Genomic DNA, 144179 nt, shown 5'->3' with positions numbered 1-144179 from the left:
GGAGTGATGGAGCGTGGGGTTGCATGTGTGTGTGTGCGGCGGCGGGGGGAGTGGGGTTGTGTGTGTGCATGCGGCAGTGGGGGAAGTGATGGAATGTGGGGTTGCGTGTGTGTTTGCGGCTGCGGGGGGAGTGGGGTTGCGTGTGTGTGTGCGGCAGGGGTGTGTGTGTGTGCGGGAAGCAACGCGGCGGGGCTTGGAGTGGGCATGGTTTCCGCAGAGGGAACGTTGGCCGGAAGGGCATGTGCGCGCGCCAGGGAACTTGCGGTTGGGCGCCAATGAGCATGCTCAGTTGTTTTGCCGTTTTGTGAGTGTGTTGTTGTGTTGTTTTTCATTTTGAGTAGATACGTTTGTACCTTGTGGGTTGTGTTATGGGCATGGGAATTTTGGTTAAGTTTCGTTGGGGGATTGTTGAGTTTTGTTGTTTTGCCGTTTTGTGAGTGTGTTGTGTTGTTTTTCATTTTGAGTAGATATGTTTGTACCTTGTGGGTTGTGTTATGGGCATGGGAATTTTGGTTAAGTTTCATTGGGGGATTGTTGAGTTTTGTTGTTTTGCCGTTTTGTGAGTGTGTTGTTGTGTTGTTTTTCATTTTGAGTAGATATGTTTGTACCTTGTGGGTTGTGTTATGGGCATGGGAATTTTGGTTAAGTTTCGTTGGGGGGGTTTTGAGTTTTGTTGTTTTGCCGTTTTGTGAGTGTGTTGTTGTGTTGTTTTTCATTTTGAGTAGATATGTTTGTACCTTGTGGGTTGTGTTATGGGCATGGGAATTTTGGTTAAGTTTCGTTGGGGTTTTTTTGAGTTTTGTTTCCTCGTTGGATGCCCCTAACAAATTTATATATATAGATTTACCATATTTATACACCTCCTTTCTCAGCCTGAAGGCAACTCACATACTCAATACATGTGGGGGAAGGAAGGGATTCCCTAAGTATCTGACTACCTCCTTGAAGACTGGAAACTTGACAGGTACAAAGGCTTAAACAGTGCAGGGTGAACCCAAAAAGAATTCCATCCTCGCGTTTGGCAGGATATGCTTGGACTGGATGTTTTTTGGGGTCCCTTCCAGCAGTATAAGTCGAAGAAGAAGAAGAAGGAGGAGGAGGAGGAGGAGGAGGAGGAGGAGGAGGAGGAGGAGGAGGAGGAGGAAGAGAAACAGAAGAGGAAGATTGACAAGAAACAACTGGAAAAGCTGACACGATATGAGAATTTAAAGATTGAACTGCAAAGACTCTGGCATAAGCCAGTCACGGTGGTCCCAGTGATGATCGGCACACTGGGTGCAGTGCCTAAAGAGCTTGGCCTGCACGTAAACACAATCAGCACTGACAAAATTACCCTATTGGAATCTGTACGCATTATTCGCCGATACATCATATAGTGTTAGACACTTGGAAAGTGTCCGATGTGTGATCCAATACAACAACAAGCATAGTGATCTTGTTTGCTGTGTACTAATCTTGTTGTAATAATAATAATAATAATAATAATAATAATAATAATAATAATAATACTTTTACTTAAGTTGCCACACAGGGTATTTATTATTTTAAACTGTTGTTGTTTGATAATTTACTGCATCAGTAACTGAGGGTAAAAGTATATACAGTTGAGTATCCCTTATCCGAAATGTTCGGAGTTTTTCAAATTTTTACGATTTTAGAAAACCTGTATTTCCTCCCTTTTCAATTTTACTATCTATCCATTACACATAATGGATATTGGCACTGTGGCAATATTTACAACTGTAGCACCTTTTGCTGGTCCATAAATGGATCATTAGCTCTGACTCTTGGCCATTGCTGTTGTGTTGGAAACATTAATCAGAAAGCTGAAGCCAATCAGTCCATTTTATAAATGTTTGCTGAAAAACCTAAATTAGACATTAATGAGTGGACCAAAGACTTTACATTGCCCAGTGCAAATTAATCAATGTAAAACTTTCCAAGTTTGAGTGGAATCAATTAACCATTGGGACTGGTTGGTGCAATTAATCATTTGGAAACCTGAGTGGGAAACTGCCCCAGCTAAAGCTTGTTTAGATCAGCAAAAATCAAAATTCTGGGTATTTCTAATGTTACTGTGTGTGAGCAGACGCGGCCCTAGGTAATTTTCAATGGTAAGCAAACAGTATCCCCCCCCCCCCCCAACCAATCACTGATAAATATTTTCTGTTCATCGTGGGAGTTCTGTGTGCCATATTTGGTTCAATTCCATCATTGGTGGAGTTCAGAATGCTCTTTGATTGTAGGTGAACTATACATCCCAGTAACTACAACTTGCATATGTCAAGGTCTATTTTCCCCCAAGAGCGCCTCAAGATCGCCCCCTGGGCAAAATCAACTATACTGCAAATGCTTACTTTGCGTAATGGGTTGAGCCGCCCTTGTGTGTGTGAGAGAGAGAGAGGGATCAGCTTCACCTTTTTGGGTGATTTAATGGCACATGGAATAAGCAATGCTCAGTTATTACTCTGCTTTGATTGTACAACATATTTATTTGGGATTGGAAAAAAATGTTGGGCATTTGTTAATGCATTTGTTCTTTCAAATTACATTCTTGTGTGTTGTGCTATGCAATTTAATTAAACTTTTACTGTAGAAAAAATATAAGTTTGAAAAGAAAAGCACTCACCATCTATCGTTCAGTACTTGAAAGATTTTGCCCTTTGAGTTTTGTTGTTTATTCATTCAGTCGCTTCTAACTCTTCGTGACCTCATGGACCAGCCCACGCCAGAGCTCTCTGTTGGCCGTGGCCACCCCCAGTTCCTTTAAAGTCAAGCCAGTCACTTCAAGGATAACATCCATCCATCTTGCAGTTAGTCGGCCACTCTTCCCTTTCCCTTCCATTTTCCCTAGCATCATGGTCTTCTCCAAGCTTTCCTGTGTTCTCATGATGGGGCCAAAGGACTTCATCTTGGCTTCTAATATGCATCCCTCCAATGAGCAGCCGGGCATTATTTCCTGGAGTATGGACTGGTTTGATCTTGCGGTCCAAGGCACTCTCAGAATTTTCCTCCAACACCACAGTTCAAAAGCGTCTATCTTCCTTCGCTCAACCTTCCTTATGGCCTAGCTCTCGCATCCATAGGTTACTACAGGGAATACCATTGCTTTAACTATGCCCCTTGAGTTACACAGAAAAATATATTTTATAGATGCCAATTTCAAGAAAATTGACTTTTTAGAAATATGGTCACTTAGTGAGAGGGTTTCAATTTTGTATTTAGTTTATTTATTTATTTTTTGCTGCTTTGGGTTCTGTTCTAGTAGAAAAATGGAATGAAATAAACAAATATCAATGTGCTCTTGCTCATATCTTATGTACTTTCCTTCTCCATTTCTCCTCGTTTATTCTTTTATGGTCCTTTTTATTTTGAAATCTTGAGATAACTCAACTAAAGATCTCTCTGCAATGCAAAGTGCCTTCTGAAATTAAAATGGCCGCTGCTGTTTAAGTGAAGCCTTTTTTCTTTCAAAATGGCTTCCTTCTAGAATTCTAAATTAATAAATCCAAGATGGCCAACACTGTTCTTGTGAAGCTCCTTCCTCACAAGATGGCTCCCGGCCTTCCTTCTGCCCAGCTAGTGGAGTGAGCTGACGTTCTGCCTCACAGGCTGTTTGCATGGAGGTGTTGTCCTGATCTTATTGGGAACAGAGTTGTTATGCTCAGAGGAACAGTTGGTAAAGACTTTGATAAAACAATAGCAAGGTTCGAATCTCAACTCCTCCTGATCTAACTGGTAAATGTGTCTTAAAAAGTTGGGGATTTGCTCTAACAGTGATCTTTGCCTGCTTGCCTGTTGTCTTTTCTTCTTTGTGTCTTCAGCAAAGCCACTTTGCTCACAGAACCAACTGTTCAATTGTTTAACTTCTATTGATCAACCATTGCCTATCAACCTTGACATGGAATATCTCTTCAGCACCCTCACTCCTCTGACACCTCCTGGGCTAATAGCTGACTTCCAGAGATGCAGTTGAGTCTAGTTGAGAGGCTCCGCCCCCGGGAAGGTTCTGGAAGGGGAAAGGGATCTCTTCAAGCAGTGTTTCTCAACCTTCTTTATGCAGCAACCCCTTAATCCAGTTCCTCATGTTGTGGTGACCCCCAAACATAAAATTATTTTCATTGCTACTTCATAACTGTATTTCTGCTACTGTTACGAATCATAAATATCTGATAAGCAGGATATATTTTCATTATCTGGACCAAATTTGGCACAAATACCCAATATGCCCAAATTTTAATACTGGTGGGGTTGGGGGGGGGGGGTCGATTTTGTCATTTGGGAGTTGTAGTTGCTGGGATTTGTAGTTAACCTATAATCAAAGAGCATTCTGAACTCCACCAACAATGGAATCGAACCAAGCTTGGCACACAGAACTCCCATGACCAACAGAAAATGCTGGAAGGATTTGGTGGGTATTGGCCTTGATTTTTGGAGTTGTAGTTCACCTACATCCAAATGATGATAGATCTGGACCAAACTTGGCACAAATACTCAATATGCCCAAATGTGAACACTGGTGGAGTCCAGCATGGGGCTCCATCCAGGCTTTATAGCTGTAACATGGGGAGTGCTGTTATTCAGAGAAATAAAAGTAAGGTACAATTCACAATTCAAAGTGCTGGTCTTGACCTATAAAACCCTATACGGCTCTGGCCCAGTGTACCTGTCTGAACGTATCTCCTTCTACGTCCCACCTAGGAGTTTAAGATCTTCAGAAGGGGCCCTGCTCTCGGCCCCGCCCTTGTCACAAACTCTACTCTAGCGCTCTAGGAACCTCTGCTGGCAAGACCGAAAGTAAGAGAGAGAGATTCCACTCCAAGAAAAGAGGCTTCCAAACGATCTGTATCCAAATTGGTTCCTGGGTACAAGCCAAAGGACTTTCCAAATACTATATGTGGGATTTGTCTGAAGGGTAAAGAGTCCAACAAAAAAGGGAAGGCGGAAGCCCTTATACACTGCTCCCAGTGTGAAAACAGTGGCCACCCTTCCTGTCTGGACATGTCTGCGGAGCTTGTGGCAATCATTAAGACCTATCCCTGGCAATGCATGGAGTGCAAGACATGCATCATATGTGTCCAGCCTCACCACGAGGAAGAGATGATATTCTGCGACGCATCCACCAAGGCTATCGCTGCGGTTGCATACGCCAGACAGAGAGGCATTAGTACCTGCTCTCCAGGATTTGTGATGTCAAAGACTAAAGTAGCACCCATGGACTTTTCAGTGGTCAGAAGAAAACTCTGTGCCGCTGTCTTAGCTACTTAGTTAAGGCAAACTGTCAGAGAAGAAATAACTTAAAAGAAAAGGACAATCCCAGACACCAATGGACTAAGGGTTTTTGTTTCTAAGTTATATCCTAGCTTGGACAATAGAGTATGCAAGGCCCAAGTTAAGGTTGTTTCCAACAAAAAGGTTGCCTTGCCTAAAAATAGTTGTTAAAGGACTTGAACCTCTTCCTAGACTACAAGGGTCTCCTTAGGGTTGGAGGTAGACTAAAGAGAGCAAAGCTCCTGTGTTAAAAAAAAACTGTGTTATTTTTGCAAGACATACAGTCTTAACGTTATAATAGTTAAAAGTGTTTAACTTTATTTTGTTTAGATTTCCGAAAGTCCGGAAATCTAGGCCGGGAGTGTGACGGCGCGTGTGGTGCCTCATATATTTAGAACTGTTAGTTGCAGGATTTTAAACTGCCATTTTATTTCTGTTTACCTTGTACGTGTATAGTTAAATGTCATTGGTTACTATAGCTGTCAATTTATTGTTGTTGTTCACCAATTGGTTTGTTTCCCCAGTTCAGTTGTTTAGGCTCCGCCCCTTCCAAGGGAGAAAGGGAAGGTTTCTCCCTCACCCTTTTTACCTCAGTTAAAGACTCATTGGATGGACGTGTCGAAAAGCTTGGCCCAAAGCCTCTGGTCAAGGCATTTTTTACTACCAGTTCTTAAGTTTTACCCCTGAGTCTTATTCTTTATGTTCAAACCCCCTGAACGAACATGTGAAGACTTCAGGCGCCCTCACACCAGTTCTTTGACACCATAGGGAGGTCTTGTCCTTCAATTTAGGCCACTGAACTGGGGTTGTGGTTTGCTCCGGCATCCATAGCCATTGAGAGAGAGGGAACCGGAAAAGCTTCTCAGCTTATTACTCCTGGGACCCTGGACTTAGAGTTTACAAAGTATCTTTTCTCAGTTGAAACATAAAGTTTGTGTCAAAGAAAGAGAACTGTTAACAATAAACATCATTTCGAGTTAACTGTTGTGTTCTGGTCCTTGGGAGTTCCAGTTTCCCTAAAGGAGGGCAAGAAAGCAATCCCCTGGGGAAAGCAGTCACGTCCATGCCTCTTTCTCTATAGCCCCAGGCGCGACGGCACAACAGGGCCTTCTCGGTGATGGCCCTCCACCTGTGGAATTCACTCCCCGGGGAAATTAGATCATCGTCATCCCTCCTCTCTTTCAGAAGGAAATTAAAAACATAGATATGGGACCAGGCCTTTGGGTAATCTGGCAAACTGACAATGGGCAATGTCCATTTAGAAATGGACTATGATAAGTGGAATGAATTTATTAATTACGGACTTGGCAAAACGATGGCCACCAGGCTGGCTTTTTATTGTATTTCTATTGTATTAATATAATGTTTTGATTGTTATAATTATTGTTACTATGTATTTTATTGTGTGAATTGTAGGCATCAATGTATGCCGGTTGGAAGCCGCCCTGAGTCCCCCTTAGGGGGTTGAGAAGGGCGGGGTAGAAGTACCCGAAATAAATAAATAAATAAATAAATAAGGTATGTGACATCCTGAACGTACACCTGTCATTACAGCCATATCTACATTTGAGGAACAGTGTTAAGATTGAGAGGGAGAAATCATTGGGGAACTGAGTTGCACACTTTCCTCATGCTACAGTTTAAGTATTAGATGCTATGCCTATGTATCTTCCACCCTGCAAGATGTACGAGTTCAGATTTTAATGTTCCAAACTAGTCAAGAGAAAGAAAGCACAACCTCTTGTACCTTCTTTTTTCCCACATGTTTTGACTTTCCAAACCATTAAATGGAAGTTGTTTTCAAAACTCACTTAGCCGCATGTTACCAAACATCAAGGGAAAGTCTGAGTGATGCGTGGAGATTCTGGCGACCCATATGATGAGGTCATTATAAAGCATGTACTGATAAACCAACACTGGTATGCGTCTGCTGATGTATAATGAGATGCAGATAATGTCATGTTGTATTTCTTGAATCTCTTGTGTTTTTCTTCCTTGCCTTTCCCCTTCCGACACATTCTATATTTCTAAAGGGAGTGAAAAACTATGTGTTGCTCACAGACGGATTTTGTTTCATTTTGGCTGGGTCACTCTCAATAGTTTTTTCTAATGCCAGCAGATGGCACCGTCAGCTAATAATAATAACAAGACCTTCAAGAACCTGGAAACTATGCAATAGTTTTAAACTACATATTTTGCTACATATTTTTCAAATTTGTAAAAGGAAGTAGAAAGCTTTTCACAAATTAAATTTATTATTATTATTATTATTATGGACATTAATTGATGTCATATAGTTATAAACCGTGCAATCACGTAAAGTTTTTGAGTTGTAGTTGTTGCTAATTGGAAACTGAAAAATAAAAATAAAAGTTCAATACTATGTACTTGTCAGGTTAAGTTATTTTATTTTAGTGTTGGGCAATGCATCTTTTATTTTTTGGTAGTTTGATACCAGGGGTGGCAGGACCAAGCCTACCATAAGCCAGAGACCTTTTCTGAAGCAGCTTTTGAGTATCACAACTTACTTTAGGATGTAAAGAGGTTCTGAAAGGATATTCTATTTCATCTGCCAAAATAACTTGCCTGGCTTTGGGGATAGGATGTACTTGGAGAAGGTAAAATTTGCTACCGCACCTCAAGCAAATAGTTTGGGACCAGTACCCACAATTTCTGAGAATGTGTACTAGAGGAACAAAGATTTCTTATTCCTTATTGTCTAACAATTTGATAATTTTTAAGACCTTGCTTCATAATAAATTTTATGAGATAAAACACTGTTTGGGGAGGCAGATTTTTGTGTGAACTGGGTTCTGTTGAGGATCATAAAACTTTTGGCTGAGTAAGTACTCTGAAAAATCTTATTCCATAATTCGCAGCATATCTTCACTCCCTTGGGCCACTCATTTGCACCTAACTCCCACTGGCATGTCTTCTGCTGAAATACTATTTTATGTACATGGACTAGATTTGCAGTTTGTTCTGCATTATATGTTCAATGTAAATCAACATGATGCAGTTCAGTGCAGTTCAAACTGCATTATATGGCAGTGTAGGTTAGGCATGGGCAAACTTTGACCCTCCAGGTGTTTTGGACTTCAACTCCCACAATTTTTAATAGTCTACCGGCCAAAACCTCAAAGGTGAAGCCTAAATAGAGACCAATGGGGAAAGGCTGCCTTGAAGCCTCTTCCTTTCCCCTGTCGTGTGACAAAGGGCAGCAGAACTCGTATAATTATGGCTGCCCCATTTTAAAAATATTACAATCAGTATAAAACCATGCTATCCGCAATCATAATCCAGTAGTCATTGCACATAATTCCAATCCATCTATTGCACTATGGTTCTTCTCTGAAGGCTTGATCCCAGAGCCATGTTTTCACTCTCTGAAGGTCAGGAGGGAGGGGGCTGATCTAATATCACTGGAGAGGGAGTTCCACAGTCAGGGGACACCACTGAAAAAGCCCTGTCTCTCATTCCCTCCAGACACACCTGCGAAGGAGGCAGGTACCGAGAGCAGGGCCTCCCCAGAAGATTTTAATCTCCGAGATGGTTCATAGGGGAAGGATAGTTTTGACAGGTAAGCTGAGCAGGAACTGTTTGGAGCACCTGTCACTTTCTGAGACATATTAGTAATCTGGAAGTAGATTCAGTAAGCACTGTCAGGTGGATTTAACCCCTCTTTTTCTGCAGGTTGTAGCAGTTAAATAAATTGGTCAAAACACTGGCCCTTTAAACCATACTTTGTTTGATCTCTTTATTTCATGTTGGGGGACAAGGAACTGCTGAAGCACAAGTGTTGGCAAAATGGCAAAGTTCCCAAAGCAGAATGGGGATGTACTGACATCGTTTTGAGTGATCTACAATAACTATTCAATGCCCTGCCTTATTCCTAAACTATACAACTGATTATTGCGAAGCTGACCACAGCAGTGAGGCAATGATTTGCAGTGAACCAGCAGCACCTCGCGATTGCCCATAGCACACCAGAAACAAAACCTGACAACCAATTAAAAATAAAAGCAATATATTCAGTCTTCATGGGACCTGAAAAATTTGGATTTTTATTTAGGGTCCTGTCAACAAGCAAGCTATACTCTCTTCTACAACATACCATTTCATTTCCCTTCCCTATTTTTGTCATAGGGTTGGACTGATTACATCTTAATAATACTCTTCCTCTTTCCCAAATATAGAGAAGCTATCTGCAATATAGCAATTTTATCTAAAAACTCTACTATTTATCTGAGCCAATTGCTATACCTCTCTAGTGAGCCCCAGTCTTAGCCCTGTGTGGCGCTTGTGTTGGGCACCAATTTGATGTCAGCTGCAGATTTGAAAAGCATGGCTTCTATTCCATTTATGGTTGGGAAAATGGAAGGAAAAAGGAAGAGTGGCCGACCAAGGGCAAGATGGATGGATGGCATTCTTGAAGTGACTGGCTTGACCTTGAACGATCTGGGGATGGTGACGGCCGACAGGGATCTCTGGCGTGGGCTGGTTCATAAGGTCACGGAAGTGACTGAATGAATGAACAACAATTCCATTGAACAGATAATTGATAAAGAAGTTGAATGGCACTGGACCCAAGACCCTATGGTACTCAATGGCACCTCTCTCCAGGATGAAAAGGATCCATTGGTAAGAATGCTCTGGCTAGTTAACCAATTCATTCTTAATCCATCAACAGTATTATTATCTAGGCCATCTTTCACAAGCTCCTTTGTAGGAATCTTATGGGGCACCCTGTCTAATGCCTTACTGAAATCAAGATATGCTATATTCACAGCTTTTCCATCTACCAACATTGTAACTAAAAAAAAAATGTGTATGTGTGTGTGTGTGTGGGGGGGGGGTGTATCTGGCATGACTTGATTTTGAGAAACTCATGTGAGTATATCAAAATGAGTTTCTCAAAAATAAGGCATGCCAGATTGCAACATTGTAGGTTGTAGCTGAATTAGTATCTACAAGTAGCAGGGAAGTATAAAATTGTCCTGAACGGCCTGGGTGCTTGTATATCAGAGGGAAGATAAGCCTGGCATGGATATCTCTATAGAACGGGCACTGGAGGAGTACATTTTCTATTGTTTCTATATGACCAGAGTCACTGGGGCAGAATCTGGGAAAGGGATCTTCTGGTAGTGGCCTTCAAGTACAGCTGACGGGAGAGCATGGCATCAAGCCAGGGTGAAAGCCCTTTGATGAATAGGAACCTCTAAATTTGTTAAATATGCCACAGGGAGGCAAGATATCTGCTGTCTTTGTTGATAAGATGAAGTTAGTTGCGCTTGCTTGGGCTTGAAGTGTACAAAATACCAACCTTCAATTGAAGATTTAGTCAATGAAATTCAGCAACAAAAAAGGATCTAATAGGCAGGTTAGTTAAATAACTCCTCCCCATCCCTTATCTTAGTTCACAGCACCCCACACAAGTTAAATAATATAAAGACCAACAAAGGAAACCGACTGATGAATGAACAAAGAAGTCAGTAAGCAGGAAAGTTAAATAATTAGTTTTTGGTTTATTAAATACAGTTATATATTACAATTATACATTTTTTTAAAAATTAAACTATAAATATCATGAAATTATGGGTATTTTTCTCAAAGTGACACCCCACCTGAGTAATGCTCAGTTTGTTGGTGAATTTTGACCCACCAAGCTCAAAAGGTTGCCCATCACTGATCTAGGCCATCTTTCACAAGCTCCTTTGTGAGAATATTATGGGGCACCCTGTCTAATGCCATACTGAAATCAAGATATGCTACAATCACAATTTTTGTAACTTAAAAAAAAGGAGGGGAGAGGTTCATCTGGCATGACTTGATTTTGAGAAATTCTTGTCAGGCATGCCAGACAAACCTTTCTCCCTTACCAATGACACTTGGTAAGGTAGAAAGCAGTAGCAAACAAAGGGCTGCATTCAAGTGCATAGACGCAACCAAGGAAACCACAGCCTGTGTGACCTAAGCAGGGATGCTGACACTAGAATGACTTGAAGGTCTCTCATTCCTAGGCTGAGATAGAGGCAGATAAGTGTAATAAAATTGTATGGTTAGTGAGCTTCTTTCTCAGGATGCATCTCCAGCATCAGGGAGAAAAGGTGAACATGGTTCCTTAATAACCTCCTGGGAGCAAGACTACGTCAAAGGTAAGAAATGCTTCTTCTCCTTTCCCTTGTCACCATGTCCAAGAACTCTGTTGCAACATCTCCACTGGCTGTCAGTTTGTTTCCAGGCACAATTCAAACTGCTGACTATGAACTTTAAAGCCCTTATACAGATCAGGTTCAGGCTACCTGACTGACCACATCTCCTTGTATAAACCTGCCCAGGCTCTGAGATCCACAAGAGAGAGGCCCTGCTCTTGGTCTCACATGCATCACGAGCTTGTTTGGTGGGAACAAGAGAGCGGGCCTTCTTTCTCAGTGGCTGCCCCTCCACTGATACTGCTGATGTTTAATTCTGTTTTATTTTTTCTCTTTTTTTAGGTTTTAAAATATATATTGTGAGTCATCTTGAGTCTCATTTTAGAGAGAGAAAAACAGGATACAAATCATAATCAGAGCCACAAGACACTGATGGTACTTAAGAGACAACACAAATGTTGAATCAGGGTTTGTGGGCATGGTGCCGCACAGATCTGTAGCCGGGGGGTGGGGTGGTGGTGGTGGTTTAAGATTTCAACCCCCCCCCCCAAATGTACTTCAATACTTCTTGTACAGTAACTGATGTTAGAAATATTAGGCTAATAGATGTTGTATGCCACTAGATGCTTCCATGTTTGCTTGTTCATTCAAGTCAATTCCTATACTTCCTACTTAGAAAAAGACATGAATATACTTTTCTTTAAACAGGTTTTCTAAAATGTTTGATGTTTACTGATTATTGTGGTGAAATTAAGAGTTTGGTTTTAGATTCAGTTATGTCTACTAGCCGCTTTGAATCATTTCCTCGTTTTTAGTGGAAAGATTGGATCAAAGAGTATGAATTAATAAAATATTTTATTTCTCTATTTCCACTACTTGTAGGTGAAATAGACTGAAGTGACTTTTTAAAGGAGTCACTCAAGTCTCACAGAACGGTGATGGATGAGCCACAAAGAAGTACTGGCTCTGCTGGCAGCAACCATAGATATCCATCCGGCATTGCTCTTGCTACTTCAATAGCAGCTATCCTCTTATTCGGAACATCTTTTGTACCGGTGAAGCAATTGGGCGTTGGGGATGGTAATTATTTTGATTTCAACCAAAGTTCTGTTGCGATACCTTGTATAGATCTAGATCTCATTGTGTAATTTTTACATACTTCCAATACACTGAGTAGCTCAAAAAAGGAAAATGGGGAAGAGAAATGAATCAATCCAACAATATTTTATTTATCTATTCAAAACAAATGAATTTATATTTTAGCATAAGTTTTCATAGAGATTGTGGTCCCTGTGAAATTCGCAGGCAGCTTTGAAATCTTCTAGAAAGCTCTTTCAGTACAAAATGATGGTAGCCCTGCCCACTCTCCCCATAGAGTATATAAAGCCAGTGGGAGAGGCTACTGCCTCAGTTCCTTTGATCCACCGCTCGTAGAGCAGATGAGGAATCTCTCTCTTGACTTGTCTTGTTATTACTGATTTTGACTCAAACTGCTTTTCAGATTCCTAACTTCTCCACCCTTGACCCAGACTGTTTTTGACTATCTGATTACTCCTGTCCTGACTTGGATAGATCTTCATTCTGTGACTCTCCGATCCCTGACCCAATCTGTTTAACTGTTCTGTCAGGATGTCTGCCTGTTTTAAGAGGAGTACCTCATGTGGGAGCAAACTGCCCAACTCAGATGGGCACATTATGTGCCTTCTCTGTCTGGGAGAGGGCTATGCTGCCCAGTCCTGTAAGATTTGCCTCTCTTTCATTCCCCAATCCTGGAAAAATTGAGAGGAGTGCCTCAAGGTTCTTCTATACAAATAGGCTCTCTTGCCCCTTTAAGATCTAGAACACCAGATCATTACTAGGACTGACGCAGATGTGCCCTTACCTGTTGTCACTCCCCTGCCCCAGCTTCACTTCCTGCAGGTGGCAAACGCAAGCCCAAGATGACCAAGCCTTCCTCCACAGCAGCGGACCTTCAGAAAGACTTGGAGAGGCCTAGACCTTCAGAAAAGGTGGGAGGAAATGCAGCCTCTATTGCCTTGGAGTATCTTGCCCCAGCATCACCCCAGTGGTCACTGCTGAGAGGACACCTACCAGCCAACCCTCCCTTACCACTTAAAGGGATAGCCAATAACCCAAAAGACAGGAGCAGAATTCAAAATGATCTGAACAGATTAGAGAGATGGGCCAAAACTGACACAATGAAGTTAAACAGGGACAAATGCAATTCCACTTGGGCAGAAAAAATGTAATGCAAAGATACAGAATGGGGGATGCCTGGCTCCACAGCAGTATGTGTGAAAAAGATCTTGGAGTCCTTGTGGACAACAAGTTAAACATGAGCCAACAATATCATGCGGTGGCAAAAAAAAAAAAGCCAATGGAATTGTGTCCTGCATTAATAGGAGTATAATGTCTAGGTCCAGGGAAGTCATGCTACCCCTCTATTCTGCCTTGGCTAGGCCACACCTGGAATACTGTATCCAATTCTGTGCACCGTAATTGAAGGGAGATGTTGACAAGCTGAAATGTGTCCAGAGGAGGACGACTAAAATGATTGAGGGTCTGGAGAACAAGCCCAATGAGGAGCAGCTTAAAGAGCTGGGCATGTTTAACATTCAGAAGAGAAGGCTGAAAGGAAATATGATGGCCATGTATAAATATGTGAGAGGATGTCTTAGGGAGGAGGGAACAAGCTTGTTTTCTGCTGCCCTGGAGACTAGGATGATGGCTTCAAACTAAAGGACTGCCTGGCCCATGAGGTCTCTTCCAACTGAATGATTATATGATTCTTTGGTGACATGACACCCACCAGCCAAGGTTAGTAGCTTGGTAGCCTACCATTTGTGAAATTTCACAGGGCCCATGATGGAGAAGTAGTAATTGCTTACCTGTAACCATGTTTCTCCGAGTGGTTCCCTGTGAAATTTGCATATCCCCGCCCATCCTCCCCACTGTTGTCATGCCTTGGCTCTTCAAGCTGCTACTCGCAGCGGAGGAACTGAGACAGTAGCCCCTCCAACTGGGGGGAGAGTGGGCTACCACCATTTTTTACTGAAAGAGCTTTTTAGAAGATTCTGATGTTGCCTGCACAAGCGCAGGAAATACCAAATGTGCGAATTTCTAAGGTGACCACTTGGAGAAACACGGTTACAGGCAGGAAACCTATATTCCACATATGCATTGATGAAATGATAATAAAAGCACGGGTTTTTTAGCATGACTAATCCGTTGTGAGAAAATGCAATAGGATACAATAAGATGCAAATCTTTAGCTAGCTCAAAAATCTTTAAAGAGCTATGTGAGCTGCGACAGCTCTTATAAACCCTTAAAGTTGTAAAAGCAACTTTAAGGGTTTATAAAATGTGTAAAAACAAATCATCTGCTTATCAAATGTCAGTTCCCTTGAAGTCAAATACTTCCTCTTAGGAGACTTCTTTGTTATATATATAGTTGTAAGGACTCCTGTATAATTAATATATCTAGCTACCATAAAACCATTATCTTTGTTTATACCTCCAACAATGTACTAGAATGTGTATATATAACTCTAGTCACCTGTTTTTCTTTCTAGTCTTTATATTTGAAGCCAGAATTATCTAAAATGACTTTACATAACAAAAATAATTTAAGTGTCCCCATTTTCATTTTAAAAGGCATACCTAAATGTCATTGAACCTATTTTTAAGTAATTCAAACCTAAATATTATATTTTAAAAGACCAAATATTACATTCCAGAATCCAAAATTGTCCACATAGGTGGTTGTGATTGTGACATCTTTTCTCTCTGATGGTTCAATATACACAAACTGTTTCATGCACAAAATGTTAAAATATTGTATACAATTGCCTATGTTTATAAGGTATATATTAATCATAATTGAATGTTTGATTAGACTTGGCTCCTATTGCCAAGTTAGCACATAATGTATACATATGGAAACACAGTTATTCTAAAATATGAAAATAATCCAAAATTCAAAACACTGGTCCTAACCTGTACTGTGTGGAAAAAAATCTGGCTTCATCTTCACAAAGTCTAAGCACTCTATAACATATTAAAAATAAATAAGAATTTGTAGCAGCTGGTTAAGAATTATCTATCATGCTAAACTCATCTTGCATTTATTTGGTTTTAGGAATGTTCTTCCAGTGGGTTCTGTGTTTTGCCATCGGGACAGCAGGCACACTTGTTCAGTTCATTTGCAACTTCCCTACATTTTGGCACCTTGCTATGGTTGGGGGCTTTTTATGGGCTACAGGTAATGTTGAACAACTCCTATTTCTTTCAAATAATGCACATGTTGTAGCATGGCAAACATTGGTTAAGCTTTTGAGTGCTCAGAGGATGAGGAAGGAGATGATGAGTTGCAGCCTGTAATTTCCAAGAAGTCTGTGGAAGATAGCAAGGGCCTGGAGAGAGATGCTTTAGAATCTCCAGGCTGTTTCCAGATAATGGGAGAAAGTGATATTAGTTCTTATGAGAATAGCCCAGAGTGGCCTTCAGAGGAAAATGTGGGAGACAAACGTTTTTCCAGATTGAGTTGCCTTGAAATTAGGAGGCAGAATGTAAAACAAAGACAAACTAGAGATAAGCAGAGAAAAAGCAGGTGTGCGCAAAGTGATATCATGGGAGGGAAGGAGGCCTTTTCAGTGGTTTCTGGGCTCTGAGGCCCAGAAGACAGAAGATGGAGACAGAGAGGACTAAAGAATTTGGGATTTATCAAGTTCCAGGGAAGTCAGAATATATACTTCTTTTAGTGCTTGGAGATAAGGAGAAGAAGGACCTGAAATGGCTTTGCAGTAATTTAAACTGGAAAAGGATAATAATAAAGTATTATGGAGAAGAGGGTCCCTTTCAAATGACATCAGTCTGAGAGACATAATGCGAGAAATACAAAAAGTATCAGAAAACCAGAAACTAATAAAAGACCAAGTGTTAAACATGAAAAAAGAAATAACTGAGGAATCAGGAGACATGAAAAAAATCAGTGAGTTACAACAAGATATTAAGGAGATCAAAGAAGACTAACAGAAATTAGAGAAAAGAAAAGACAAATTCTAACCAAAATTACATAAATTAGAAGCAATGAAATTAAAATTAGAATCCAGACAAGCAAAAATAGAACAAAAGAAGATGGAATTCCAACTTAGAATCAGATAAGTACAGGAATATCCAGGAGGAAATATCTGACAATTAATTGTTCAGTTAATGTCAGATCTGACTCTGACCTCAGAAGAGGTCATGGAAGAAAATACAGACAGAACTCACAGAATTTCAACAAACTATTCAAGAAAAAAATAAAGTGACCAGAGATGTGATTGTCCATTTCACAAAGGAGAGAATTAGAGATGAGATCCTCAAATGTAACCGAAAAAGTTCTATTTACTATAAATGAAAGAAGATACCCATCCTAAGGAAATACACAATGAACACATTGATGAAAAGAAGAAAATACATGTTTCTGACAAATGAGTTAAAAAAACAACAGATTGGTTTCAGATGGGAACGTATAGAAGGGGTTATGGTTCCGTATAAGGAAGAGAGATTTTGGATAATCTCAAAGGAAAAGCGAAGGAATTTTACAAGAAGATCAAGATGGGGAAAGAGCAGAACCATAAGATCAAAAGTGTAACAGAGAAAAGAAAAGACTGAGAACTGACTCCCCTGATGAGACTGACCTTCCCACTGCATCAATACCTACGGATTTACATACCCTGGATGAAGAAGACGATAAAAAAAGATTGAAAACATGGAGTTGAAATGCTATTCAAACAATATTAATACAATATTCAAACAATATTAATTAATAAATGGAAAAGAATATTTAATCAAATTAATCAAATTAAAAAGGGTAAATTTGATATTGTGGTGCTCCAGGAGACTCATATCACTCAAAAACATGTGGCATACCTGACCCATAAAACTATAGGGAAAGAATTGTATTAATCTTTGATTGAAAAAAAGAGAGACTTAGTAATTTATATTAACCCTAAAATAGCAGTAGAACCGGCCTTTAAAGATGAATTTGGAAGAATGGTTGGTGTAAAAATAACAAGGGGGCATAAAAAACCCTTATTTGTAATATATATGCACCCAACAGGCCTAACACAAACTTTATAAGCTGTCTAAAGGAAAACATTTCAGCCCAAGATTTCGAAGATTTAATTATTGTGGAGGACTTCAATGGGGTAATCGACCCCTGAATAGATAAAAATAATAACCAAAAGAAAAGCATGAATAGCCAAATGGGCAAACTACTGAATAACTTTCTTAAATTACTACAGGAATTTGACCTAAAAGATGCACGGAGAACCCATCATATAAAAGAAAAAGACTATACTTTTTACTCTAACAGATACCAGGCATGGTCGAGGATTGATATGGCATGGATTCCAAACTCACTAATTACAAAAATTGGGAAAATTAATATATTACCAAGAAATAATTCAGACCACTGCCCTTTAGAATTTATGATTAACAAGACACAAAAGTTGTTTAAATGGAGATTTAAAAAAACCCTTTCCACAGAAGGAGATATTAGGAAGAAAAAGGAATTTTTGAAAGAATATTTTTAAATAAATGACACCCCGATATTTTAATTTAGATGATATGGGATGCTAGCAAGACAGTTATGTGTGGATACTTTATACAACAAAATGCCCGAAGAAATACATTTAGGAATAAAGGAATATATAAAGTAAAAAAAGAAATTAAGAGGTTGGAAAAGAACATGAAAGACAGTCCAAAGGATTAACAAACTAAACACAATTTAAAGGTACTAGGAAAACAAAAAAAATTACTTGGAAATGGTAGAGATTGCAAAGCAATTAAAATATGTAAAACAACAACATTCTCAAAATACCAATAAACCTGGAAAATTGTTAGCTCGTAAAATTAGGAAAAAGTCAGTACATAACTGAAATTTATATTGAGGGAAAATGCTACACAACAGATCAATAAATAGCTAATCAATTTAATAAATTTTATAATAAATTATATTCTAAAGATAAAATAAAAAGGAAGATATTGTTAAATTTCTAAGCAATCAAAAATTACACCAGCAAAGAGAATTGTTAAATAAAGAAATAAGTGAAGAAGAAATTCAAAAAGCAATGAGAAATAAGCGATCAGAAATGGAAATAAGGCCCCAGGACCGGATGGGTTGACAGCGACATATTATAAGGTTTTTGAAGAAGAAGTAACTCCATATTTTAAAAAGTAATGAATTTGATTTTAAATCAACAAAAGATTCCTGAATCCTGGAAATTTGCCACAATCACAATGCTGCATAAAGAAGGTCAGGACCCCTCAGATGTCAGAAACTATAGATCTATCTCAGTGTTAAATACGGACTATAAAATATTTACAAATATTTTGGAAGATAGGCTAAAATTCTTTTTAAATAGTTGGATTCAAGTGAAACAAACAGGCTTTTTGCCAAAATGGAAATTGAAAGATAAAGAAATATTATGGCTGTAATTGAATACTATGAATCAAACAACCAGAAAGAAATGGCGCTACTAGCCTTAGATGTGGAAAAAACCTTTGACAGTTTGAATTGAGACTTTTTAAAAACTTGAATGAAAGAAATAGATCTGGTGTACCAATTTATGAATGTGATAAATATGATATACGACAAACAAAAATCAAAATACGCTTGAATGTAGACATTTCAAAATATGCCACTTTTATTTTTATACAAGTGGACTGACAATAACAGAAAGAAATCTCCTTTCCTGTAATTTGGACCCATTGCTCTGAATCCAAGTATCTAGGGCCACAGAAAACAAGCTTGCTTCTTCTTCTTCCTTATGGCATCCTTTCAAATGTTTTATTTATACACACTTACACAGCTATCATGTCTCCTGTCATCCTTCTCTTCTGCACACTAAACATACCTAGCTCTTTAAGCCCATCCTCATTGTTGCCGTTATTTTATTCCATTAGAATTATCATAATGGGTATTGTTGTTGCAATATTATAGCCATGAATATTGCATTAAGACTCAAAGGATTTTGTTGTTCTTTTCACCCTGTGCAGGTAACATAATGGTTGTTCCTATTGTAAAAACCATTGGGTTAGCCCTCGGTCTCTTAATCTGGGGTTCTTTTAACCTGCTCACTGGCTGGGCCATCTCAAGGTAAAGACATGCATAGAATCATAGAATTGTGGAGTTGGAAGAGACTGCATGATCCATCAAGTCCAACCCCCCTGCTAAAGACAGGCTTAAAGTTTCTTGTTGTGTGTATTTGGGATTTTTCTGCAAAGACTGTCACGTCTAGAGAAACTACATTCTCTTGCTCATATATGTTTGCAGCAGCTTGTGGTACAGCGATAATAGGATCCTACCCCAAAACATTAGCCAGAATCTGAATGTCAAATTGCTCCTGCAGAAGCAATGTCTATGCACTCAAAAAGACAACTCTACCCTTTCCCATGTCCCCTATGCACCCTGTGAAGCTGAGACGGGAGTAGCTACATAACTATCTGAGCAATGTTTCAGCATGGAAGGGAATGCTATGGAAAGGGACTCAAAATCCCAACATTATAATGGACAGGACATTGCTTTTGCACCATTACTCAGGGCCCAGCTACACCGCCATGCCATGCGATTGCAAACTGAATTCTATAACTACTGTAGACTTAAATAACACAGTTTAAGACAGTGTAGATGGGTCCCCAAACGCTTCTGATCTGCTGACATCTTAATTTCAGAACGCTATGGATTCTTTTTCTACAGAATTCTGAAATTAAAGAAAAAGACACGAGTGAGCCTACTTTCAATTGAAAATATGTAAGATTGATTAATTTGCTGAATTAACTGCCACGCTTCATTATTTTACTCTTTATTATTGTTGCATATTAATCCTTTTGTAAACAAACACAGAATGAAAAGAATAAGAAGGTAAACAATTGCACATATAGTAGATCAGATCCAGATATCTGTGATTTCGTATATATATATATATTATATATATATATTCTATGTAACAGATTTAATCAAACAGAAAATTCTGTACATAGGCAGTCCCTGAGCCGCAGACATCTGACTTACATCTTATTCATAGTTAAGAATGTGGGTGAGACAACAAGAAGTGAAAGGAAATGAAAGGAAGGGAAACTCACTCCTGGAAGAGTTATCAAGGGGAAATTGTGTCTTCACTGAAGCTTTATTACCAATCCTTGTTTCTGTGACAACCCAAAAGTGAGGTGAAATCTTCTGAACAGGGGCATCATAGACAGCAAAATAATTGCCTCAGATGTTTTAACCCTTATTTATGTTATCCAGCTATATATATAGAGAGAGGGGGGTGGAGTTAAAAATGTAGATGTTTATATTTAAATACAAATCCAGCTTAAGAAGAAACCTACAAAACCTATCTTGTCTACAACCCAGGAACTGCCTGTACTGTCTCAGTGGTCCCCTGGATATTGTCTGGCTGTGGACTTCTTTCTTAGTTTCACTTAATTTTGAAAATGTAAAAAACCAACAAAATTCTACTTTTGGTTCACAGATTTGGTTGGTTTGGAATTGACACAGAACCACTTGAAGAACCTATCTTTAGCTATTTTGGAGCTGGACTTTCAGTGCTCAGGTATCTGTTGTTTAAAATAGGCTTTGTTCTTAATAACTGTACTATTCTAGTTTTTTATATATAAAAAAACATAATTGAGTGAAACAATGAGCTTTGTGTTTCATGTGGGTTTTTCCCCAGCATCATCGTGTTCCTTTTCGAGAAAACTGATGTCGAGAGTTCACCACCTATATCAGAATATGATGTAAGTTCCATTTTCATATTTTAAATATATGCTTCAGCACTGGAAGAAAGGCTTTAGCTTTATTCAGATCATTTGTTTTCTAAAGCTTTGTGGGGGATCAATCCGACCCCGGCATTCTTTTATTCCTGTTTCATGTGAGATTGTCTTCAATAATGCATGTTAAGCTCTTCCATGCTACACAATAATAGCGTGAGAGGTGCAGTGACCATTTCACACTTCACGATTATAGCACTATGATTCCACTTTATCTGCCATAGTTCCAGCCTATGGAATCCTGGGATGGCAATTTAGGCCTCATCTACACTGCTATAAAATCCAGTATTTGAATGCAGATTGACTACTTCAAACAGAATTATATGGCAGTGTAAATTTGTTTAGCCAAAGAATCCAGGTTGGAATATTTCTAGAAATTTTAGACTCAGTAGATTTCATTTTTTTATCAACAGCAAATCATCGTTTGTGAACATGGGCTTGACCCACAGCCAGTCAATGCTGCTGAAACAGGAACTAATAACAACAATGATGTGTCATGGGTGGACAGTCTTTCTCCACTGAAAAAGAGAGTAATGTATGTTGACCATATGCTTCTGATAAATTTCTCTATCCTGTTTTTTTTTTTTTTTTGGTGACATCCATTTTCTGGTTAATTTTCTAAGACAGTAGAAATAAAACACTTGTAACTATCCTATTACAGTAGTGAGAACTTTTGACATCTCTTCCTGGGAACCCATCAACATTTTTCCATGTTGCTTTGTTTTCTGTGACAGCATTGCTCAAAACATACTGAATTTACCTTCTCTTTTTCTTCTCCTATAAGAGGCTGCTTTCTGGCTGCGATCGCTGGGATATTGTATGGTTCTAGTTTTGTGCCAATACTTTACATCAAGGATCATGCCAAAAAGAATGCAGTGGGCTATGAAGGAGCCAGTCAGAATGGTAAAGACCAATTAATTATTGTAATAATAGTCTCAAGAGAGAAACCCGTAACAGTCCATTGCAATTTTTCTTAAAGCAACCTTATTGTAGCAGTCTTAACCAATTTGTTTAATCATAAACTTTCAGGGAGTACATTCCACTTTGTAATGAAACGCAAGGCCTTGTATTAAGGCACAATAGTTTAATTCCAAAAAGTTGTGTGTGTATATGTGTGACTTCAAGTCATCTTTTGACTTGCATAGGGAAGACTAATATTAATAATAATGATAATAATGATGATGATGATTATTATTTATATCCCGCCCCCTCTCCCCAGGGGACTTGGGGCGGCTTAAAACATAATACATTTCGCACAACTGGTCTGGATTTCAGATCATGCGCCTATTATAATGGAGTTAAAGATAGAGGAGCCAGAAGAAACAGGTAATAAAAATTTGGAGATATGAAAGTTTGATAATTAAGACAGAAAAAAGTAAGAAATAACTATTTAGAAGAGATAAAAAACTACTTTAAAGAGAATAAGGACTTAGCAAGAATAGAATTTATTTAACAGTATATTGAAAGGAGGGAAATCCCCAGATACATGGAGAGAATCAGAGATAATAACAGTGCGAAAGAGTGGAAAAGAAGTTCCAGCAGACTCTAATTCATACAGACCCATTAGCCCCCTAAATCAAGATTATAAAATATTCATTAAAATATTAGTAAATAGAATATTTTATTACTAAAATAGTAAAAGATGCTCAATACATCTCTATAAGAAATATATTAAACATTCTTAATCATAACAAAAAAGCACTCTTAAAGGTAGGCATCTATGAAGCTTTTGATTCACTATACCATGATTATCTGTTGCAACTAATGGGTAACTATGGATTTTTAAAATAATAAAAGAATTATATAGTAACACAAGAGCAAGAATATGAATAAATGTAGGATTAAAAAAGACATTAAAATAGAAAGAGTAAAACAAGGTTGTTTTCTATCTCTGCTACTATTTGCATTAGCAATGGAACCTCTGGCAGAAAGAATAAGAAACAATGGCAGGATAAAGGGATATCAGATTAGGAATAAAGAAGTGAAGATAAATCTTTATGCTGATGACATTTTACTAATAATGGAAACTCAAGCAGAAGCAATAAGAGAAATACAAATAATTTGGAAAGATTTCGAAAAATATTTAGGATTGAAAGTAAAGTTTGCAAAAACTAAACATACTGTCTACCAGTTCATTATCTTGCAACTCATTATTTTCTGCACCTGGGATTTTAGCCTCTGAACTCTTTCCCCTAGAGCACAGCTCCTCTGCATCATGTAGAATGTGACCTTCATTGACTGTTGGAAGCACAGACTGCTCATTTTCAGGACTTAAAATCTCACGATGGCTTGCAGGCCTAGAATCCTCATGATCTACATCCACATTAACATGAGTACCAGGTGCAATCATTTACATCCATTGTGAACGGTGTTTATGCTCACATGCAAGTGGAGTGAAGCATCCAATTCAGAAAAAAATGGCAAAGCAGAAAACATTTTCTCCAACCTGATGCCCTCCTCTGATGGGGGAGGATTACTCCTGACACCCACAGCTATCATACTAGCTGGCATGATGTCCAGTGTAACCCACCACAGATGGAGGACTTCAGGTTGAAGAAGAACACTTTATATCAATGCATTTGTGGTTAGAATACTATTGCAATGTTTGATGAAATAGTTGTGTCTGATGAAATAGTTATGTAATTCCTGAATACGTTTCCTAAATGACTTTACACACACTTTGATCTTTTCTTTCAGATATAGATTATGTCCCTGCACAATTCATTGGTATCTTTGTTATTAGCACTATCTACTTTTTTATTTACGTCGGAGTAAGAAATTATCATCCTAAAGTTTATCCTGAAACCATAATTCCAGGTATAATTGTGAAACATGCACACTTTCATTTTAATTACAAGTTCATCTCAAATATATTTTAATCATGTTTCTCTAAAAAGAATGCATAATGTAACTGGCGTATGTTGCTGTAATTTTTCGGGGGGGGGGGGGGGGGTTGCCCTCCCAGCAAGGCCTATGTTGGGAGAAAAGCATCCAGTGACACTTTCACTCCGGCTGGAGGTAGAACCTTTGCTGAAAGTAACATGACACATGACGTCATGTCTTGTCCAGCATGGGACTCCACTCAATAGACAGGGTGAAAGCATTCTAGGATGCTAAATTCATCCCATTTCATGAGTTCATATTTCAGTGTGGGATTCAGATCCTTGGCTCCAGAGTTGTAGCCTAGTAGCCAAAGTACTTTGCCACACTGAAGTATACCATTCTTAAAATCACTAGCTAACTTTTCAATGGAAATGAAAAGTCTGCTACCCTGCATATGAAACAGAAAGAGTTATGATAGAAGGCATATCCTCTATAAGTAATTCTAATTCTAGCATATGAAACAGAAATAGTTATGATAGAAGGCATATCCTCTATAAGTATGCTACCAGTGGTAGCATTTTGCAAGTAAAATTGTTTTTAAGGTAACAATCTCATATCTTGGTTCTATAAATGTCTTTTGCAACATAGGATGTTGCCTAATACAAATCACACAGTTGGTCCATCTAGTCCAGTAATACCATTTCTGACTAGTAGTAGCTTTTGAAGGTTTCAGCACTGAGCTGGTCTGGTGGATGGAAGGAGTCTGGTTCGGCACTACTAGACACCTCCAGTTCCATCCTCCCATGGGCCCCTTGCTCATCTGGAGACATGAAATCCCGGTTGTCATTCCTCGCCACATGTAACGACACTGGCCACAGGAATCACCTCCTCCATCCCTCTCTGTCTTCTCCAGCCAGTGTTGGTAAATGTGATGAGCAAAGACCACCAACATTTTTTCTCCCTAAGATGAGGATACAAGAAGAATGGTAAGTGCCATCCCCTGTACACTGGCTGCCCAAGCCTAGAAAATGTGGGATGGCCATATGAACAGCCACAGCCTGTTACAATTCAGAACTAGCCCCACTGTTTACACTTCCACAAATTGCAGGGAACCTCCAACTGTTAACACAACAGAAGACCACATTAATTAACCTTGGTGGTCATTAGGTTAAATGGGCCTCATTAATACTTGATGTAATGTTTTAAATGTTTTATTGTAGTATTAATTTTAATTTTAATGTTTATTTTAATTGTATGTTGTTTCTATAGCATTGAATAGTTGCCTATCTGTAAAGCCGCCTAGAGCCCCCTTCGGAGTGGAGGAGGGCGGGCTATAAATATGGTAAATAATAAATAAATTTGTCATGTGGATGCCATGAGTCCATTCACTGTCATATCCCACCTCATTTGGTCGCTGTGCATGAGCTCTTAGAGAAGCTGCCTTTTTTGAGCTGTCCATTTAGTCCCATATTGCTGGATTGCACAATTGCAATTGTGCATGGAACAGTTCTCTTTAAAATAAACTCTACAACAGTGGTTCTCAAATTTTATTTTTACAAATATTTTAGATTTCAACACAAAGTGGTCAAGTATTCTGGGATTTGAAATCCCAAACACCTATAGAAGGTCTGATTTTTTAAAAAAATCCCTGTTTCATGTAACATGATGGACTCTGTGGTCAATGGCTTCTCTGTTTTTGGGAAAGGGGAAAGGTATAATTAAGATATAATCAGGCGAACCCTGTGACAGAAATAGGGAGGGGAAATAAAATGGTATGTTATAGAATAGAGTGTTGTAGAAGAGAGTGCAGAAGATTGAATATATTGATTTTATTTTAATTGCTTGTTAGGTTTACTTTCTGGTATATTGTTGGCGATCTCGAGTTGCAGTTGGTCAATTGTAAATAGTTACTTCACTGCTGTGGTCAGCTTTCCAATAATCACCGCCGTAAGTTGCAATAAAATCATAAATCTGTCTGTAAAGGAGGAGTGGGGAGCATGGGTTGTATAGTTTAGAAATAAGGCAGGATATTGAATACTTACTTGAGGGGCTTCAATTTTTGTCCATGCCAAGTAGGGCATGCAAGTTTTCTTTCTGTGTTACAGCTACTTTTTGCATGTTGGCTGAGGAATTATGGATTTTTGTCTTTCAACAAATAGCTTCTCTGAACCAAGACATGCATATTTCTTACTCTTACCTCTTAATGAGGGACTTCATCCCACCGAATAGGTGAAGTGTTTGGGAGAGTGGGTTTTCCCTAAAGCTTTGCCATACCCTGTTTGGGATGAAGCTTTAGCTCTCTTACATCTCTCTCTGCTATCCTTTTGATAGGCCAAAGCAGCACAGTAAAAGTTTCAGAGTGACAAGAGTTCAAAAGGATTTTGACCCAACACAGGAAAGGTGGGGGGTGTTGAAAGAGGGGTTACTTGCTAAAGTTACAGAGATACTAAGTGAAGGATTTTCATGCTTGCTGTTTTCTCCTGAATGTTTTGAATATCTTGTTTGCTATACCTCCTCAGTCCCAAAACGGAAATGGTGGCAGAAAGGAATTGATTCTGCCCATTTTGGCTCCTCCTTTCATGATGATGTCATCATTTTATCTACAAACAGTCAGTGAGGCATTTCCATCACATGGCAAATTGGGTGTATTTCCACACCTCTATGCAGGGAATTGAGGAATAAATCACTTGCCAATCAACTCAGGAATGATAGGAAAAACCCAAACTTTAGAAATGGCAAGATACTTCTACCCTACATTTGAAGCATATGTCATCTGAAGGGCACCACAGCAGCAATTACTTAAGTGTATAGAAACACTTATTTGTGTGTCATAAAGTCAGATGTTTTACATACAGTCTTGAGAAGTTGATTATAAGGAAGTATATATTAGGTTCTATTCTGCTCTGTAGATTCTGTTTTCCTCATTTCCTTATTTTATTATGATGATATGTGATTGCATTTTCAAAATGCAATCATGACCATGCTGGAATTTGCAGAGCTAGAAGCCATGGCTGATCCAAGACATTTTTGCCTGAGGCAAAGCTACTCACATCCATCAGTATAAATATACAATTCAATTTAAAGAAACAGCTGTGTTTATGTAGGCATGAAAGCACATTAGAAGCCTACATAAGAAATAAGTCAACTTTATCCAGAGAACTTCCCCTCCAAATTAATTGCAGAGTGGAGTGCAACAAAAAATTAATCCCTTCTGAAAGTTAGTTTGTTGTCTATACCACTGGAAGTTCCCATGGTATTACATGGGTTGTGCAAAAGAGTCACTATGGGAAGGAGAGTGGGGCTTCCCATGGACATCTCTTTTTTCTAACTTTTTCATTTGTTAAAACACTTAATCACACATTTTCATCATACAGCCTTTTCAATGGACAACAACATTGAAAAAGATGTTGTCATAATAGGAAAATGGCCTTCGTATTCTCCTGAGCTCACTTCCTTTTACATGGTGCTCACCACTTTATTATTACTCACCATCAAAATACAATCATGGGAGAATTATAAATAACAAACTCTGAGTTATTGCTAGAGCCATTGGGATGTAGTGATTTGAGCTCTGGACTACAATTCTGGAGACCAGGACTCAAATTCCCACTTAGTCATGGAAATTCACTGACTTTGGCCATAAACAAATCTTGTCAAGAAAATCCTGTGGAAGGTTTGCCTTACAGTCAGTATATATATTTAAGTCAATCAAGATAACTTAAAGTTATACAACAAAAATTAGTTGCTGCAGCCATGAGTTGGTGTGTGGTATCTCTACATAGGCAGGAGCAGAGGTGTGCTTCAAAATGGACAGTGACAAACTTTTACCTAGTTTTGAAGCATGTTTGTGCAGAAGCATTTGAATTCGACACACATTACTATGAGAGCTAAGCCTATCTACCCTTTCTGTCAGCTGCTTAGACAAAAGCCAAAGTTTCCTCATTCTTGTCGGGAGCCTTTTGCAGGTTTGATTCATGCTTTTGTTTGTGTGATTAGCTAATAATTCACTGCACAATTAGATTTTATTGAATGCATTATTACATTTAAATGAGATTGTTAAACATGAACAAATTTCTCACAAACAAATTATCTATTATTCACTATGTGTTAAACATGTTCTTATAGGGGCCCGGCTTTATAGCTGCAGTGTGGGGAGTGCTGGTGTTCAAAGAATTAAAGGTAAGGGATATGACATTCTGAACATACACGTACCATTACAGCCATATCTTCATTTGAGGAGCAATGCTAAGACTGGGAGGGAAAAAGCATTGGGGAACTGAGTTGTATACTTTCCCCATGCTACAGTTAAAGTATTAGATGTTATGCCATTGTATTTCCCCCCTGTGTAATTCAGACTTGGATGTTCCAGACTAGTCAAGAGAAAGGAAGCAAAAATCTCTTGTACCTTCTTTCTCCCCACCCATTCTGACTTTTCAAACCATTAGATGGAAGTTGTTATTAAAACTCACCTTGCTCCACATTACCAAAAGTCAGGGGAAAGTCTGAATTCTGGCTCAGAATTTGGGTTTCTCCTTGACTTACGGTAGTAGCCTACACGGAACCAGCTGCAACTGTCTCCACTGCCTTCCCATGTTTCCAGTGCTCAGACAGACTCGGGAAATTGAATAATATTCCCCCTGCTCCTTGTCGAGTCAGCAAGCCCGGAGAAGGGAAGAGGAAGAGAAGGAGAGATTTCATCCACTCCTGCTCCCCTTGCCTTCACTGATTTCAAGGAAAGTAAAGGAAAAAATGTAGGCCCTGTGTTGTGCCGCTGCTGTGGAAATATGAGAGGATTCATGTGTTCAATTGGAATCAACGGGGGGAAGCCAGGCAATGGGCGCTTTCCCCAGTGGGACGAGGTGAGGGGGAAGCCGGGTGATGCAAGGTAATGCAAGGCAATGGAGTCCCCACATCCCACCGTTAGATTGTCCATGATGTATGGCCATTCTGGTGGCTCATTTGATGAGGTCATTATAAAGCATGTACTGATAAAGCAACACTGGTATGAGTCTGCTGATCTGCAATGCGATATAGAAAATGTTATATTTCTTGAATCTCTTGTATTTCATTTCCTTGCTTTCCCCTTTCCAATCCATTCTATATTTCTGCAGGGACTGAAACACTATGTGTTGCTCATAGTAGGATTTTGCTTGATTTTGGCTGGGTCACTTTCAACACCTTTTTGGAAAGCCTGAAGATAACATCGCTTGAACCAGCAGATGGCACCATCAACTAATAAACTTTGTGTATGTGTGCAAATTATATACGAAGCCTGAATTAATTTTGTGTTCAGACTTGCATCTTATCTCCAAGCTATCTCATTATATGTGTGTGTGTAAAAAACAGATATTCCAAAATCCAAAAACTTTTAAATTTTACATTAAACCTCACAGAATTGGAGACTACAGTATGACCTTTCTATTCATATAACATGTTCCTGAATTTACCATGGAAACAGGAGAATGCATTTAATAGTCCACCCTATTGACATTAATGACTTCTGCCGGATCAAACATTGCTTTCTGAATTTTTGAATATTTTTAAAGTTGCACATAGTTGAATCTGTGGATGCAGACTGCATGGAGGTCCAACTGTATCTTAGCTATCAGAATTAAGAGACTATGACTGATAGAATTAAGATACATGTATATCTTATTTATTTATTTATTTACTATTTGTATACCACCTTTCTCAGCCTGCAGGTGACTCAAGGCAGTTTACAGAGGCAACTATTCAATGCCCAACAACATCATAGAATTTTAAAAAACATTTTAAAACATTAACATATAAAATTAATCCATAACAAGTTCAGTAAAACATAAATCATTTGTCTCTCCTAATTAAAATGTAATCCAGTCTCATCATCCAACCATTCCATATTCCTATGTCTGTTACACTGCCTTTTCAAACACTTGCTCAAACAGCCAAGTCTTGACTTTTTTCCCTTAATGTTATTGTTGTCGAGCACTTTACAATGGCTGTGGATTAGGCCCAAGCCATTGTGGGTTGCCTGGTGAGAAAAGAGAAGCCAATATTCCAGAATAAATCTCACCAAGTTGAAGCAGAAGTCACCAAGATGTTTATTTTGTTCCAGCTGGAGTGGATGTCAAACTGCAACCATTTGCCAAAGCCAACATGAATTGCATGGCAAAATAGCATGGTTATTATAGAAAATACAGAGCTGTCAAATTCAAATTTCCCACTCCTCTTGCCGTCTTCACGTTGATTGGATGGAGTCATCAGCTGGCTGGGGGGGTGTGGCCAACGGGAAGGAAGGAGGCGGGCCAGGCGGAAACAATGAACTGGGGAAGGAAAGATGACAGGATTAAGTGACCAATGTTTGTACAATTGCCAGTGATAGCTTTTGTCTAGCCCTTGAGCTGGCTTGGCTATTGTTTGGGTTCCTGGAAAATACATCTTCGCTTGACACGAAAGTCGGCCCTTTTGTTATCTTTAGGTCCTGAGTATGGGATTTGTAGATGATATCTTGAGTCAGTATTGGCCATCCGGGTTGATATAATGGAAGGAGGCTGAGGTGACCAAACACCTTTTGTGAGGAATGATTAAATTGTCCATGTGACTCATTTCTCAGATAGACTAGCCTTTGGCCCTCCGAAGTCTGAGGTAATAGTGCCATTTGTTTTATCAGTCATTCAAAGAGTTTTGGTGAGTTCTTTTGTCTAGGGATTAACTGGCCCAGGAAGTGAGAGAAAGTTTCCCAAAGCCATGAGGTGCTGGGTTCATGAAAAGTGGCATTTTTTCATATTTCATATAGGGATATGGGGAAGGGGGAACATATAAGGGGTTCATAAGGGTAAAATCATGCAACCTGCAAAGGGAATCATGCCAGCCCTCCCTCCCTCCAGAGTCCATCAAAAGTTCATATAGATCAGTGAAATATCATAAAAGTTCATAAGGGTTTGGTATAGGGTCCATAAGAGCTCCAAAGTCCACGAAAGGTTGATTAAAGGTTTCTAAAAGTTCATAGAAAGTCCATAAAGTGTGGGTTACAGGGGCATTGCCATGTGGGGCCATGGGGCCATGAAAGAGCCTTAGGTTCCCACATGGGGAGAGATAGGGGATTATGGGATCATTCCAGCCTGGTGTCTTTGGTAAAACTATGAATTCCTTGGTTTGAATCATCTTTTACAGAGTCCTGGCTGGGGGGGACGGGGACGACACCTCCGATATCATTATCTTAGATCTTTCCGGTTTTTAATTCTAGTCCATCTTCTGGCTTTAATTATGTTTCATGCAATGTCAAGGCAACAAAAATACCAACGGTGATGACTGTCATGCCAATGACTATATCTCAGTAATTTGACTAACACATTCATTTTGACTTAGCAAGATCTTGTATTACACTAGTGTGTATCCAATATTCCCTTTGTGAAACATGTAGCATGTAACAAAGTCCAGCTACTCCTGGAGAAAGCCTCATCTCAAGACTATTATTGTACATTCCAAAATCCTTATGAAACAGGTTGTCTTTATAACTCTAACTTTATAACTCTTTCTAAATTATCTAGGCTCAGGTCCAAGTTTAATTTAAACTTTAATTTAATTATATTCATAATTTGGGGATTTGAGGCCATTCCTATCTTTCTTTTACATGAGGCTGGACTAGGTTCCTGTACAAGAGGCAGGGCTTGGTTCCTTGCAGTGCGGCAGGACTTAGTTCCTTAACATGAGACAGGACTTGGTTCCTTTTATTGAGGCAGGACTTGGTTCCTTTCCATGAGACAGGACTTTGTTCCTTTTGTTGAGGCAGGACTTGGTTCCTTTCCATGAGTCAGGACTTTGTTCCTTTTGGTGGAGCAGGACTTGGATCCTAAACATGAGGAAGGACTGGGTATCTTTACATGAGGCGGGACTTGGTTCCTTCCGTTGGGGCAGGACTTGGTTCCTTGCAGTGGGGCTGAACGTGGTTCCTTTCAATGAGACAGAACTTGGTTCCTTTACATGAGGCAGGACTTGGTCCCTTTCGGTGGGGAAGGACTTGGTCCCTAAACATGAGGCAGGACTTCGTACCTTTACATGAGGCTGGGCTTGGTTCCTTTCTATGAGGCTGGCCTTGGTTCCTTTATAGGAGGCAGGACTTGGTTCCTTGCGGTGGGGTAGAACTTGGTTCCTTTTAATGAGGCAGAACAAGGTTCCTTCTGGTGGGGCAGGGGTTGGTTACTGGAGGGGTAAGATGGAACGCTGGCATCTACTGGGCAGGCAAGGAATCACTCTTCTGGGGATTCGTCCCTCCTCCTGTTGTTGGAGAGGTGGGTCGGGAGGCAACAATGGCATCCACGGGGCAGACAAGCAGTCAGTCCTTGGGGGATTTGTTCCTCCTCCTGGTGTTGGAGGGGGTGGGTCAGGGTGGAACACTGGCATCCATAAGGCAGGCAAGCAGTCAGTCCTCCGGGGATTCATCCCTCCTCCTGGTGTTGGAGGGGGTGGGTCAGGGTGGAACGGTGGCATCCACAAGGCAGGCAAGCAGTCAGTCCTCCGGGGATTCGTCCCTCCTCCTGGTGTTGGAGCAGTCGGGAAGGAACGCTAGCGTCCACAGGGCAAGCAAGCTGTCAGTCCTCTGAGGATCCCTCCAGGTCTTGGAAGGATGGGGTGGGGTGTTACGGTGGTCAACACTGGCCAGCTAAAACTTAGAGTGGGGGGGGGGGGTGGGATGCTGCTGTCCACAGGGCAGTCAAGCAATCACTTCTCTGGGGATTCCTCCCTAATGATCTAGGAGGGTGGTGCAGGATAATGTAATTTTATTTTATTAGATAAATTCCATTTTTTCATTTATAATGGTTATAAGAGGTCTGCTCTATTAAAATGTACCAAGCATAGAGATAAGTTACGGTTTCATTGTTTTGCTCAGAAGTGGTGTAATGTGGAATATCAATGTCAGAAAGTTGGGGATAGGGTTCCCCTATAATCTTTTGACATTTCCATGAAGAATCATGGAGGCAACTCTTTTATTTTTACTGTAATATAACTTATTACTGAAATTATTTAAAAAATTGTCAAAAGACAAAAACTCCTTCCAAACAAATCTTGCTACGGAAACCTCAGAATGATCACCGTAAGTCAGAAACAACATCAAGGCATACAATATCAAAATGTAATAAAAAGTTGGTTGTGAAGCATACATTGTTTCTGAAGTACTGCATAGCTATAACAGTTTTTATGATAATAAAAGAGAAGCTAGGAGCTTAATAAGAATAATTTGTACTGCAAACAATAGAATCCTGATTTCTGTTGGAATTAAGGTCACACCCAAAGGTTGCTAATAATAGAAAGATCATTCTAATTTATCATACTCAGTCCAAAGTTGTCAGAGGAAAGTTAAAAGACAAGCAAGGCTGCTGCTGACTCAAAGTTTGAATCAGCAAAACTGCCAAACTCATGAATATCTGACAGTGTGCTTTTAAGTGACCTGAAGCTAGCAAACTGCATACCAAATAGTAGCTTCCTTTTCTTAATGATCGTGAGAATTTGAACAAGTAAGTCTACATATGCTTGCTTAGAAAACAGTCCAGATGAAAGCCTCAAGTTGCCAACAACCTCTCCTGAAAGATGTCCTGTTGAATAGATGTCAAACTTCTATGTAGACAATTGGAAGCGTGTGCTGTTAGGACTGCAAAAACTGAACACAATGGAAAATGCCAATCCAAATGCATCAAAAATGACTGCCCCTTCTTTTCTGTTCACTATACTAGCCTTGTTGTCTGGGGACAACTGGAATTGTAATTCAATATGCTCAATATATCTGAAAGATGCTAGGTTGGAGGAAGATTATATCACACTTTCTCTGTAGCCTTGACAGAACTCTGGTGTAAGACTTATTCTGTGAAAACTTGCTATTAAATGTGTTCCTCTCCAAGATTCATAAAATAATACCACAGTAGAATCTTAAGTTTCAAATGGACTATGAGGATCATTTTGTCCAACCTCCTTCCATGCACGAATACATTGAGAAGACATTCATGAGAGATGGATATATCAATTCCTTGGCCATCTATTTGACTCACAATCAGCTATTACTGTGAGGGTGTTCTTCCTAATGTTTAGGTCAAATGTTTTATTCTGGTACTTTGAATTCATTGTTTTCAGCCATTAGCCTCTGGAGCAACAGGAAGACTCTTGCTCCATCTTGTAAAGAACATCCCTTCAAATAATTCAAGATAGCTCTCATATCACCCTTTTTCTGTTCTCCTGGCTGTTCCTGATAGACTTAGTGTCTGGAAGGTTTAGCATCTTAACTTCCTTCATCCAGACAAATTCCAATTGGTCAACATCCTACTTGAATTATAGCCTCCATACAGATTTCCAATGAATTCTTGCCAAAACTGCAATGTAGGTGTAGGCACTTGATATGAGATTTCATACCAGGTGGGACTTCATGTTTCTGTGGGGCAAGAGGTTATGCTAATTGTAGCAGTGCTACTGATAGGATCTTCTATGGACCTCTTCACACGGTCATCTGCAACACTCCTCTTGGGCTCACTTTGCCTCGCCTTGCCCGTCTGATTGGCCGGCAAGGTGATCACATGGAGGGAAGCTAGGAGTGTGTGTAGTGCAAACAGCTTCCCCCTATGGATCTGCCAATACAGGAGGCTTTCCATGTTGCCAGGTCCATGGGGAGGAGCTGCACTCACTATCCTTACTTTTCTCCATGGGATTGGCCTGTCGGCTGGCGAAATAAAAAACACATACCTCTCTCTGAAGAGGAGAGCCATTGCCACCAGCTGTGTGATGAGGTCGTTTATCAGACAGGCTTTTCCTGAGGGGGTCAGACTAGGGGTAAATCTATACTATAAAAATTAATGCAGTTTGACACTCCTTTAACTGCCCTGGCTCAATGCTATGGAATCCTAGCTTTGTGAGGCACCAGCATTCTTTGTCAGAGAAGGTGCAATACCTTGTAAAACTACAACTCACATAATTCCACAGCGTTGAACTAAGGCAATTAAACTGCAATATTCTAGAGTGCAGATGTATCCTAAATAAACTACACTTTCCTCCCCATAGTGGTGGGTTGTCTGATGATGCTCAACAGTTCCCATCCAGTCCTGGCCAAAAGTGGCGAAACGTGGTTATTTTAGGCCCATGTGGGAGCCCCTTGTTGTGCAGTTGATTAAACCCTGTGACGGCACGACTGAAAACCAACAGATCGCAGATTCAAATCTGGGGAGAGCATGGATGAGCTCCCTCTATCAGCTCCGGCTCCACAAGTGAGGACATGAGAGAAGCCTCCCACAAGGATGGTAAAACATTAAAAAAAAACCAACATCCGGGTGTCCCTTGGGCAACATTCTTACAGACGACCAATTATGTCACACCAGACGCGACTTGCAGTTTCTCAAGTTGCTGCTGACACGGAAAAAAAGCCCCATGTGAAGAGGTCCCTAGAGGAGGAAGAGCAGGCTCCAGCAAACTCCAAGGCAGCATATTCCTCTCCTAAACAGCTTTTACTGTCAGGAAATTCTTCCTAATTTTTAGGTGGAATCTCTTCCCTGCAATTTAAATCACTGCTCCATGTGTAGTCTTCAGAGCAGCAAAAAACAAGCACCCCCGTCTTCACTGTGACATCCCTTCAAATATTTAAACATGGCTCTCATGTCCCAAAGCAGAATAGAGTGGAACTGTGACATTTCTCAATCTAGACACTATACCCCTTGATTAATGCAGTTAGAAAGGCATTGGTTTTTATAGCTGCTGATTCATCTTCAGCTTGTGATTTACTAACACTCCTAGATCCTTTCCCCAGGGCTCACCCATCCTGTATCCACATTTTATTTTTTCTGCCTGAGTGTAGCACCTTATATTTCTCCCTGTTGAAATGTATTTTAAAATGAATCCCCTTCGGGGTGAGAAGGGTGGGGTATAAATGTGGTAAATCAATCAATAAATATTTTGTTAGTTTTGTCCCAGCTCTGTAATCTGTTAATGTCATTTTGGATTATGATCTTTTCCTCTGGTGTATTAACTATATCTCCCAATTTGGTATAAGATGCAAATTTGAAAAACATAATGTGTATTGTATCGACCAAGTCATTGATTAAGATGTTGGATGGCACTGGACCCAAGAGAGAACCCAATGGCACCTCTCTCCAGGATGAGGAGGATCCATTGGTAAGAATCCTCTGGCTAGTTGACCAATTTATTCCTAACCCATGAACAGTATTATTATCTAGGCCATCATTCACAAGTTTCTATATGAACATATTACGGGGGACCCTGTCAAATGCCTTGCTGAAATCAAGATGTGCTGCATTCACAGCTTTTTCATCTACCAAACTTGTAACTAGAGAGAGAGACAGAGAGAGAAAAAGGTTCATCTGGTATGACTTGATTTTGAGAAACTCATGTAAGGCATGCCAGACAAACCTTTCCCCCTTACCTATGATGCTTGGTGAGGTATAAAGCAGTAGCAAATAAGGGGTTGCATTCAAGTGCATAGATGCAACCAAGGAAACCAGAGCCTGTGTGACCTAAGCAGGGTTGCTGACACTAGGATGCCTTGAAGGTCTCTCATTCATTGCTTGAGGTAGAGGCAGATAAGTACAATCAAATTGTACTGTTGGTGAGCTTCTTTCTCGGGACTTATCTCCAGCATCAGGGAGAAAGGTGAGCATGGTTGCTCAATAACCATCTGGGAGTAAGACTACATTAAAGGAAAGAGATGCTCCTCTTCCATTCCCTTGTCACTATGTCCTTTGCAATGAACTTTAAAGCCCTATAGAGCTCAGGTCCAAGCTACTTGGCTGGCCATATCTTCTTGTATAAACATGCCCAGTCTCGGAGATCCACAAGAGAGAGACCCTGCTCTCCGTTTCACCTGCTCTGCAAGCTTGTTTGGTGGGAACAAGAGAGTGGGCCTTCTTTCTCAGTGGCTGCCCCTCCACTCTGGAACTAGAACTTCCATTCTGGAAGACAGAATGACCTCTTCCTTTTCGTCCTTCTGGAGACAGGCTGAAACCCTTTTGTTCAGGCAGTTTTTTTAGAGAAGAAAAATTTTAAGATCAAGTCAGGTGTGCTGTGGTTTTAGCTATAAATAGATTTTTACTTGGTTTTGTGGGTTTAAACTATTTATTTTTAAATACTGCTAATGTTTAATTCTGTTTTAATGCCTCTCTTTTTAGGTTTTAAATTTTATGTTGTGAGCCACCTTGAGTCTCTTTTTAGAGAGAAAAAACAGGATACAACCCATAATACAAACCGAACATATCTCTCCTTATGAATCAGCTAGGAATTTAAGATCGTCTGGGGAGGCCCTGCTCTCGATCCCACCTTCCTCCCTGGGGATATTAGATCAGCCCCCCTCCCTCCTGACCTTCAGAAAGAGAGTTAAAACTCTTTGAACAAGTGCTTGGAAATGCAGAAGAATAAATAATTATGAAATTGGAAGAATAAATTCGAAATGATTAGACGATGCTGCTGAACAATGATTTTAACAGGATGACTGGCTGCCGATAAGTTTCCGGTCCCAATTCAAGGTGCAGGTTATCACCTATAAAGCTCTAAATGGGGGATTCCAGAGTATGCCAGTGAAGGAGAAGCTGCAGAAGTGAGCTGCTCCAAGGCATTTTAAGGCATTTTAAGGAAGCTTACCACTTCCAGTTTTTATCTCTTTTATCTCTTTTATTTTTATTTTTTATACTCCATCCCTGCAACTCATCTCTGCTTCTACAAATGGGAAACAAAAGAGACAAAAACAAAAACAAACGGGCAAGGTCCAGCCCTGAGCCACTCAAACAGCATAAACCTTCCAAACAACTAAAGATAGACGACCTTGTGGGAAACGTGAGTACACCAGAACTGTATCCATTAATTACCGATAACAGTTGCTTACCTTCGGATAAAGAAAACTTAAACTCCAGCAACAATTCACTAGTATTCCAGGAAGAAGCATCCTTGGGGCTGTGTGGAGGAGATACTCCTGGAACAAGCCCACAAACTGTTGAGCTCAAACAATCTGAGCTAGTAAAACAAACTAACCCCACCAGTGCTTGTTTGCTGACTGCGAAAACAGTGGCATATATCTTTGAAAGATTTAAAAGTATAACAAGCCAAATTGAGCAGTTAAGGCTCTCTTTTGACTCTTTTACCCAGAAGAATGAGGCCCCAAAGGGAAGCTCAGTTCAACCAGCTCAAACGGTCGGTATGGGGCCCAGAAGGGAGGCAAATACAATGGGTGAAAAGCCCTACTCAAAGGTAGTTAGAGGTGACTCATTTACTTCTACCAAGTGTAATAGAATCCTGCAAGCAAACCAGATAAGGCTGCGAATTGCTAACAACAACATAAACAAGGGTAGATGGAGATCATACAGAACCATCAGAACATCGCTGGGCCAGCTACTACGTATACCCCCTCCAAGTGTGGACCTATTTAAAGTGAAATGGTTACCCCAAGTCTCTGCAGACAAGACCATTGAAATTACTTTTGAGCAATCAATACTACCATCTATGCTGATGAAGATGAAGCTCTTCTTGCTCAAATTCCAAATAGTTCCACTGAGGGTTTTCCGTGATCTGGACATTAGCCTACCGATAACTCCCATGCACGGCGACGACATGCCTGCATCAGTGGGCAAACCCAGCCTACTAACCTCCAGGGAGGCTTCCGGAAAAAATAAGCCACAGCCCAGTCCAGCTAAGGCTGTTAGCAAACCATCACAGAAGCACCCCATGAGCCTGAGCAATGCAGTCTGCGGCGATCAGTGAGACACTGATCTTGGATTGGGTCACCTCGAGACTGCAGCGACCACTATAGAGATCCCGGCTGAGCCATGGGCGGGCTTAATGTCCACTGTAGAGTCCCCACAGGATGAAATGGACTTAGAAGTGGCCCCTATAAATGACCTTCTGGAGCTGGAGCCGAACGAGAAGGACGCGACCCGCACCCTGTCTCCAATTCAGGTCCTGGTCCACAGGAAGGATGGCAGCAGCCCCCCTAATCATGATCTATTTCCCAGGGAAGGAAAGAGTGCACCCCCTACACCACTGCTGATTAACACTACTGCCAAAGAAATGCAACAACAACAACAGCAACATCTGTGGCAAGGCAGAGAGCTCTAAATGGTTCAGGACCTGGCTGTCTTCATGACCGTATCTTCCCCTATGAGCTGATAGCTACAGAACGGAACATGTAAAACCACAAAAAGGATGGTATTTGCATATTTTCATACACTTTTATTTCTGTTAAAAGACAAACATATCCCTCTCTATTACGTTAACATAAATAATATAAACATATAACTAGTTGTACACTAATGGATGTTGGAAATATCAGGCTGATAGATGTTGTATTCTACTACATTTTTCCATGTTTGCTTGTTCATTCAGATCAATTCCCATTCTTCCTACTTAGAAAAAGATTAGTATACATCTCTTTAAACAGATTTTCGAAAATGTTTGATTGTATACTGATTATTATGGTGAAATTAAGGGTTTGATTTTAGATTCAATAATGTCTACTAGCTATTTTGAATATTTCCTCATTTTGAGTGGAAAGACAGGATCAAAAAGTATTAATTAATAAAATATTGTATTTCTCTATTTCCACTACTTGTAGGTGAAAGAACTTGAGTGACTGTTTGAGTCACTACTTGAGTGACTCCTTAAAGGAGTCACTTAAAACTCAAAGAATGCCGGCGGAAGGGTCGCTGAAAAGTTCTGGCTCTGCCAGCAGCCAGCGAACACAACCGCCCATCATTGATTTTACTGCTTCAGCAGTAGCCGTCTTCTTTTTTGGGTCCACTTTTGTGCCAGTGAAGAAATTCGACGTCGGGGATGGTAATTATCTGGACTTTGACCAAATTGCTGTTGCCATACCTTGTACAGATCTAGATTTCATTGTTCAATTTGTATATTCTTAGAAGAAAGCTGGTGGCACTAATAGCTACTATAACAAACTTAGTCAAATAATATTATTGCAGAAGAGATTATTAAGCATTCAACATACCCTTTCAATACACTGAGTAGCTCAAAATGGAAATGGAGAAGGAAAATGACTCAATTTAATAACATTTTATTTATCTACTCAAAACAAATTAATTTACGTTTTAGCATGAGCTTTCCTACTTTTCCTACTTTCGCATATGCATTGATGAAGCAGCATTGAAACTACAGGCTTTTAAGCATGACTAAAACATTGTGAGAAAATGCAATAGGATACAATAAGATGCAAATCTTTAGCCAGCTCATTAATCTTTAAAGAGCTATGTGAGCTGCTACAGGTCTTCTAAACCTTTAAAGTTGTCTGATGTGTAAAAACAAAACATCTGCTTATCAAATGCTAGTTCTCTTGAAGTCAAAGTCTTCCTCTTAGGAGACTCCTTTGTTATATATACAGTTGTAAGGACTTCTGTATAATTAATATATCTAGCTACAACGAAACCATTATCTTTGTTCATACCTCTGACAATATACTAGAATGTGTATATAGAACTCTAGTCACCTGTTTTTCTTTCTAGTCTTTATATTTGAAGCCAGAATTTCCTAAAATGACTTTACATGACACAGTGGGTCAATAACAAACAACACAATTGTCCCTGTTTCCATTAAAAAAAACATGCCTAACTGTAATTGAAACTAATTTTTAGTAATTCAAGAACAAATATTACATTCCAGAATCTAAAACTGTCCACATAGGTGGTTGTGATTGTGACATCTTTTCTTTCTGATGGTTCGATATACACAAACTGTTCCATGCACAAAATTTTAAAATATTGTATACAGTTGCCTATGTTTATAAGGTATATATGAATCATAAGTGATTTTTATTAGACTTGACTCTTATTGCCAAGATAGCACATAATGTATACATATGGAAACACAGTTATACTAACATATGAAAAGAATCCAAAATCCAAAACACTGGTCCTAAAATGTACTTTTGAAAAAAATCTGGCTTCATCATCACAAAGTCTAAGCATTCCATAACATATTAAAAGTAAATGAGAATATGTAGCAGTTAGTTAAGAATTTTCTATCATGCTTAACTCATTTATTTGTGTTTTAGGAATGTTCTTCCAGTGGGTTCTGTGTTTTGCCATCTGGACAGTAGGTGCAATTGTTCACTTCATCCAGAGATTCCCTCCATTTTGGCACCTTGCTATGATTGGTGGCTTTTTATGGACTACAGGTAATGTAGAACAACTCCAAATTCTTCCAAATAATGCACATGTTGTAGCCTGGCAAGCATCATATGAGCAGAGGCAGCCCTAGGTAATTTTCAACGGTAAGCAAACAGTATATTGGCGCCCCCCCTCCCCCAACCAATCACTGATATATATTTTCTGTTCGTCATGGGAGTTCTGTGTGCCATATTTAGTTTGATTCCATCATTGGTGGAGTTCAGAATGCTCTTTGATTGTAGGTGAACTATACATCCCAGTAACTACAACTCACATATGTCAAGGTCTATTTTCCCCCAAGAGTGCCTCAAGAGCGCCCCTGGCCAAAATCAACTATGCTGCAAATGCTTACTTTGCGTAATGGGTTGAGCCGGCCCTGCATATGAGCTTTCTGAGTGCTCAGAGTATGAGGAAAGGAATGATGGGTCGCAACCTGTAATTTCTGGGGCATCTGTGGAAGATAGCAGAGGCCTGGAGAGAGATGTTTTGAAATCTCCAGGCTGTTCACAGGCAACAGGAGAAAGCGACATCAGAATAGCCCAGAGTGGCCTTAGGAGGAGAATATGGGAGCCAAAGGTTTTTCTATATCGTGTTGCCTTGAAATTAGGAGGCAGAATGTAAAAGACAAACTCATTTTTCTCAGAGGATAAAAGATAAGGAGAGAAAAAGCAGGTGTGTGTGAAGTGATGTCATGGGAGGGAAAGAGGTCTTTTAAGTGGTTTCTGGGCTCTCAGGCCTTTAGTGGGAACAACATTGTAAAAAGGGGAAACAGCTCCCAGTTTTTAGTCCTATGTTGCTGGTTCTTGTATTTCAAGATTCTTGGTTTGATTCCTGTTTATGACTTCATGTTTTGCCTTTCTTGTGTTCCTGTTATCACATTTATGAATATACCTTTTCAACAATAACCTGCGTAAGGATTTTTTGCTTTGTGTTAACACAAGTCTCTGTGGATTGCTTTTTGATGCTTGGTTCAAAAGCTGATGACCTCTTGATCTCGGTGGGAATTACTTTTTGTACTTCTGCTTTTTCTATTTTTTGTTTTTGTTTTAAAGTTATTCCTTAATAAACTTTCACTTATTAGATTATCTGAACATTGGTGTTGGGTGAAAAGGTGTTCCAGAGCTACAGTGCAACTGCACATTTAAAAATTACAGGAGAACACTTTAAAAATTACAGGGATACTGAGTCAGTTGTGTACGAACTGGGAGCAAAAAATAAAATGGAAGGTTGTTCTTGCATCCCTTCATCTTTCCCTGCAAAATTTTCCCAGTAATTGCTGTGGTTGTTCACATTACTAACTGTAATGCATTCATTTCAGACATTCTGTCCTATTCCTATATCTAGCATCTGTGTAATTCAGCTTGACAAAGGATTTAATGCAGTTGGCCATCCAGCCTGTTTCAAAGTCTCCAAGAACGAGCTTCCACCACAACCCAAAGCAAAGAGTTCCACTGTTGAACAGCTCTTATGGTCAGGAAATTCTTCCTAATGTTCAGGTGGAATCTCCTTTCCTGTAATTTGGACCCATTGGTCTGAGTCCATCTTTAGGTCCGCAGAAAACAAGCTTGCTCCTTCTTCCTTAAGGCATCCTTTCAAATATTTTATTTATACATGGCTATCGTGTCGCCTGTCACCCTTCTCTTCTGTAGACTACACATATCTAGCTCTTTAAGCCCATCCTAATGGTGGTCGTTATTTTAGCCCATTAGTATTATCATAATGAGTATTGTTGTTGCAATAATATAGCTATGAATATTGCATTAAAACTCAATGGATTTTGTTGTTCTTTTCACCCTGTACAGGTAACATCATGGTTGTCCCAATTGTAAAAACCATTGGGCTAGCCCTTGGTCTCTTACTCTGGGCTTCTTTCAACATGCTTACTGGCTGGGCCATCTCAAGGTAAATGCATTCATAGAATCATACAATTGGAGAGTTGGAAGAGAACACATGGTCCATAAAACCCAACCCCCTGCTTATTTCAGGGAACTATGGGTTCTCTCTCTGCAGACTTCTGAAATGAAAAAAGGCATTAGTAAGCCTACTTTCAAATGAAAATATATAAGATTGATTAATTTGCTGAATCAACTGACACTCTTTATTATTTTACTCTTTATTATTGTTGTATAGTAACCCTTTTGTAACAAACACAAATCAATACGGGCAACACAGAATGAAAAAAATATGGAGGTAAACAATTGCACATATAGTAGATCAGATCCATACGTTGCTTTCAGAAATGTATGTGTAATATATTTTATATTCTAGATACCAGGTTTACTCAAACAGAGATACTGTCTCACTAGAAAATTCTGTACACAGGCAGTCCCTGAGCCACAGACATCTGACATACCCTATTCATTGTTAAGAATAGGAGTGAGAGAACAAGAAGTGAAAGGAAATGAAAGGAAGGGAAGCTCACTCCTGAAATATATATATTTGGTTGAAGTTACACATAAAAAATATAGATGTTTAGACTTACATACAAATCCAGTTTAAGAAGAAACCTACAGAACCTATCTCGCCTGCAACCCAGGAACTGCCTGTACTGTCTCAGAGGTCCCCTCAGTATTGTTTGCCTGTGGACCTCTTTTTTAGTTTCACTTAATTTTGATTTTTTTAAAAAAACCAATAGAATTCTACTTTTGGTTCACAGGTTTGGTTGGTTTGGACTTGACCCAGAACCAGTTCAAAACCCTATCTTAAGCTATGTTGGAGCTGCACTTTCAGTGATCAGGTAGTAGTAGTTGTTTAAAATAGGTTTTGTTCTTAATAACTGTACTATTCTACATTTTAAAAAAACCCATAATTGAGTAAAACGATGAGTTTTATGTTTCATGTGATTTTCTTTGCAGCATCATCATGTTCCTTTTCATAACTACTGATGACCAGAATTCACAACCTACAGAAGAATGTGATGTAAGTTCCATTTTTATATTTTAAATACCATATATACTCGAACATAAGCCAACCCGAATACAAGCCAAGGCATCTAATTTTAGCACAAAAATACTGGAAAAATGTATTGACTCGAGTTTAAGCCGAGGGTGGGAAATGCAGCAGCTACTGGTAAATTTCAAAATAAAAACAGATACCAATAAAATTACATTAATTGAGGCATCAGTAGGTTAAATATTTTTGAATGTTTACATAAAACTGTAATTTAAGATAAGACTGTCCAACTCTGATTAAACCATTATTCCAACCTTCTTCAGTGTAAATGTGCTTATGTATCCTTCTAATAATGATAACGAGAGTAAAATAATAAATGGAATAAAATAATAATAGAGTAAAATAATAGATGTAATAATAACAACAAAAATAAAGTAAGGTAATAAATGTAATAATAATAATCAATAGAGTAAAATAATAAATGTAATAATAATATTAATAATAATAATAACAACAACAACAACAAAGTAAAATAATAAATAGCCTTGACTACAGTATAAGCTGAGTGGGGGAGGGGAGTACAGCCTCAAAAAAGGGCTGAAAAGCTAGGCTTATACTCAAGTATATACAGCATAGCTTCAGCATTGGAAGAAAGGCTTTAGCTTTATTCAGATCATATACTTTCTAAAGCTTTGTGGGGGAGCTATAAGACCCCAGCATTCTTTTTTCCTGCTTCATGTGAGATTGTCTTCAATAATGCATGTTAAGCTCTTCCGTGCTACACAATTGTAGCGTGAGAGGTGCAGTGACCATTTCATACTTCATGATTATAACACTATGATTCCACTTTATATGCCATAGTTAAATCCTTTGGAATCCTTGGTTGGCAATTTAGGCCCTATCTTATAAAACATCTAGGACCTTAAGATTATCTGGGGAGGCCCTGCTCTCATTACCACCTTCGCCACAAGTTTGTTTGGCGGAAACGAGAGACAGAGCCTTCTCGGCGGTGGCCCCTCAGCTGTGGAACGCCCTCCTTATAAATATTAGATCAGCCACCTCCCTTTTAACATTCTGGAAAAAAGTCAAGATGTGGCTTTTTGAACAAGTGTTTCCAAGTGCAGAGTAACTGACATAGGAAAATGGAACAATGACAATGAGACCGGACAACGTTTTTAGCAAAGTGACACTATGAATTTATATTTTATTGATATGTTTAATTTTTATTATATGTCGTGTTTTTAATTGTATTTATGATATTGTAAGCATTGAATTTTACCCTGTTAACCGCATTGAGTTGCCTATAGGCTGAGAAATGCAGTATACAAATACAGTAAATAAATGAATAAATGAATAAATTGACATTTCTATAAAATTCAGTTTTTGAATGCAGATTGTCTGCTTTGAACAGAATTTTATATCAGTGTAAACTCATGTCATCCATTTTAATGCAGATATTTTGCATTCAGAAACCAGATTATGGGGAAATGAAGGCGGGGACTTAGGGAACAGCATTTGGCATTCTGAACCAGGCTGAGCTAGTGCCTAATGAAATGATAAATCCAGATTCCATAAGAAGTTGCCATGGCAGTTTAACTGGACTTATAGTGCTATAGTTGTGTATTGTGAAATGGCCTTGGAACTGATCTTCAGTATCACATCAAGTACTGGAGGAGACACATCTCTCATGACTAGCAAATGTCGACAGCCAAAAAATCCAATTTGGAATATTTTCACAAATTTTATACTGAGTAGATTTCATTTTTTTATCAACAGCAAATCAACGCCTCTGAACGTGGTCTTTGTCGACAGCCAGTCAAAGCAGATAAAAAAGGAACTGATAACAAGAATGACGAGTCATGGGTGCAGAGTCTTTCTCCTCTGCAAAAGAAAGTTCTGTATGTTGACCATGTGCTTCTGTTAAATTTCTCTACCCTGTTATTTTTAGTGACATTCATTTTCTGGTTAATATTCTAAGGCAGCAGAAATAAAACACTTGTAACTATCCTATTACAGTAATGAGAACCTTTCACATCTCTTTCTGGGAACCCATCAACATCTATATAAAATCAAATGTAATGTTCGTCTGTGGGATTAACATAATTCAAAAACCACTGGACGAATTGACACCCAATTTGGACACAATACACGTATCACTCATAAAAACACTGAAAAGAACAAGGGAATGGACTTGAAAAGCAAAAAATAAACAATACATTGCAACACATGGGCTAACCCACATATATACACAAATACACACACACATACACACAAGAAACACATATGCACAGAATGGGCCACAGCAACGGGTGGCAGGGAACAGCTAGTTTTCTATATATATTGCTATGTTTCTATGACAGCATCGCTCAAAACATACTGAATTTGGTGACATCCATTTTCTGTTTAATTTTATAAGGCAACAGAAGAAAACATTTGTAGCAATCCTATTACAGTAATAAGAACCTTTGACATCTCTTTCTGAGAACCCATCAACATTTTTTATATATTGCAATGTTTTCTATGACATACTGAATTTACCTTCTCTTTCTTTTCCTATAAGTGGCTGCTCTCTGGCTATCGTCGCAGGGATATTGTACGGCGCTAGTTTTGTGCCCGTCCTTTACATCCAGAATCAGGGCAAAAAGAATGCATCGGGCTATGAAGGAGCCAGTCAGAATGGTAAAGACCAATTAATACTTGTAGTAATAGTCTTCAGAGAGAAACACATAACAGTCCATTGCAAAAATGTAAAAAGCAGTCTTTATAACACCTTAAAGATTAAACTTCAGGGCCTACATTCCACCAATTAAGGCACAATACTTTATTTCTAAAAGTTGTTTTTGTGTCTGTGTGTGTGTGTATGTGTGCCTTCAAGTCCCCTGTTCACTTGCATAGGTAATGATAATAATAATAATAATAATAATAATAATAATAATAATAATTTCCCACTCCCTCTCCCTAAGGGACATGAGGGCATGGTTTGGGGCCTTCCTAGACTCCTGGGTGCATTTTGGAACATTTTGATTGGGGGAAATTTCATTTTGACCCATGGGATTAGAAGATTCACGGCAACTTCAAACGTGTGGAAATGCACTCTGCATCCCCTAGATATAATTGTTGGACTTTGAGAAGTAAAATCATAATGGAGGCCACAAAAGATTGTACCAGGGCCACATGCCTCCATATTTTGCCCATGGCTGAAGTATAGTATTTATAGCCATTGTGAATAGTGTTTATGCTCACATGAAAGCTGAGTGAAGCATCTAATTCAGAAAAAAAAACAGAGCAAAGCAGAAGACACTTTATATTGTCTTCTCCAACCTGATGCCCTCCTCCAATGGGGGAGGATGACTCCTGATACGTACAACCAGCATACTAGCTGGCATGATGTCCAGTGCAGTCCACCATAGCTGGAGGACTTCAAGTTGAAGAATTATTCATATCAATGCATTTGTGATTAGGATATTCTTGCAATGCTTAATTAAATAGTTGTGTTTGTGACACCCTTATGTAATTCCTGAATACGTTTCCTAAATGACTTTACACACATTTTGATCTTTTCTTTCAGATTTAGATTATGTCCCTGCACAATGTGCTGGTATCTTTGTTACTAGTACTATCTACTTTTTAATGTACTGTGTAGCAATGTCTGGTCATGCTAAACTTCATCCTGAAACCATAATTCCAGGTATTCTCAAATATATTTTATCATGTTTCTCTTAAAAGAATGCATAATGTAACTGGTGTATGTTGCTGCAGTTTTTTTTGGGGGGGGGGGGGGGGGAGCAGGGCTGGTGCCAGCCTAACATGGGAAACATCCTGTGTTGGGGGAAAAGCATCCAGTGACAGTTTCTTCCCGTTTGGAGGCGGGTCCTTGGCTGGAAGTCACATGACATCATGTGTTGTCCAGCATGGGACTTCGTCCAGTAGACAGGGTGAAAGCATCCTAGGACGCTAAATTCACCCCATCTGATGAGGTCATGTTGCAGTGAGGGATTCAGATCCTTGCCACACTGAAGTATACCATTCTTAAAATCACCAGCTATCTTTTCAATGAAATGAAAAGTTTGCTATCCTGCAGATAAGCCTTAAAAGCTACTGAAAATCAAGAGAATTTTAAATATTATTTAATTCTAGCATATAAAACAGAAAAATGTTAAAATAGAAGGCATATCCTCTATAAGTATGCTACCAGTTATGTCATTTGGCAAGTAAAATTGTTTTTAAGGTAGCAACCTCATATCTTGGTCCTATAAATGGCTTTTGGAACATAGGAAGTTGCCTAATACAAATCACACAGTTGCTCCATCTAGTCCAGTATTACAATTTCTGAGTAGTAGTAGATTTTTGAGGTTTCAGCTCCAAGCTGGCATGGTAGCTAGAAGAAGACTGGTTTAGCACCAGGAGACACCACCCTTTCCATTCCGCATTGTGTTCTTGGCTCAACAGGAGACATAAAATCCTGGTTTTCATTTCTCGCCACATGTAATGACACTGGCCACAGCAACACAGGAGGAGGGAGGGCTAAAGAAGGAATAATCTCCTCCACCCCCTTCTCCCTTCTCCAGCCAGTGTTCGTTGGTAAATATGATGCAAAATGACCACCAACAAATTTTCTCCCTAAGATGAACACAAGAAGGATGGTAAGTGCCATCTCCTGTCCCCGGGCTGCCCAAGCCTAGGAAATGTGGGATGGCCATGTGAATGGCCACAGTCTGTTACAACTCTGAACTAGCCCCACTGTTTACACTTCCACAAATTGCAGGGAACTTCCAACACTGTGCTTTTAACACAGCAGAAGATCACATTAATTAACATTGGTGGTTATTAGGGCAAATGGGCCTCATTCATCATGTAGATACCATGAGTCCATTCACTCTCATCCCACCTCATTTGGTCTCTGCCCTTAGAGAAGCAGACTGCCTTTTTTGAGCTGTTAATTTAGTTTCGTAGTGTTGGATTGCACAATTGCAATTGTGAATGGAACAGTTCTCTTCAAAATAAATTCTGTGACGATGGTTCTCAAATTTTGTTCAAAAATATATTTTGGATTTCATTCCAAAGTGGTCAGGTATTGAAATCCAAAACACCTATAGAAGGTTTGAAGTTTTGAAAATCCCTGTTTCATGTAACATGCTGGATGCTGTGGTTAAACATATGGCATCCCAGGATTGATTAAAATAATACCAATATTCTGTTAGCTCCTGCTTGAATGGAATATTTACTTTTTTGTTTACTATGCCTATGAAATGCAAATCCTATAAATTCATTTTCCAATTGTCAATCTTCATTTAGTTAAAATGGCACTATCTCTCACTGGAGGGGGATAGCAGCTGGCTCAGGGAAACTAAAGTCGAGTTTTCAGTGAAAAATGCAAGAGGGCAGATAGTTTCTCTGTAACTGGGAAAGGGGAAGGGTATTATTAAGATGTAATCATGCCAAACCTATGACAGAAATAGGAAGGGAAAATAAAGTGGTATGTTGTAGAAGAGAATATCACATGCTGCTTGACTGGACCCTAAATAGAAATAACCCAAACTGTTATTGTTCAGATATCATGAAGACTGAATATAGTGATATTATTTTTGATTGATTGTCAGGTTTGCTTTCTGGTGCATTGTTGGCGTCAGCAAGTTGTGGCTGGTCAGTTGCAAATCATTACCTCTCTTCTGTGGTCAGCTTTCCAATAATCACCGCCGTAAGTCGTAATAAAATCATAAATCTGTCTATAAATGAGGTGTGGGGAACATGGGTTGTATTGTTTAGAAATAAGGCAGGGCACTGAATAGTTAGTTACTTGAGGGGCTTCAATTTTTTTCCATGCCAGGAAGGGCATGCAAGTTTTTTTCCCTGTGCTACAACTACTTTTTGTGTGTTGGCTGAGGAATGATGGATGTTTGTCCTCCAACAAATAGTTTGATAAATTGCATGTCGCTTCTGGCAACATGTATAGAAGGATTATTCTTACGTTCTTACAGGAGGGCGTGGGGGAAATGAAGTTTTAGTTCTCTTAAATCTCCCTCTGCTATCTTTTTGTTAGCTAAAAGCAGCACAGAAGGAGTTTCAGAGAGACAAGAGTTTGAAAGGACTTTTATGACCTGGCACCGGGTGTTGAAAGAGGGAGCTTGCTAAGGTTGCAGATACTAAGTCCAGGATTTGCATGCTTGCTATTTTCTCCTTAATGTTTTGATTTTTTTGTTTGCTAAACATCCTCAGTCCCAAAATGATAATGGCAGCAGAAAGGAATCGATTGTGCCCATCTCGGCTCCTCCCTCCATGATGACATCATCGTTTTATTTACAAACGGTCAATGAGGCATTCCCATCACATGTTAAACTGAGCATTTTTCCACATCTCTATGCAGGGAATTGAGGAATAACTAACTTGCCAATCAACCCAGGAATCGTGGGAAAACCCACACTTTAGAAACAGCAAGATACCGCCACCCCACATTTGAAGCTTGCATTGTGTGAAGGGCACCATCGATGGCAATTTCCTACATGTATAAAATGTTTATTTGTGTTTAATGATGTCGGCGGTTTTACATACAATCTTGAAAAGTTGGTTATAAGGAAGCATATATATTAGGTTCTGTTCTGCTCTGTAGATTCCGTTTTCCTCGTTATTTTATTACAATAATCCTTATTTTATTATAATAATATGTGGTTGCATTTTAAAAATGTAATTCTAGCCTGAACATACTGGAATTTACAGAGCTAGAAGCCATGGCTGATCCGAGACACTTTTGCCTGAGGCAAAGGCCCTCACATCCATCAGTATAAATATACAATTTAATGTAAAGAAACTGTGTTTATGATGGAGCAATGCCACTTGTAATACATAGGAGCCACTTAGGGATGTCAGAGAGGCCATATGACACACACAGTTTTGTTATCCAGTAACATCTGGTATAATAACAATGCAACAGTTGAGATTCTGTAAAGAGACTTTCTGCTACTCTCTAGTATCTGTTGCTTGAGGCGTGAAAGCACATTAGAAGCCTACATAAGAAAGAAGTCAACTTTATCCAGAGAGCTTCCTCTCCAAATTAATTGCAGAGTAGGATGCAACAACAAATTAATCCCAGAGAAGCCTAAATATCTTTGAACAATGTGGAGAGGGTGTTCTTTAAAGAAAACTGATTAAAGAAATGTGATGCTGAGGAAATGACTGGATTATTCTGCATGAAAAAGGCATCAGTTGTAGAGCTTGTATGTCTTATCTTCCCCAAATAGATGCCCTCACATAATTCACAGTGGGGGTTAACATTGTGCCTATTCCATCTACATAGGTTGTACAGTTAATGTAAATTGACTTTAGAAATGTAGAAATAGACATCATTCATCCTATATATTTTGTCTACTGACAAAGGAAACTGGGAGTACTTTAAGTCATTTTGAGATCAAGTGGGCAAGTTTTGTTGAAATCAAAGCTCGTGATTGCAAAGACATCCTCAGGAATGTTCTGGCTGTTGGACAATAGGATACTAAAAGACACCCTATTGTCCATCAGCCAGAATTGGACAATTGGGATTTTTCTACATCACTTATGACCATGGCTGAGACCTGAAGTAAAGAACAGTTTACGCTAAATTTGGATGCATATTGGATTCAATGGGATAGAAAATTATTATGGGAAACTGATGACAACAAAATATGGACTTTACTCATCCTTCTGAAAGTTACTTTGTTGTCTATACCATTGGAAGTTCTCATGGTATTACATGGGTTGTGCAAAAGAGTCACTATGGGAAGGAGAGCCGGGCTTCCCATGGACATCTCTCTTTTTTAATGTTTTCATTTGTTAAAATGCTTAATCACACCTTTTCATCATACAGCCTTTTCAATGGACAACAACATCAAAAAAGAAGTTGTCATAATAGGAAAATGGCCTTCGTATTCTCCTGAGCTCACTTCCTTTTACATGGTGCTCACCACTTTATTATTACTCACCATCAAAATACAATCATGGGAGAATTATAAATAACAAACTCTGAGTTATTCCTAGAGCCATTGGGATGTAGTGATTTGAGCTCTGGACTACAATTCTGGAGACCAGGACTCAAATTCCCACTTAGTCATGGAAATTCACTGACTTTGGCCATAAACAAATCTTGTCAAGAAAATCCTGTGGCAGATTTGCCTTACAGTTACAATCAATCAAAATGGCTTAAAGATATACAACAAAAATTAGTTGCCACAGCCGTGAGTTGGTGTGTGGTATCTCTACATAGGCAGGAGCTGAGGTGTCCTTCAAAATGGACAGTGATAAACTTTTTCCTAGTTTTGTGCAGAATCATTTGAATTCAACACACATTACTGTGAGAGCTAAGCCTATCTACCTTTTCTGTCAGCTGCTTAGACAAAAGCCAAAGTTTTCCTCATTCTTGTCGAGAGCCTTTTGCAGGATTGATTCATGCTTTTGTTTGTGTGATTAGTTAATAATTCACTGCACAATTAGATTTTATTGAATGCATTGTTAAATTTAAATGAAATTGTTAAACATGAACAAATTATCTATTATTTACTGTGTGTTAAACATGCCCTTACAGGGTCCTGGCTTTATTGCTGCAGTGTGGGGAGTGCTGATGTTCAGAGAAGTGAAGGTAAGGGATATGACATCCTGAACATACACCTGTCATCACAGCCATATCTACATTTGAGGAACAGTGCTAAGATTGGAAGGGAGAAAGCATTAGGGAACTGAGTTGCACACTCCCCCCATGCTACAGTATCCTCCATGCTGGCAAGATGTGTGAGTTCAGACTTGAATGTTCCAGACTAGTCAAGAGAAAGGACACACAAATGTCATTCATTTTGACTTTCATTTTGAGTTTTGTTACCAAAACTCACCTTGCCCAACATTACCAAAAGTCAGGGGAAAGTCTGAAATCTTGCTCAGAATTTGGGTTTCCCCTTGACTTAGGGTAGTAACATACATGGAACCAGCTTCAACTGTCCCCATTGCCTTCTCATGTTTCCAATGCCCAGACACCCTGGGGAAATTGGATGATATCGCCCCCTGCCCCATCTTGAGTCAGCAAGCACGGAGAAGGGAGGAAGAAGAGGAGAAGGGATTCCATCCCCTCCCTCTCCCCTTGGTTCACTGACTTCAAGGGAAGTAAAGGGAAACATGTAGGTCCTGTGTTGCGACTGGACACTGGGACATGGGGGAAAAGGGGGTCAGTTAGGGTAGTTGTCCAGTGGCACAAAACTGAATTTGGACTGCTGAGCTATGGGAACTCCCTCCCACATCCATGACACCTGGAGAAGTCCTGTGGGGAAACCTTTTGAGCCAATCAGGTGTCTATCAGCCTTGGATCAGCCTTGAATTAAGTCTCAGTGTAGAAGTACCCTTGGACCTAAGTTCTTTAGGCCTTTAAATGACAGCACCAGTGCTGATCTGCAACATAGTGAACCATTCTTACCTTCACTAGCATCCAGATGGACACACTATGCACCAACACACATTTATAAACCTTCTTTAAAGGCAGAGAATACAGCATGATTGTTCAGGGCACCTTTCACACTATAGTTATATTTTAACTGCCATGGCAGCATCCTATGGAATTCAGAAAGAGATTTTTAGAATTCTGTGCCAGATAGTTCTAGTGTGTCACCAAGCTACAAAGTCCAGAATTCCATAAGTTGTTGCAATGGCAATGACAGTGCTAACATAATGTTATAACTGTAAAGGTGTGAAAATGCCCTAAATAAAGATATCATATGGGCAACTGAGTCAAGGTAGCAATTGCTATCTAACATATCTTCAGCAGTATATTTGTGTAACGCCACTTTATCCATACAATGATTCGGTTAGTTAGGAAAGGCAATGAAATAGAGATTGATTCAAGATCAACAACTTCATAGCTCACCCAGAGTCCAACTACAGGCTAATTTAATAAGCTCGTGTAATGTGGTTCATTTGGCTAACTGGATGTATGTTGTACAGCTACTGTATACCTATACTACGTATAGGGTAGATGGACTTTAATTTTCTTATGATCTCATCAGACGGAGTAACTTGGTGGCAAACACCAAATCCTCTATAGTTTTGAGATGGAGCTCACCAACTCCCATCCCACAATGTAGAACTACTTCCATCGGGGCTCTGTCAAAATCTATAGTGGATCCAGCATATGCCACTACTGTGGAAATATGAGAGGCTTTCCAAGTTCAATTGGAATCAACAAGGGGAAGCCAGGCAGTGGGTGCTTCTACCTGTGGGATGAGGTGAAGCGGAAGCAGGATGATCTAGGATGATGGATTCTGTATGACCCACTGCCGGATTCGCCATGATGTGTGGCCATTCCGGCAGCCAATATGATCAGGTCATTATAAAGCATGTACTAATAAACCATTATTGATATGAGTCTGCCAATTTACAAGGCAATGAAGATAATGTCAAATTATATTTCTTGAATCTCTTGTATTTTTCTTCCTTGCTTTCCCCTTTCCAATCCATTCTATATTTCTGCAGGGACTGAAAAACTATGTTTTGCTCATAGTAGGATTTTGTTTCATTTTGGCTGGATCGCTTGCAACCGTATTTTCTAAAGCCTGAAGATAACATCACTTGAACCAGCAGATGGCACCATCAATTAATAACTTTGTTTGTGTGTGTGTGTGTGTGTGTAAGTTATATATGAAGCATTAATGTTGTGTTCAGACTTGTATACTATCTCCAAGCTATCTTATTATATGTGTGTGTATAAATAAATAATGTTATTCCAAAATCCAAAGCCTTTCTGATCTCAAACATTCTGGCTAAAGAATACTTAACCTGTAGCTATTAACCTGTAGTTATTAATGCAAGGCTGGGGTTAAAATTGCTCAAAGAAACCGTAACAACCCTAGATACACAAATGGAGGAGCTGAAGAGCCTTATAACCAAGGTGAAAGAAGAAAGTGCAAAAGCTGGATTGCAGTTAAACATTAAAAAAACCCCAAGATTCTGGCAACCGGACTGAGTGATAACTGGTAAATAGAGGGAGAAAACGTGAAGGCAGTGACAGACTTTGTATTTCTAGGTGCAAAGATTACTGCAGACGCAGACTGCAGCCAGAAAATCAGAAAATGTTTACTTCTTGGGAGGAGAGCAATGACCAAAGTAGAGACATCACACTGGCAACGAAGAGGTGCATAGTATTGCAATGGTATTCCCCATAGTAACCTATAGATTGGGAGTACACTAAGTTCAGGACATCAAAAATGGAATGGGTTTAACACCCCTATTTATGACTGTTAACCCCCCACCCCAACACACGTTTCAGAACATTTCACACATCCAAAGATCTAATAATATACCTATTTCATAGGGCTACAGTAACTGTTGCTGAGAATTTGTTGTTATTTTTTCGTTCAGTCGCTTCCAACTCTTCGAGACCTTATGGACCAGCCCACGCCAGAGCTCACTGTCGGCTGTCACCACCCCCAGTTCCTTCAGATTCAAGCCAGTCACATCAAGGATACCATACATCCATCTTGCCCTTGGTCGGCCCCTCTTCCTTTTTCCTTCCATTTTCCTCAGCATCAATGTCTTCTCTAAGCTTTCCTGTCTTATCGTGATGTGGACAAAGTACTTCATCTTTTCCTCTAATATCCTTCCCTCCAATGAGCACTTGGGCTTTATTTCCTGACTGGTTGGATCTTCTCATGGTCCAAGGCTATGTGGGGCCTTGCTGGCTGTTTTAATAGACCAAAATATAAAACACAAAGATAGCACACAGCTACAGAATAAACAAAAACTGATAGCAAAAATAAATTTGTAGTCAAAAGGGTCCAGTCCAGTGGACAAATGCCAAGAGTTCAATAACAGAGTCCAGGGTTCAAGATTCTATACCGTAGTCAAAAGCCAGTCCAAAGGTTCAAGGTTCCAGGATTCCAAGATTACAGGAGACAGGTCAGGATACCAAAAAAATCCAACAGACCTGGGGGAAAAACCAGCAGCATCCACCACCAAAATACAACAAATACCTTTTCTCCCAAAAATCAGTCTCTATGTTAGCTCCTTAAATCCAGTAACACCCAGCTGCAACCCATCTCCAGCACACCTCCATCCTTAATTGCTTTTACCTGTAAACTGTTACTTACAAACTACTCAGCCCTTTAGAACCAAGACTTACATTAACCCTTCCATCACCAACTGCGAGGTCTACCACCACCAACCACCATCAACTGTGGAACATAAGGCTACCCTTAAAAACGGCCTGGGAACTTCAATTGGTCCAACGTGTGGCAGCTAGATTAATAATGGGGGTGAATTACAGGAAGTGGTGAACCCCCCTGATTAAGGAGCTCCATTTGCTGCCGTTTATTTTCTGGTCCCAATTCAAGGTGCAGGTCATCACCTATAAAGCCCTAAATGGTTTGGGACCCACCTACCTTCGTGACCGTATCTCCTCCCACAAACCTGCCCGATCCCTTCGTTCCTTTCACCCCTTCCATTACCACAGACCTGATTTATGGGAATGAGGGAGAGAGCCTTCTCCTCTGTGGCCCCCTGACTCTGGAACGCATTGCCCAGTGAGATTAGGCAACCCCCACCTTAGAAACTTTTAAGAACCTCAGAACTTGGCTTTTCCGTTGTGCTTTTGGAGAGTGATCCTACATCTCCCTTGTCATTCTCCCTATAATGGGTGTCCTCATATTGCATTGCCTCCTGCTCGCATTAAGGACTGTCTCCATCACTCCGTTCATGAATTTCCCTTACAAATACATGTTTTATTTCTATATCATCCTGAGTTTTTATCAGTGTATCTTGCACATGTGGCCTGCTCATTGTGATTGTGTTTGATTTTTTGCTGTATTATGTTGCACTGTTTATTGTATTTTATGCTGGATTTATTTTATTGTGATGTTTGTTTTATGCTTTTTATGTTACTGTACTATAATGCTCTTCGAGGCTAGGCCTCATGTAAGCTGCCCCGAGTCCCCCTTGGGGTGATGGTGGTGGGGTAAAAATAAAGATGATGATGATTATTTTTATAAGGCACTCTCAGAATTTTCCTCCAGCACCACAGTTCAAAAGCATCTATCTTCCTTCACTCAGCCTTCCTTATAGTCCAGCTCTCACATCCATAGGTTACTACAGGGAATACCATTGCTTTGACTATGTGGATCTTCGATGCCAGTGTGATGTCTCCTCTCTTCACTATTTTATCGAGATTGGTCATTGCTCTTCTTCCAAGAAGTAAGTGTCTTCTGATTTCCTGGCTGCAATCTGCGTCTCCAGTAATCTCAATCCATGCCTGATACCAAATGAGAAACTCTCCCCTGGGCACACTGAAGACTGGCACCACGAGATGCAGAGCCAATTTTAAGAAATGGGGTCACAAAGAGGAGTCCACAACAGGCGAGTGTGGAAAAGAGCAAACCACAGACCACTTACTACAATGCAGTCTGATAAACATGGGGCTATCCCAATTGGTTTCTGGACCAACGCATTTGACAGGTCATACCCTTGATGCGATTTTCAGCTTGGAACATGCAGATTTGTGGAGGGATGTGATCAATACCTCCAAGTTGTCATAGACAGATCCCTATCTAGTTAGGGCTAGTATCACAGCTACAACCTACCCCTGCAGAGGTGGAGGACCTATTAAAATGATCTGCCCGCAAAGGCTAATGGATCCTCTGAGATTCCAGGAGGCCTTAGAGGATTCTCTGACTGGCATCACTGATGACTCCCAAACATCCTCTCCGACCCATGACGAAACAGGCTCCCTGGTATACAGATACCCTCATGAAGGATGACAACTAGAATGAAGATGGCAAAAAAGGTAACTTTTATGCAACAAGATATGGTATAGAGGGCACCTTTGCTCCTATAAGGTGACAATACTTTCAGCGAAGAAAGCTTTCTTTTCTGCAAGCATTGCACCTACAGATTCACTGTTTCACTATTACAAGACCATGGCTAAGCATCTTGGAATACATCTTGCAATGAATCCCTATCATAAAGTTGCCATAAGTTAGGGTCAATATGGAGTTACCCAACAACTTTCTGCTTAAGCCTTTCTAACAGATCTCTATCAGAGATTTAGAGATTGACAGTCCTCCAAATCAGAACCTCAATCCATGGCTGATACCAAATGAGAGACTCCTTCCTGGGTACACAGAAGACTGGGCAACTTGGAAGGCACTGAACAGGTTGTGCTCTGGCACCATGAGATGCAGAGCCAACCTTAAGAAATGGAGCTACAAAGTGGAATCCACAACATGTGAATGTGAAAAAGAGCAAACGACAGGCCACCTATTGCAATGCAGTCTGAGCCCTGCCACATGCACAATGGAGGACCTTCTTATGGCAACACCAGAGCCACCCCAAGTGACCAGCTACTGATCAAAGAACATTTAATAGAATACCAAGTTTGCAAACTTCTGGTAAAAGGACATTGTGCACAATGCCAAGTTTTAAACTTTGTGGTTATTTTTAATGCATTCTCACTTTTTGGATTTATTTTTTAAAAACATTACAACTGTACGCGTTTGCTCCTGATACGATAAATCAGGGGTCCTCACACTTTTTAAACAGAGGGCCAGGCCACAGTCCCTCAAACTGTTGGAGGGCCGGATTATAATTTGAAGGGGGGAAAAAAACCCATGAATGAATTCTTATGCACACTGCACATATCTTTTTGGCAGTACAAAAAAAGGCTTAAAAACAATGCAACAATTAAAATGAAGAACAATTTTAACAAATTGGGCGACTAAAATGATCAAGGGTCTGGAGAACAAGCCCTATGAGGAGCGGCTTAAGGAGCTGGACATGTTTAGCCTGAAGAAGAGAAGGCTGAGAGGAGATATGATAGCCATGTATAAATATGTGAGAGGAAGCCACAGGGAGGAGGGAGCAAGCTTGTTTTCTGCTTCCCTGGAGACTAGGACGCGGAATAATGGCTTCAAACTACAAGAGAGGAGATTCCATCTGAACACGAGGAAGAACTTCCTGACTGTGAGAGCCGTTCAGCAGTGGAACTCTCTGCCCCGGAGTGTGGTGGAGGCTCCTTCTTTGGAAGCTTTTAAACAGAGGCTGGGTGGCCATCTGTCAGGGGTGATTTGAATGCAATATTCCTGCTTCTTGGCAGGGGGTTGGACTGGATGGCCCACGTGGTCTCTTCCAACTCTTTGATTCTGATTCTATGAAATATAAACTTATTAGTATTTCAATGGAAAGTGTGGGCTTTTTGCTTATGAGATAGGATTGTTGTTGTGTGGTTTCAAGTGGCTTCAGAGTTAGGTTGACCCTGAGCGAGGGCCGGGTAAATGACTTTGGACCTTAGTTTGAGGACTCCTGCGATAAATAAACATGGGAACCTCGAATACACAGCCTTTTCCGGGCCCTCTCGCGGCGTTTCCCGTCCTTTGGTTCGCCAAGCCTTTGGACTCCAACTCCCATGCTCCCTGGTCATTGGCCACGGCAGCGGGGGCTTCTGGGAGTTGGAGTACGGCACCCTAAAGGGCACGAGCAGCTGAGGCCCGGGAGGCGGGGCCTATTCCTCTGCGGAAGGACGGAAAGAAGGGCGGAAGGAAGGAAGGAAGGCGGGCCGAGCTGAGAAGGGAAAGGAAGCCCGAGGAGCCTGGCAGCATGTCTCACGCCTCGCCACTCGCCAAGCCCTCGTCGCCCAGCAACCCTCGGGTCTTTCTGGACGTGGACGTGGGAGGAGGGCGAGGTGAGGGATGGGGAGGCGGGGCGGGCTCTCAGGCGAGCGGCCGGCTTTACCAGGCAGAGGCCTCCTCCTCCTCGGGAATGCCCTGCCGGCTCTGCTGCCCTTCGGGACTTCATCTCCCAGAAGCCCCGGCGTGTCTTGCCAATGCTCTGGCATTCTGGGAAATGGAGTCTAAAGCGCCTCGACGACCACAGACTGGCCTGGAGGGGGAGAGAAAGATACTCATTGAATTAGTACTATTGCTACTTATTATAGTATTATATATTATATAGTATTATATATTATATAGTATTATATATTATTATGTTATATTATAGGTAAGGTAAAGGTTGTCCCCTGACATTAAGTCCAGTCATGTTTAACTCTTGGGTGTGGTGCTCATCTCCATTTCTAAGCCGAAGAGCCGGCGTTGTCCACAGACACCTCCAAGGTCATGTGGCCGACATGACTGCATGGAGCGCCCTTACCTTCCTGCTGGAGCGGTACCTATTGATCTACTCACATTTGCATGTTTTCGAACTGCTAGGTTGGCAGAAGCTAGGGCTGACAGCAGAAGCTCACGCCGCTCCCCGGAATCGAACCTCCAACCTTTCAGTCAACAAGCTCAGCAGCTCAGTGCTTTAACCCACTGTGCCATTGGGGGTTATAATATAATATGATATAATATGATATATTAATATAATATAAATATAATATAAATATAATATTAATACAAACTATATTATAATAATATATAATTATATTATATATATAATATATAATGCTATAATACGTAGCAATATATATTATAATATAATATTTAATGTTAACGGAAAACCTTTACCTTTATCTTAATATAATATATATAATCCGGGGAGCGGCGTAACCCTCCACTATCAGCTTCAGCTTCTGCCAACCTAGCAGTTCGAAAACATGCAAATATGAGTAAATCAATAGGTTCCATTCTGGCGGGGAGGTAAGGGCACTCCATGCAATCATGCTGGCTACATGACCTTGGAGGTGTCTACGGATAAAGTAACCCCCCTTCACTCCTTCTCTTTCTCTCTCTCTTTTCTAGCTGGCCGAATTGTATTAGAATTATTTGCTGATATTGTACCTAAAACTGCTGAAAACTTCCGTGCATTGTGTACTGGAGAAAAAGGGATTGGACCGACAACTGGAAAGCCTCTTCATTTCAAAGGATGCCCCTTCCACAGAAGTAAGTGTGTATTTGTATTGCTTCTTTGGCTTCTTGAAGTGAAGTAAAAGTGAAGAATATACTTGCTTTCATTTATTTCTATTTAAAAATTGTCAACACGCAAGGTGTATAATTCGTAAATGAAGCAATAAATGAATGACAAAGACAAGCTGACAGCTTAAAATATCATTATCCCAAAAGTTCTCTAAAGTCTGGCTTGTGTCCTATTGTGTTTGCTTCCAGAAAAAAAGCATTTCTGGCTGCAAACCTATAGTGGAAGAGACAGCGCAGTGCAATGGTTTGATCCTATTTGCTCACCATAAAGCACAGAATGGCTGCATGGGACATGTTTGTATACTTTTCAGTGAAGGCTCACCTTTTGGGGGGTAATCTTAATGCTGTGTCAAATCAAAAAGGGAAGCTGCTTCAGGAGCACCTGGAGCTTTTATCTGAAGGATGAAATCTCTTGATTTAATTGCCAGGGCTCAATGCTATACAATCCTATACAATCCTGGGTTTTGTAGTTTGGTGATGCATCAGTATCCTTTGGCAGAGAAGGCTCAAGACCTTGTAAAACGACAGCCCTCATTGACTCCAAACATTGAGCCAGGGCAATTAAAGTGGATTCATTCTACAGCATCCCAGGGTTTTTGTTTCCATTGCTGAAAGCTTTGGTGGTCTGACGTTTTTAAAGAAGGAATGCTCAGCATGCAGCAACTGTAATGTTTTTTCCATGTCAGGAGTGACTTGAAAAATTGCAAGTTGCTTCTGTTGTGAGAGAATTGGCTGTCTGCGAGGACGTTGCCCAGGGGACGCCCTGATGTTTTGATGTTTTACCATCCTTTTGGGAGGCTTTGCTCATGTCCCCATATGAGGAGCTGGAGCTGACAGAGGGAGCTCATCCATACTCTCCAACCTGTCAGTCTTCAGTCCTGCTGGCACAGGGTTTAACCCATTGCGCCACCGGGGGCTCCCGAGCAACTGTAATGACCAAATTACAAAACAAAAATGCACTTTTTCCACTATGCATTACATCTGGCAGCATTGTTTTGAAAATTGAGGTGTGTAATAGATTTGATAGTGCATTAGATTCAAGTAAATACAGTAGCTTAGCCCATAGTAGGTCTGCTGCTGCACAAGGCCATACCGGATTTCAGACTCCCATGTTCCTTCTAGAGTTGTAGCACTAGGTTTCAATCCAAATATGTCTCTTCAACAGTGTGTTGAATTAGTCTGAGGAATGAGAAATGAGTATTTCTTTCTGGTGCGCCTCTTGGTGAACGTGTGTAAGGGCCTTTCTGGCATGCTGCTTCTGTATGCAAAAAGGGTAGACAACTGCAAAAAGGACACCCTTAAGTCCAGAAGATCCCCCCAAACACCATTTCCTAAAGTAGCTGAAATAATCTGAAATGCATCTATCTTTCCGATGTAACATCAGCCGTTTAGTTGAGAATGTGCTGACCATTTCTAGGTAGGAGAAAATGCCTGTATGGAGCTTTCAGCCACTAAAGAATCCATAGCTCTTTTATTATGGGCCAGATTGATGGGGTGGCATCCTGGAATCTTTTCTATCCTTAATGTCCTTTTGTGTGTTGAATTTGTAGTTATCAAGAAATTTATGATCCAGGGTGGAGACTTCTCACATCAAAATGGAACAGGTGGAGAAAGTATATATGGAGAGAAATTTGAAGATGAAAACTTTCATTACAAGGTAATGTGCTTGAGAATTAAAATTGTCATTTGCTATCATAACACAATACAGCCTTTCCATTTATGAATGCATCTGTATAAAATAGTTATAACTGAAGTATGATTGTATAAATGTCCAATTTAGCTATTTTTAACTGCAGTAAACATTTCAATTCTGTTTAAATGCAATTCTAGTTTAAGTTCTTACGAGGAAAGTTATTAAACACTAATGAGATGTGTTTTTAAAAAAATTAAATTCTTCACATTTTAAATATCTCAAGATTAATTTTAATGGAATGGGGCATATTAGCATAGTCAGTGATGGCAGGAGGAAAAGGCCATGAAGAAACTGCTAGCATTGGAGGAACAGGTTACTTGAAGCCAGATTTTGCCTGCCTTGGTTTGCAATCACAATGATTAGCAGGAGACCTGTCTGAATACTTACTGCCATTACCAAAAAGATTGGTTTACTCTGCTTAAAAAGACCCTTTGAATAAAAAAAAAGGTAAAGGTTTCCCCTGACATTAAGTCTAGTAATATCCGACTCTGGAGGATGGTGCTCATCTCCATTTCTAAGCTGAAGAGCCGGCGTTGTCCGTAGACATCTCCAAGGTCATGTGGCCTGCATGGAGCGCCATTACCTTCCCACAGAAGTGGTACCTATTGATCTACTCACATTTGCATGTTTTTGAACTGCTAGGTTGGCAGAAGCTGGAACTAACAGCATGAGCTCACCCTGCTCCCCTGATTTGAACCACCAACTTTTAGGTCAGCAAGTTCAGCAGCTCAGTGGTTTAATCCTTGGTTAGGTATACCCTTGGATATAGATTTTTCCTCGTGAGGTATATACTGTAAAAGGATCCTGTAAACAACATCCTCAGTAGAGTACAGATTTCACTGACAAGTTTGTAATACAAAATGCAGTGTAATATTGCCTTGAATTTCTTGACTGATCATCTATGATTTTACTTCCTAGGAATGAGAAATTTTAGTGAGACTAACATTGGCATTTTCTTTCACAGCATGATCAGCCAGGTTTGCTCAGTATGGCGAATGCAGGACCAAACACCAATGGTTCCCAGTTTTTCATCACAACTGTGCCAACTCCCCACCTTGATGGGAAACACGTGGTCTTTGGTCAGGTGATCAAAGGCATGGGTGTTGTAAAGTTACTAGAAGATGTTGAAGTGAAGGAAGAAGAACCTGCTAAGGTAAAGTAAGACACCATTATTATGAAACTTGACATCATTTCTGCAAATATTCCTTGTAAGTGCTGTAAAATGTTGTCCTGCAAAAAGAAGCCATTCTGTTCCATTTAGTTACTAAATTGAAAAATTTTCACAACCCACTCTATTTCAAGAAAACTTTAGAGAAAGTTATTTTAGTGTGCTGCTTCTGTATATGTAAAAGAGACAGGACATTTTTTGAGTTATGAATTGGACTCAAGCAAATTCCATGCTAGTAAGTGTAAAACTGCTGAATTGAAAAACATTTGTGTGTTTTCTGATGTATTTGATGACACAACTATATTACTAACCCTTTTTTTGCAGTTGTGTATCATTGCAGAATGTGGAGAGCTAAAAGAAGGTGACAACTGGGGAATCTCCCCTATGGATGGTTCTGGAGACACCCATGCAGACTTTCCTGAAGATGCTGACGTTGATTTAAAGGACGTACGTATCCTACTTTGTTTTCATATGTTAATGTTACTACGCATGTGTTAAAACCATATTTTCTAGCATACAGTGTACATCCCTGCCATTGTTTTGGAAAGAGGCCTGACTGGAGGATAAGCTTTTACTTCTATTGCTTGTGGCAGCAGATTCAGAAGAAATAAAAATAGTGTTTATTCACACAACCTCAAAATATTCACCCTGGTCCTATAAGAGGTTATGGTGGCCAATTCCTTCAATATCTTTACTCCTGCCCTTTTATATAACTTTCATTAGCTCTAATCATGGGTACCTATAACAGATTCAGTGTTCAATGTGTTGTTGAAGGCTTTCATGGCCGGAATCTGTGGGATGCTGCGAGTTTTCCGGACTGTATGGCCATGTTCCAGAAGCATTCTCTCCTGATGTTTTGCCCACATCTATGGCAGGCATTCCTAGAGGTTGTGAGGTGTGTTGGAAACTAGATTCCCCCAACAAAGGATTCCCCCCACGCTGGAATTAGCCAGGCCTTGAAGCTGCAAGGCTTTGCAATGCTAATCAAGGTGCTTAATTGTAACGTTCACACATGCCTCCAACAGACAAGAGTTTTTTCTCCCACCCCGTACCTTCAACAGATATATAAACCTCCTTTGTCTAGTTTCCAATATACCTCACAACTCTGAGGATGCCTGCCATAGATGTGAGCAAAACGTCAGGAGAGATTGCTTCTGGAGCATGGCCATGTAACCCGGGGAACTCACAACAACCCAGATTCAATGTTCTTGCCTATACTTACTCTAAATTCCATGCTGTGGCATATCAACCATCAATATGTGAGTCAATTTTTAAGTTGACTCATTGGAAATTTATTTTGCAAGTTTTCTCAGAACCCCTCCCCCCCCCCCCCCCCCCCGAATACAAAATGGTATAACCTTAAGAAATCATTAAAATTCCCTTGTTATCGTTGCAGGTTGACACGATTGTGACTATAGCGGATGACGTCAAAAATATAGGCAATACTTTCTTCAAATCTCAAAATTGGGCAATGGCAGTTAACAAATATAGCAAGTCTTTAAGGTAATGTTGTTCTATCAAAATTTTATTATGCTTCCTTCACTATAATTAATTATATACAACCAGTTCTAGAGGCTTAAATGAGATATGGATAAGACAGGAATCCCTCTGAAGCATTGCAGCACACCCAAATACCTGGGAGTCAACCTGGACTGTGCTCTGACTTACAAGGACCACTGCTTGATTATCAAGCAAAAAGTGGGTGGTAGAAATAATATCATACGAAAGCTGACTGGCACAACCTGGGGATCACAGCCAGATACAGTGAAGACATCTGCCCTTGTGCTTTGCTACTTGGCTGCTGAGTAAGCATGCCCAATATGGAATACATCTCACCACACTGAAATAGTGGATGTGGTTCCTAATGAGACAGGATGTCTACGCTTAACACCACTGGAGAAATTATATTGTTTAGCCGGTATTGCACCACCTTATATCAGCCGGGAAGTAGCAGCCAGCAATGAAAGGACGAAGGCATTGACATCTCCAGCCCATCCTCAGTTCAGTTATCAGCCAGCATACCAACACCTTCAATCAAGAAACAGCTTCCTAGGATCTAGGATTGCAGGACCACCTCAGCAAGAAAGAGTCCAAAAGTGGCAGGTAAAAACCTGGAACCTCAATCAATGGCTAATTCCGGATGAGAAACTCCCTCTGGGGACACAAAAAACTGGGTGACTTGGAAGGCTGAACAGACTGCACTCTGGGTCCACAAGATACAGAGCCAATCTTAAGAAATGGGGCTACAAAGTGGAGTCTAAGACATGCAAGTGTGGAGAAGAGCAAACCACAGACCACTTAACTACAATGCAGTCCGAGTCCTGCCAGTGGAAGACCTCCTCACAGCGACACCAGAGGTACTCCAAGTGGCCAGCTTCTAGTCAAAGGAAATTTAGCATAATGCCAAGTTGTTAACTTTGTGTTTTTTTATACATTATAAGTATTCTCAATTTGCTTCTGACACAATAAATAAATAAGCACAGACTTTCCTGGTTTCAGTTTGTCTTAACATACGAGAGACCATTTATTTAATAGAAATCAGTTCTAGAAGCACTAGTTTGAATCCCAAATAAGTGGGTTGCACTTGGGTCCTATTGAACTCAGTATGTTTTAGGGTCCCCTACCTCAGGCAGAATCCAACCAATATTGTTTTAACATGTAAGAATATTAACCTGCTCCAGTTCACCAATTAGCTGCATAACAATACCAACGTATTCAATAAATTGTTTTTATACAGGTACGTTGAAGCTTCCAAAGCAGTAGCAGATGAGGCAGATTCAGCAAAATTGGACACTGCAGCATTGACCTGTTTCCTTAACATTGCTGCCTGCAAACTGAAATTATCAGAATGGCAAGATGCAATTGAAAACTGTACTGAGGTAAACATTCAATTTCTCCATGTTGAATCAATTGATTTCAAAGACTGTTAGTCGTTCATGATGTGCTTCATATTCATGATTACATAATTAGCCAACCTTTTCCCCCTCTGCACTCTTCTTGAGTCTGGGAGCATTTGAAGACACTTAAGATTTTAGGGAGGGCCAACAAGATTGACAGTAGCTTTAAAATACTCAGCTGAGTGATCATATGCAGCTCTCTTTCTTAACACGATCCTGGCATTGTTACTGTTTTAAGACTGCTTTACTTAATATCTCATATCATACTCCACATTTCCTCATTTTTATAGGCTAGTAAAGGTAAAGGTTTCCCCTTGAAATTAAGTCTAGTTGTGTCCGACTCTGGGGGGTGGTGCCCATCTCCATTTCTAAGTCAAAGAGCTAGCGTTATCCATAGACACCTCCAAGGTCATGTGACTGGCATGACTGCATGGAGTGCCATTACCTTCCCGCTGGAGTGATACCTATTAATCTACTCACATTTGCATGTTTTCAAACTGATAGGTTGGCAGAAACTGGGGCTAACAGGGAGCTCAACCCACTCCCCAGATTCAAACCACCGACCTTTCAATCAGCAAGTTCAGCAGCTCAGTAGTTTGAGCCGCTGCGCCACCGGGGGCTCCCATTTATATGCTCTTACCATGTTTATTCATAGTGTAGTATAGGGTACATGTTCCTGGGCTACAAATCACTTAAGTTTTAATGTGCCACAAGTGAGCTAATACATATAGTTTTAAGTATTTAAACTTTAATAGATGAGTGCAGATATGTAATTCCTCAATAATACCATTAATGTCAAAACCAAGCCTCAATAGCAGGAAACAGATTATGTGGCTATAACAGGTCAGTAATCTGCCAAGCCTCTTTTCAGGCTTATTACAATTTCACTGATTATAATAAAGTTGCTAGCGAAATTACAAGGTGCCAGAATATTTATAATGGTCCATAGGTACAAAATGGCAGCCAGTTGTGTTCGTGTGCTACTTGAACATGCAGGAGAATTTTGCTGATATAACCAACTCCATTATTTGGACTATGCTGATAAAAGAAAAATGGCCCTGTTTGAAAGAAAACCTCACAGATTTGTATAAGTTACTTGTTTACAAAGAACATCTCAGTAGATTGGTTCTAAAGAAGTGCTGCTGCTGCTGCTGCTACAAAAGTTAATTCTGTTGCACTGAAGTTTGAGTAAATGTATGGCTGTTGTAATTATTTTTCAGGCTCTGGCCATAGATCCTGCAAATACCAAAGCACTTTACAGAAGGGCTCAAGCCTGGGAAGCGACAAAAGAATACAATCAGGCATTGGTAAATATTTATATTAGCTTTGTCTAATAAATTAGTTCCCAATCCGTGGGTCGTGAGACCTAAAATAAGGTCCACAAGACATGCGGGGAAAATTGCAACTGCGCATGCACCAGGAGTGTTGGAGGAGAGAGAGAGAGAGAAGGAAGGAAGGCCTCACCCTCACCAGTACTTTCTCAGCCTTGGGAAGCTTGGGCGAAGACTCACCCAGCGGCATGTGTGAGGGAGCAAGAGAGGAGAGTCATCCAAAGTTGTTGTTAGCTTCGACTGCCAAACACAAGAGTTGTAATGGGAAAGTATCCCTTTGGAAGACCCTGTTTAGTCCCCCAAAGTTGTTGTTGTTGTTGTTATTATTTTACTGACACAAAAACACAGCATGACACAACAAACGAGATATATATGATGGATTTTGTATCACAGAATCACAGAATTAGGCTGAAAAATGCGGTATAGAAATAAAGCAAATAAATAAATAAATAAGTTGAACACTTCCCAAGCATTTAGGACCGTGTGATGTATTTTCGAATGATGCGCACAGATCCAAGTAAGGTGGCCTTTTGCAGTTGACAGATCGTGATTTTGTCAATGTTTATTGTTTCCAAATGCCGGCTGAGGTCTTTTGGCACGGCACCCAGTGCGCCAGTGATCACTGGGACTACCTGTACCGATTTATGCCAGAGACTTTGCAGTTCAATTTTGAGGTCTTGATAGTGGGTGAGTTTTTCCTGTTGTTTTTCATCAATTCGGCTGTCACCTTGGTACAGTGACATCAATAACCCAAACTTTTTTCTTTTCCACAATCGTGATGTCTGGTGTATTGAGTCGCCGAATTAGGCTGAAAAATGCGGTATAAAAATAAAGCAAATAAATAAATAAATAAATATTGTGCTCCAAAACTGTCAGTCTGGATTCGAAAGTCTCACAGTATTTTTGCTTGACAATAACAACAACAACAACAGTGTTTAGGACTGTGTGATATTATTATTATTATTATTATTATTATTATTATTATTATTGCCATTAAGGACAATTCCTTGGTTCTCACGCTCCGCTTTTTGTATTGTTTTCAACGTCAGCCCCCCCCCCCACCCCCTCTTTTTTTTTTAATAACACAGCTCAACCAAAAAAAACCCAAACATTTCTTGGTGTCTTCATTTTTTGGCCTGTTCCTAGGGTTATTCTGTATGTCAATTCAGAAAATTGCATTGGACAGACCACATCAGCTCTAGATTATGAAATATGGTTTTCTGTGGGCAAGCGGATGGAAACTACTGGAAGGCATATGTTCTGTATCAGAAACTAGAGCTGATGTTGTCTATTCAATGCAGTTTTCTGAATCAGCACCCCAAATCTAAACCAAATCTAAAGTTGACCAAAAAACTATTTGTAGCCCTTTTAGTACTAATGTTGGAAAGTGGTCCCTGGTTAAAAAAAAAAAAACAACAGGATGGGAGCCACTGGTCTAATACAATATATCCATTACATGTCTACTGTTTTGCTCATGTCTTTTTTCTCTCTCTGAAGGCTGACCTTCACAAGGCTCAAGGCATAGCACCTCAAGATAAAGGCAAGTATTGAGTTAACCCCTAGCAACACATACTCATGAATTAGGCTAGTTTCAGTGAAAACTAAACAGAATTTCTTGAAAGTTTCAAGCCGTGTTTCTATCTAAATAGTTTTTTTAAAAAAGAAAGCAGAATGTACAGTAGGATGGGTGCATGGTGGCAGAGCAATAGATTAGTTATTTTGCAACATATGTTACACAAGGCCATAGTTAGAACTTTGGGTCCAGCTTATTGATAAGTTGGACCTAAGTGAGGCCTTGGTAAAAGAATGGTGTGTGTAATTTATGGCAAGGGACTTTGCATTCCAGTTATGTGTCGAAGTTCTGTATACAAGTGAAAAGGACAGTGTCTAACCATATGCACTTTTTTTCTTCACCTGCAGCTATTCAAATGGAAGTACAGAAAGTTAAACAGAAGATAAAGAACGAAAAGGAAAAAGAGAGGGCAGCTTATGCAAAGATGTTTGCTTAGGACAAGAGAGATCTCCTTCCTTACCTTGTGCACTGATAAAAAGGCAGAATTAGTATGAGTTGCAGTGACACCATGCTGTCATTTATACTGAGACTGTTTTATATGTTTACATCTTGTTTTTTTTTAAAGATTAACATATTATTCCAAGTACAGTAACTTTCACCACTAAGTTCAGTGCTAAGGTACTAACGGTTATTGTACATTTAACAAAAAAGTGTAGAGAAAAACTGTTAAGTGAAATTTCTGAATGATCAAATGGAAAGAATTTGGACTACATTCAGTAACATACTTAGATGTAAATTCAGCAGGTTCATTTGCTCCACCTGTAACTTTCATTACTGTATATTCAAATACTGTTAAAATTGGTGCTGAAGAAATAAAGTCAGTTTCTAAGCTTCGTATTGCGAAAGTATTTATTACTTAACAAAATGTAGTTACGCCAGATGGTTCGTTGTTTTCCCTTTCACAGCATTGAAATCTATTGTAGTGTTCTCCAAGCTGTTGAGATCAAAGTCAATAAAACTTACCAAAAAAAAAGACACCAAACAGTTTAAGAGAATTTGATACCTGTTTCATATTCTTCATTATGTCCATTATTTGTACTGAAGTTTTGGCAAACCACACTGCAATGTATTCAGACGAGTCTCACCTCACATTTTCATATGTATTCGTGCACACAAATAAGGCTAGTGCATCTGGACATACTTCCCTTGGACGTACTGCTTAAGGCACCAAGTTCATTTATGAACAGGATATTAATCTGAGGACACTGATTCTGCAGCAATGGCAAGGATATCCTTTCCATATTGATCAAGATTACATTCCATTATAAGCCGGTCCTCCTCCACCTTCAGGCACAACCCAGTTAATATTTTGGCTGGGATCTTTAATGTCACATGTCTTGCAGTGAACACAGTTCTGAGCATTTATTTGCAACCGTAAACCTTCTCCACTTTCCACAGGAACATATTCATAAACTCCTGCAAAAAGGAAAACAGACTTTAGTGCAAGGGGAAGCATAATGTTGAAACAAGTTCCTTATCAAGTAAGAGAAAGGGTTTTAAAAGATAAAGGAAGTCATGGGGATTACAATATTAAAATACTATAATGACATACTCTTCCCCCCAAAAGGTACCTGCAGGACAGAATCGTTGCTCAGGACCATCATATATAGCCAAGTTATGGTTGACGGGAACACGGTCATCCTTCAGAGTCAAATGAGGTGGCTGATCATGCTCATGATTTGTACCACTCAAAGCCACTGATGAAAGCAAGTCAAAACTGATTTTTCCATCAGGTTTGGGATATTCAATAGGCGTGCAATCTTTGGCTGGCTTTAGCTGCTTTGCATCTGTTCCTAAAGCAATATGAAAAAATACTACATTAAAAAACAGCAACAACAAAGATTACACTGCTATCGGTAAGATTATTATAATTGTGTATCAAAAGCTTTGCAAAAATTAGCATAAAACTGATAAAAATGGAAGGAGCACAAGTGGCTAAATATCTTTTGACCAAACAGGCAACAGCAATGGCATTATATGTAGCCTCCAACAATTCTTCCTCTGTACATGAGGCAGGGCATAGTGGACAAGCATACAGATGCGGAATTGTCTGTTTTGCTCCACAGTCACACAAGGCGGGGGATTCTTTTAGGTAGTGCCATTTTGCCAGGTTGTCTTTTGATCTGCTCACTCCGCTTCTGAGTCTGTTCAGGGACTTCCAAGTTGCCCATTCCTAGTTTGCCCCTGGAGGAAGACCCTCGTGGGGGGCCATCCAGTTGGGATTTCCTGGTTTAGCTGCCCAGAGGGATACTCTTAATGTTGCTGGGATCAGTAAGGTCTAATAAAAGTAGAGATACAGTACTTTATCTTCTATCAGTAAGATAAAGAACTGTATCTCTACCTTTATTGTATTTGTACAACCTGAATGGAACATCTCCTAAAAGCCTAGCTTCTCTCAATGTTTTTGTTAGGCGAAAGGGCTTATTAACAAAAGATCCTCCCCATGAATGTATAACAGAGTAACTTATTAGCAGCAGCGTGACCCTGCACCACTAGGCAAAAGTGATAAATATACCACACACAGACCAACGTTATTCTTCCAACCCTGTATATGCCTACGAAATGTGGACTGTCTACAGACATTTCCTAGAAACGATTCCATCAGTGTTGCCTCCGAAAAATCCTGCAAATCTCTTGGGAAAACAGACAGACAAATGTCATCATGCTGGAAGAAGCAATGATCACTAGCACTGAAACACTGCTCCTATACCATAAACTCCTTTGGACTGGCCACATTGTCTGAATGCCCGATCACTGCCAAAGCAGTTACTCTACTCCGAACTCAAGAACAGAAAACGGAGTGTTGATGGTCAGGAAAAGAGATTTAAAGATGGGTTTAAAGCCAACCTTAAAAACTGTGGCATAGACACCGAGAACTGGGAAGCTTTGGTCCTTGAGTGCTCTAACTGGAGGTCAGCTGTGACCAGCAGTGATGCAGAATTCAAATGCACGAATGGAGGGAGAATTGTGCCAAGAGGAAGGCATGTCAAGCTTCTGATAGGGACTGCCTTCCACCTGGAAATGTATGAGTAACTAGCAGTCATACTACAGGCATAGCATTGATATAAAAGGAGCAGGACCCTGGATTCTTCAATGCTCTGCCTATGAATAGGGAAACTGGATGACACTTGGGCTTTAAAGTGCTCGAAAACTGGGAGGTTCTAACAAAGTAGTTATGCTCTAATGTCATTTCCCTGGTATCGTGCATTAACAACCCTAAAATAAGAAATCTCAGGAAATAATTGATATGTTACAGATAGACATGTCAAGTTTAAAGCATAACCTGGATGTTTTAGGGTCCAAGGCTCCTTTCCTCTTAGTATCCAGTAAAACATGCCAGTGTAAATCATTCCTCCATACAAACCCAAGACACTATGACAGGAAGGACGAATATTCCTAACTGAATAGAGCTCTTTCCATACCCATGATTTCTTTAGATTGTCTTCATATTCTGGCACATAAAGACCTAGAAACAAGAGTTCAAAATCAGTATTGTACAATTTAATGCTTGGTGAAGAAGAATGGCTTCTAGGAGCTAAGCTTTTCTCATCATAAAAAAAGTTCAGAGTGTTTACATGAAAGACTGGGGGAAAAATTATACTGAAAGAGATGACTGTAACAAAGTGAGATGTGTGTTGGACACACATCTGAAAGTGTTTAATCAGAGCTGAATGGCTATCTGTCAGGGGTGCTTTGATTGTACTTTTCCTGCATGGCAGGAGTTGAACTGGATGGACCATGTGATCTCTTGCAACTTTATGGTTCTAGATTCCATGAGTCTGCTTCTCATAACTAGAAAAATGTTATGTCATATCTCAAAAACATGTTTCAGGTGTAAAATTGAAGAGTTAAATGCTATCCTAGAGCACTGTACAAAATTAGAATATTAAATGATGGGGCAAGAAGACATCTGGGTTGATTCAATAGAAAATGACTGTCAAAAATTACTTTAAAAGGTTAAGGTAAAGGTTTCCCATGACATTAAGTCTAGTCATGTCCGACTCTGGGGGTTGGTGCTTATCTCCATTTCTAAGCCAAAGAGCTGGCATCTGTAGACACCTCCAAGGTCATGTGGCCTGCATGACTGCATGGAGCGCCATTACCTTCCGCAGAAGTGGTACCTATTGATCTACACACATTTGCATGTTTTCGAACTGCTAGGTTGGCAGAAGCTGGGCCTAACAGTGGGAGCTCACCCCACTCCCCGGATTCGAACCGCCAACCTTTCGGTCAGCAAGTTCAGCAGCTCAGCGGTTTAACCCGCTACACTAAACAGAACAGTAAATCCTGTGGTGCCTTAAAAACTAAACACATTTATTTATAGCCTTCTGCGACCTACTGTTCAGTTCATCAGATACGAGAAATATTATCAGAATTCAAAGTATATATATACATTTCAGATACACTCCTGGTCTGTGACCCCAGTAATAAAATTCATTCATATATATCAGATAATCTTACCTATCGTTTTTGATTGAAGATTTTCATTTGTAAGTTGATTGAAAATGGCTTCTGAAGCCAGCATGCCACTTTTCATTGCTGTGTGTGTGCCTTTAATCTTTGGAACATTCATGAAACCTGGGCTGCACCCAATAAGAACTCCACCCGGAAATGTGAGTTTGGGGATGGACTGAGAAGACAAATTCATTGACGTTAAGATCATTGCACTCATACATCACTAAGTGGCCTTCCCTCTGAATTCCCTTCCCTCCTTAAAATTGGCCTTGTGTTCAGATGTACAATATAATATAGCAGCCATACAGTCTCTTTTCTATATCCCTACTACACTGATAACTACACTGATATGACACACCATTGTGGTTCTACTATATTTGACGAGGAGAGTGGCTTTTTCTGCCTAAAGTGCCAGGAACAAGCATCACATTTGCACTATATTGTCGAAGGCTTTCATGGTTGGAATCACTGGGTTGTTGTGGGTTTTATGGGCTGTATGGCCATGTTCCAGAAGCACTCTCCTGACGTTTCACCTGCATCTATGGCAGGCATCCTCAGAGGTTGTGATGTCTAGTGAGAACCACTAGAACTAGAACACAACAAAAACAGAGCCAGTATTACCAACAGAAACATAAAGTTTTTTCTACCCCATACACTATTGACGTATTATTATTATTATTATTAACTTTATTTGTACCCTGCTAGCATCTCCCGCAGGACTCGATGCGGCTTACACAGGCCGGAGCCTCAAAACACAATACAATAAAACAATAAAACATGACACAATAATAGATAAGCAAATCAAAACAATTAAGCAAAATAACAACAAAGCAAGTGCTTTGTTGTTATCTGCATGAAGAATCCTTACCTACACGGAAGCTGTCTTGGTTTTGATCTGCTCAGAAATATTTTATTTTGACTCATTCAAAAGCTGCCGCCCGTTATGTCAAGAATACAGCTCCAGGATTACTACAGGCACATTTGTCTGTCTAAATCTTATTCTTGTGATGGTTACTAACAGACCATAAACTTATTCAATATCCCCTTGTCGGAACATTATGATTTGGGATGGATTATCTCCTCAGATATTTTAGCAGTACACTTTACCTCTAGTAATATAGTTCTATGAGATTTACTTCCAAGTAGATTCCACACAAGAGTTGAAAGAATTCGAACATTGTGTTATTTCTCTTGAGGAATTGTAAAGAGTTGTATATTTACATACTTTGTTTCTTTGTGTATACATAGATAACTGTGAATTACTTGTTTTTAAGTGTAGGCCAAGGTCTTTAGGCACTGCACTCAGTGTGCCAGTCATGAATGGGAATAAATCTATTCCAGGCTTGAACACATTCAAGCTTAATTTTCAAGGAATCATAGCTAGATGCCATACAAGCAAAACCAGCTTTCTAAACTATGTTGTTTGGATTGCTTGTTTAGAAACAAAAAATACCTTGAATCTATAGGTGACAATGAACTATGTTGAAAAGGAAATCACCCACTAGTACAACTTGGGAAAGGAAGAAAACATTTTAGATTTTTTTAACAACTATAGCAGGGTAGGCTGAGCGAAGGAAGATAGATGCTTTTGAACTGTGGTGTTGGAGGAAAATTCTGAGAATGCCTTGGGTCGCCAGAAGATCCAACCAGTCCATACTTCAGTAAATAAAGCCCGACTGCTCATTGGAGGGAAGGATAGCAGAAGCAAAGATGAAGTGCTCCGGCCATATCATGAGAAGAAAGGAAAGCTTAGAGAAGACAATGATGCTGGGGAAAATGGAAGGAAAAAGGAAGAGGGGCCGACCAAGGGCAAGATGGATGGATGGCATCCTTGAAGTGACTGGATTGACCTTGAAGGAGCTGGGGGTGGTGACAGTGGACAGGGAGCTCTGGTGTGGGCTGGTCCATGAGGTCACAAAGACTCAGAAATGACTGAACGAATGAACAACACCATTTTCAATACTAATGTAAAGAAGCAACTGAAATCATAATCAAATAAGACTTTCTTGACCATATGATAGCATTAGTTTCCACATAACAGAGAGGTACAAGTAAATAATCTTTTATTACTAAAATGTTACCTGTAATCCACCTTCATTAAGAGCTCGGGCACCATAAGCAATCCTTTTACCGCCTTCTAAAGTAGGCTGTACACTGGGATGGTGCTTCCACCTCTGAAATTCCTTAAATGGACTCAAATATGGGTTTTGATAATCCAAACCAACCTGTTCAATATAAAACTGACTGTCAGAAAAACAAAAACAATGTATTTACTAAAAATATTAATGTACGACTTACAAGGCTATATATAAGCCTGTGCACAGAGAAATGTTTTCTTTTTATACCAGTTGCAGGATATACTAATCTCACTTTCTAGTTCTCTATTATATTTTGTAGCTGAAATTAATTTCTTCCTATTTTCATTAAACAGTAAGGCTGCAAGGATTCTACCCACTAGAACACAAAACTTATTTTTTTCTGAACTATTCATTTCAGAAGAGTTTGTTAATGCCTTGTTTTGCCTTGTTTAAATTACGTTTATCAGTCTTATTTCCAAGATTTATTCCCACAATTAATAATGAGGAGGAAAGTTGAAAAAGCAAAGATTCAAAGGAAATGCAAAAGACTTACCACAAATCCAAGCGCTACAAGTGGTTCACCTTCATTTAGATGGTAAAGAAAAGATCCTCCATATGTACGTCTGTCCAAAGGCCAGCCAACAGTGTGCTCTACTCTTCCTGCTTTCCATTTATTTTCATCAATAAGCCAAAGCTAACATAGAGAAAACCAATCCAATACAGTTTAGCATTTTGCTACAGTAACTTTCCACTTAACATATGTAGTCGGAGGATGAATCTCCCCGCCGCCCCACCACAAAATACACTTTTTCATAAAATCTTTGTACATAGTATATTATTAATAACATAATATACATAGTATATTATTATCTGAAAACACTGTCTTTTAAGTTTATGAACGGCTATTGGATACCAATATTTTCCCCATCTGCACTGCCTAATTTTTGTAACATCTAGCAGTCACGAGACTGCTAGATCTGAAATGGATAAAGCATACCAGATATGTTTAATAGACATATTAACAAGCTTTTAGTGTTCATAAAACAGAAGGTTATATACAATATATTGGTATTTTTAATACATACATTTAGAACAGTGGTTCCCAACCTGTTCTTGGTCAGGGGCCACTTCGACCCGGGATCACATTGACCCGGGACCACTTGATCAGGGACCATTTTGACCCCCCCCCCTTCCAAAATTACTCTGCTGTTGTTTTTGATATAATAAATTGATATTTGTTTATTATTGTTTATGATGTTTTATCCTATTTTAATTTGTTATTGTTATGTTTTTAATTGGATGTTGCCTTGGGCTTGGCTCCACGTAAGCTGCCCTGAATCCCTTCAGGGAGATGGAGGTGGGGTAGAAAAATAAAGTTCTTCTTCTTCTTCAGGGATCACTCTCCAACATTAGTACCAAAAGGGTTACGAATCAGTTTTTAGTCAGCTTTAGATACGGTTTGGTTATTTGGGGTACTGATTCAGAAAATTGCATTGGATAGACCACATCAGCTCTAGTTTCTGATACAGAACATATGCCATCCAGTAGTCACTATCTGCTCACCCACTGAAAACCATATTTAATAATCTAGAGCCACAGACCTTATTTTAGGTCTCGTGGGCCACCGCCTACAGGTTGGGAATAATTGATTTAGAACTATAGGGAGTTTGATCTGATTCATCAGATGGGACTGGGGCATTTATGCCATTTAGGGAAACATTTTCAATGACATTTTTGAAGTTCTATGGATTTATCTTAGACTCGATCTTTCTACAATGAGCAGCCTCACTGCTTTGAGTCAGAGGAATTAGTTTATATGGACGATATGATTTTGCTACTAACATTTAAGCAACCATTCCATTATGAAAGAGATGACAGACTATACAAGTGAAATGCAGAGATAAGGCCTATTTAGCTCTGTAATACCTGGAAAATCTTTCTGTCTTCGCTGGGCCTTGGTTATCCCTCTACTCAGGGACATAGTCAACTCCTCTTAAGATTAAAATACTACATTAAAAAGAATTATTTGTACACTTCACTTGGATACTATTTACAAGCCAGAGTTGTTTTACATTTTTTTTAAGTGCTTAAAAACCCATTGCCAGTCTGTATAAAATAATTCTATGCTTAAAGACAGAATGTAGTGAATTCCACCAAAACTGAGAAAAAAGATAGTTATCTTGAGTGGAGATTTGTGGCAGATGCCTTTTGGGTTTAATAATAATGCACAGTAAGCAATTATTTTATAATGTCAACCAGACCTGACAAACTATGTACTCTTTCTTATATTTTCCTGCAATTTATATGTTTAATTTTTTAAAAATACAAACACAAAAGGGATGGAAATAATATTCAAATGCTTCAGGGAAAAATGAGAAAAGGCCTTTTTGAATGTCCAAAAATCCCCAAGAAAAGACTCCTCCTCAAACTCCCTTCTTCGTTATTCCTCACAGTCTTCGACTAGACTCACTGCTTGGTGTCTTGTCATGGCCTTACAGATCCAAGGCCTCTTTCATCCTACCAATGTCTCACTAGATCCCTAGTATCAAATAGGATAGGCAAAGGGGAAAGGAAGCCAGTGATATAGAAGATATATGGCCTCCTAAACCAATTGTTGCCTTCCTCACACCTTCCTTATGTTGCATTGGGGTGGATCTCCACTGCAGAATATTTTTTCATCATGAACAACCTCTTCAAAACTGCAAAGTTTTCTATATAATCTGGCAGGAGGAAGAACGCTGATTCAAATATTTGTTCTTCCTTACAGGAAGCACTATTACACATAACATGCTTAACTACCAGGTATAAAATATAATAAAAATAAAGCATTATTTAGCAGTAATACACCTCTATTACAGGATAATAGAGCCTCACTGAATTATAAACAATGAACAATACCTCTTTAAGCCCAATGCCATATGTCTGAGCCTGGCAATTCTCCCTTAAATTGTATTTATTATACAACTGCTTTGCAAGATGTCCATGACAGCCTTCTCCAAACATCGTGATTTTGGCGTGAAGTTCCAAGCCTCTTTCAAATGTAGCCTAGAAGAGACAATCACTTATCACTATCACACAGAAACCAAATTTAAATATTGTTTGGCAAAACGTGGTACATCAGAAAGAGTTGTGATGAAGGAGCATGCTGCTTTTTTAATTACGTGCATTGCTTTTTGCATAGTACAACTCAATGTAAACAAGTGTGACATGCTTTAGTTGTGGCATGCTGTACAGAAGCAATAAAAACATTTAAAAAAACTAGAGGAAGAAAAAGAATGCATTGCTGTTTTGTACTACTTGCACTGGGACTAGCTGAAGGTGTAGCAAACATATTTTCTATGTCCACACCCAGTCCTGTTCAATATCTTTATTAATGACTTAGATCATTGGTTCTCAACCGGGGGTCCCCAGATGTTTTTGGCCTACAACTCCCAGAAATCCCAGCCAGTTTACCAGCTGTTAGGATTTTTGGGAGTTGAAGGCCACAAACATCTGGGGACCCCAGGGTGAGAACCACTGACTTAGATGAAGGGTTAGAAGGCAGGATCATCAAGTTTGCAGATAAAACCACATTGGGAAGGATAGCTAATACTCCAGAAGACAGGAGCAGAATTCAAAACGATCTTAACAGATTAGAGAGATGGGCCAAAACTAACACAATGGAGTTCAGCAGGGACAAATGCAAGATACTCCACTTAGGCAGAAAAAAATGAAATGCAAAGATACAGAAGGGGGGGGGGGGGCGCGTTATTTTAAATGTTGTATAAAATTCCCTTTAGGCTATATGCATAAGGCAGATATGAAACAAAGAAAATCCATGTTTAAACTTCTGTCTCATCTCCAAATACTTCATTATGTACATATACACATATTCCAAAATCCACCCCCCAAATCTGAAATTTTTGGTTCCAAGCATTTCAAATAAGTAATGCTTAAATGATTTTTTATTAGTTTCTTTGTTGGACATGAAGCCCTTACAAACAAATACTGAATTGTTTTGATTTTTTAAAATTGCATAACTTGTTGAAAGAGTTTTTAGTCTTCAAACACTGTTGTTTTCGCCACATTTTTCATCTCACTCATTCAGATTACCTTGTTATAAAATATCAACTTCCCAAATCCAAATGTCATTTAAGTCCCTGTTCTTACAGAAGCTCTTGGGTGAAATCACAACAGTAACTGTACCGATCTTCACCTTGGACCTTTACGTCAGAGGTTTCATTGCCTTGTGTTCGGTTCAAAGCCTACCTTTAGCTGCAGGAGCTGACGCAATAATGTTTTCTTAACCTCTTGCATATCCCAGAGATATTACAATTTTTGTTTAATATGGAGTTATTAGGTATCATGTGCTATACAAATAAACAAACATTTACCTTAGGTGCCCCGTCCTTTTGGATACCAACATCATTTGTGGCAATCCCTTTCACACTACCATCTTCATTGAAAAGAACCTATGAGGGTAAACATAGATCTATCATCTCAAAAGAACTGACACGACACTGTCATTACATTGGTGAGATACCTTCATATAGCACCTAACTGTAGATGCCCAGTAAAGTCATTACATTAAAAAATTAAACGTTCTGCAGTTGCATGGAACATCCATGAAGTTCTTGAAGAGAGCAACACAATGTATTTGTCCAGCTTATGGGTTTCAGCTATGAAATGTTTTCTCTGGTGAGTTTCTGGCCGATTCCAGTTCCCAGATCTCACTGTCACTTTCAAGAGCTTGTTTTGGTATGGTTAAGGAAACAATCAGACTCACTAATGGAAAGGGGTTTTTTGTTTTAAACTGGTACATTACTGGTTCTGGTTTACCAAAACTCTGGGCATTTGTTGTTGCCTGCCTTCAAGTCATGTCAAACTTCTGGCGACCCGATCATGGAATTTTCCTGGCAAGATTCATGCAGAGTGGGTTTGTCTTTGGCTTCCTGTGAGGCTGTAACAGTATTATTTGCCCAAGGCTGAGTAGGAATTCAAACCCTTTTCTCCAGAGTCTTACTCTAGCACTGAAACTACTACACCATGTTGGCTCTTTGAGACCCTCTCATTGGCTAATTGTGACTAACGTGGTTGTTAAGAAGGGCAAGCTCTAGCACAGCAGGTTAATCACCAGCTGCAGCTGCACTAAATCTTGCCACCGAAAGGTTGACAGTTCAAAGCTGGGTCAGGGTGAGCTCCTAACCTTCAGCCCAGCTCTCCGCCCACCTAGTGGATCGAAAACAGCAATGTAAGTAGATAAATAGGAACTGCATTAAAGTAGGGAGGTATTTTAGGCACGGTGATTCAATCAGAAAAAGAAGGAATGTTTACAAAGAAAGAAAGAGATGGAGTAACAGCACTCTGTTGCCAGAACTGAGCACAGCCTCCAAAGATGCCGAAAGATGGAAAAAGTCTATATATATATATTTGTTGTCTGTCTTGTCATTGTATAATTGGCATTGATGTGTTCTGTGATCCGCCCTGAGTCCCCTTCGGGGTGAGAAGGGTGGAATATAAATACTGTAAATAAATAAATAAATAAATAAATAATATCAAAGAGGCTTTTGCTTTCTGTCTGGGTGAGAGAGAGTTCCCTTAGACTGAGCAAACTATGAGCAAACTAATCAGCTACATCTTCCATTCCCAAGACTTATTTCTTTGGCTACCAAGATAGACAGCTCTGATCCAGCAGGGCTCATAGGCCTAAATCTTAAAAAAAATAAAATACATCCACTTAATCAACTGTAGGAAGGTAAATCACTTACATAAATTTTATTGATTCATGTCATATTGTAATACAATTCTGCCATTATAGAACAGATTAATTTTAAGTGACCAGGTTATATTTATAAACTCTCCTCAAATCAGTTAGCTGTCATGCTGGATTTCCAATAAAATTCAGCAATTGTTATAGCATGGATGCAAACACATGGCGAACGTGCCATTACCTCAGCTGCTGCATAGCCTGGATAGACTTCAACCCCAAGTGCTTCTGCTTGTTCACCCAACCAACTCACAAAATGTCCCAGGCGAACAATGTAATTCCCATGATTAACCATGGGAAGTCCTAAGGAAGAAAATATATCACAGATGACTTCATTCAATGTCACTCTAACTCTTGTTCTGCATTTGTATTCTGTCATGCTCCTCAACTGACACTGTACAGTGAGCTGATAGTTTATGACTCAATTATGTGGACTTTAATCAGTTGTGAGTAACTTACCAATCTTTACACAAAACCTGTATTTCTTAGTTGCCTGAACAAAACTTCCTTATAACGGCTCCTTTACGGAGTACTCATCTGTTTCTGAGTGTGATTGAAAATAGTGTTTATGATGTCTAATCAAGCCCTATACATCCATATTCTCAGTAATATGAGACCTCCCAGACTTGGTTATTTTAAAGGGAAAGCCTTTCTCTGTCTTGCCAATTTGAGTCATTTACACAGTCATATAATGCAGTTTAACTGCATTAAACTACATTATATAAGCCTACCCTTCCACATAATGCAATTCAATAGTTAAACTGAATTATGAAACTACATTATATGGCAGTGTAAATGAGGCCAAGAGGACCACAAGAGAGATTTTCTTAGTATCCATTCATACTGGAGGTTAGACTGACCCCTCTGTATCATTCTACTGACAAATTTAGGAAACCTTTGGGCAACTGATGAAGGGTTTTTTTAAGCATACAAATCAATTTGTTTTATGTTATATTTTGATAGTATTAAATTATCATTTTCAGTCCAATGATGGGGAATTTGTCTGTATTCTAGTTGTGTCCTGCCTAATTTTAATGAGCCCTAGGTTAGGGAGAAATGCAAGACATAAACCCAATCAAATAAATATGTTAATAAATACCTATGCTATATAAATCGATTTGAGAGGATTTGGGATAGTCCTCCATTCCTCCAGCAGCAGAAAAGCCCATGGAGACCATGTGACAGAGACTGCAAAAAGAAGCTTGTCTGCTATACTAAAATATCTCAGGTCAAGAGGAGGACACTTTATACCTGCGGCTCTCAAACTATTTGATGTGAAGCCAGTTGCACAATTCCTTTACAGTGCCCAGTTAGGTCCCTTTTCTGACTTTACCCCATCGGAGAGTGTGCAATCCAAATCCTTAAGATTGGCCCTGCAGTACCAAAGTGTATCTCCAACACCAATCTACGTCTGGAGACTGGCATGCTGAGAACTGAGGCAAGGATGTGGGTGGTTATCTGAACTATTGGCTTAGACTATCCCTCTCTCTTCTTGGCCTTGTACCACTCACTATGTTGGATGACTTTCAGTCCAGATGGGAAAAAGCAATAGCAGCCAAAATGTTATCCTTGGGCTTCTCTCCAGGACTGCTAACAAGTATTGGCTACAACCAAGCCAAATCTCTGATTAAACAATGAATAACAGACATTGAGCGCCAATCAGACCTAGCTAATGCCCCATGCTTTATTATTGATGGAGTCAGTAGGTTTTGTACCTCTCCTATGAAATATCTAACCATGCTGGAGGTTTTCAGCCAGCGAAGGGCCTTCGCTCTGGCACATTGCCATGCTCTCCCATCTGCTGTATTGGAAGGCTGTTACCGGAAGATCCCCTACTCTGAGACACTGTGCCCCTGTTACTCAGGACACATAGAGACAAGAGGACATGTGCTTCTTCAGTGCCTGCTCTATGGAGATATTTTATCCCGTCTTGTTACGCCATGGCTATATGAACACCCAGGACTCTCTGGACAATTTTGCATCTCCATGCTGCTTTTGGACACTAACTCAGCTATAACTTATAACGTCACCAAGTTCTGCACAGCAGCAATTAAAATCTTGCAGTCGGTGACAAATAACACACATCAGGATTTTATTGTAGCAGAAAATGGGGATTATAGTCTTTTAATTATAGTATGGATGTTGCACTCTCTCTGTCTGACTGGACTTCCCATCCCTGTGCCACATGAACAACCCAATTCCCTCCCTGCAGACTCTCTTTCTTTTAATTCCATAAACTGTGTTGGGTTGTAAGATATATATATATAGAGAGAGAGAGAGAGAGCTTTTAGCTTAGATTATTAATTTAATTGTCTTTATGTCCTAATAATGTTACACCTGTTTTAAAGTTTTAAATCTCTCGAATCTTAAATATGATGTACTTGTACGGAACGGTATCCCTCTTCTCTCAAGCTGGTCATTGAGCATAATAAAGTGAACTTGACTGAGAGGACCAAATTATACATAAATATCTCTGTTGGGGCAAATAGTTACTAGTCCAAACGCTTAGGTAATTGATAGTTTACAACTTGCTTTCTACACAATGTACAAACTGTACAAAAGTCCTCCATTATGGAGGGGATAGAATTTCCTTCAGTGAAAATCCAACTCTTCGTAGTGCTTTACAATTCATTTCAACACCGCAAATTAACAGCAGAGGAAAACTTGATCAAAAAAGGTACCTGGAAGAATGGGAACTGGAATTCTAGACTTCTCTGTTAGTATTCCAAATTTGTCTTCTGTTACAGGAGTATGTAACGGAGCCTTAGAAAAATAAAGTAAACATTGTGTTGGGAAACTTTTATCTTTTTTTAAAACACTGAAACACCACAACCATTACAGACTCATAGTGACATGAAGCAAGCACTTAATTCAACTGGTAAAACTTCAAAGCAAACAGGGAGATAGAGCAGAATATAAATAATAATATTATTATTTTACTGACACAAAAACACAGTATGTCACAGCAAACGGGATATATATGCTAGATTGCGTATCACAAAATCACAAGTCAAACACTTCGTAAGCATCTAGGACTGTGTGGCGTATTATTATTATTATTGTTATTATTATTATTATTATTATTAAAGAAATTAAGTACTCACCCCTCGCTCTTTCCAGTCTGGGAAAAGTTCTTCCAAGGCACGTGGCTCAAGGCAAGCTCCAGAAAGGGTATGCGCACCAATCTGAGAAGCTTTTTCCACAAGGCACACTCGAATTTCTTTGCCATGTTCCTGGGCTAACTGCTTAAGTCGAATAGCTGCTGCGAGTCCTGCAGGACCTGCTCCAACTATAACAACATCAGCTTCTTCTGCAAATCTTTCCATGTTCACTCCTTTAATAGACCAATATAAGGAAATCAGAGAGGTGCTACATCACCAATAAACCATTTTTCTATCCTTAATTTGTCTGAGGTGACAAAATAACACATTGACTCAAGATAAAAGGAAAAGGAATGATAAGTGTGTCTTTTTTTTTACTATGGATCTGTTAAGGGGTATGCAATGATTGTTTATTTGCATGGCTGAACTGAAGACAGGGCATGTGAGAACATTGCACTTACCTTAGTGATGTTACTAAATAAATACAAGCAGCTTTGCCTGAACTTTAGATAAAAATGGGGATGGCAACTTCTTCACACTATATGGAATGGAATTGTACAGAACATGCGACTGCAACATGTATAGTAATGGATTTAGTACTACCAGCATTAACAAGGATGGAACCCAGAGGGGAGAATCAACCAATGTAGCTGCTATCTAGCATAGATCACCCATTATTTATGCAATTCTTATTACCAGTATAAGAAAATGATTTGCATATTTTCAGTTTTGTCTAGAAAAGTAATCATTTGTTGTTCATTCGTTCAGTCGTCTCCGACTCTTCGTGACCTCATGGACCAGCCCACGCCAGAGCTCCCTGTCGGCCGTTACCACCCCCAGCTCCCTCAAGGTCAGTCCGGTCACTTCAAGGATGCCATCCATCCATCTTGCCCTTGGTCGGCCCCTCTTCCTTTTGCCTTCCACTTTCCCCAGCATAATTGTCTTCTCTAGGCTTTCCTGTCTCCTCATGATGTGGCCAAAGTACTTCAACTTTGTCTCTAGTATCTTTCCCTCCAGTGAGCAGTCGGGATTTATTTCCTGGAGGATGGACTGGTTGGATCTTCTCGCAGTCCAAGGCACTCTCAGAACTTTCCTCCAGCACCACAGCTCAAAAGTATCGATCTTCCTTCGCTCAGCCTTCCCTAAGGTCCAGCTCTCACATCCGTAGGTTACTACAGGGAATACCATGGCTTTGAGTAGGCGGATCTTTGTTGCCAGTCTGATGTCTCTACTCTTCACTATTTTATCGAGACTGGACATTGCTCTCCTCCCAAGAAGTAAGCGTCTTCTGATTTCCTGGCCACAGTCTGCATCTGCAGTAATCTTTGCACCTAGAAATACAAAGTCTGTCACGGCCTCCACGGTTTCTCCCTCTATTTTCCAGTTGTCAATCATTCTTGTTGCCATAATCTTGGTTTTTTTGACGTTTAGCTGCAACCCGGCTTTTGCGCTTTCTTCTTTCACCTTGATTAGAAGGCTCCTCAGCTCCTCCTCGCTTTCGGCCATCAGAGTGGTGTCATCTGCATATCTGAGGTTGTTAATGTTTCTTCCAGCAATTTTCACCCCAGCTTTGCATTCATCCAGCCCCGCACATCGCATGATGTGTTCTGCATACAAGTTAAAGAGGTTGGGTGAGAGGATGCAGCCTTGCCGTACGCCTTTCCCAATCTTGAACCAGTCTGTTGTTCCGTGGTCAGTTCTTACTGTTGCTACTTGGTCCTTGTACAGATTCCTCAGGAGAGAGACAAGGTGGCTTGGGATGCCCATCCCACTAAGAACTTGCCACAGTTTATTATGATCCACACAGTCAAAGGCTTTAGAATAGTCAATGAAGCAGAAATAGATGTTTTTCTGAAACTCCCTGCCTTTCTCCATTATCCAGTGGATATTGGCAATCTGGTCTCTCGTTCCTCTGCCTTTTCTAAACCCAGCTTGAACATCTGGCAACTCTCGCTCCATGTATTGCTGGAGTCTTCCTTGCAGGATCTTGAGCATTACCTTACTGGCATGAGAAATAAGGGCCACTGTATGGAAGTTTGAGCAGTCTTTCGCATTTCCCTTTTTTGGTATGGGGATATACGTTGATTTTTTCCAGTCTGATGGCCATTCTTGTGTTTTCCATATTTGCTGGCAAATGGCATGCATCACCTTGACAGCATCATCTTTTAAGATTTTAAACAGTTCAGCTGGGATCCCGTCGTCTCCTGCTGCCTTGTTGTTAGCAATGCTTCTTAAGGCCCATTCAACCTCACTCCTCAGGATGTCTGGTTCTAATTCATTCACCACACCGTCAAAACTATCTTCAATATTATTATCCTTCCTATACAGATCTTCTGTATAGTCTCGCCACCTTCTCTTGATCTCTTCAGCTTCTGTTAGGTCCCTGCCATCTTTGTTTCTTATCATACCAATTTTTGCCTGAAATTTACCTCCAATGTTTCTAATTTTCTGGAAGAGGTCTCTTGTCCTTCCTATTCTGTTGTCTTCTTCCACTTCCATGCATTGCTTATTTAAAAATAGTTCCTTATCTCTTCTGGCTAACCTCTGGAATTGCGCATTTAACTGGGCATATCTCTCCTTTTCACTGTTTCCTTTTGCTTTCCTCCTTTCTTGGGCTACTTCCAGTGTCTCAGCAGACAACCATTTTGCCTTCTTGGTTTTCTTTTTCTTTGGGACGTACTTTGTTGCCGCCTCCTGAACAATGTCTCGGACTTCTGTCCATAGTTCTTCTGGGACTCTGTTTACTAAATCTAGTCCTTCAAATCTGTTCTTCACTTCCACTGTATATTCGCTAGGAATGTTAGTGAGATCATATCTAACTGGTCTGTGTATTTTCCCTGATCTCTTTAGTTTTATTCTAAATTGGGCAATAAGAAGTTCGTGATCTGAGCTACAGTCAGCCCCGGGTCTTGTTTTCACCGAATGGATGGATGTCCGCCACCTTCGGCTGCAAAGGATGTAGTCAATCTGGTTTCGATGTTGACCGTCTGGTGAGGTCCATGTGTAAAGCCGTCTTTTAGGTTGTTGGAAGAGAGTATTCGTTATACACAGCGAGTTTTCTTGGCAAAATTCTATCAGCCTGCATCCTGCTTCATTTTGTTCTCCCAGACCATGCTTGCCTGTGATCCCTGTTGTCATTTGACTTCCCACCTTGGCATTCCAGTCTCCTGTGATGAAAATAATGTCTCTTTTTGGTGTATTATCCAGTAGGTCCTGCAGATCCTCATAGAACTGATCTACTTCTGCTTCTTCAGCAGCTGTGGTTGGGGCGTATATTTGGATCACTGTAATGTTGAAAGGCTTTCCTTGCACTCGAATTGAGATCATTCTGTCATTTTTTGGGTTGTATCCAAGCACCGCTTTAGCGAATTTCTTATTAATTATGAAGGCTACTCCATTTCTTCGATGTTCCTCTTGTCCGCAGTAGTAGATCTGGTGGTCATCTGATGTGAAGTGGCCCATTCCAGTCCATTTCAGTTCGCTGACCCCCAGAATGTCTATCTTTAGTCTTGACATCTCACCAATAACAACATCCAATTTGCCCTGGCTCATAGATCTTACATTCCAGGTTCCTATGGTGTGTTGATCTTTAGAGCATCGGATTCGTCGTTCGCCTCCAGTACCGTCGGCCGCTAGCCTTCCTTTCGGCTTTGAGCTAGCTGCGTCATCACATCTGGGGCTAGTTGAACTTATCCTCTGCTCCTCCCCAGTAGCATTTTGGCCATCTTCCGACCTGGGAGTCCCATCTTCCAATGGCATACCGACATATCTCTGGTTGTACTGGTCCATTTAGTTTTCTTGGCAAGGATACTGGAGTGGTTTGCCATTGCCTTCCCCAGGGATCACGCTTGGTCTGACCTCTCTGCCACAACCGTCCCGTCTTGGGTGGCCCTTCATGGTTTCGCTCATGACATCATTGAGGTGCTCAAGCTCCAGCGCCCCGACAAGGCGGTGATCCTTTGCTGGAGTGATCCTTTGCTGGAGAGTAATCATAAAGGCAATCATAAAGTAATCATAAAGGCAATAAAATCTTTATTTGCTAAAAATGAACTAAAACAAAGTTACCTGCTGCATGCAGTTATGCTGTAGAAACAGATCCACAAACTCCTTTTTGAAAAACAGTGAGTGCTTTACTTACATATTTCTGTGTTACTGTTCTACAAGAAGAAATGCCTATCTTTCCAATCTGTTCACTTGTAAGAAGCGCTTAGTTGTTTTAGAAGACCAGGCAAGCAGATAATTCTGCAAATATATTTTATTTATGATCATTTACCTTCCCATCGTTGGTCTTTGTCCCGGGGATGAATGGAATAGTGGGTGGTGATACGAGGCACAGCAGTAGAAGCCCATCGTACTGTGCTAGAAGGCAGGAGGCAGTATTTTCTTCTTGACTTTAATACAGACAGACAACGATGTGCTGTTGCAAAGAAATAACACTCTGTTGTTTTTGACAAAAGTACTGCAAACATATGCAAGACAGAGTTGACATAAGAATATTTAGAGAGATATAATAGATTTCCATACCAGACCCTAACAGAAACAGGTTGTCTTAATGCCATTTATTAATCCAGTAATGGTTAATGAACTATGCAACACAATTTTGTTCCTGAGCTATAAATGTCATTTCTTAATTGGTTCTATCATAAAAACACGGGAAAAACTTACTAAACTGCAAGAACTTTGGACAAAACTTTCAAAATTGCATATGAGAGGTTAAAAATGGCAGCCACAAAAATTAAATTTCTGGAGAATAACAACTACTTTCAAAGTAGCACTGAAATAACACTTTCAAACCAGGAACAGAAAATAATTGGTTGTTGTTACACAGGGCCCTTCTATCCTGTCATACAATCCAGAATATCAAGGCAGATAATCCGGATTTTATTCAGCTGTGTAGAAGGGGGCACAGTGTAATTTCCATCCAAGGATTCTGACCGACTCTGCAGAATATATGTTAGTGCAAAAATCAGCAATCATTTAGGACAGATTCAACTTTGGAGATATTCTTTATTGGAGGAAGACACATTTCAGTGGGAGATGGGTCCAAAGACAAAACGGTAGGACAAAAAATACAAAACTTTTGCTTAAAGTTCACAATAACACATCTTAAGACAAGCATTTCAACGAGGAAGGAACCCTCACATAGGGATATGAAATCACCAACAAAATGATGTCTCAATGGTGAAGTGTACATAGTCACCTGGAAAACCCCAGAGTCCTCTCTACATTCCTGCATTCTGTAAAAGGGATTTTCTGGACCTAGAACCATCCAGCAGAAACCAAAAATGTGGCAAAATTACCTCCATGCCCTTATAGGGTATCAAAAAACATTTGAAATAAAATAAATTTAAAACATTTTCAGCAAAAGAAAAAAAAAATCAGAAAATAAATTGTCCTCTGGGAACTTCAGACACCATCCTGGAAGTGGTTTGTGGACAGCGACCTGCATTTCATCCATTCCTGATGCAGAGCAAATGGAGGGAACAAACAATCCTTCAGAAGCGGCTGAACTGTTTCACCTCCACTATTTATCATGCCAACTTGGGCTGATGGAAGCTGCAACCCAATAACTGCCAGAGCAGGAGTGTCCAATCTTTTGCCTTCCATGGGCCATATTGGAAGACAAAAAATTGTCTTGGGTCACACATAAAACTATAAAACTGAAACTACAAATATGTACAAATAGCGAGAGTATACGACGCATAGTGGCGCTATGCCTAGTACAGAATACACACTTGAATTATTTTTCACAATTCATTATATAAACTATTTCTCTTGCTCTTCATTTTATTAATTAAATTTAACTGTTTTTCATTTTTTTTCTGGCCAAACTGTTTGCAACTATAATACAAACAGTATTCTACTATTTGTGGATGCAACATACTCTGATTATTCCATTTCATTCATTGCTGTTTACAATGTTTGTGCTGGAGAACCATGAAATAAAGTTACCAAAAAAATAATCTCATAATATTTTAAGTTAACAGTTTTGTGTTGGACCACTGGAAGGACATATACTGCCTACCTTGATGCAATGAGAACTCACACCAGCATGCTTCTTCAAAATGACCTACGATACATTGCTGACATTTGACAGCCAGGAAGTTTGTATAACATTATATTGGAATTCAAAAATCATCAGTATTGATTATATAAACTGACCATAGACAATTGAATTTCGAGTGATGGCAAATACATGCTTTTCCTTCTCTTTAGTGTAGTGTTTTCTGTGCCTAAATTTCAACTTCCTTCATTTTCCAACCAGTAGCCTCTGAAGGGAGGGCGGCTCCAAAATCAGCAGCTCTAATTTTGACTATCTATCTCGTTTCTTGGAGTCCTCGGTGATGCAGTGGGTTAAACCGCTGAGCTGCTGAACTTGCTAAATGAAAGTTCGCAGGTTCGAATCTGGGGAGCGGGGTAAGCTCCCGCTGCTATCCCTAGCTTCTGCCAACCTAGCAGTTAGAAAACATCCAAATGTGAGTAGATCAATAGATACCGCTCCAGTGGGAAGGTAATGGTGCTCCATGCAGTATGCCGGCCACATGACCTTGGAGGCATTTACTGACAACAGCAGCTCTTCGGCTTTGAAATGGAGATGAGCACCACCCCCCAGAGTCGGACATGACTGGACTAAATGTCAGGGGAAAATTTTTACTTTTACCTATATCTTTTACTTTTACCTATATCTTAAGGATATTAGAGGCAAAGATGAAGTATTTTGGCCACATAATGAGGAAACAGGAAAGCTTAGAGAAAGAAATTATGCTGGGGAAAATTGAAGGAAAAAGTAAGAGGGGCCGACCAAGGGCAAGATGGATGGATGGCATCCTTGAAGTGACTGGCTTGACCTTGAAGGAGCTGGGGGTGGTGACGGCCGAGAGGGAGCTCTGGTGTGGGCTGGTCCATGAGGTCACGAAGAGTCGGAAATGACTGAATGAATGAACAACAAATCAAAACTGAAATTACACCTAGGGACTTGTAGGACAAAAGAAAGATTTTCTGAACTTAATGGATGCTCTGTAGAGATTGTTTACAAATGCCAGGTGTTGGACTCTTCCTTTGATGTAATTTAAGATCTATTGTGCACATTGTATTTGTATTCAATTTGGTGACTATTCTATATACATAAAGAAGTGTAGGGTTCTGAATGGATGGTTTCATCACTTGGAGTCTGAGGGAACTTCAGCACACCTTTAGTCTGTGATTGCCCCCTGACTTTGGAGCTCTCTCCCTAAAGAACCCTCCTTACTCTCTTAAAAAAACACCTGCTAAAATATATTTATGCTCTTTATCATATAGAAAGCAAACACATTCCGGGGGAAAGGCTGAGGGCATGGGGGAAAAAAGAGGTCAAAACACACCTGGATTTCAGTTGTAACCAGTTCACTACCCCTTTTGTCTCTTTCTCTCTCCTTCCAGGCTGATTCTGAAGTTTTACAAAAGACTTTGTTCTTTATATGGTAAGTAAATAGCCATACCATAATCACTACTCAGGTAGTATAGGACTTAGGAGAGCCTCCCTTCCACAACAAGGTTGGTCTCTATCCAAACAAACTTGTTTTATAAGCCCCAAGAAGTTGATCACCTTTGCCCTAGTTTTACTGCTAGCCAGCAGGGGGAGAAGGAACAGTCTCAAAGAGAGTCCTGCAGCACAGAATAGAATATATGAGTTTCCGGGGCCATTTAAAGGTCTCTCAGTCATCAGAAAGAGGGCGGAATTTCTCTGTTGTCACTCCTAGGAACTTTGTTTACATTTTGATTTCTTTGCTTAGGCTCAGATGGGATTTTAACAGCTTGCAATACCTCTGACTCTACAATTTGGATTGTACACATTTTGATAAACAGAACCTCAAAATGCTGGTATCTGCCAAGTCTTGACCACAGCTTCTCTTGGCAGCAAGCTGAGAACACGGCCCCTGTGTGGAAAGCAACCACCTTTCTTTCATTTTTGCACATACTCTCCCCTCCTTGGAAAAAAGACACTCCACTTCCCCACAGAAAAAAGGAAGAAACTTAAAAGTTTTCTCCTCCCTCTTCTTAACATCTAGGTTTAATGCACATGATTCTCAGCATGTGCATATTAAATAAACTATATTTATTTATTTATTGTATTTGTATACCGCCTTTCTCAGCCAGTTGGCAACTCAAGGCGGTCTACAACAAATCAGTACACATAATATCATAATACAGGTTAAAACATTAAAACAATATAAAACACAACAGAAGCAATAAAAAACATCATTAGCGTCTCCTTATTATAAAAACATTGTCCAATTCCATTGTCGAGTCATTCGATTTCCTATATCAGTTAGTCTGCATTTGTAAACACTTGCTCAAACAACCATGTTTTAACTTGTCTCCAAAACGTTAAGGGGGAGGGAACCTATCTGATCTCCCTAGGGAGGGCATTCCATAGCAGAGGGGCCACCACTGAGAAGGCCCTGTCTCTCATCCCCTCCAACTGTACTTGTGATGAAGGCGGGATCGAGAGCAGGATCTTCCCAGACGATCTTAAATTCCTAGATTGTTCATAAGAAGAGATACATTTGGACAGGTAAGCTGGGCCAGAACCATTTAGGGCTTTGTAGGCTAAAGCCAGCACTTTGAATTGTGTCCGGTAACAGATTTATCAGATAGTTAGAATGTTGGCCGAAACCCCCCCAAAAAGGAATGGAAGAACTTAATTTTCCCTGTCTCTCTTTTAATGCATATTATTCTTAATATGCACATGGTCTTCATATTAAAAGAGTTACATTGATCAAGTAGTAAGAGTGCTGGGATGGGATTTGTGAGATGCTCACTGAAATGGCCTTGTTACTTGGAATGCCGAATCCCCATCTCCCCATCTACTCCCTGGTGCAGAGGGATAGAGGGATATTATTTATTCCAAGTAGACAACAAAATAAAGGAAGATCTTAAGCTTTTGGATTAATTTGATTAATTAATCAGATAGCGGCAATTGGAAAGAAGACTTAGGATATTTACGACATTGAATCTGCCAAGACTTGGATTTGGTTTTACCGGCATGTACTGTCTAATGAGTTGTATAATGTATTTTAATGATTTTTAATGTTTAATGCTTTAATTGTACTTTGAACTGTTTACTTGTTGACAGCATCGTATGGTGCTTGTGTGAGGCCGGAAAGCAGGATGAGCTCCCGCTGTTAGCCCCAGCTTCTACCAACCTAGCAGTTCGAAAATATGCAAATATGAGAAGATCAATAGGTGCCACTTCTGTGGGAAGGTAACTGTGCTCCATGCAGTCCACATGACCTTGGAGATGTCTACGGACAACGCTGGCTCTTGGGCTTAAAAAAAGGAGATGAGCCCCACCCCCCTGAGTCGGACATGACTAGACATAATGTCAAGGGAAAACTTACCTTTACGCTGTAGAGTTAATGCAGTTTGAGACCACTTTAACTGCTATGGCGTGATGGGGATTTGTAGTTTCACAAGGTCTTTGGCCTTCTCTGCCAGAGTGCTGTTGCCTCACCAAAGATCTCAGGATTCCATAGCACTGGAACCATGGCGGTTAAAGCGGTGTCGAACTGCGTTAACCCTCCAGTGTAGGCGCACCCCAATTGACCTTACCTGGACGGGAAACCCTGCAGGCAGGCAAGAGCATGGCGCTTCGCCCAAAGCAGCCCAAGGAACCCCCGAGAGCTGAGAGGGCTTCCTTTGAGGAGACCTTCCTTCCTTCTTTTCCTTCACGAGAAGGACTCCCAACTCAGGCTTCCCTGTCAGGAATTGGACTTCAGCCCCGCCCACGACGCCTGCAGCCACGTGACGGGGAAATGGGCGTGGGACTCCAACTCCCAGCATGCCCTCCGGTAAAGAGGCTCATCACGCCCTACAGTCCACTCTCCACGGAGGTGCCGAGGTGCATGCTGGGAAGCGTAGTTTCCTGACCGTGACAACACCAAATAGGGATAGCCAGCCTTGGAACCATCTTCCTTCATATTTACCTTCCTACAAGTTTACCTTTACCGAAAGAAACGGCGCTTCTAAACCTAAAAGGAAGAGAGCTTCTAAAGAGTTGGATCTTGTGGCAGTCTGTATTTACTATCTCTATAACTCAACTTGAGGCAACTCACTTCAATATAAAGAAGGTGATAGGATTGGTGACTGGTGAAGGCGGGGCTTAGCTTTTCTTCGTCATGATTTGGAGCTAAACCCCGCCCTCCTCGCGTTGTGATTGGATGTATTATCAGTCACGTTTCCATTGGTAAAAACAGATGACTGTCAACTCCTTTCCCGTGCGCCTCTGTCAGCTGACCAATAAAAAGGAAGCAGCTGTTCAAAAAAGAGGGCGGCGCTTATTTTTGAATCAGATGGGATGATTGAAGTCCCTTCCACACAGCCATATAACTCAGAGTATCAAGGCTGAATAACCCACTATATCTGCTTGGGACTGGGATATCTGAATCCACACTGCCATATATCCCAGTCCAAAGCAGATAATGTGGGATTTTATTCAGCTGTGTGGCCTAAATCAAGAATTTAGGACCTAGGAAGGCGCCAAGCCACACAGTAGAATGAATGCAGTTTGATACCACTTTAGCTGCCATGGTTCAATGCTATGGTTATCCTGGGACTTGTAGTTTGGTGTAGCATCGGAACTTTGGCAGAGAAGGATAAACTGTGCAAAACTACAATTCCATAACATTGAGCCTTGGCAGTTAAAGTGGTATCAAACCGCATTAATTCTACAGTGTGGATGGACCCAGGGGTGTTGATCTGTATCTTTTGCTGGTTCTCTTGGATATCTCAGCAGCTTTCGATACCATGGTATCCTTCTGGGAGACTTGTTGGGATGGGACTCGGGGGCACGGTTTTGCTGTGGCTCTGGTCCTTCCTGGAGGGTCGTTCCCAGTTAGTGAAGCTGGGGGACACCTGCTCGAACCCCTGGCCTTTGACCTGTGGGATCCCGCAAAGTTCTGTTCTGTCTCCCATGCTATTCAACATCTACATAAAACCACTGGGAGAGGTCATCCGGAGTTTTGGAGTATGGCACCATCTCTACGCAGATGACTCCCAACTCCACTACTCTTTTCCACCAGATTCTAAGGAAGTCCCTTGGGTACTGGACCAGTGTCTGGCTGCTGTGTCAACCTGGATGAGGACGAACAAGCTGAAGATTAATCCCGACAAGACAGAGGTTCTCCAGGTCAGTCGTACACCAGTTGCGACCATACCTCACGAAGTCTGACTTGACCATGGTGGTCCACACCTTAGTTACCTCTAGATTGGACTACTGTGATGCACTCTACATAGGGCTTCCCTTGAAGATGGCCTTGAAACTTCAATTGGTCCAACGCTCGGCAGCCAGATTAATAACGGGGGCAAATTACAGGGAGCGGTCAACCCCCCTGTTTAAGGAGCTCCACTGGCTGCTGTTTATTTTCTGGTCCCAATTCAAGGTGCAGGTCATCATCTACAAAGCCCTAAATGGTTTGGGACCGCATCTCCTTCCACGAACCTGCCCGACCTCTTTGTTCTTTGGGAGTTGCTCTCCTTTCGCCCCTCCCTTTATCACAGACCTGACTGACAGGCACAAGGGAGAGAGCTTTCTCCTCTGTGGCTCCCGACTCTGGAATTCATTGCCCATTGAGATTAGGCAAGCCCCCATCCTAGAAATCCTAGAAAGAACCTAAAAGTTTGACTTTTCCGTTGCGCGTTTGGAGAGTGATCTTACATCTCCCTCTGTCACTCCCCCAAAATGGTTGTCCTCATTTTTGCACTGCCTTCACACTGCCATATACCCCAGTTCAAAGCAGATAATGTGGGATTTTATACAGCTGTGTGAAAAATAAAAAACTGGAAATAAAATAAAGCACAATTTATCATTGTCTTCCTAAGTAGAAGAAAAGTTTAAGTAACAACTAATCCACTTTTGTGTTAAAAAATAATTCCACTTTGTAAATCCCTGGTATTGTTTAACACAAAGGCACTCCAAATAGCTATTTCTGTGTTGGTTTTAAGAAATCATGCATAAATCAGTGTCTACAAAAGTAGTTTTTAAAGTATACTGTTGCCTTTCATGCTTTTTGTAAAACAACAACGTTACCTCATTTCCAAGATGTAGTTTATTTACAAACACCACAATATTTATACATATTAATAGAAACTGGATATAAAATAACACTGGTTTGTAGCCAAGTTCAAGATACTGCAAAAAAACTGTAAACATTCAAGTGCAAGTATGCAACTTTATATACATACATAAATATTAGGACATCCAGTGCAAACATAAATAAATAATTTTTAATCAAAAAGACTATCCCCATCTTCTTGGTGCTTCATTTTGTAAGAACGGACTTTGCCAGCTCTAAAACTGAATAACTTAATTCCTTCTCCAAATATTTTAGCTTCTGTATTTTACAGTGCAATTTGATGCTTGTCTTGCTTTCAGAGAAATAAAGATAGATTTGTATCCTCAAAAAAGCACTTCCTTGCTCATTGATACCTTCTCTTTTTTCTATGTCCATAAACTTTGCAATTTAAATATGATAATTGAATTGTCAAGCTACAAAAGCAATTGACAATTTTATGTCCCTAAATAATCCGCTTTGGTCACATCCCGCCTCGACTACTGCAACGCTCTCTACGTGGGGCTGCCCTTGAAGACGGCCCGGAAGCTTCAGCTAGTCCAACGCGCGGCAGCCATGTTGTTAACAGGAGCAGGGCGCAGAGAGCATACAACGCCCCTGCTGTCCCAGCTCCACTGGCTGCCGATTTGCTACCGGGCCCAATTTAAGGTGCTGGTGTTATCCTACAAAGCCCTAAACGGTTCCGGCCCAAAATACCTTGCAGACCGCATCTCGGCCTACGAGCCCACGAGGACCTTGAGATCATCCGGGGAGGCCCTTCTCTCGGTCCCGCCCGCCTCATAGGCACGTCTGGCGGGGACGAGAGAGCGGGCCTTCTCGGTGGTGGCCCCCCGGCTGTGGAACACCCTCCCTGCTGAAGTTAGACAGGCGCCCTCCTTGATGGCCTTTCGTAGGAGCCTGAAAACTTGGCTCTTCGAGCAGGCCTTCAACTGAGTGTTTATCATTGGAACGATACTGGAATGGACTATGACTATGAAATTGACTATGACCCCGGGATTTGACGAAGCGGATTTTTAGCATAAGTATATGTTATGTAGTAGTAGTTTGTATGTATTGTCGTGATTTATTGTATACTGTCTTTTCTATGTTGCTGTTCACCGCCACGAGTCGCCCTAGGGCTGAGAGTGGCGGTCAATAAGTGCAAGTAATAAATAAATAATAAATAATAAGTACAGTCCACCTACCAGCACACAGGCAGCCAAGAAAAGAGCATTATGTCACTTTAAAGATTAATACGATGTATGTAGCTCATTGTTTTAGTGTTCAGATTGTGACATATTGTCACAATAATGTCTTTCCTCCTTCTTGCCCTCCAGTTCCTAGTGATAGTTTTCCCAGAGAGGCTGTTAAGAGATGTCTATAGCTGAATCTTCTGCAATATTAAATCTGGAACAGGTAGTCTGTTTTTAGGTGGCAAAGTTTCAACAATTGGAAAGCTGAATGTGCAAATGTTCATACTTGTGTCTTGCTTGGAATCAGCTTCACGTATATAATCGCTGGCTTTCTGAGTGTGTTGGCATTGATTCTTCAGAGCAATCTGTATCATGACCACGTCTGATCATTTTGGGTGAGTCCTTTTCAGTAGGCCACATCTCAACACACATAAGCGATGGTCCATAGATTTGTTGACTGTCTTTGTTTCCAGAGAATCGTCTTTGCTTGTAATTGTGCCAAACTTGATCAACCATTTCTCTGAAAGGTCTAGTGGTTAATGTATACAGAAGAGGATTTAAGGCGCTGTTTATTGGCAATATAAAAATCACAACCCAGGAGGTTATAGAACCTAAAAGGGAAGAAGAATACTTTATTATTTATTTATTTACGACATTTCTATGCTGCCCTTCTCACCCTGAAGGGAACTCTTACAAGATATATATACATACAATATATTATATTATTAGCATAGTACAATATCAGTATTATATATTACACTGTACCATTATATTGTAATATTATTAGTAATATTATATATAAAATAAAATATATATTTATAATATTGTATTATTATTAGTAATATTTTATTGTATTAAATTATAATATTTTAAGTGTTTTATATATATATGTGTGTGTGTGTGTGAGATATATATACACACACACACACACACACACGGATGTGCTTTTATTTATTTATTTATTTATTTATTTACGACATTTGTATGCTGCCCTTCTCAACCTAAAGGGGACTCAGAGTGACTTACAAGATATATATACATACAATATATTATATTATTAGCATAGTACAATATCAGTATTATATTAATTGTTATTATTGTGTCTATATATTTTAATGAAGCATTTATGTTGTAATTAGGGGCTCTTAAACCACTGAACTGCTGAACTTGCTGACCGAAAGGTTGGCGGTTTGAATCCATGGAGCAGGATGAGCTCCAGCTGTTAGCCTCAGCTTCTGCCAACCTAGCAGTTCAAAAACATTCAAATCTGAGCAGATCAATAGGTACTGCTCCAGTGGGAAGGTAACAGCGCACCATGCAGTCATGCCTGCCCCATGACCTTGGAGGTGTCTACGGACAATGCTGGTTCTTTGGCTTAGAAATTGAGATGAGAACAACCCCCCTGAGTCAGACATAACTAGGCTTAATGTAAAGGGAAAACCTTTACTTTTACCTTTACTCAATCAATTGTCCTTACTATGAGTCTATGCAAGTTTTGAAGTCTTACTGATTTTCTATTAGAAGAAAAATTTGTAGCCTTTTGTTGTACTGTATGTAGAATTTCCCCTTTTGCCCCCTTCTGTGATCAAGGCATCACTAATGTTTCCCCCTTTTCATAGTGAAAAATGAAACTAATTAAATGTAAAATACCTGGAATTTCCACTTGAAGCAAAGAAAGCAGTTTTAATATAAATATGGGTATCCAACATAGGGCGTCTGTAAACACAATGAAGAAAAACCGCTTGGCAAGTGTAATATCTTTCTTCATATGATTCCGTATTTCCATGGCAGTAATGGCTGTCTGATGAATACTATAAAACATACTTCCATAGGAGAACACTATAATGATGAATGCTACCAAGTTAACACCTGTTGTGGAAGATAAAGATATATGATTTTTTTTTACTGGCTTGCTATAACAAATTGCAATAAAACTCACAAGATTATGACCCTAGCCAAAGATTATGGTAATGCTTCTCCCCATGATTTCTCGATTTAAGGTTCTAATAATTGTAACTGTTGCTAAACCACAGAGAACTAGAAATCCTTAAGCTCAGCCAGTAGATCATGCATGGGCAAACTTTCTAACTTGGGGTCGCATGGTAGTCCGGAGTTCGATGGGCAGGCTGGGAGGGAGGAAGTTCTCCCCAAGTCCCCTCCCTGCCCTTTCCTCCCCTTCCTCTTCTCTTTCGGAGGCAGAAAGCAAAGGAAAGACTGGAAAGGGTTAGCTTTGGTCAGGATGAGATAGTGAACAGGAGAGAAAGTGTATCCATTAGGCCCCCGTATTGCCTACTTCTGATATATAATCCTAGAATCTGAGAGCTGGAAGAGACCCCAAGGGTCATCCAGTCCAACCCCCTACCATGCAGGAAGGCACAATCAAACCACTCCTAAAAGACAACCTGCGCGTAAAAGCCTCCAGAGAAGGAGACTACACCATGCTCTGAGGCAGCCTATGTCACTCTCCAGGAAGTTCTTTCTAATCTTTTCACTCAAATCTCTTTCCCTACCATTTGAAACCACTGCTCCCTTGTGCCCTAGTCTCTAGGGCAGCAGAAAATCAGTTTTCCTCCTCCTCCTCAAAGTGACACCCTTTTCATTCTTGAAACATGGTTCACATATTTCCTCACTAGTTTCTCTTCTCCCAGCTAAATATCCCCCAGGAGGAAAAGAGAAAGGAAAAAGAGAAGAAAGGGAGGGAGAGATGGAAGGAAGGCTGGAAGGAAGGAAGGAAGGAAGAAAGGAAGGAAGGAAGGAAGGAGAGAGAGAGGAGGATCTGAGTAAGGAGCGCAAGGGGCCACATCCACAAGGTTTGCCCATGCCTGCAGTAGATCCTGTTTTTCATCCTGCCCATGCTGATGTACAAGTCATCAGTTACTGTGCTTTTATAAACTGATACGAACCAGGAGTTTACTTACCTAGAAAAATGATAACAGAATAAATTCGTCCTCCAGCACTTTCAGACTTCTCAGAATGAAGAGGGAAGCAGACCCCATTAGTGCCATAGTAATTTTGAAAAAAATCCTTATTGCTTAGTGGAACGAAGGCCACTACAAACCCTATAAGCCATATGAGAACCAAAACTGAAATGGTTCTGTATTTTCCTGGCTTCAAAAATCGAAAGGGGTAGACGATGCAGATGTATTTTTCCAAAGTCAAGTACGTTAATAGTAAAACAGAAACTTCTGTGGATAAAATGGCTAAAGATCCCACCAGCTGGCAGTGGATACTGTCCATCCATAACTGAGCATGCTTATTGTATTCTCCACGATATTTCAAGTCAAAAACAGCAATCACAAACAAGTATATACCCATCAGGCAATCAGCACCTATTGGAGAAAATGGGTGCTCGCATTATTTATTTATGACTATTGTACTCAATTTTTAACATACTTCTTGCAAACAATAGAAATTTCTATTGATAGTAAGATGGGGGAAAATACTTGTACATGTATGGTGAAATGTCACTCAATTGATAGTAAGTTTAAATTTCTTCCTTAGAAATTATATTTATTTGTAAATCGAGTGGAACCCCGCAAGCAATCAATAACTGAGGTTTCATTTATACATGTCTGACAAAAATGTGTCCTCTTGAGCTTTTTCTACATTCTCCAGTGTGACTCTATGGCAGCATTTCTCAACCTGGGGGTTGGGACCCCGAGAGGGGGGTTGCCAAAGACCATCAGAAAACATATATTTCTGATGGTCTTAGGAATCCCTTTGGCACAGAAGGCTGAAGATCTCTCCGCCTGTCCTTCTCTTCGTTTTTGAAAACAGGCGGCGAATCCTCCTACCAAAAGGCCCTCCTCCAATGTGATTGGCTGACCTCTCAGCCAAGGGGAGGGCTGTTTCTGAGGTTCCAAGCAGGGGAAAGGAGAGCAGGCGTGTAGTGCACATGGCAATGTGGTGTGCATGTGTGGGTGAGGGAGAGCGTGTGAAGTTCGAGAGTGTGGGAAGTTTGGCCCAATTCTATCATTGGTGGGGTTCAGAATGCTGGTTGATTGTAGGTAAACTATAAATCCCAGCAACTACAACTCCCAAATGTCAAGGTCTATTTTCCCCAAACTCCACCAGTGTTCACATTTGAGCATATTGAGTATTCATGCCAAGTTTGTTCCAGATCTATCATCATTTGAGTCCACAGTGCTCTCTGGATGTAGGTGAACTCCAACTCCAAAACTCAAGATCAATGCCCACCAAACCCTTCCAGTATTTTCTGTTGGTCATGGGAGTTCTGTATGCCAACTCCCAAATGACAAAAATCAAATATTAACATTACGATTCATAACAGTAGCTAAATTAGTTATGAAGTAGAAACGAAAATAATTTTAGGGTTGGGGGTCACCATGACATGAGGAACTGTATTAAGGCATTTTGGCATTAAGAAGGTTGAGAAACACTGCTCTATGGAATTATTTGGCTAGAGATCCTTTATTTCAATAAGACTTGCCACTATCCACTATTTCAAATATCCACAGAAATCCCAGGAAGGTATCTCCAACGGAAATGGGTGCCATACTATATATTACTGTCAGCGGTTATGTTGGTGTCAGTGAGTGATATGGAGCATTCAGGGCAAAACTTGGAAAATTATTTGATTTGTAGCAAGTCCTGGAAAAGTGGATGATTGCTATTGACAGTGCAGGGAAAAATGAGTAAACCGACAACAGTGAATGGATTCCGGAGTGTAAGGAATGTTTGGATCTTTAGAATCCAAAGAGCTTATGTTTCCCCAACCAGCTTACAGATGATGTCCCTAAACTACATTAACACAGAATTAGCATTCTTGTTATCCGTTTGTTTCAAAACTGCAATGAAAAAAATGAAGCTTCATTGCATCTCTCCATTTTATCATACATTGACTTCTGATTGTCATGCCAACTATAAAAATCAGAAAACCTTTGTCCTCCAAAGCAACTCCTAGTTTATAATCCTTTTTAATAATTTTAATGCAAGAGAATACTCACAGCAGAGAGACATTATTGACAGAGCATGGAGTTTGTTTTCCGATCGAATGTAGGGTCGCATGCAGATCACAAAGATGTTTCCAAAGCAAGTAACAGCAGATACAACCCAGACAAACACTCTCTGTATAATACTAGCCAATAGGTTTTCAAAGGATGAGATTCCATCAGTATTTGGTTTGCAACTGCGCACGTGTGGGGCATAGCAACAATACTGAAATTTTTTAAAATAGCTGAGAATACAAAAAGAAGAGTGAGATTTTCAGTGTCAAGTTAATGTATATAGATTTGTAACAGAAAAATACAAGCCTGATAGACAACCTACATTTTCAATATCTACCATATTGTTTATGAGGATCAGTTATACAAAATATTATACCTTTTGCAGAAAATGCGAGAAACAATGATACACAGATAAAGGTAAAGGCTTCCGGCTCTGAGGGGTGGTGCTCATTTCCATTTCTAAGCCGAAGAACTTGTATTGTACGTAAGCACCTTCAAGGTCATGTGACTGGCATGACTGCATGGAGCGCTGTTTACCTTCCTGACGAGGTAATACCTATTGATCTACTCACATTTGCATGTTTTCAACCTGCTAGGTTGGTAGAAGCTGGAGCTAACAACGGGAGCTCACCCCATCCTGCAGATTTGAACTGACAATTTTCCGGTCAGCAAGTTCAGCAGTCAGTGGTTTAACCCGTTGTGCCTTATTTCTTAGTTAAAGCCTCCTTGCAAAGGAGAATGTGCATACAATTCTTGTATACTTTTTTAAAAAATCCGCAACATGACACTTCTTTCTGTTAGAATAACTTGCTATAATAGATGATTAGAATTCTGATAAATGACCACAACATTAAATGAAAACATGTATATAGGATACTTACATATGAGAAAGCTGTCTAAGTTGTCCAAACATTCTTCTTTGGATGTTTGGAATCTCAACACCTTCCAGACTTCTATATAGAAAGAAGAAAGAAATTTTAGATATATCAATAAGGTTAAAAAATTGGGAAAGAAATGGCTGAAAACATATGAATAGTTCATATATTTAAGAGGTATTGCTCAAACAAGATAAAGAAGGAAAGGTGAAAGATGTCAATGTAGTAAATAATATTTCAGCCCAGTTCATAGTCGAGGCTGCTATAATCAAATATGCCTTGGCCAACATGACTCAGGGCATGTCTGCTGAGAAATGAAACAAAGGACCCTTCCAGCTGAATAAAATCCCACATTATCTGCTTTGACCTAGAATATATGACTCAGATAACCCAGTTCAAAGCAGATATTGTGGGATTTTCCGCCTTGATATTCTGGTCATATGGCTGTGTGGAAGGGGCCATATTTGATTATATGGGAAACAGAAACACTTTCTTAGTATGATTTTCCCTTAAAAGTATCAATGTATAAGATCAACATAACAAAACACCATAAGAAAAACACATACTTACAGTGACTTGAGTTTTACAAGATAATCAAACTGATCTGCTTGTATTTTCTGGATTGGATTGTATGAAAGATCCCTGCAAAAAAAAAAAAAAAGAAAAAAGAATGGGGTGAAACATGACTATTAGCCTCATCACACTAGAGAATGAATCCACTTTAAATCCAGTTTCTGCCTTCTGCAAAATTCTGGGATTTGCAGTTTAGTGAGGCTATTAAAGGTGCCTCCCTAAACTACAAACCCCAGAATTCTTCAGGAGGCAAAAATTGAATTTAAAGTGGATTCATTATCTAATGCAGAGGTCCTCAAACTTTTTAAACAGGTCACAGTCTCTCAAACTGTTGGAGGGCCAGATTATAATTTTTTTTTTAAAAAAAAACATGAATAAATTCCTATGTACACTATTTCAATGGGAAGTGTGTGCGTGCTTTTGGCTGATGAGATAGCATTGTTGTTTTGTGCTTTCAAGTCATTTCAGACTTAGCGACCCTGAGCGAGGGCCGGGTAAATTACTTTGGAGGGCTGTATCCAGCTCCTGGGATGTAGTTTGAGGACTCTGCTCTATAATAATGATAATAATAATAATAACACTTTATTTGTCCCCTGCTACCATCTCCCCAAGGGACTCGGTGCGGCTTACATGAGGCCGAGCCCAAACACAATACAAGCAATAATAACAACAATACAAGCAATTAAAAAACATAAACAATAAATACACGACATTATCAATAAGACAACACACAGTTAAAAACAGTAGGAAGGCCAAATGTACAGTTAAAATTGGAAATAATGCTAGGACATGGATGAAAGGTGATACTGGTGTTTGTGGAAAGGCATACGAGCAGACCTAAAGCAATGTAAAGTGCTTTGGAGGACAAAGTGCTATGGGATCATTATTCCGGGAAGGCACACTCTAGTGTGGTGAGGTCCTTAAATTACAATTCTATACAGACAATCCCTGGATTATGAACAAGATATAGATTCTGAGGTTTTTGTGGTTTTTAAATTATGTTAATCCCATAAACAAACATTACATTTTTATTTATATAGATATGGAATTTATATGAGTTCACCATTTTCAAGAGAGAGAAGTATGAAACATTTAATGATCAAAATATTGCTTTCAAATCACAAAAACATTCTTACAGTTTTGAGAGTTCTTTCAGATCTTTAAATAGTTTTGGAGGAAGTCGTTCATTTTTGTTGTTAGCCAAATCTCTATAAAGGGAAAAACAAGAGAACAACAGTATAGATTGGTTTTTTACTTTACCTCCTACATACTACATTTATTTATCGTGTCAGAAGTAAATTGAGAATACAGTTAGAATGCATTAAAAATAACCACAAACAAAGTTAAAAGCTGGGCATTGTACTCTATAGATTGGTTAACAGCAAAGTGTATAATTTAAGGATCAACCAAATTCTATATCCTTCCAAATATAATGAATTGGTAGACATTCAGAGAACTTGGTAAGTAAAATGTAAAAGGAGCCAAATTAGGCAAGTCATTAAATAAATGATAATGTTTGCCAGGAGCTCTGGAGAAGCCCATTTGGGCAGTAATACAGAAGCAGTATTTTTCCTGCTGCCCTCATAGCCTGGTCACAAAAGCTCTCATTTGTGCCAGGGATGACTTGCTCCTAGCTGATTTGGGACTGGGGCACCCCAAAAGAATGGGTTGCAATTATTTTTGGATGCCCCAGTCTGAAATCACTCCATTTTTTCTTTTCAAACAAGACACAGCTATATGAATTAGTTTGTGTGTGTGTGTCAGGAGCAACTTGGGAAACTGCAAGTCACTTCTGGTGTGAGAGAATTGGCTATCTGAAAGGATGTTGCCCAGGGGATGCCCAGATTTTTTTGATGTTTTACCATCCTTGTGGGAGGCTTCTATCATGTCCCCATATGGGGAGCTGGACCTGACAGAGGGAGCTCATCCACGCTCTCCCTGGATTCGAACCTCCGACCTGTCAGTCATCAGTCCTGCTGGCTCAAGGGTTTAACCCATTGTGCCACCGGGGGCTCCCATGAATTATTAAGCAGACATCATTCATTGCCTCATCCCTTCTGTAGTAAAGTCTGTAGTACTAAACATGCTTTCTGGCAGGTAGAGAATATACTATATAACTAAATGCAGTGAATAAAATATTGCTAAGAGAGATAAAACTAGCCTACTTACAGTTCTACTAATCCCTGTAGAGCAGCAAAGCTATGTTCGTTTAAAGAACTGATTCTGTTTCTTCTCAAGATTCTGAAATAATACAAATACATATTCAGTGTATTTAGGGAATTTACAAAACAATTTTCAACAACTGTATTCTCAAGACTGTTAAAAGAATCCAAGCCCTTGTCTGTGTGCCTCCAGTGTAAGAAGTTGGGTTAATGTTTATATTTTATTATTTATTATTTATTTATTTCGAGGTTTTATATACCGACCCTCTCACCTTCAAAGAGGGATTCGGACCGGTTCACAACATGTGTTAACATACAAAAATATACAATAACAACACAATGGACTCCTTTCCAAGATATTCCCATCTGTTTTTCCCCATGTAGGCAAACACAGATAAATATTTAAGGATATTTCTTTATTGTTCAATAATAAATGCTTCTTACTTACAGCACTGTTAAACTCCTGCAAGATATGAAAGTGGCATTTCTTAAATTATGGATAGCATTGCCCTCAAGGTCTCTGGAAAACAAGCAAAAATACTATATGTCAGTCCCTAAGAGCAAATGCTATAGCAGAATATCCTGATAGTCTTGTTGATGTCATCATTCTTACTTTCAGTAATAGAAACTGAATTTCATTACAGACATCTGGATTTAAACCAAAAAGAAAGAAAGAAAGAAAGAAAGAAAGAAAGCAACTTCCATGGAAAAAAGTTGCTACATTTCATTTTGGGCTTTGTAGAAAGACCTTTGTGAATAAAAATGAGATGTTCATAATCCAGAAAAAAACGTATATTTTCAAGAAGAGGAGGAAAAAGGAGGAGGAGGAGGAGGAGGAAGAGGGACTTACAGCCAATTCAGTCTTGGCATATATTGGCAAAGATGTTTATCAGGCAATTGGGCGAGAGTGTTGTACCTCAAATCTCTGGGGGGAAAGAGAATAAGAATATGATTAGGCTGATAGCAATGAAAGTATGGTTTCTGGAATCCAAGTTTCTGAGATCGATATAGGTTTAGCCAATTTATTAGTTGCATATATATATATGCATTTTAAAATCATTTCCTATGTGATACATTTTTAATGCAATTCTCTTGTGATTAAAAAACCAGGACTCGAAATGGATACATAGGTAGCACATTTGTAGTCTGCATAAGTCAGGCATAGGCAAACTAAGACCAGGGGCTGGATGCAGCCCCCTGGGACTTACCTCAGGCTCTTCTCATTTTCCATCTCCTTTTGGCATAAGGACATGGCAGCCCACCACATCCTTATGCCAAAAAGGTGGTGGTGGGGGGGGGGGGGGGAGGCACGTAGCAGCAGAGATTCCTCTGGAGTGCTCTCAGCCACTGCATGCCTTATCCTCCTCCTGGCATAAGGACGGTGTGAGCGGCCCCATCCTTATGCCGGGAGGACAGCTCAAGGAAGGTGTGTGGTAACTGAGAGCCCTCTGGAGCACTCTCAGCTACCACCTGTCTTGCCCTCCTCCTGGCATAATGCCAAGAGGACAGCCCGAGGATTGGGGGAGGAAGATCGGAGGGAGGATCGGATTGTGTCTCACCTTCCTCCTGGCATAAAGATGGGGCAAGCAGTTTTGCTGGAAGATGGGAACACTGTTATATTCCTGCATGCCCAATTAGATATCTATGAGAATCCACAAGCAGGATGTGTGTGATAGTACCTTTCCACTTGTGTCCCTTATCAGTAGGTACATTGGAAGCCGTGTTGAATAAATAATTAGTTTGGAATCCTTAATATATTGGTATGATCTTGAGTCATAGACAAATACATAAGACGATATGTGGAAACCTATTGTTTGAAGGATACCAATCAATGCATCTGGTAATCTATAGAGTAGAAGTGGCATTATAAATCAGTAGACTTTTAAATTTGTTTTGTTAGAAATCTAACAATTTCTAATTATTTTGGGTATCTTACAGCATTTTGTGTAAAGAATCCTCTTTTTATAGGCAACACCATCATATCAAAATTAATGATATGACTAGAAAAATCAGTGTGTGCTCAGGAAAACATAGAGATAACAGAAACACAAGGAAGACGTTGTTGTAGCCAGGACCCAGTAATGAAGCACAAATTGCACATATTGCTGTATGCATGTTAAGAATCCATAGGGAACTATTCTTTACTACAATAACCAATTTCTAGCATGAGCAATTACGAATAAGCTCTGAATTGCTTAATCAGCTGGATTGTGTTACTTCACATTCTGTTCCCTAGTTTTATATGCTTTAATTATAATCTCATTAAATTGGAAGAATGGCCAGAGAGACTTAAATATGCTGTTTGTTTCTTTACCAGATAAAATGTAAGTGGGGAGAAAGGTCAACTTTTTAATTAAAGCACCGCTAATAATGGAACAAAATTTCCAAAAGGCACCAGATCCCATTTGATTTTGGAAACAAAGCAGGATCAGTCCTGGTTAGGACTTGGTTTGGTGACTACCAATGAGTTTCAGCTGCTGTGAGCTATACAGGAAGGTCCTGATAAACCCACTTCTGAGCATTCCTTGCTTAAGAAAACCCTACGAAATTCACAGGATTGCCATAAGTAGACAGGTGACTTGAAGACACACTATATCTATATTTATAATCATAGGAATCAACATGTATTCTCAGTTTCTGGTTAAGAAATTCTCAATTGCCTATGCATAGCACGTGATACAACAATTACACATCATAGTAATATAAAGTGTTTTTTAAATACCCCCCCCCCAAAAAAAACCCCCCAAATTGTGATGTTTTCAAAATTAATGTTTAATACTTACAGGAGAATAAGTGAGTTCAGTCCATAAAATGTTAATGGAGTGATACATTTCACTGTATTGTTGTCAAGTATACTGTAAATCAGGAAAAGATACATCTTAGGTAAAAAAGACCGCTTTTGGAAATTAGCATGTTTCTTCCTAAATTTTAAACTGTATCCATTTAAAAATATCACCCCAGACAAATTAGCAAAATGTTACAAGGATATGAACACAAATTGCTGGAAATGCGAATCATGTGGTGGAGCTGTAAAAAAGCGAAGTCCTTTTGGAGAAAAATCCATGGCGCAATTCAGAATATTTTAGAAATAAAATTACAGATTAAACTAGAATAATTTTATTAGGCATCATAGACATAAAATTAGAGAAAAAGAAAGATATTCTATTTAATTATTTGACAACAGCAGCCAGAATAGTGTACACTCGACACTGGAGAACAAATGAAATTCTCACTTTATAGGAATGGCTGAGAAAAATGGTGGAAATGATCAGCATAGACAAATTAACCTTCCAGTTAGCACATCGGCAGGGAAATTTCAAAAAGGTCACGGATTGGACTTTATTTATTAGTTATATGAAACAAAAAAATGAGGTTACAATTATGAATAATACATAGAAGAAACTTCCCTCAGGGAAGTGTAAAGGGTGAGGAGAACAGAAGCAAGAAGAAAACCAGAACTACAAATCAAATAGCACAATCAAAAGAATTGTGTTGTGGTTCAACCAGTGATTATGCCAACACCTGAGGTCTCACAAGGGCCTGGTTCTGTACCTGACGTGGCTAGGGATTCTGGGAATTATAGGTCAGCAATGTATTTGCAGTTATAGCCAGAGTTACAGGTTTCTAGACCTAATGCCACTACAGGTTTCTAGACCTAATGCCACTTCTACTCAAGGGAACCAAGGTCATTCTCTGATCGGAATGTTATAATTGCAGATGTGTCTCCCCTGGTTCTTCCTGTTTCTCCTGAGATAGATACTGTAGAAGGAGGGCAATATGTCAACAAAGATAAGAAAGTGAAGGGAGATGCCATTCCCAGTGCCTGCTAATGAGAAGAGGCCTTGCAGAAAGTTATCAGGGAAAACAGTTTCCTAGGTATAAAGGTCTGATTCTGTTGTATCTCAGAGGAGTCAACATTTGGATTTCATGTTTCATGCTTCAAGTTTCCTCTCTCAAGTTTTCTCATGTGTTTGGCATTCATGGTTTTGAGCCTGAGGTTTTTCTATGTGTTTTATATTCATGGACTCATGCGTCAAGTATCAAGATTGCTTCCTGGTCTCTTGGATTTTTGGAATTTTGTTTTAGTTGCTGAGTTCTTTTGATCTCCTGGGTTGCTTTGTTTTGATAAAGACTCCAGCTTTAAGATTTTGCATGTATCTTGGTCTTATGGATTATTGCTTTCAAGGTTCTTCAATTGCTCTGTTTTTAAGGGACTATACTTTATATTGACTCTGATCTTTTATCATTTTTGCTGAAGGTTTACATTTATCATTCAATAAACTGCTTTGCTTATAAACTGAGTTCTGGAGTGGTGAAACTGGTTCAAAAGTGCCCTTTCAGCCCTGGTGTGCGACAGACTGGAAGCCAACTAAATTAATCCTCTTCCCCACCCCCACCCCATATTCCTTTTTACTTCCCTAACCCCACAACTCTCAATGTCCTAACTCCAAATCCCCTTATAACCCCCCCCCCTTTGACAACCCTCCAATTTCCTTTATGTTTTTTATGATATTGAGAAAATATTTCTAATACAAATAATTTTAAAACGTATAGAAGTGGATTGTCATGATATTAATTTTCAGGAAATGACATTAATTGTCATGTCTATGGGATTTCTACAGGCTTCTTAAATGCTAAAGAAAAACTCACAAAGTACATAACAATTCTACTTTAATATCATCTCAGCATTGATTCTGATGGGAATGACCACACCGAAAGTATTTGTATACTTTTGTCGTAAGAGGCAATCTTATTTTTTAAAAAAATTCTTGTGTGAGTGTGGAGAAGCAGATAGTTGGTGATATTGGACTTGTGAATAAAGGTGAGGGAGAAGCAATAGAAGTATCTCTATTAATATCCCAACGTTTTTAAAGCTCATTGACAAGTTCTGTTTTTATTTCAAAATGATGACAGAAACATTGTTAACTAGACAGATTTGAAATATTTTAAAAAAATAGGGAGTCACATGAACAATTTTCTTGTCAGTTTATGCAGTGACTTGATTCACTTTGTCATTGCAAAGAATAGTGTTATGAAGTTTACGTACATCACACATCCTGCCAGGAAATATTTAATTTGAAAAGGCACAGAGGAACAATTTGCCTTCAGAACAGTGACAGGTGACATCTCCTGCTCTGCCGCTTGTTTCTAAATTATGATTACCAGTAAAATGAATTTCTCTTAAGATAAAAATGGTAACGATGTCTAGATTTCTAGCTAACCTAACTCTTCAAAAAGTGTAAAAGCAGTTCCAGTTAGTGGCATAAAGGTGAAAGGCAGACCAAACAAGTTCAATTACTTTCCCTGACTAGACTGAGCATTAGTTAAGATTCATTTCTTATAATATATTTATAATATTATAATGTAATCCAATATAATACTAATGATAATAATATGATATTATAATTATATATTTTATTACATATAATATTACTAATATTATTATGATATAGTGTTATGGTGCAATATAGCAATGTTTAATGCTGACATTGTATTATGCTAATAATATAATATATTGTATGTATATATATTTGTAAGCCACTATGAGTCCCCTTCGGGGTGAGAAGGGCAGCATATAAATGTCATAAATAAAAAAAAAACAATTAAAAGATTCATTTCTTTAAAAAACAAAATTGGGAGTAAATATCCATCATCCAAAACGAAGGCCTCCTCAAAACCAACGTGCAATCAATGTTTTTAGTGTTACACCAAATTTTCAGGTACAGAATGGGGGGTGCCTGGCTCAATAGCAGTACATATGAAGATCTTTGAGTCCTCATGAACAACCAGTTAAATATGAGCCAACAATGTTACGTCGCAGCTAAAAAGGCCATAGCTGTTAGGAATTGTGGTAGTTGAAGTCCAAAACACCTGGAGGGCCCAAGTTTGCAATGTGTGGTCAAGACCCAGGGAAGTCATGCTACCCCTCTATTCTGCCTTGGTCAGACCACATCTGGAATACTGTGTCCAATTCTGGGCACCACAATTGAAGGGAGACATTGACAAGCTGGAATGTATCCATTAAAAAGCAAGTAAAATGACCAAGAGACTGGAGAACAACCCCTATGAGAAGTAGTTTAAAGAGCTGGGCATGTTTAGCCTGCAGAAGAGAAGGCTGAGAGGAGACATGATAGTTATGTATAAATATGTGAGAGGAAGTCATAGGGAGAAGGGAACAGCCTTGTTTTCTCCTGCCTTGGAGACTAGGACGCAGAACAATGGCTTCAAACTGCAGGAAAGGAGATTCCACCTGAACAATTAGAAAGAACTTCCTAACTCTGAGAAATGTTCAGCAGTGGCACTCTCTGCCCTGGACTGTGGTGGAGTCTGGATGGCCATACGTCAGGAGTGCTCTAATGTGATTCCTACTTCTTGGCAGGGGGTTAGGCTGGATGGTCCATGTGGTCTCTTCCAACTCTATGATTCATTAGTTTCTTTTCCATTTTATATTTTTTCTTAGGCAGGTCGTCACATCTAGAATTGTCGTCTTCCCAAAGGTGTAAAGGGGATTTTTAAATGGCGAAACTGAGATCTTGTGGAAGTGTTAGTAACAGAAGCACTTCCTCAGACATGGGAGAGATTATATTTTAAATTCCTTCATTTCATTCTTTGGAAATAAGTTATCCTGAGCCCTCATTAGTGCCATCTTAAACAACGTGATTAATTAAAAGGACTTTGTCTTTGCCATCATGCCCACAGTGAGATGATCTAGAGGATACATCTCTAATAATAATAATAATAATAATAATAATAATAATAATAATAACAACAACAATAACAACAACAACCCAGGACTGGATTCTTATGAAAGAGTGTTATTAAAGTATTGTAAAAATTGAGTTTATTTTCAAGTGCCCACACTAAGCAAATGCAGACATTTGAACAGTCCATGTTGGAAATGGCAACCTTCTTCAAGCCTCCTCTAGTAATGTTGATTTATGATAGGTATGTTCTGATATGCAGCTTCCTTTACTGTCACCCTTTGGCTCATGGCTACACAGGAGAAAGTAATCTGTTCCCAGACATGCAGATAATGAATTGAACAGTGATGGACTAGATAGAACTCATAGGCTGCATGACCAATCAGGGGATTTGAACTGTCCATTGTGTCCTTGTCCTTTAAAAGACTTTAAAAGGTTGATCTAACAACTGTTGGAGCATGCAAGGAATCAGAAAATGTATGTGTGCCCACTGTAAAACAAGATGCATGAAGCTGATTTGTTGGACAATGCCCAGGGAGCAGGCTGAGCCTGGGACTTTTGGTTACTGTTACATTTTTGTTCGAGCTTGAGCTATGCAAGTGCACAGAGAGATAACAAGCAGAGAGAGAGTGAGTTTGACATGTACTCTTCCTTAATGAGCTGCTAAAGGAAGATTCTCCATATGGACAAAGAAAGACCATTTTAAATCTCTCCTAAAAGGACATTATGTGAGTTGATGCAAATGATCACATTGTACATATGTTGTTCTGAATTAAGAAGAGTAAATGACTTGTTCTTTATTGTTCACCTGTGTGGCATGTTTCTTTCTCTGGCAAGCCAGTGTGTGGGCTGATCAAACGTGAACTACGTGTGGTTTATTTTACATTACGTGGATATCCTCTTACAAGGGACTGGAAGCTCCACTCAATAGTATATTTAGAGAAAGTAAGGGATCTTATGCCCTTAAGAGAAGTCTGCTTTATAGCTAGAAAGACTCTACTTTTGTGACTGATGTAATATCACTGTATAAATAACAGTTTTTTGTTCCTTCTATGTCGCTCAATGCTGTATTATATAAGTTGGCTATATGTTTAATATTGTATTATATAAGCTGCAAAAAACTTTTACCTTTGCGATTTATGTACTATGACTTGTAGTGGATTTGTGTTTGCGATTTTGGGAATCCATTGGCTTTTGTGTTATTTTACATTACGACACAACAACTATGGGTCTGCTGGTAGTTTCATAAAAAAAAGACACTCAGCAACAACAACTATGGGTCTGCTGGTAGTTTCATAAAAAAAAGACACTCAGCAACATTTTCAGGACAATTAAGGAGTCTCCAACAAAACTTCTGGTTTCATTTCCAAGTGAATTTTCAGTTCCCCGAAACAGAAGTCTAACAAAACATGAAAGTGGTGATGAGAAAGATATCCCATATTCCTGATATTTGAAGGAGCTCAGATTTGATATCAGATTTGAAGGAATACACATGCAGTTTCATGTTTAAGAGTAAATATGATTACTCAGAGGTTATTTCCTTTGAATCACTTATTCCCCAATTATATTTATTTGGGATTGCAGCATTAATCTAATAGAAAGATAATACGTACAGCCATTCAAGCTTATGTAGATCTTCAAAGACATAGGGCTTCAAATAGGTTATCTTATTGTGACTGAGATATCTGAAATAAGATCAAAGACAGCACAGTGGTTAATACCCATTGCTGAGCTACTCCTTGTTATTCATTATTCATTCTTATTGTTGCTTTTGTGCTTAATCCTTTCAGTAAGTTATTCAGAGTGGTATTTGGACTCCTGTGATAGAATTGAATTTCTCATAGCTATGCCAAATGTTCTTAGCATTTATCCCACTGAATTTGTAAACATACAATTCTTTAGCAGTATACTACAGTTTCTCACTCAACACCTACTTTGTGTCAAAGTCATCACTAATTGGGTGATTTTGAGAATTTTATTAAGAAAGGCAGATAGTAGGCTTGGGCAATCCATGGTTCTAAATGGTTCTAAAGTACTTACAAAACTAAAGTTCTGGTGGTGAAAATTTCAGAACTCTAACAAAACTCTCAAAATTTCATAATAAATGGCAGTTCCTAATTGGTTCTGTCATTAAAATCACCAATAATGAAATAATAATTAAATTTTGAAAGTTTTGTTAGAGTTCTGAAATTTTCACCACCAGAACTTTAGTTTTGTAAGTACTTTAGAACCATTTAGAACCATGGATTGCCCAAGCCTAGCAGATAGAATGTGACAGTGAAATCCTGACGTGCTTTCTAAAATTATTTGTTAATGTGTGGATTGTTATTGTGCTAAACTGCAGAGGCAATACCTACAGCTTTGTCAGATTGTAGAGTCCCCTGAAAGCCTGTCCCGATACGGTGCTTATGTTATTGTTTTGGAGAAACCTGCAAATTAAATGACAATCACTATTAAAAAAAATCTTTATACGGCATAAACACATGTCTGCAATATATACGTCTCCACTTTAATTCATTTTCTCAGGCATTATGTAAAGTGTCATCATTACTGTGTGCCTTCAAGTTGTTTCTGACTTATGGTGACCCTAAAGTGACCATAAGTCAATATTAATACCAAACAGTGGGGAAAACAAAGGGTTGGAAGGGTCAAGACAATTCACACTATCTTATTTATTTTTTGTCCAACCAATAATTTCATACACGTGTGAGATTATTGGATGAAATATAACTGTAAATACAGTACCTAAATTAAATTTATTTCTAATTTAGCAACCTCCCTGGAATGTTTGTAGGGGTTTTTTTTGTTTGTTTTTTGCAGCAAGCTTTGGGTTGGAGCTCATTGCTGCATTTGTTGTGGGAGACAGGAAGCAAATAAGTCCTTCTTCTTGCATGGCCGGTAATGAACTGAACTGACATAGGTCTCACTCCTGCAGGCCAATTAGGTAGCATTCTGGATATGGAACAGAGCAGAGGGAGAAATTGTTCCATACTAGTTAATTTCCAAGCTAGAAATAAGGGTCTCCGCTTAGGATTTCAGCATTGTCCTTGGTGATGCCTACATAGAGTTTCAGTGCTCATTATGTTGTGATGGCAAAAGTGTGCTGCCAGCTAATAAGCCTGGAAAGGAATCAGTCATGACTAGGTTGTATCTTCCTTCTAACAATACTTATATTTATATTACTTCTTAATGCATTGGGAAGGCATTTGGGTGTTGATGTTATTTTCACTGAATCAGGGCCATATCCAGAAAAAACATTGGGGGGGGGGGGGGTAGAAACTTTTTTTAAAAAGCGAAACATTAAAAGTAGATCCATAGCACAAAATACTTTAAATAGTATGGTTTATTCTATATTTTTATATAGATTTAATTAAATCAATTTTCTATTTTAGTTACAAAGTTTCAAGTCTTAAAATAACTGAAAATGACTATTAATTGGTAATTTATAGTTACAAAAGAATACCACAACGTCTGTTGGAAACACTTGAAAACTGTGTCAATACACTTTGACAGAAATCAGTCTCCACTGATAAACTTCAGTGGACAAGTCAGTGTTTCTTGCCCGATTGTGCTTTTTCAGTTGAAAATGACCTATATATAGGCATAACAATGGGAACTCTACTATCTGGAAAAGGGGAGGGGTGGAACAAAGATGGAAAGGCCTAATTCCTATTAGGAACCTGCCTCCTACCTCACGCTGAAGCAAAGAGCACAGCAGGAAGGCAGAGAAGCCTTAAATAGCCTGCAGCTCCACCCCTGTCAACCGCCCCCACCAAGTCTGGTCTCCTTCATGAGGGTCTTCACATCCCCCTCTCTTAGGCTTTGCCTGCCAGGTATGAGTGGGCCAACTTGGTTGCTTCAACTATATCAGCTATTTCTGAAAGTAATGACAGTGTGAATAAATTGCTTACAGTTCTGAAGGGACTTGTTTAAATTTTGCTTCTCATAGACTTAGCATGGGGATTTGGTTAACCAGTCCTACCAGTTCAAATTCATGAGTAAACCAGGTTTTTTTTTTAACCTGAAAAAAAAATTGGTTGGAAAAATCCCCCCCCCCCCCCAGCGACACTTTTTTTCCAGATTTCTTGACAATTGTCTATTTTCAAACTGTCCAAAAGTCACCAAAACCTTGTGCATAGACATCTTCCAACCAAAAAACCAGCAGAAAATGGGAACTGGAAGTAATACTAGATCAGACTGCAGGATCTAGAAGACAAGGGTCTTATTGACCCATTGAAGACACATGTTCAGTGTTATGCAAACATTGTGAGGAATAAACAATAATGCTGTGGCCATTGCAACACCAGTCAGTACACAGTGCTTCTTCTTGATCTCACATCATAGACTACAAACATCACAATTAAATTGCTCCCATATTAGAAGACACAATTTGCAACCTCGGAGTAAGTTCACAGAGTTGGTTCAGCAAATGGCAAACACCCAATAGAGTGAATGCCTCTTAACTGCCATAAAACTTTTTAGCAAAAATCAAGAACTATGACTGGGGCAAGTCAGAAACTCAGATTTTCAAGCCATAGTCCCAATTATCACATGAGAAATATAAACTGGGAGCTCACCTTTAGTCACTACATCACAAAACAATAGGTTTCATGGTTGATATTTGTAATAGAATATTTGAAGTTAAAACAATGTCTTACAGGTATTTTAGATCCTGATATATTTTGAAGCCATTGGCAACCAGTTTTGTCAGTAGATTCATTTGTAGAGATCTGCAATTAAAACAATAGTGTTAATGGATGAGAGTATACACTGCTATAACTGCTTCTCCTTTCCCAGAAAGTTGTGTAAGAAAAGTAGAAATTATATTGAAGAATGTCAACTTTTCAATTCTAGGGTGTATGAATTAGTAGCTTTCTGAGTTATCCAGTGACTAAAACATAGTTATCACCATTCCGTTTTTGGAACTTTTTGTTACTTTCATAAGTTCCTAAAGCTGAGTAATCTTTTCTGTACTGAACCATCATAAACCCTAGAGGGCCTTCCAGTACTACAAACAATTTGGATGAGGTACTCAGTATAGTGGGTTTTTTTTTTTTGTTGTTTTTAAAAAATCTCTTAATTGTTCTGTGCGAGACAACTGTACTTTCATGACTGGAACAGTACTGTAGTACATCCTGTATTACAAATCCTATACAGCATAAAAAATTAAAATTAGTTTCTTGTGAAAGAAGAAACATAAAGTACACAATAGACAACTACAGCTTGAATCCTTATTTACACTGAAAACAAAAATGTTATGAGTACTTTTAATTGCATATTTCCACATGAAATAAGCCTTGTGACTCTTCCGACCCATCAGACAGGCCTAGATTCGGCAACTGGCTCCGTTCACACGATGTCATGCTGATTCTGTGGGTGCAGAAGGGTGGGACAAGTGTGTTGCCGTCCAGGCAACATGGGAGGGTTCCCATGGTGCCAAATGTAAGGGGAGAGCCATGCACACCATGTACGTCCCACACTTTCCTCCATGTGATTGCCCTCCTGGTGGGCGATGCACAGTGAGGGAACATGACGTCAGGTGTGGGTCACCAGATTCCCTACACCTCATGGTGAAGAGGAGCGCTACCGCTGGCCATGTGAAGAGGTCCTTAATGTTTTAATCTCAACAGAAAAAGGCCATTTCTATTCAGCTGAAAATGTTTTCCTACTTGTAATTTCTTGCAAACTGACCTTTATAACTTTGGATTCAAATGATTTTCTATGTGCCATCAGGTCACAAGAAAAATGGCTTAATGAGGAGCTCCAGATTTTATATGGTTCCTGGGGGTAGTCTTGTGTATAATAATTACGCTCTCAGGTCTAAAGCAGTTCACCTAATATAGTCAGTGAAATGTCTTTTTCTACTTACATCAGTGTTATATTCGAAGAAACCAAAGGAACGGAATCCAAACTGGCACCACTACAGTCTAGCTCTAAGCCATGACACAAACATTCTGTCGGCACAGGATCAATCACTAGGAAAATAAAATGTCATGGTTAAGGCGGATTTATGAGGGAAGAAGGATAGTAGAGACAAATGTAGAAAGAAGAGAAATAAGGTTATGCACATAACGATTGTGTAATATATTACACCTCTTACACCCACATATGCATATTTGAACTTCTAGGTCTTTAGTGGGAGACAATCCTGCCAAAAAAGACCATTGTAACAGTAATCCCTCAGCTGCAGTGTTTTTGAGAAATTGGACCCTAAATTATGAATTCTATGAATTACATGAATTGTGAAATGCAGCTCCATTGGAACATACAGTTCATGTGTGTGGCTTTGTCCTGTATTAACACATTCATGAATTATCTTTGAAATGTTGTCTAACACATCCTGGATCTCAGGAAACCATTTCTCAAATTACCATACTTCTCTCACAATGAACTGGGGGATAGGAGAGGAACATATAATGAACTTGTGTCAGAGCCCGGGATACTTTTCCTGTTTTCACCTGATATGATCTGGGAATGTTTTCCTCCCCTATGCCCTAAGCAAGAACCATTCTTTTGACACACATTGAAATGGCTATCTACCTAAAGCACCCATTGTTTATCTTTGATTAACTCCTTTGTGTTTACCAGATCCAGACCATTAAACCCATCATGCCAGTTGCCATATTTCATCCTCTCCTATCACACCTCTCTCTTGGGCAGCTCAATAAACAGCCGAACACTTCAAAATACCCTAATTACACTTTTATTAAAATTCCCACCAAATTCCCACTGATAATGTCAGAGGAAATCCTGAACCAACCACTGAGCATATCCTAGCTGACCACATCTGGACCAATCAGGAGCTAGTGGAGGAATCCTGAAAAGCTGTCAAATGTAATAAATATGTGCAGTGTGTCAGTTCTTTGGCGTGCTTTCTCAGCTGACATCCTCTATGGTCAGAGAGAATAAACCTCTGTTCTTGCCTTCTATCGTTCTGTGTCTCATTCAGGCTTCTGGGAAGCCTGATGTATCCAAAGATACATCGGGCCCTTTAGGAGAAGAGGATGATCCAAATGCATTGCTTCCGAGCTGCGAGCTTTCTTCTCCTTGGATTTCTTTGAGAGAATCCCAATTCCTGTATATTTCCAATATCGTATTACTGGACTGCAACTCTCAGCAATCTTCCAGATAGATAGATTACATAGTGATCGATAGGTAGGTAGATAGATTGATCAAGAGGACTGCTGGGAGTTGCAGTCCAAGAGTAGGTAGAGAAGGAAGAAAGGGGAGAAAGAAAACGGGGGGGGAGGGGGAGGAAGGGAAGGAAGGAAGGAAGGAAGGAGGGAAGGAAAGAAAAAAAGCAAAGAAAGGAGAGAAAGAAAGAAGGAGGGAAAGAGGGAGGGAAGGTTGGCCATAGCAACGTGTGGCGGGTACAGCTAGTGCATCAATATAAACATAAATATGGTTCCATCTTCCCAGATTTAAAGGACTGCCATGAGACACCTTATGAGGAAGCACTCGTTCCCAACTTCAGAGAAGTCGGTTGCTGCCACATACCACAAGATACAGCAGTTTGATACAATTTTAACTGCCATGGTTTCATCTTTGGTGATCTTGTTCTTTGTAGTTTCACTAAGCAATAATTCCTAGGATTCCCTTGGAAGAAGTATTGTTTATTATAGTGATTTCAAACTGAAAGTTTTAATTCTATTGATAGACTAATTTTATTTTAACGTTTATATGATGTAAACCTTTAATGCTGTTTCAACTTTTGCAAGCTACACTAGGTCCAGGGCTAGGGAAGATGAAAGGAAGGAAGGAAGGAAGGAAGGAAGGAGGAAGATAATAATAATACTAAATATAACTGTGCAGTGTATATAAACCTTGTATCTTGAGAAAGAGTGACAATTGGCTCTTATTCAAAAACATTTATGATTACATTTATTTCTTCACAGAAGTTCATTTTTTATCCGAGGAAGCTGTTTCAATACATTTTGAGTTATCTTGTTTATCAAGGTATATCTATCCCAGTTTTCTAAAAATGAATTGCCATTTCTTTTGAAACTTCATTCTCTTTCACACTAATAGGGCAATGTTCCAGGGTTTAATGGTTTTAGCTTTTACAATTTGAAGCTTGCACCTCCTTCCTCCACACATACATAAACATTCACTCTCACTACTTACAGCACTCTTCAATTTCCTCTTCCAACGCATATTCCAATAGCTTTTTCTTGTAAATGACATCCAGTTGCTGGGGCCATCCAGTGTTATCACCTATTAAAATTTTTAAAGTGATCAAGTGATTGTTTTTTCATCTTTAAAAATGCACTCTAAAGGTTAAACCCAATTGTTCACCTTAATCAGCAGTTAATAGAAACGAGCTTCATGAGATTGAAGACCTCAAACCTCTTGATCAGCAGGGACTTAGATATCTATCATCTGCCACCCTCTTAGACCTTGCTACTCTCTCAGTTTAGCTACAATCCTCCAAATACCTGCGGGAGAAATTGATTTCCTAATAATGATGTATTGTTCTGAAGTATCTCTGCCGTAATCTAAAGTATTTTCCAAAGACTTATTTCAGGTAGAAATGCAAACCATTAGAATTTGTTTTCCCAATCCATACACTTGCCTGCACAATTAAGCCATATTCCACATTTTGAATACATGAGATCCATGCCATCTTCAGCCATAATCCAGGGCAGTTCCAAAGAACAATTGCACAGGAATGAAATGCAATTACACAAAGGAACAGGGTTTCTGGAGCAATTTGACTATCAGACAGACATTAAAAACACAGTTCTGATAGTAACAATTGCAGTGCGTCTCTATATCAAGGTGGGTGGTGAGGGTACAAACAGAAAGGCACATGCCTAATACAGGAGCAACACACTCCATTCTCATGTATCATATTTGTATGATTTTCTTTCTCTAATCTACCACTTTCATTCTCTGTATTTTATAAAACTTATATTCAAATTATTCATTATGGCACACACAAGGCTGCAGCTCTTGCATGCTTCCCTGACAAGGACAATATCATGAGTTAAAGGACTCCTTTTCGGCATTCTACAATCTTACAGATTTAGGACTGAATCTGCCTTCCACATAAATCTGATTGAAGAAACTGCTACTTTTCATACTGGATATGAATTTTAAAGGCTTCAGTCTTATACCAAAATATACCTGGGGTACGTTCCATAGAAATCAATAGGGCTTAATTCTGAGCAGATATACACAGTGTCTCTACACTAATCAATAGGACAACTATAGGTGTTCTTGTGCGCTCACTACTCTTCCTCTTTTTTGTCTCCTCATTTTATTGATAAGCCAATCGCAGTCAAGATCATAATAGGAACACTTTTAATTTCTTTGCTAGGAATATCAAGAAATACCCAGACATAAGTGCATTTTTGCTAATGCATTAGAGGAGAGAACTCAATCACTGAGGAAATGCATATTGGATCCATAAATCATTATGGTCTTCATTATATCTGATGTGCAGATGATGGATACGATCATACATTGATTAAATTAAAAAATGTTCTCTCAGTACTGCCAAAAGTGAATAATGATCATGCTGGGCTTCTGATTTCAGAGGGCAGTAGCAACTCAGGTGCTCAAAATGTTATTTCTTCCTAAATTATTTAATTGGCTGCAATGCTGGCCAACTACTGCCCTTGATCTAGGAATATCCTACTGCTATTAGAAACTCTTTTCTGTCTAGGGAAGAGCTTTTTCCAACTGAGCAGAAGCTAATCACATAGTCCATTATCCCAGTTCCAGAAGATCATTACATAGTCCGTTATGGCAGTTCCAGAAGCTCATTACATAGTCCATTATCCCAGTTCCAGAACTGGTCTTTTGTTTGGGCAAAACATTTCATAAATATTTTTCCAAAAAGGGTGGGGCACTGGTTTTATATGCAGTATTGTTTTATTTTGGTCATACAATACACTTCTTGTGTTATATCACAATTCCAAATGTATTACTGACTGCACTTGAATACGTTTTCCACTACCATTATATGGGAGCTATCAGACCTCTAAAGTCAGCTATTTATTTTTTTTTTGGATCCAAATGAAAATTTTTTATCACATTGAGATTTCCCCCCCTGAAACAGGATAAATCTTGAGATGGGACATGTTGTATTAATTATTTTGAAGAGGGGAACTGGCACACCTTCTTTTACATGTTTTATTACATTTATTTTCAAGATTATTTAGAATTGCTTTGTTGTCCACTGAGAACCACAAAATAATGCATAATAAAACTACAAAAAAAGGAACAAGATGTTCTTTAAAACAAGGAAAACAAAATGATTTTAAAAGCCAGAGTCTGAAAAATTGTAGTAATATTTTGTATTTATGTTATGTGGCTAATAGTTGGAAACATGAGCTTATGGTAGAAGATGGAGTCCTGATTCTCTGATAAGATAAAGTGGAAAACTTACATTGCCTTTCCTAGAAAATTTACAATTGGTAAGAAAAGAGATAGATAAAAGGCATTATGTGAGCACTGCTACTTATGATATGCAGAGCTAAGATTGTAGGTATTATTTGTGTTGGAGCCACATGACTGCTCTCTTCTCAGACAGAGATAACAGAAAGAACTAATCTTTTGAAGAAGGGAGATAATCTCAATGGATAAGAAAGAAGCAAAAGGCACTAGTACATAGATATGAGGAAAGACAAATGAGAAAAATGCAAGGGACTATTTAAATTCCAATTGATCCCACTTGATCTTAATCAGGGTGGTGACTGCAGTCAAAAATTCAAAAGTAGACTAGGGCTTGGAGGGGAAGAAGATCTGAAAATTTAAAGTTATATCACTGAAATGTAAAGTTAGGGTGGCCTGTGTCATTATGTTCCTCATTTTAACATATGGTTGTAAAAAACGAACAATCAAAAAGGCTGATAGGAAGAAAAGCGACACATTTTAGATTTGGAGCTTGAGAAAATTTCTGCAAATACATGGATTCTAAAAGAAATCAGACCTAAATTATATACTTGTGCAATCTGGGTGAACCGCAATCCATTTCGGTGCCGTAGATTTCAGTTGGGGTCCTGATCTTTTTTTCGGGAGCCTCCCAAATTTGGGAGAACAGAAATCTGTTTTTGATCTGGGAAGCCAAAATATTTGTTTTCTATCTGTCCCATTATGGAAGGAGGGGCTTCCCAGGCTCCCCTCCCCATTATTTTAGCCATTTTTTGTCCTTATATCCTTCATTAAGGCCTGGATTAAAAGCATCAAAGTTAAGATACCACTCTTTCTGCAATCCTTTCCCTTCTGTCTGTAGAGGAAAGCAGGTTTAAGGCTCAAGGAGACAGGGGCCAAAGGTGTACGCACTCTCTCCCTGCATGCAGCTTTCCAAGTCATTTTAGGAAGTCTTCCCACTTCCCAGGGAAGGAAGAGCGATTGACCTGGAGCTATCCTACTCTGTGTTTCCTTTTAAAATCACTCTCCAGGGCCTGCCTGGAATGGTGCCTCTCCCTTTTGGGTGTAATGCTTGCTTGAACTATTTCTACTTTATACTCTAGAGGAGAGGTAACTAGATGGTAGTAGTTTTCTGAGAATGAGGCTTTTCTTTTTGTTTGCTAGGATTATTATTATTGTTATCTTTTAGAAGTATATTTTCTGAAGAAGAGGAGGGGAGGAAAAAAAGAAGCTAAAAGGGTGACTCTCCAAGCCCCTAAACACAGCATGCACCCCACCCACCCGTTCCACATTTTCTAAACTCCCAGTAAGTCCCCTAAATAAAAAAAAATCAAGAAAATAACAGAAAATCAAAAAGATTCAAGAGAGAGGCCAAGCCAAAAAAACCTCAAGATGTTTAGTATTCATCCATGAGTTTAATATTTGTTAGACACAAAACTTTATCTATAGTGGAAAGTCTGGACATGTTGCCCTAGGGGAAGCAATTTGTATTTGACTTTTTCTACTATGTTCTTTGATAACACAATAATTCAAGAGCAAGAATTTGTTATTTTGCCAAGAACAACTGCCAAGAGGCAATTCTGTTGGGTTATAATATAATAAAACTGGGATAGTAGCCAGGGGTCTAATCATCAAGAGTGTTTTTGGAGAGTTTGGGCCACCAGTGAACTTTCCCTGGTGCTTCTGTTATTGAGTGCACTGGCGCGAGCCTTTTAAATTTTGGAGCAGATGGGTGACATTAATTGGGGGTGAAGACTGAGACAGTGATGTGAAAAACCACAGGGACTGGGTTGTTTTTTTATATTCCAGTTGTTAACTTGACAGGCGGTGTAGTATAGTGGTTTGATGTAGTGGTTGTTGCACTCAGATACTGGGAAATCAGGGCTCAAATCTGCACTTGGTAATGAAAACCCACTGGGTGACCTTGAGCAAATGCCTTGTCGTGCTACTGGATTCCATGTCTGTGGATCAGTAAATCTATTCAAAATTTTACTTTAAATTTTAAGACAGCTATCCAAGATGCTGAGCTCTATTTCAAAATTGCTTTGGCATCTTTAACAACTTTTCTAAAGTCTCAGACTAAAATTCAAAGTGAACTCATTATCCCATTGACATGGGACAACCAACCATTCTTGAGAATGCACCCAGACCTTAAATGCTTCTGTTCATCTTTTCTAGTTCAAAATTCCTAGATCAGAGAGGTATGAACTGCAGGCATTTGGACTAATGTTCTTCCTGACTGGACAATTCTGGGAGCCACAGTTTGAAAACAAAAACAGCTTTACCAAGCTCTGAGGTAAGGACATCTCATGTTCATTTTCCTATCTAGAGAAAGACTTTCTGTGTTCATAATTTACTATTCCTATCACATCAATAAGTATGAGTCACAAAAAAATAAGGCTATAAATTTTTATAACCTTATGGCATTTGTAATGGATATTCTCAGTACTTTCAGTACACAGCAGATAGGATGAGCAGTCTGAAACTACTGAAACATGCAGTGAAGTTGTATTAATATACTCAAATTCATAGCATTCTACTTTAATTCCAAGACTTTAGATTATTCTCTTACAAAATCCTCTTTATATTACATCCTTAATCAGGCTTTGATACTATTGAAACACTGCCATTTTCTCCAAGCTGTTGCTTAGATATAGCTGTCCAAACATATCTTCCTCTCTGAAACATCTTGGAGATTAAGATCGTCTGGGGAGGTTCTGCTTTCGGTCTCACCTCCTTCACAGGTGTGGTTGGTGGGGATGAGAGACAGGGCCTTCCCAGTGGTGGCCCCTTGGCTATGGAACTCCCTCCCCAGTGAAATAAGATCGGCCCTCTCCCTCCTGACCTTCAGGAAGCAGGTAAAACATGGCTCCGGGACCAAGCGTTTGGCCAATAGTGCTGTGCAATAAGTAAAGTAGAATTATGTGCAATTTATTTGGAGATTGCCCACAGGAAAACCCACTCTTCAACAACACTAAAGCAATTTAACATGTGTGAATCTAACAGATCCCATCACACATTTAATTAAGCACTTTCAGCTGTTTCCGCACAAATCAGGAGCTCTTAAGATGATTCCTCCCCAATTCCATAATCTTCTGTTTCTACACACTTTTGAAACAGTTTCCAGATGGAATCGCATAGGTGACCCGACCAGCAGAAGTAGTTTTGTGTTATATAATGGGCTCCATCCATAAACTGTTTAAAAACTGTGTAGAAACTGGGGGAACCCTGCCTCGGATGAGGTCCTTAATTACATATCATTTAGATTACTGTCATGCACTCTACATAGGGCTGCCTTCAAAGATTGTTCAGAAATTTCAGCTGGTCCAAAGAGATGAAGCCAGGTTGCTTCATCTGGGGCTGGCTACAGGGAGTGAACAACTCCCCTGTTGCAGCAACTCCATGGGCTGCTAGTTTGTTTCTGGACCCAATTCAGAGTGCTGGTTATGGCCTTTAAAGCCCTAGTTGGCTCAAGTCCAGGCTGTTTGGCTGAGAGCATCTCTTGGATAAACCTACCAGGGCCCTGAGATCTTCAGGAGATGCCCTTCTCTCTGTTCCACCTCCATCTCAAACTCGGCTGGTGGGGACAAGAGAGTGTGTCTTCTCAGTGGCTACCTCTCGACTCTGGAACTCTCTGCCCAGGGAAGCCAGAATGGCCCCTTCCCTGCTAATCTTCTGGTATCACGCTCAAACTTTTTTTTATTCAGGGAGGCTTTTAAAGAAGGAGATTTTCAAGATCACGTCTGTGGTTTTAGTTATGAAAAGGTTTTAAATTGGTTTTAAGGATTTTAATTGTTTATTTGAGTCTCTTTTTCAGAGAGAAAAAGTGGAAAATAAATAATAATAGTAAATTATTTGTGGCTTTAATATGGACTCTCTAGGTAGCTCTAGGTCCTCCAGTGTAACTCTATGGTCAACATCCATTAGATCAGTGTTTCTCAACCTTTCTAATGCCATGACCCCTTAATACAGTTCCTCATGTTGTGGTGACCCCCAACCATAAAATTATTTTTGCTGCTACTTCATAACTGTAATTTTGCTACTGTTATGAATTGTAATATAAGTATCTAATGTAAGTAAGTAAGTATCTGAAGGATGTATTTTCATTCACTGGACCAAATTTGGCACAAATACCCGATATGTCCACATATGAATACTTGTGGTGTTGCGGGGATGGGGGGATTGATTTTGTCATTTGGGAGTTGTACTTGCTGGGATTGGTAGTTAACCTACAATCAAAGAGCATTCTGAACTCCACTGCTGATGGAATTGAACCAAATGTGGCACACAGAACTCCCATGACCAACAGAAAATACTGGAAGGGTTTGATGCACATTGTCCTTGAGTTTTGGAGTTGTAGTTTACATCTAGAGAGCACTGTGGAGAAACAATTATAGATCCAGACCAAACTTGGCACGAATACTTGGTATGCCCAAATGTGAACACAGATGGAGTTTGGGGAAAATAGACTAGATCTTGACATTGGGGAGTTGTGGTTGCTGGGATTTATAGTTCACCTATAATCAAAGAGCATTCTGAACCCCACTAACAATAGGATTGGGCCAAACTTCCCACACAGATCCCCCATGTCTTGAAGGTACTCGCTGGCATGGGCCTCCCCCCAGACTCGCACACTCTCCCTCGCCCACACATGTGCACCACATTGCTATGCGCTGAGCACACCTGCTCTACCTTCCCTGCTTGGAGTCTCAGAAACAGCCCTCTCCTTGGCTGAGAGGCTTTTGGTGGGAGGATTCACCATCTGTTTCGAAAAAGGAAGAGAAGGACAGACAGAGATATCTTCAACCTTCTCTGCCAAAGTGGTTCCTAAGACCATCAGAAATATATCTTTTCTGATGTTTCCTTGGCGATCCCTCTGAAACCCCCTCACAATCTCCCCAGGGGTCCCAGGGAGAGAAACATTGCATTAGATATTAGCATAGGGTCACTAGAAGATACTGAGATTCCTACAGAGGGGTTGTCTCAGGTAAAAAACTAGTATTTTTAATTTACAATTTTTCTACTGTCACAGGGTTCCCAATCCCAGTGAATGTGAAGGGCTGACTGCACATGTCAATAACAGTTCAGAAAACTTGACTCAACTCTAAAAATGTCTCTCTTTGAAAACATGAATTGTGCTGGTGTGGTGTGAACTCATGAAAGTGAGAGTTTGTGGTTAGCTTACCACAGTTGTCTTCATCTGCATGATTCCCACAGTCATCTATCCCATTGCAGTGGAGAAGCTGAGGCAAGCACTTTGTGATATTTCCACAAGGGAAATAGCCAAGAGGACACGGGACACCAATTTCCAAATCATGAGTTCTTGAAGCAGCATGAATTGCTATTAAAACAAACAGAAGAAGGCTAGACTTTATTTAAAGAAATTAAAATCAGTCAGATTGAACAAACTCTGAGCAAATGATTGACTGACTCATTCCTGGATGATTCAACAGTTTGCATTAAATTTCGACACAAGAAATGGAGACATGGTCACATATTATGCTTTATCTCCATTTCTGTAGAGATAAAAATTCTTCTTTTTTCTTCTTTTTATGTCCTGGAAGCACAGCACTGGATGTTCAAGAGTAAATGATTACTAATAATGGCAAAGGATAGTACCATGCAAGTGGCAAAATTCAGAAATGGATATGTTGCTGAGACCCAAATCCACGGTCACACCCTCCATTGAAATGGTTCTCAACCTTCCTAATGCCATGACCACTTAATACAGTTCCTTGTGTTGTGGTGACCCCAACAATAAAATTATTTTTGTTGCTATTTCATAACTATAATTTTGCTACTGTTGTGAACTGTAATGTAAATATTTGATATGCAAGATATATTTTCATTCACTGGACCAAATTTGGTACAAATATCTGATATGCCCAAATTTGAATACTGGTGGAGGGGATTGATTTTGTCATTTGGAGTTGTCGCTGCTGAGATTTATAGTTAATCAACAATCAAAGAGCATTCTGAAATCCACCAGAGATGGAATTCCACCAGAGATGGAATTCTGGCACACAGAATTTCTATGACTAACAGAAAACACTGGAAGGATTTGGTGGGCATTAATCTTGAGTTTTGGAGTTGTAGTTCACCTACTTCCAGAGAGCACTGTGGACTCAAACAATGATGGATCTGGACCAAACTTGGCATGACTACTCAATATGCACAAATGTGAACACTGGTGGAGTTTGGGGAAAATAGACCTTGACATTTGGGAGTTGTACTTGCTTGGATTTATAGTTCACCTACAATCAAAGAGCATTCTGGACCCCACCAAGAATAGAATTGGGCCAAACTTCCCACACAGAACTCCCATGACCAACAGAAAATACCGTGCTTTCTGAGGGTCTTTGGCAACCCCTCTGACACACCCCTGGGAACCCCCCCAGGGGTCCTGACCCCCAGGTTGAGAAACACTGCTCTATTGCAAGTTCATGAAAGGACCATAGCTTAATAGTAGAATAAGTGTTCTGCATGCGAATTGTGAACATGATCACCATAATTTTCAAACTATATATTTACTAGTGAACCAGTGAAAGGGAGAATTTGTCTTTGCATACATAGCTGGGATTTGCACTCTATATATGGGCATAGGTCTTCAAAATCTGCCTTTTTAAAAAACTTGAGAAACAAAACCAAGACCTGAAATTTCGTGGGAGTATTAATTAAAGCCACAAGTGAGAGCAAACATTTACACGTGGAAATCTTCTGTACCCTGTCGGAGAACTGACAACATTTGCTAAATGAAAGAATGAAAAATTGCCCAGCTGAAGTTTGTTTGGATCTAGCATTTTTTGCCAGCATTAAAAAAAAGCACCCGAGAATGTTACTCTGCAAGTGTCGCATTCTTAGAAGAGTGATTTAATTGATGGCATGTAATTCAAAGGGGACCTGTGAGATAAACTGTTTTTCCATATAAAAATACTGTATGTGTAAAGTCCTATTGGCCAAACAGAATAAAGATGAGGAGGAGGTGGAGAGAAACAAAGGCATATTTAAGCAGGATGTCAACAGACTGGACAAACTATTTCCTTGGTAATCTATTTGGTAGTTCACACAGTAATGAAGACCCTCAGCATAATAAGTGGGAACCTACAGAACTTTGCTCTTCCTAGGACATTTCTCCTATAGTCAGTAATTCTAACAACTCTTACTCCACCTTCACACATGTTCCCTGTTCACTTCTAGTGAGCCACTTCCTTTGGACCTCTACAGCAGATCTTAGTTCAGCTAGTATGGCCAATGGTTGGGGGATTTGGGGAGTTGTTTGACAACAGCTACAGACCTAACAATGCTTGAGAAGGCAAATACACACCCACAACTTAAGGAGTACAATCAAGGTTCTTGTCATGAGCAATGATGTCATCAAGGCTGGAAGAAAAAGATGGTGGGAAGAATCATAGCCCTCCACATCACCTGCAACAATGACATGACTGGCAGGGCACTTAAGGAAAGGAGGTCTCCTCCACCCTGTTTCTGGTTTATGGTTTGTGACAAGGTAGCTGTTACAGTGGAAACTAAATAGTTGTTTCCTTTCATGTTCACTCACTGCTGGTTCACTCCATCAACCAGCAGAACAAACTAACAGCCACTTTGCTTATCAAATATAATTCCAAGAGTTCACTCCATTGCCCTAGTTCATTATGATGACTGACCTCTTTAATTAACTTTGCGAACATCCCACCATTATCTGTCTTCTTAGTTCCTTTACTTTATAAAATATTTTCTCCCCCTCTTCTAACTTTTCCTTGACAAACTGGTTACTCATAGATCAATCCTATCTGTTCACTCCAGTCCCAAGTGAGCAAATCTCTAATATCTTCATTAGGATCAAGCAGTACATGTACTCAAAGCAATATTGCAGACTTTCCACTGGAATGATTAATCTAATCTCATTTAGAATGAAGAATGAAGCAATCATGCATTGATTTGTAGAGGTTTTTGACACTGTAGTTAAAGAATTTCAATGTTTTTGATTTTATATCATATGCTTGCATCCTCATCTGGTTCTTCTTCAACCAAATTGTTTCTAGCTGCTTTACTAGTTAACCCGAAACTATTCGAGCTCTAGTTAAATGGCAGCTCAGTCCAAATACAATCTTATCTATGAATTAATTGTGGCTGAGATAGCATATTTGATATGTATTACCAAGACCTGAATTGTTCTCTCCAGTTGTACTCTCCTGGATACTGGGTATAACATCAACATAAACTCAAAGATCATAAACAAGGATTTTGTTGTGCTACAGAAATTCCATCTCCCAGTTTAGGTTTTTTGTGTATTCCTGTGCCTGTTTTGATCACCAACATTGAATATTGCCATGTGTAATATAATTTTAATGTGATGCAAAGAACATTAAAGCTTATTTTCTGGCACCCTAACACGCTTTCCAATTTGTTCCTTTACATTATATTTCAGGGAATTTGTGAAGATGTTTCATGCTGGATTTCCTGATTTCCAGTGGATTTCTTTCCAGTGTTTGAGTAAATTAAGTGGCAGTTGCATAATATTACTTTTGCTATGCAAATGATTAAATGAATGAATTCAAAAAATAGTTCATGAATCTGTAGAGAAAGCTACCTTAAATAAGAAGAATTCCAAGGAACAAAATTAATTAATGTGCATGATTCATTACTCAAAAGATCAGTTTTAAATTTATTATGAACTTAAAAGGTGCTATCCAGCATTTAGAATCATGGAAGTTGGAAGGGACCTCATAGGCCATCCAGTCCAACCCCCGGCCACGAAGCAGGAAAATTGCATTCAAAGCACCCCCAACAGATGGCCATCCACCCTCTGTTTAAAAGCCTCCAAAGAAGGAGCCTCCACCACACTCTGAGGCAGAGAGTTCCACTGCTGGACGGCTCCCACAGGCAGGAAGTTCTTCCTAATGTTCAGATGGAATCTCCTTTCTTGTAGTTTGAAGTCATTGTTCCATGTCATAGTCTCCAGGGCACCAGAAAACAAACTTGCTCCCTCCTCCCTATGATTTCCTCTCACATATTTATACATGACTATCATGTCTGGTCTCAGTCTTCTCTTCTTAAGACTAAACATGCCCAGCTCGTTAAGCCGCTCCTCATAGGGCTTGTTCTTCGGGACCTTTGATCATTTTAGTCGCCCTCCTCTGAACACATTCCAGCTTGTCTCTATATCCCCCTTGAATTGTGGTGCCCAGAATTGGACACAATATTCCAGGTGTGGTCTAACCAAGGCAGAATAGAGGGGTTGCATGACTTCTCTGGATCTAGACACTATGCTCCTATTGATGCAGGCCAAAATCCCATTGGCTTTTTTTTGCCGCCGCATCACATTGTTGGCGGCAAGGACTCCAAGATCTTTTTGAACAAGGACTCCAAGATCTTTCAACAAGGACTCCAAGATCTTTTTCACATATACTGCTCTCGAGCCATGAGTCCCCCATTCTGTATCTTTGCATTTCATTCAGTTCCTTAGACACCAAAATAACCCCAAAGCCTTAACAACACATTCACCACCTTATAAACAAGTGGCCAGCTGTTGGGACTCAGCCTGTGATTGAACCTGAGCCTGTGATTGAACCTGTGATTGTGTTTCAGTGTCTGATGTGGGTAATGAGGAGGGAAATCAGTCTCCTGTTGCTTCTGATGTGGGGGATGCTGGGCCTGACTCTCAGCTGCTATCTCGGTGGAATTTCTTTCCTACTGGAGCATTCAATGATATTTGAAAATATGCTCCAGAGGTTTTCTGAATGCTCTGGACTTGGCTTTGAGATGCACAGAAAAGATTTCATGGTACAGAGAGATCACATCATGATGTCACATGAAGTAAAACAAATATAGTTTGTGTTTCTATACTGTCCTATTGATGTTGACAGTACCAATAGTCATAATATTCATTGGCACAAATTCTATTTTAGTTTTTACTAGAGTAGACCCATTGAATCTATTCTATTGGACTGGGAAATGGCTGGGGATGTCAAAGGTCAACCACATACAGCAATAACAAAATTAAAAGGAAAAGACTGCTGGACATTGTGAACAGTTCATAGCGGCACATACACAAAGCAAGAAAAAATGGGAGAAAGTAATCCGGAGGGGAAGCACAGGATGAGAGATTACAGTGTGCAATGAAGAAATAGAAATATAAATTGGACATTGGAACAACTCAGAAAGAGCTATTTTAAAGTGATCTGTGCGAATTCTCTTCTTTTCTTGTTTCCCAGGTTTCTACCACTAGTTGAGTTGTAATGTGTTCTCCCATCCAAACCTATGTCTCCAAATGAACAGCATAGCCCTTTCTAATATTTCCAGATGGAAATATTCAAATGTTTAGAGAAGGGTACCTTTTCAGTAGATATATGTTTCAAGTGTAGCTATAAATTTATAGCAGTCTCTCTGATTTTAGAAAAAATAAAATATATTCATTTTAACAATAAGCCTGAATGCTGCAGGAAGTGTCTAGACTAGTTATTTACTATTTGGGTTGCTGTCAGTTGCCGGGCTGTATGGCCATGTTCCAGAAGCATTCTCTCCTGATGTTTCACCCACATTTATGGCAGGCATCCTCAGAGGTTGAGGGGTTGAGGATGGGGTATATATATACCAATAAAGCTTTATAAAAGTGATCAATGACACTTGTCATCTGTTTCTCTCCAATTGCAATTACATCCTGCAGTGTTTCATCCTTCAGAGCGTCAACCAACCGAGCAAACACATTACTGTACTTTGAAACAGAATATTAATATCACACAATGAAAAGTTTTCCCAAGAAAGAACGAGTTAAATACAAATCAGTCTAGAAAGCCACCATAGTGTGTGTGTGTGTATGTATATATGTATGTATGACAATTCAAGGAGAGTGCTACAGTCTGCATGCAGCTTGCCAATCAGTTTAAAGTCATGTTTAAAAATTCTGAGCCAATTTCATATCCTTGGGTATAACAGCTGCCGGACATACATTACATTTGCATTGCTAAAAACTCTGAAACGTCATTGTCTCAAAGAACCAAAAATTCATCAAAGAAAAATGTTTTTTAAAAATATCACAAAGAGTAAATTCATTTCTGGAGTCTATTACCTATATATTTCAATGTAGAAAACAGAAAGAATTACTCACCGCTTGTTTCAATCACTAAGAATACGCAGAACAGAAAATCAAGTGGCATCTTTGTGATGTAACAGACAAATAGAGATCTAATACTGTCCCCCAGATTCCATGCAACGCCTCAGCAGTTTCTGTTGTTGGCTAGGCAAGTCTTCACGGGAAGCTTCATACACAATTTCCTTGCTTCTCTGGTCTTTCTCCTTTGCAATTTTCCTCCCTCCCTCCTTTTCCCAGTGAAGAGAGGCATAGGCTTAGATCAACCAGCACTGAAAAAAAGAAGGAAGTGGGGGTGGAAAGTTTCAAAGAACGAACAGTCTCTCCTTGTTTATTCTAGGTTTTTCTTTCTGTGCCCCTGACAGCTAAAAAAGAGATAGTACTGCTAAAAATTATGCTTTGATCAAAGTTACCATGGCCAAAAAATGCAATCATTTGTTTAATACAGCCAAGGGTCTCTTTCATTGCTACTGCTGCTGGTACTAATACCACTTGAGGTATTTAACAACAACAATAATTATTAAACCATGATTTCATTTAAGTAGGACACCTCCCAGCAAAGGATTCCCCCAGACAGCAACCCGCCAGGCTTTGAAGCTACAAGGCCATTAAATGCTAATCAAGGTGGCCAACTGAATCATTAACACTTACTTCAAACAGATAAGAGTTCTTTCTCCCACCCTGGACATTCCACAGATATATAACCCCAATTTTCCTAGTTTCCAACAGACCTCACAACCTCTGAGGATGCCTACCATACATGCTGGTGGAATGTCAGGAGAGAATGCTTCTGGATCATGTTCATACAGTCTGGAAAACTCATAACCCAGTAAAAATAGAGTCAAACACATCTTTGAGCACACTTCTTATCAGTTTTTAACTTTCCCCCATTACAACTTATACTACATCTACCTCTACAGCATATCTTTTATCTACTTATGCATGTTTTATGTCATTATTATTATTATTATTATTATTATTATTATTATTATTATTCCTTTTAGTATATTCCCTACCCCCATTATACTTTTTCCTTATATCACTTGATCATTTCGCCGATTGTAAATACTCGTACCACTGTAAGGCCCCTTCCACACAGCTGAATAAAAACCAGATTATCTGCTTTGAACTGGAATATATGGTAGTGTGGACCCAGACAACCCAGTTCAAAGCAAATATTCTGGGATTTTCTGCCTTGATATTCTGGGTTATATAGCTGTGTGGAAGGGCCCTGAGTCTCCTCCTATTAATTCATCTTTTATACTTTCCACATTTATCAATAAAAACTTTCTTAAATAAAAATATATTTGCCTGTAGGTGCAATGAGGGCATGGAATAGCTAGCCTAGCCTCCCATGAAATAGTTAGGGCCAATGTTCATGTATTTAGTCCAACTGACTCCATCAAAACAGCTCCCTGGTTTAGCTAATTTTCATACTTACAGAGACCATAGAAGTATGACATTTATCCATGAACAGGCAATCATGTCTGTACATAAAAATAGCATCTCTACAAAATAAGGCAATCAAATACTACAAACTATCGCATAATCAAATTTTCTATAACTATTTATCGAAGTGGATGGCATGTAAAGTAGGTGAAGTGAGAGAAACTGAAAAACAAACAAATGAATAGGAGTTAACTGAATCCAATCTCTGTGAGGTCTATATTTAAGCCAAGTTTTGAATGAAGATTACATTAGACTGAATTACTCAATGATTCTGGGGAGGCTTCCAGTCAAACAGTTCCTAGTGTTCCTAGTGCTAGCATCTGGTCACAAAGAATCTAACCCATCTTTCTCTTCCTAATAGATTTTCTAAGGTAATCGAAAGGGAAAAGAAGTGATAGGGAAAAATACCAGACAGAGTTAATGATGACATGGAAAGCAGTGCCACTGTATGCCCAGTGTTGACTGGCTACTAACCACATTTATCTTGTATGTACTTCTTTCTATGTAAAAATGTATAGATTTTTGACATAATTCTACCTATGATCCTTCTTGGTGTCATGGCAAAAAAAAAAAAAACATACAGAGGCAAGTCAACCAAATTGTGGACATATCATCAACATTGATATTGATTATACTGCACATCAGTAGGAGTATAGTATCTAGATCCAGGGAAGTAATGCTACCCCTCTATTCTGTCTTGGTTAGACCACACCTGGAATACTGTGTCCAATTCTGGGCACCACAATTGAAGGGAGATGTGTCCAGAGGAGGATGACTGAAAATGATTAAGGATCTGGAGAACGAGCCCTATGAGGAGTGACTTAAAGAGCTGGGCATGTTTAGCTCGAAGAAGAGAAGGCTGAGAGGAGACATGATAGCCATGTATAAATATGTGAGAGGAAGTCCTAGGGAGGAGGTAGCAAGCATGTTTTCTGCTGCCCTGGAGACTACGACACAGAACAATGGCTTCAAACTACAAGAAAGGAGATGCCATCTGAACATTAGGAAGCACTTCCTAACTGTGAGAGCTATTCAGCAGTGGAACTCTCTGCCTTTGACTGTGGTGGAGGCTCCTTCTTTGGAGGCTTTTAAACAGAGGCTGGATGGCCATCTATTGGGGGTGATTTGAATGCCATTTTCCTGCTTCTTGGCAGGGGGTTGGACTGGATGTCCCATGAGGTCTCTTCCAACTGTAGGATTCTATGATTCTGTGTGTTTCTCAACAAAAAGTATGAGTAAATAGAATGCCAAGAGGAATGACCCCCCCCCCCCCCCCCCATTTTGTTCTATGGAAGTCAAACACAGCAGGATGCTAAGCTATATCTACAACACAAACTTACATGAGTTTATATAAATACAAAGTAGAAAAACTGCAATAAATGCAGTGTAGGAGTATCACTGTGAACATTGCTACCTGCCCAGTATCAATTCCCCTTTGTCCTTCATTACTGTCTTCTATTTCCCTCATCTCTTCCATTATCACTTTTTATCATGTCATAATATAATAATAAGAGACAGAGATGGAAGTGAGAGAAGGGCCTCCCCAGATGATCTTAGGGCTCGTGTTGGTTCTTAGGGGAAGATGTGATCGCGAAGATAGGCAGGTCCTGAACCATTTAAGGCTTTGTAGGTAATCACCTGCACCTTGAATTGGGACCAGAATTTATTTATTTATTTATTTATTTATTTATTTATTTATTTATTTGCAGCATGTATATTCCACCCTTCACACCCCAAAGGGGACTCAGGGCTGATCACAGAACACATACACGATAAACATTCAATGCCATTAGACAGGACAGAGAACAGATAGAGGTATAGGTCGGTATTTTTCCCAGCTTCGGCAGCCTGGAGATTGTGCTCGATTCCGGCCACAGGGGGTGCTGTCGCTCCATCCTCTATGACAAAGAGCCCTTGATCACAAATTTCCTTCTTTCTTTGATCACCGGCATTTTCTGGTTTTTCCTTTCTATGGTGTCGTAAAATACCTCCTCACTTAAGTGATGCCTAATTTTTCTACTCACAGCTGTTTTCGAACTGCTTAGGTGGACAGTGTGCTGGGCTGAAGGTTGGGTGCTCACCCTGACCTAGGCTTTGAACAGCCAACCTTTTGCTTGGTGTGATCTATTGCTGCTGTTGATTAACCAGCTGTGCTAAAGCCCAACTTGAGAAAATGTAAGTTGCTTCTGGTGTGAGAGAATTGGCCATCTGCAATGACATTTCCCAGAGGATGCCCAGTTGTTTTACCATCCTGTGGGAGACTTCTCTCATGTCCCTGCATGGGAAACTGGAGCTGACAGACAAGAGCTCACCCCATCTCACAGATTCGAACTGCCAACCTTCATGTCAGCAGTTCAGCTGGCATAAGGGTTTAACCCATTGCACCACCGTGGATCCACTCCATGATCTCTGAGAGTGAGCCTTCATTGGATGTTATTGGATATCCCTTTTAATTCTCCCAGTCACATTTTTTGTTCTGAACCTTAGGATTCCTTTTTAAAATTTCCCAATGGATATAGTCTTTTAGAACTGTGCCAAACAAGAGGTTGAAATCTAAAGAATACTATTTACTATAACTAAAATAAACATGCAAATCTAATATAACAGGATTGCATTATTTATTCAGCTGCAGAAGCTAATACATTTTGGTGGTCAAAAGTTGCCTTTTTTAGTGGAGATTTTGACACTCTTGGCTCATTTATGTTGGAAGATACCATCCAAAAGCAATTAAGATTTAAATATTAGCGTGCCCTTTATCTTTTGCCCTGGCAAATTTATTTGTTGGCTACAAGGAACAGTTTGCAGCTAGAATAAAAGATCATGCAAACATTTGGAAAATCAGTCCAGGAAGCTTTGCCTGGTGCTAATGATGGTTCATTTGGCTGCTTTCTTCTCAATGCAATTAAGGAAATAAAAGACCTAATTTGGTTTCAAAGTCTATTAAAACAAATCAGAAGGAGGCTTCTATTAAAATAGAACAAGATCATTGGCATATGTAGACCATGCAAAATGTTCTGGGATGGATTGGAAGGCCTGATGAGAAACATTTAGTAGATGGGAAATGTTACTAAAAGGCTTCAAAATCAATTTTTATCTGTGAGTCCAGAAGGCGATGATCCCCTGAATATTATAGGATGAGTCTTAAGTTCCTGGCTACAATTTGTGTGAATCCAGACATCTAAGAGAAGTGATACATTCATTCTAATAAATGTCTAATATTCACAAATTCTGCATGCACTGATTTATTCATCCACATCTTGACAATATTTTTTAAAACTCCAAAAAGCAAATCTTAATTTTGCCACTTTATATAAAGTACACAATTTTCCCATACTACTGCATAGAATATTATTTGAGCACCCATGGATTTTGATATTCACAGAGAGTCCTGGAATCAAACACTAGCAGATACCATGGACACACTAATACCTGCTTTGGCCCAAACGAAAATACTTTTAAACCATTTTATACTGGCATTTTCTAGTCCAAATTTTAACAGGATAGTCACAACACCTTAAAAACAAACAAATTCCGTGTATCAACCTTGGCATGCTAACAGCATCTCTTAAAGAGTTACTTTTGAATTGAACGGTGACATACTGAAATCATCCATAACTGATCAATGGCGGAATAAAGACACTCTGGTTGTCATTATATTTGTATCATTATGCTCATTATTTTAAAATGTGACTCTGTCCAGAAAAATCGCACTCATCCCGATCAACAGAGGATAACATTTAAACATTGAACAAAAATTGTTTAAAAAATAAACTAAAAATATGTTGTTGTTCATTCGTTCAGTCGTCTCCGACTCTTCGTGACCTCATGGACCATCCCACGCCAGAGCTCCCTGTCGGCCGTCACCACCCCCAGCTCCCTCAAGGTCAGTCCAGTCACTTCAAGGATGCCATCCATCCATCTTGCCCTTGGTCGGCCCCTCTTCCTTTTGCCTTCCACTTTCCCCAGCATAATTGTCTTCTCTAGGCTTTCCTGTCTCCTCATGATGTGGCCAAAGTACTTCAACTTTGTCTCTAGTATCTTTCCCTTGCAACTGCTCACTGGAGGGAAAGAAACTAAAAATATAGAATGGCAAAAAATGTTTGGATGACATATTTAGAAATAAATTGAATGGAGATCATGTATATCAGTGGTTCTCAATCCGGGGTCCCCAGATGTTTTTGGACTACAATTCCCAGAAATCCTAAAAGCTGGTAAACTGGCTGGGATTTCTGGGAGTTGTAGGCCAAAAACATCTGGGGACCCAAGGTTGAGAAACACTGATGTATATTTTTAAAATAGCACAAAATCTGGTATGTTATTTGAGCATTGATAGACATAATTAATATTAATATTTCTAGTATATGAATATAAGCCAATCATTTTAGTTATCTAAATCAGAGGCAAGTGATACTTCCAGATATTGGTGTAGAGCAACTCAATATGCTTTCTAAAATTGGTGGAAGTGACAATTCCATAAAATTTTGAGGATTTCAAGTTACCAATCTCTGAATCAGTGGTGGCCAACTACATCTCTATCTGGAACATGATGAAGCCAGGCTGGGTTTTATTTCGGACATACAAAAGAGCTATTTGAAGGGTAGGAATCAGCACACTGAAGAGCTCCTTCAGAAGATGAAAGAAAACTGACATGTGTCCTGGCATAGAAGACACTGGGCACGATCTAAACAAATACACCTCTCTCTCAAGAAATTCAGTTTAAATAAATAACAAAGCCTAAAAATGTATATAGGTTAACAGGTAATAAGAGCTACGGTGATTGTTTGAAAACTAAGTAAATATATTTATATTGAAGCTTAATGTTACAATAATAACACAAGCCAACTAAGTCAAACTTTTTGTAATAATCAGAAATGAGAATAGCTCAGTTTAAATCAATGTTATACTGATTTGAAATATGTCTTTATTTTTTCCCTCACATCAACTTTTTAAAATATGACGAATTATACATTATAGTGGACTACTGCACATTTAACATCATATTCATGTAACACAAGCCAACAAGTATTTTTCATCAGATATAATTTTAGGTCATTCTTATAGATAGTCAAAGGCTTTCATGGCCGGAATCACTGGGTTGTTGTAAGTTTTTCAGGCTGTACAGCTATGTTCCAGAAGCATTCTCTCCTGACGTTTCACCTACATCTATGGCAGGATGCCTGTCATAGATGCTGGTGAAGTGTCAGGAAAGAATGCTTCTGGAACATGGCCGTAGAGCCTGAAAAACTCACAACAACTCATTCGTATAGAGTTTTTCACACTGAATTCATATTTGTATTTATTTTTTTTCTGTATCGTTTGTAGTTTTTGTGATGACATTAATCAAATATTTAATGCATTTACGCACTGATATCAGTAGAATCTAATTAATCACAAGCCAACAAGTGTTTTTCGTCACATATGATTTTAGGTCATTCTTATAGAATGTTTCGCACTGAATTTAGATCTGTTTTAATTTTTCTCTATCACGTGTAGTTTTTGCGATGTGACCAGAGGCGGCCCTAGGTAATTTTCAATGGTAAGCAAACAGTATTTTGGCACCCCCCCCCCCCAAACCAATCACTGATATATATTTTCTGTTTGTCGTGGGAGTTCTGTGTGCCATATTTAGTTCAATTCCATCATTGGTGGAGTTCAGAATGCTCTTTGATTGTAGGTGAACTATACATCCCAGTAACTACAACCCGCATATATCAAGGCCTATTTTCCCCCAAGAGCACCTCAAGAGCGCCCTTGGGCAAAATCAACTATACTGCGAATGCTGACTTTGCATAATGGGTTGAGCCGCCCCTGCATGTGACTCATCAAATAATTAATGCATTTACACAGTGATATCAATTAGATTCTACTGACATCAGTGCATAAATTTATTAATTATTCGATTAGCCTCATTGCAGAAACTACACATGGTAGAGAAAAAATAAACACAGATCTGTAAGAATTACCTAAAATAATATCTGATGAAAAACACTTGTTGGCTTGTGTTATTTAATCAGAGTTAAACATTCCATCTTGAATTTTAATTTTATGTAAGGCATATAAATTGTCATCCCTGTACAACAATATACTGGGCACCTTTTTGAAGTACAAAGTCACAGCCTTTTGGGACAGTTGATTGTAATTGAAATATTTAATCCTATTAAGGGTGCATGCATACATATTTTTTGGGAAAGAGTGCAAAAAGAAATTGTCCAGCTACTAAAGGTGTATACATTTGGGGGGGGGGGGGGCACCTTGTATATCTCATGCAGATGTTCATAGTTTTGACTTGCATACATGCCTTGTAAACCATGAAAGCACTGTGTTCCAAATAATATTATTATTTCTAACTTCTTGGTTTGGGAGGTAATGAGAATGTAAGGAATGACAAAAGAATGTAGGTGCTAGTAGTCTATGAGTAAAGTCTATGTGTTGGTTTTTCTCATTACATTTTGATGCTTTGGAGGCATTTGAAAGAATGCCCTCCTTTTATTCCATTTTAGGACATTAAAAGCAGGATTTTTAAGGAGTTAGAAAGAAATGGAAACATAAAAAAGGAATGTGAAAGTGTCATAAGCTATAATTATGATTTCTTTTACAAAGTAGTTTGCCAAACTATGCAGCTATGTGTCATGAGTGACTAAATTAGAAGTGTTGCAGAATACTTGAAACAGCATTGATATTTCTTTTATTGTCTGACTTTAAGTCGTTTCTGGCTTCTGATGAATTTAATGTGAGCCTATAGTGAGATTGTATTGGAAGAATTGATTCAGAAGAGAACTAGCCCTTGCCTCCTTTGAAACTGAAAGGGTATGACTTACCCAAGGACATCTAGAAAGTTTTCACAACTGAGCAGAGATTCAAACTCTGTTTTAGTCTAGAAGTCATCCCACTACACGACATTCAATTTCAATCTCATTCTTAACTATGGAGGCAATGCCTTGAAAACTCAAATAATCACCAGATTGCTTTGTTAGTCAGATCGTGTTTTCATTCCTGGACTTCATTTTTTTCTTATAGTCTTTCTAGTCAAACACTTTCAGACTCTCAAATCCCCAATGACAGATGAAATTTACTTCCAATTAATATGAATTTGGCCAAGAACAGCAAAGCAGTTCATCTGAGCTCTTTTATCCAAGTAAGTCTGTTTAATGTCTTTGTTCTCTTTTACACCCAGTGAAAGGATTGATTAAAAATGTCGCCCTGGCCATATTTTTAATCTATTAACTTCTGGCAGCTTGCTCGAAAATGATTTTCTGTCCTGCTTTTTTGCTTAATGAGCAATGGACAGTCTGGTTTCCTACACTGTGTAGCATACATCTCACTTCTTATATTTCTGTGTGTGCATATATCTTCAAGTTACCTATGGACTTATATTAGTGGTTCCCAACCTTTTTTTTTTTTAACCAGGGACCACTTTGACCAGGGACCACTTTAACCAAGGGCCACTTGACTAGGGACCACTTTGACCAGGGGCCACTTTGACCAAGGACCACTTTGATCAGGGACCACCCCCCAGCATTAGTACCAGAAGGGTTATGAACCATTTTTTGGTCAACTTTAGATTCAGTTTGGGGTGCTGATTCAGAAAATTGTATTGGACAGACCACCTCAGTTCTAGTTTCTGATACAGAACATATGTCATGGTCAGTGACAGGGAAGGAGTGGCAGGCCGTGC

At 39.5% G+C, this 144179-nt stretch overlaps 4 protein-coding genes and 1 pseudogene across 4 annotated transcripts; 3 read left to right on the top strand and 2 right to left on the bottom strand.

The window, feature by feature from the left end:
- Positions 1-12451: 12451 nt before the first annotated feature.
- On the top strand, positions 12452-29257 carry LOC132777253 (transmembrane protein 144-like; annotated as a pseudogene).
- Positions 29258-39703: 10446 nt separating this feature from the next.
- LOC132777254 (transmembrane protein 144-like) lies at positions 39704-54649 on the top strand. The gene is given in 11 exon segments (XM_067468476.1): positions 39704-39851; positions 41080-41202; positions 42997-43096; positions 43851-43931; positions 44050-44113; positions 45839-45984; positions 46647-46765; positions 47655-47774; positions 49687-49784; positions 52638-52691; positions 54566-54649. Coding segments are annotated over 11 exon segments (1137 nt in total).
- A 4937-nt stretch (positions 54650-59586) lies between these two features.
- PPID (peptidylprolyl isomerase D) lies at positions 59587-70482 on the top strand. Its single transcript, XM_060778780.2, has 10 exons — positions 59587-59759; positions 60814-60954; positions 62538-62644; positions 63645-63833; positions 64173-64295; positions 65245-65351; positions 66586-66727; positions 67966-68052; positions 69574-69616; positions 69997-70482. Exons 1-10 carry the CDS (start codon positions 59675-59677, stop codon positions 70083-70085), a joined length of 1113 nt encoding a protein of 370 aa, XP_060634763.1. The 5' UTR covers positions 59587-59674; the 3' UTR covers positions 70086-70482.
- On the bottom strand, positions 70481-94815 carry ETFDH (electron transfer flavoprotein dehydrogenase). Its single transcript, XM_060778779.2, has 13 exons — positions 94621-94815; positions 89303-89446; positions 85033-85262; positions 84610-84691; positions 82113-82231; positions 80556-80633; positions 79081-79227; positions 76736-76876; positions 76186-76329; positions 74111-74279; positions 72933-73115; positions 71221-71442; positions 70481-71065 (listed from the first exon to the last, which is right to left on the bottom strand). Exons 1-13 carry the CDS (start codon positions 94652-94654, stop codon positions 70902-70904), a joined length of 1857 nt encoding a protein of 618 aa, XP_060634762.2. The 5' UTR covers positions 94655-94815; the 3' UTR covers positions 70481-70901.
- Positions 94816-98311: 3496 nt separating this feature from the next.
- Positions 98312-135365, bottom strand: RXFP1 (relaxin family peptide receptor 1). Its single transcript, XM_060778781.2, has 18 exons — positions 135074-135365; positions 129152-129307; positions 121714-121803; positions 119459-119564; positions 118248-118319; positions 115947-116018; positions 115203-115274; positions 109672-109743; positions 107739-107813; positions 107337-107408; positions 106896-106967; positions 105863-105934; positions 104724-104795; positions 104160-104231; positions 103279-103508; positions 101230-101640; positions 99962-100180; positions 98312-98922 (listed from the first exon to the last, which is right to left on the bottom strand). Exons 1-18 carry the CDS (start codon positions 135120-135122, stop codon positions 98621-98623), a joined length of 2286 nt encoding a protein of 761 aa, XP_060634764.2. The 5' UTR covers positions 135123-135365; the 3' UTR covers positions 98312-98620.
- Between the last annotated feature and the right edge of the window lie 8814 nt (positions 135366-144179).

The sequence above is a fragment of the Anolis sagrei genome, chromosome 5 (genome assembly GCF_037176765.1).
Source record: "Anolis sagrei isolate rAnoSag1 chromosome 5, rAnoSag1.mat, whole genome shotgun sequence".
Taxonomy (NCBI): domain Eukaryota; kingdom Metazoa; phylum Chordata; class Lepidosauria; order Squamata; family Dactyloidae; genus Anolis; species Anolis sagrei.
The sequence above is the reverse complement of the archived record's forward strand: the minus strand, read 5'-3'. Positions and strand labels throughout refer to the sequence as shown.

What these genes read in the sequence shown, in the direction of transcription:
- ETFDH (XM_060778779.2), bottom strand. Translation starts at nt 94,654, where the DNA reads ATGCTCTTGCCTGCCTGCAGGGTTTCCCGTCCAG. An exon ending in TCCAGTTCCCATTCTTCCAG is followed by an intron (nt 82,232 to 84,609) that starts GTACCTTTTTTG and finishes TTTCTTCCTTAG; the next exon opens with GACTTCCCATGGTTAATCAT. An exon ending in ATGGCATTGGGCTTAAAGAG is followed by an intron (nt 76,877 to 79,080) that starts GTATTGTTCATT and finishes TCTCTATGTTAG; the next exon opens with CTTTGGCTTATTGATGAAAA.
- PPID (XM_060778780.2), top strand. Translation starts at nt 59,675, where the DNA reads ATGTCTCACGCCTCGCCACTCGCCAAGCCCTCGTCGCCCAGCAACCCT. An exon ending in AGGAAGAAGAACCTGCTAAG is followed by an intron (nt 63,834 to 64,172) that starts GTAAAGTAAGAC and finishes CTTTTTTTGCAG; the next exon opens with TTGTGTATCATTGCAGAATG. An exon ending in CATAGCACCTCAAGATAAAG is followed by an intron (nt 69,617 to 69,996) that starts GCAAGTATTGAG and finishes CTTCACCTGCAG; the next exon opens with CTATTCAAATGGAAGTACAG.
- RXFP1 (XM_060778781.2), bottom strand. Translation starts at nt 135,122, where the DNA reads ATGCCACTTGATTTTCTGTTCTGCGTATTCTTAGTGATTGAAACAAGC. An exon ending in TGCAGATGAAGACAACTGTG is followed by an intron (nt 121,804 to 129,151) that starts GTAAGCTAACCA and finishes AAATTTTAATAG; the next exon opens with GTGATAACACTGGATGGCCC. An exon ending in CTGAACTCACTTATTCTCCT is followed by an intron (nt 107,814 to 109,671) that starts GTAAGTATTAAA and finishes CTTTCCCCCCAG; the next exon opens with AGATTTGAGGTACAACACTC.